This window comes from Catharus ustulatus, chromosome 3 (genome assembly GCF_009819885.2).
Source record: "Catharus ustulatus isolate bCatUst1 chromosome 3, bCatUst1.pri.v2, whole genome shotgun sequence".
Taxonomy (NCBI): Eukaryota; Metazoa; Chordata; class Aves; order Passeriformes; family Turdidae; genus Catharus; species Catharus ustulatus.
Genome location: NC_046223.1, coordinates 83,745,265 through 83,889,443, shown reverse-complemented (window position 1 = coordinate 83,889,443; position 144,179 = coordinate 83,745,265). Strand labels below are relative to the sequence as shown.

Here is a 144,179-nt window from a genome sequence, read left to right as displayed (position 1 = left end):
CAGAGCCACACAATGATTTGTGTATGTAGTGTGTTCATTTTGGAGGTGGGATTTCCTTTCCTTTTTCTTGCATCAATTTAATTATTTTTGAGTGGAGAAAATGCTACAGGCTTACTGAAGAATACTAGAAATCACCAGAGGTCTACGAACTCCTGCTAATCCTTGCTTTAATGCAGTCCCAAATTGCTCAGCAAGGTATTTCCATATGTGGTTCAGTCACTCTCCCATGCTGTGAGTACTTTAAAAGAAAAAAAAAAAAAGAGAGAGAAAGAAAGAGAGATTTTTTTTAAAATTTTTCTTCAAAATTACCAGAAATTAAATTTTTACTTTTAGCTGCATGTATTTCTGAATACACTGAATGACCAGGCTATGTGCCCAAGCATTATACCCTCAAGACCAGCTATGGAACATGGGGCAGAAATATAAAACTAAGTATACCTAATGGAAATTTCATCCTTGAGAAACATATTGACATACTTCAGTGTTAATTAGCATAAAGGAAGTACCACACTCAGCACTGGCAACTTCAAAGAAGGCCATCATCACATTCTAGTGGTAAGTATTTATATTTACCCAAATACATAATCCTAAAAAATTTCTACTGTTGACTACAGCGTCATGATAGGAGGAGTCATAGAACCTGCTGGTAGTTCTTTCAACCTCCTCAAGTACATATCTTTTTATAACTATCATTCATTTTCTACTTTCACAAACAAAACAAATGGAACTTAATAGAGATACATGGAATTTGTAAACTGCAAAGCACACTTACAAAAAGCGAGGACATTCCAACAATTACTAAATGTTCCCCAGCTTATCAAAATGAAGGAAGACAAAAAGGTGAGAGGAAACTCAGTATAATCAAACATACAAATCACAGCTCTGTGTTGCTGCTGCTCCCTGCTGCCATGACTCACTGCAGTGTCCTTGTTCTGCAAGGACCACAGCTGAGAGTGAGATGTGGTATTCCATGTCCTTGTGCTAAAGCCCTGCACAGCAAGACTGACACAGAAAACAACTTAGTTCTCCTTGTATTTATTTCTGATAAATTATTGGTTTGTGCCATTTTCTTTTTCAGTTGCTTTGTCAGTTTAGCAGGAACTGAATAACTTCAAAGTGAAAAGAAAAATATTGTGTGGACATGAAAATAACCCATTGTGTTTTAAATTTTTACTGTTATCCAAGTTGTTTCTCTATTTCTAAGAGCCCAGTGGGCAAAAGCCTTCCAGATCAGACTTTGTCATTTCTAAGTGGAAGAAACTTAAATTCTCGTCAGTCAGACACTAAAGTAAAAGTTGCCTTTTTTTTTTTTTGCAGTATTGGTTACTCAGCTCCAAATTAATTGTGACCATTTTGTTGCTGCCATTCTGCATTTATGAATCACATTTCCTTGTTTGCATAGCACACTACACATCTCGCATTTAAATTTCACCTTGCTGATTTCCCATTGCCACCCCAGTTGGTTGCATCCTTCAGTAGGGCAGTGTTGTGGCATGCAGGTGTTTTGTGCCATCACTAATGACACTGCTGTGGCAATATCAGCATTTTCTTTCTTTCCTTGGCTTTCTAGCAAAGTCAGCATCTTCAGTTTTAGAAACTACTTCCAGCTACCTTCAAAATGGGAATATGCACATACCAAATGAGTGCAGAAAAAGATTGAATATTAAATAACAAAGCAAATTAACAATTCTCACCTGGACCTTGTTGAACCACACAGTTTCCTACCCATCTTTGATTGTCACAGATGTATATAATTTCTGAGAAATAGTTGACAGCAAGGAAAAGCTCTCAACATATCCAATAGGTACAACTACTACAATTAGCATTTGGTTAGCTAACAACATTTTCCAAAGTTATATAATGATAATATTCCTGTGTATGCAAGTAGCCTTACACAGGAAAAATAAAGAGGGAAGTGCAGTCCATCCATGATATGAAGAACTTAGACCACTTCTTGTTAGTAATGTTTGCCTACACTGAGACCCTTTTTAGTATCAAGAGTTGTTGAAAAAAAATATATATAATAATAAGTGTCTTTCTTAAAAGAGAACTACAGAAATAGTTTCCCATGGCTAGAACTTCCTTTCCTTCTTACAGCACCGTAAGGCCTAGTAGGGTGTGGGGAGTGAGGAACAAGCTTGAAAATATGATCAGGTGCAAACAAAGTAACACAGGTTCACCAGGAACATCAAAGCTGTCCCCATTTACTCTAGGTAAAGGATTGTCCAGAAAACAGACAGTTGATAAAATAGTAGTAGTTCATCAAAAACATTTGGTTGGATTGTAATCTCTCAGTAACAAACAACAAGGAAATTACAGTTGAAAGGAAAAGACAACTATTAGTATGAGCAGATGTATAAATGGCAAATGATACAAACGGAAAGTAATTCTGGGGGAGGAGAGTGGTGGAACACAGCAGCTTTAATCTGCACTTTGTAGTCTTGGGCAGAGATGCTTCAAGCTTTCAAAATCCATGTAGTTCATTTTAGTGCCAGCAGAGCTGCTACCTTTGGTTTCTTCTCGCTGCCAAAATCAGGAAAGCTTCAGGAGATTGCATTGAAAAGGTTCTTATTGCCCCTCAGAAACCTTCAAATCACTTTAATCTGATTCATTTTACAACACAGAAATGTGTGTTCAAGGTTCAGAGAAACAAAACAAATGGTTTCAGAGGCAACAGAGAGATGGAGTAGGGGAGAATGGGACCAGCTTTGGATTGACATTCAGGGCAAACTGGGGGAGGTAATTTGAAGTCCTGCTGATAGAGACTTGTGCCAGAGAAAAACAAGTTGATGCTTATATTTTCTCATATTTTTAAGAAGTATTTTCATCTTTTCATATTAAAAGAGCACAAGGCAAAAACTGAATGGAGAAATAAATAAAGAAAACACTTTGAAGGTTTTCATGAACAGTGATAGAAAGAAAAAATAATTTCAAATTATACTAGACCGTACATCAATTACTCCACTATCAGGAAACAAAGTTAGGTTTATCTCTGCATTTCAAGGAAATCAAGCCCACAGAGGTCAAGGAGGTTGCTAAATGAGTGAGGGAGCACGAGAACATTCTACAAAATCATCCTCTAATTTGGAGCCAAGGTCAATGATTTAAACTTTATTGCTCATCTTGAAACCAAATTCACAATGAGCATAGGTGGAACCATCCCAACTAGCAATTACCCAGAGCCAGGCAAACAAGAGCTGCAGAAGTAACTATAGCTGCATGTTTTCAGAACATGACATCAGCCCTGCCAATTTGCTGGCCACTGCTCACTTCTGATGGTGACAACTTGTTAAGCCACAATACTCAGCCACATGCCGAGCCCCAAGCTCTGTCGGGAAACTGCCACAAGTTCTTGTACCACTAAGAAGTTTCAGCTGCTGCCAAGAATTTAACACTCAGCTCTCCTGTAGTTCAGAACCTGATCCTCTATTCCAAACCAAATAAAAGATGACCTGCTGACTGCTGTCTATGTAGAGTTTAGTGCATCTTTACCAAGGAACACACCCAGCTTCAGCCTTGTGAATGTGTCAATGAAGAACAGAGATAAATGGTCTTGTAGGAAAGAGAAAGAATGCATAATGGCTGCATTTCAGGAGCTCTTATGAGACCTTCCTCTCACCATACAGTGAATCCCATTTCTATGTAATTATAGGTTCACTGTTTCCCTCTTTATAGCCCAGTGTCATCTTAGTGCTTATCACTGTGAAAGATTGACCTCAGCATGCTGAATCATGAAACAGAGTTTATAGGCAAGGTTACAATGTGCTGTGTGTTCAGGAATCCCACACCCAGTCAAGTTTCTGCTACAGACATTTAGTTTCGGGTTTGAAGAGATAACTGAGGGCTGTGCTCCAGAATACTCAATTTAAAACTTTCCCATTCAAATGACTAAACTGATGCCAAATACAGTGAGATTTTTATCTATCTAGAGAGAAAAAAAGGCTCATCATTGAAAATACAATTGGAAAATATATGTTTTGCAGGGAAATCCCTAAATTATCAACTTGCAACAAAAGATAGAGGCTGAAGTGAGGATGTGAGGATGGGAATTAGCAGGTTTCTAAATGGGCTTGTTAGGAGTGTATCACAGAGTGGTTGCTGTTGTGAAAAGGACCTCTGAACATCATCTCCCCTTGTGATGATCTTCCAGGGGAGAGAGAAAAAATTGCAGCACTGTTACAATCAAAGCATGCTGAAACTATGGCAACAGCAAGAAGAAAGGAGCCCCACTTCCTTCCTTCACCTCACCTTCCTATATTCTCCCCACATCAAGAAAAAGTTCACAGTTGCATTTGGCACTTCTAAGAGTTAAAGAAGAGATATGAGGTCTGATTTTCCTTTTCTTTCTAGCCCTTCTTATAAGAGTTTCACTTTTGGAAGTATTTAGTGCTTTTCATTAGCAGCAGCAATAATAAAAAGTAACCAGTTGAATTTGTACAGTTGTAAAAAGAACTTAGTCCTATTAAATTCTATTTATATTTTTTCCCTTCAGTTAACTTTTACTGATAATATATTATCTGAAGTTAAAGTTATGGAGTTCTTTGTGCCAAACACTTTGAAAATTATACAGGCTTTTGACAGATATTTGCCCTTTCAAAGCTGAATTGGGATATTAGAAAATTGTGATTTATTTGAAAAGGTCAACAAGATGTTTTGTATAGAATAGGTAAGAATGCCAGCTTACAGACTTTTGGGCAATGCTGATGTGACTATCCCATTCTCAGGTAGTACACGTGTAAATAGCTAATTCTTCTAAAATAATTCTCTGAAAGATGCCAAGTTAGCTTTTAAGCAAAGCTTTTAAGTCCCTCATTATCCATAACCATGCAGCCTCCCCATTATCTGTAACCATGCAGTTCTCCATGTGCCAAAGGAAGTTCTAAGCTTGTGGGCAAAGGACAGTAACAAACACAGTCTGTGTGTGTTACTGACATCGATCCTCAGACACCCTCAAGCCATCTCTTGCCTCAGCCATACTCTCCAATTAAACATATTTAAATATTAACCATGTTACAGATCAGGCTGATTGATGCTTTCAGAAATCAGACAGTCTGTCAGAGTAGTTAATAGAACTGAACATACCAAAAAGGCATTGTCTTGTTCTTCAGTTATAGGGATGCTTTCAGCTCTTTGCCATATAAGCATAAAACCCTGCACTGCCAGCTTCAAGCTTCTCCCTTGGAAACCGAGGCACTCTTTGTGTGAAACTCACAATTCATTATAGAATTAGAGGGAAGCATTTAATAGACCCTAATGAAATGTTGTGGGAACTACACTAATTCTGTCACCATAGCAGAAGAATAATTTCACTAGAGAATTAGTGAAAGTCAAAGCTGCTTGTAAAAAGGAGCAAAATTTCATCAACAGCTGCTACCAAATAGAAATGCTATGAGAACTTCATCACAATATATTTTAAACAGTGTGGTTTAGAATAATGCTAAAATAAATTGCATTTGAACCCAAAGTAGCACTCTCAAGGTCCATGGGAAGTTAGGCAGGAAAGATGAGCTATAACCTCTGTATGTGAGAAACAGCCATTTTTATGGTCCAGCTCAATCCCCCAGGCGGTGACCCTGAGAGCATTAAACAGAGTCTAATTCGAGAATGAACATTCAGGAAGAAGCTGAAAACAAAGAGCTGAGGCACAGCTGAGGACAAGTGTGATCATAATCAAAAATGCATCTGATGATTACCCACTCAAATACTTGTTGGATTTATTGTCAATTTACATATAAAAAATTATTTTCCTGCTTCATGTGAAAACCATAATTTCCTACTAAACAGTATGTATTTTATCATTAAAAGTCTTTTAAAAAATTTGGAACAGATCTTTCTTCCTTGGCATAAAGCAAGGACAAAATAGGGTTTTTTTTCTTGAAAAAAATATCAAAACAAATTAAATTCAGTACATGTGCATTCGTTAAACATCTGGCTTCCTATTTTGAAATAATCCATCTATATGTAAGAGCAGAAAGTTGTTCAGGATTTTACTGTATATCCTATATTGACCAAGGCCATTGTTGATTTCAGAAGGGAATCAATAGGGAATGAAGGAGGCCAAAGTCGAAGGTTTCATGGTTATCAGCAAAGCAAATAAATGGCAGTCAGCCCACGCAAAAGGGCAGGAAATATTTAAATGTGGATGTGAACTGTGGATGTAGCAAGGTATATTGCTTTCTTAGCTATGAAACTTTTATTGCTGGTACTGCCAGAGACAGAGAAAGTTCTGCCACTTCCCTCAAGGTCAGAGAACAACAAAGCACTATCAGCTGTGCCCCAAAGCTGTGCCCCAAATCCCTGCCTGTGCCTGCCCATCCCCAGGGCTGTGGGTCCCTGCCCCACTGGCAGCACAGCAGGGCCAGTCCCTGGCTCCCCACAGGTCCACAGCCCACCTGGCCCCTTCCACTCAGAGATGCCCAAAGCTGGGGTAGCCACCATGCACCTCCTGGTTGCCCTGCTTTTCTGCTGGTCCCTGCTGATGGGGACCAGGCAATCTTTGGAACCTGTTCCAGTTCTGGTTCATTGACCCAACCACACTGGCTCTCTCTGACTGGGAGAAGAAACAGTTAAATGAGGAAAATAGGGCAAACAAATTGACTGCATCCAGGAGGAGCACAGCCATTTGTACAGTTATGGCAGTCTAGTCCTAACAGAAGTCTTGGTACTGCCAGCCAGAAGGGCAGTGATGTGACCAACCTGCTCAGACAGAGAAGCTGCCAGAGAAGAACAAATAAAAAACATGGCAAATTCAATTATACCCGTGTAAACTTGAAGGAATGTCATTGTGAGAAATGATATAGAGATACAAGTTTTAAATATCTTTAAATGACCACTTGTTAAACTTACTACTCAGAAAACCCACAAGTGAAGAAGTTTGGCTCAGTTTTAAGCAGACAAGATGTGGTTTGCGATGTTACATTTGAAAAGTTGCTCTGTAATTATGACTACTATATAGTCAAATTTAGCATTTAGAAGAATGAAGTAGATTTAATTTCAAAAAAAATAACAACAAAAAAAAATAGAAGAAGCTCGTTAAAAACAAATTAAAAGGAAGACATAGAAGTCAGAACCACTGAACAACAATAAAAAAAGGCATTTAAAGTTAGAAAAATTTCCTCCAAAAAGCAGAAGCCATATCTGAAGAAGCAAAGCAAAAAAGAGGACAAGTTCAGATAAAAACAAATAAAACCATAAAGGGCATATGAAAATAGATTTTGAAGATTAATTAAATAAGAACTTCTTTCCTCCCTGGCAGAAAATTTGTACAGTCCACAGATCTAATAGAACTTAAAAAAAATGTAGAGTCATAACGAAAAAGTTACATGAATGCTCTTTATCAACATTTGTTTAAGAAAAGCTTAGAGAGGTTCACAGACACTTTGTTTATTGGGGTCAAGTTTGGTGAACCACCGAAAGGTCAATAGGGAACATTTATGAACAGACTGATAAAATAAATGCTAAATAATCACGTGGGTTCCATTGCATTTAACACCAAGTAGTACCGAACTATGAATTTCTGCTGTAGTGGTAACCTACTGACCAACACTTCCTCAGGAATGGAGAGTATCAGCTGTAAAAAAAAAAACTCTTTTAAAGAGAGATTGAGAGAGGGTGAGAGAGTAATGTACACCAGAAACTCTGACTTCTGTGCATATGGAGCTGTCAGAAGTTATGGATCTGCTCAGCATTTGATATCCTGGTTATACAGGAGCAGCTCTTTCAGTAGAAAGCCAAGTCATAGGTGTTATATATGCATAGGTATTAGGATTCAATGAAGGGTCAGTAGGTGTATTGACAGTGATGGCCTGATTTACAGAACTGCATGAATTTTCAGAAAACTGTTGACAAGGCACCTCTCCATCAGGTTGCAAGAAGCAAACCAGTCATGATATAAGGAAGAAAGAAAGGTTTATTGTATATTTGTGACTAATTAAAAACTGAGAGTGAGCATAAAATAAAGAACTTACCTCAGGAATTGTTCAGAAACAAAAACTCTTCAATAGATTCCTACTGAACTACTGAATAAGTCATGAATTTACAGATGATATAAAGTTAATCAGGATATGAAAATTCAGATTGTTTTTACAAAAGCGTTACATGACATGGCACAGATTTTTGTACCCTTTCTAAGCATCCATGCTTAATGACTGAGACAGAAATCTGGAATAAAAATGCCTTTGGTCTTGTGCTAACAACTGCACTGTTGTCCCAAAAAGATTAAAAAGTACACACAGATGAGCTAAAGTACGTAGCAACATTTCAAGAAGAGAATGATGAAAAGAGCTGAGCATTCTTTCTTCAATATAACCTCTACTCAACCAGCTTTTATGCATAACTTACTGTAATTTGTTTTTGAAACTACTATGTTGAGCATTCAAGGCAATTATAGAATGTTTCCCTTTAACAGTTTGCCCTTGCATGACAAAGAATCAGTATAGAAATAATTTTAAATAACAGAAATTTAATACACTAATTTTGCAGCCTTCAAATTACTAGCAACAGCCAAGCTTTGACACAAGGCCAGGATTTTTGGGTAGTCAACCTTCCCGGCCCCTTTACCCAGAGCAGCTCCAAAAACATCTGAAATAATAATTGGTTAAAACAAAATCAGGTTGTATTGTCACAAAAAAAACCCAAAAAAAACAAAACAAAAAAAAACCCCAAAACCTGACACATCAATCCTACTGAGGATACAGAAAAATCTCACATGATAGTCAGACAGTCAAAATAAGAAGCAAGATTTTTTGTGTGTGTGTGTAAAGACACTTATTTCTTTCCTTTCAGCTTTGTGGTTTCATCCTCAGCAGCAGGTGACAGATGCTCATATTTCTCACCAAAAACGTAAAAGAGATTCAAAATTTAAGTCAGTGTGCCATAAATACTCAAGGCAATGTTGTTTCTGTTCACTTGATAAGCAAAGCAAAAGGTCAAGTCTTAATGTCTACTTTCATGTCTCAGAAATGCCTGTTTTTATAAGTGGTGTTTCCCAGCCCATGTGTTTCTGCCTATAATGTGCATTGCTGCATAACAACGGCTATGTGATGGAAAATAGGTCTAGTTTCTGGTTTGCAGGACAAATGTGTTTCACATCAGCCTCACTGGGTACTGGAATTCACATCATGCAACCAAATATTATGAAAAACACAAAGGAAATACAGTAAAAACTGTATCTCCACAGCTGTAGTTGAAAATTTTTGTGTAAGTGCTATACAGAATAACCAAACAGAAATGTTCTGCTGTCACTGGTAAGTGTCTGCAGTCCATCATATCTTGCAGGATCACAAGGAGTCAGTCCTCTTGCCAATGCTTTCTGTTGCTGCCCTTGCAGAGGTGTCAATAAATAAAGAGTTAGGCAGAGAAAAAGGGATTGAAAATGTATGTGACTGTAATGTTCTTTAATCTTTGCATACTTTGTACAGTCTGCAAAACCACCAGTGAGAGCAATGACACCCAGGTGATAAGCAGAGAGGAGAGAAACATTCAGTGGTGTGGGTGGTTGTGACATTTCCTTACTCTGTGAAGAAACAACCATGATTGGACCTTTCGAATAGACAAAGTGCCCTGAATGTCTTTGCAGGCCCATCTTTCACGTCCAGTGAAATACAGTTGGGCTACATTCACACCAAATAAGGGTTGCTGACTTAAATTCACCTCCACTCACATTTCAGAAGATATCTTCATCCTGTGGCCTGCATGCAAATACCCAATATTAAATCTCCAGGTGTCACTTTTAACTAATAGCCTGCAATTAGTGTTTGATGGCCCATCAATGCATTATGCAGTTCCTTCCTCTGGAAAGAGTTCTCTCTTTCTTTAAATTGCCAGAATTGAAAGAATTATGTTCTAATCCCCTGACTTCATCCAGTTCATTTTAAAACTTAATGGTTTTCATTTAAATCCCCTATTGGGAACTCATTCACTTCCATGGCACCAGCACAGCTCAGTTGCCTTGATTAATTACTAGCACTTACCCTTCTACTTCAGTAAATCTCAGTATGATGTCTAATAACTGGAAAGATTTAAACAAATGCTTTATGTCATTTCAAATCTGAAGCTCCAAAGAATTCTACAAAATTGAAGAAAGACAGGGGGCTACAGAGAGCCTGTGTTTAAGAACTGAGAGTGTTAAGAATCAGAACTCATTCGCTGCCCAAGCTACTAAATCAAATTCATGCTGGAAAGCCAGCTCGCACAGGTTGTACAATTCGTCAAACAGATAGCACATGTTTAGGAATCAAATTACCCTTTCAGTCCTGGACATGCAACAGAGATGCCAGATTTACAATTTCTAGCATACAGGAGATGTATTTTAAATATCCATGGGTCAACATAGGAGAGGGAGCTCACGAACATGGCAAAAATTAAACTTTCATTCATGTGAAGTCTAATGTGGTGGCTAACATGGAGAACAGTTATTCTAAGCTGGTTTTGGATAAGGACTTTCACATATGGATAAAAACTTACCAAAAAAACCCTCAAACAAACAAAAGAAAACAAAGAATGAAATCAACCAAACATGTAACCAACCAAACAATGAAAAACTATTCCCAACTGAAATTCAGCTTGATTATCTTTTACTTACAGAACAACCTGAGTAAAAAAGTATAAGATTAATGAAAGGAAACAATCTAAATGATGGGAGTCTTATAATAAAAATTTAGATATTCTTTTGCCAAAGTATATCCTCATTTTTGTTTGCTAATTAGTTGTGATGAGTAAATAAAGGCCCCTTGCCAAGACTTAGCTGAAAGTCTCTTTCCATTCAGTGGCAGGCATAGAGATGGAAGGAGAGGCTTCTTCACAGTCCTCAGACTAAAGCTGCATTTGTGCTCATGCCAGTTAAAGCAGCGACCATATATTAAGGGATGAAGGTACCTCACACTGTACAATTAAATGGTCAACCAACCACGTTTTGGTAAGTTTGATCTTCAGCAATTTCTTCTGCAGATTAATTAGTTTAGTGAATTAAGTGTATCTCCCCATACACTCATCTCTGTTTCAAACATTTTTTCCATGATATGTCACTGCCATTCAGATGCTCTAAGCAGGGGATCCCACACCCAACTTTGTGTCCAGTCAGTCCAAAGGCAGGTTTGCCCTAACCTCCTCTGAAAGTATAAAATGTGTATGTACAGTAATTTCACGAATACAAGCCGCACCAATTTGACTAAGATTTTGCTCCTAAACCGGAAATGCGGCTAATAATCAGGAGTGGCTAATACAACCTCAGAAGTGCCTGCCAGAGTGCTGAGCCGAGCAGCTGCAAAGTCGGCATTTTGCGATTGTTACAAATCGCTACTCTATTGCACCGCGAGTGGAGCCTGGCTCCCTGCAGGCAGCACGGGGGGCGGGGAGAGAGGCGGGAGAGCTCTCTTTCCTCCTCTGCCACAGCCCAGGGGAGAGACGGGGGGGGCCCGGCGCCGCCATTGCCGCGGCCCGGGGAGGAGAGGGGGGACCCGGGCCGCCCCTACCGCGGCTCGGGGAGGGGGGGGGAAGCCCGCGCCGCCATTGCCGCGGCCCGGGGAGGAGAGGGGGGACCCGGGCCGCCCCTACCGCGGCCCGGGGAGGGGGGGGGAAGCCCGCGCCGCCATTGCTGCGGCTCGGGGAGCCGACGGGAGCCCCGCGCCGCCATTGCTGCGGCCCGGGGAGGGGGGGGAAACGCGCGCCACCATTGCTGCGGCCCGGGGAGCCGACGGGAGCCCCGCGCAGCCATTGCCGCGGCTCGGGGAGCCGACGGGGTGCTTTGTCCCTGCCCGCCGCCGCCGCGGCAGGAGCGGGGAAACTCCGTCCCTGCCCGCCGCCGGCGCCACGGGCGCGGGAAAGCTCCGTCCCCGCCCGCCGCCGCTGCCGTAGGAGCAGGGGAAGCTCCGTCCCTGCCTGCCACCGCGGGGCAGCGCCGACCCGGGGTGACCGAGCCCAGGGGCAGCGGCGGCCGGCCCCGAGCGGCAGCGCCGGGCTGGGCCACCTAGCCCCGTCAGCGGCCCCTAGCGGGCCGAGCCTGCACAGCCTTAGCTCAGCCAGTAAACCCCGCCCTCCCGCGGTTCTGTTACTAATTGCACGCGGGTCCTCGCTGCGAACGACAAAGCGGCTTATATTCGGGTGCGGCTTATCTATGGACAAAAACCGAAATATTTGCCAGCACCCAGAGATGCGGCTTATAGTCAGTGCGGCTTGTATTCGTGAATTTACTGTAATTACAATCAGACCTTGATAAAGACGTTTTCTGTTTGCCATTATGACTCTAATGAGTTACCCAAAAGTCCAAGCTCAGATACTTCCTGAGTTGGAGCCTCCTTCAAAAGCAGCGATAATATTTTCAGTCTAATTTTGTAAACATGTGTTTAAAATTTTTATAGTTACAGTGACATACACAGGCCAATAAAATTAAATTCCCTATTTTAAAAATGAAGATTATCTATTTTTGTATTCCTAAGTGTCCTTGTTAGTTGAATGTTACATTGTATTTTCCTAAAACTAACCTTTTCAAAAATCTGTATTTATCTTGAAATACATTTCCTGAATTATGATATGGAATGTATTATAGTAAAAATGAGATTATGATATATTTATATCCCAGGTCTGGTTCACCTTTACAACTGTCTTTGGTTTTGTTTTCTGCAAAGCTTAGCAAGATAGAATATTTTTATCTTTCAACAGACATGATTTAATGATTTATTGAGAGTCCTTAACTCCCACTGAGGTCAAAACTATCACACAAGGCCAGATCCCAGCAATATCTTAAAGGGAACTGGAAAATTTCTGCCAAGGAATCACTACATCAGAGACAGGGTTAGGAAAAAAGTGACTTCCAAATGTGACTTTTGCTTCCCAAGCAAAACTACACCTTTCTTGGATTGTATTTCTCTTTGGTCAATTTTTCAGCCAAATGCTGCAATTTTATCTTTTTGGAATTCAGGTGTATGTCTATTAAGGTCAAAGTTTTCAGAGCATTTCTTTCAAGAAATACGAGAGAGAAAGAGAGAGTTGGGAATGGGTTTGTCCTGGTGTGCTTCGCTGAAGATCAAAGGAAGGTTTTCAGCTTTCCTGGATGCTTCAACGTTGCTGATGATGTCACACAGCAGACTCATACACTGATATGCTACCAGAGAAGTCAAGTACATCACTGGCCCTGGGTTGTGTTTGCATCGGGAGCACAGAGCTTGTTTCTGCCTTGTGGTAGCAGAGGGGTGACACTGCTGACAAACCAGCAGCTCCCTTTATTGCAGCATTCACAAATAGCCCTGCTTTCAAAAACTGTAATTATCTGCTTCCTCTCTGATGGGCTGATAAACGAGCCTGCTTTTGGACAATATGAGAACAAGGTGGTAGTGCTGGACTGCCAAATGTAGCTCCCACAGGGAGCATGAGGGTACTGAGCCAGGATTCTTCATATGGGAACTGTGCAAACAAAACCCCTTGGCATTTGTTCTAGTGACTGTTTATTCTGTACCCCTGCTTTCTGCTGTAGAAAATCCATGGTTTTTTGCTGGACTTTCCTCATCCCAGTGACAACTCCCACATACTGCTAGGCAACTATTCAGAAGATCTTTGTTTTCTTGCTCCAAGGGCAAGTTTCCCACCAATGTCTTCATGCACAGTTGAACTACAGAAGATGGCTTCCAACCAACTAGCTCAGCTTCATTAACAAAAATTTATTTTCATTAGGTCTTTTTTAATTCTAACCACTAGACTAGCAGCCAAATAAGTGACAATTACTTATGGACTGTGGGATTGGTTATAGACATTGTGTCACCCATGAAGCCAAATACATAAAGAGAGCACAAATTACTTAAGCCTAAATATCTGCCAGCAAATAAGAATCTCACTTTGAAAGGGCACAATATACTTAATAGGCTCAATCCCAGAAAGATACAGAGTGTGAAATGAATAGATCTGAGCTCAGCAGGGGTGCCTTGTTTTATACCCACTGCTAAGGTGGAAAACTGTTCCTGAAGCATTGCTCCTGTTCTCCTTCCACTCCTGATGTTCTGTGCACACGTGCTACTCAGGGAAACATATAACTCCTGTATAATGTGGATGTTCTGCCTTATACCTTAGTATTTGGGAAGGTTAAAAAAAACCAACAAAAACAAAAACCCAAAGAACAACAAAGGAATAAACACATCAACCAAAACCACCCCTCAATTTACTTCTATTAAAATCTCAGGATATACATAACTCAGCATAAATAACATAGGAAATTTACAAACTAATCTGTCTAATTATGAAAAATTCTGAGAGAAATAATTCTTATATCAGTGAAGCCAGCTGCATATCTCTTCAGGCGAACAACACCACCATCACTATTCAGGTAAACAAGTACCTCTTTTGTACTCAGCACTTTTAAATTATGTTGAGCTATAGATGCGAACTTGTTAACCATGACTGTGGTTATTGAGAAATAATTATTGAAATTAGACAGATCTATGTCAGAAGGGTTTCTAGTAATTAAACTGAAGAAAAGGTCAGGGTCCAAAAAGAAAGCCTGAGTATTCCCAGAAATTCATCTGCAGCAAATCAGCCCAAATTGCAAAATGGGCTGCAATGGCTCTGGCAGGCAAAGGGACTCATCTTGCCTCACAACAATGTGTGATGAAAACCCATAACTCTTGAAGCTCAGGGGTTAGCCACAGGTTGTGCAGAGCTGTAGCAAGTGGCATTACAGGGAACGGTCGCACTTGGGCTTGCTTCACAGGAGGTGCCTGTCTGAGGAGAGGCTGTCTGCACACAGCTCTTTGCCCAGCTGTAACCTAAGCCAGATCACATGGGTCTAACTCACCACTTCTCACCTTTCTGCACTGCACCAGAGGTGCTGGCAAGCAGTCAGGGGTGACAGATCTTGCTGCCCTTTTTTGAGTCTTTTTGGAAACAGGTGAGCAGCTTCAGATTGGGGAATCCACCTCCATGCTCAGAGGGGAGGTAATGCCAAACTGGCAGTACTCCTCCTTTCCTCTAGCTCCTTGTTGAGAGCTATCTACTTATTTATTTGATAGATTTACTTCAGGTAACTATCAATGCAGTGTAATGACTGGAGAAGCAGTAGCTTTAGGAAGAACAAGCTTTATCAACTTAGTGCAAGCACCCTTTGAGTGCCAATCAAACACTGAAAACAGAGGCATGAAGAAGAGACAGATCTGGCACAAAGGGTACACAGTACAACAAACCAGCCTGGGGAAGTGCTAGGCCAAATTCACAACCACTGACCACTGACAGTTTATGAAAATATACCTGTCTGAAATGGCACTTTTTCCCTTTAATTTCCCCGTTTCTACATTTGTCATTTTCATCATCTCTTTAAGGACCATTCCCACCTTGTACCAAGATAACAAAAACTTAATGATTATCTCCCTTTTGATCACCTCATGGCCCCCAACATCCATGCACTTCTGTTATGCTCATCCTTCCAGCAACAGATTTTCCCTCAGTGCTTCTGGCCAAGAAAACCTCTGGTTTTCTTATTCAAGAGTAATTCTTATCATTATCTCATTTGGAGAAAAGAGGAAGCAGAGTCAGAGTATATATAACAGGGTCTGTTTAGTGACTGAAATTTAGTCTTATGCTTACAATTATTGACACTTGATTGCATATTTTCAAACACCTCCCACTGATGTCATATGGGACTGCTTCCTACTGCCATATCCATAGCCAGCATTTTATAGTGGACCTGTCAATTATCAGGAGTTTCCTACCAGTACCTTATTTTAATTTTTTTAATACCTTGCCTTACTTTTCTTCTCAGTGAAGTAAACAGGCTGTGAGTCCTCCCACCACTTAGGGGTTTCACACTGGTTATCAGAACTGGCAGTACTCAAAGCACAGGAAGTGGGGGGCAGTGGCTGTAGATGTCACTTCGTGCATGTGGAACATGACAGCTAAAACTAACGGTGTGTATGAACCTTAACTAAAGTTATGAAACATGCTTTTTTGCCCTTCTCTATTTGTGTACTCTTCCTCTTAGATATATTAGTGTCAAGCATAACAAGTTTTTGGGAAGCTGCAGTCAGAAAGGCCTTCTTCTGCACTTTCTAAAGATATCTGGAGAATCCTTAGGGAAAAAAGAACTACTGTTTACAATTTTTTCTTGATCTTTGTAACTCTAATGATTGAAGTGGGGTTACATGTAAATGAATGTATTTAATTTTTTCTGCCATCTGTCACTATATAATGTTACTGTCCAAATTTATTCTCTTTATTCAGAAAAAGAGAAGGGAAGGGAAGGGAAGGGAAGGGAAGGGAAGGGAAGGGAAGGGAAGGGAAGGGAAGGGAAGGGAAGGGAAGGGAAGGGAAGGGAAGGGAAGGGAAGGGAAGGGAAGGGAAGGGAAGGGAAGGGAAGGGAAGGGAAGGGAAGGGAAGGGAAGGGAAGGGAAGGGAAGGGAAGGGAAGGGAAGGGAAGGGAAGGGAAGGGAAGGGAAGGGAAGGGAAGGGAAGGGAAGGGAAGGGAAGGGAAGGGAAGGGAAGGGAAGGGAAGGGAAGGGAAGGGAAGGGAAGGGAAGGGAAGGGAAGGGTTCTTGAATTTTTTTTAAAGGAGGATCATTTTAGAAAAAAAAAGTTCTGAATTTTGTAAATATAATGAAGTCTCAGAAGTTGAAACAAAAGCCAGAAATATAAACACAATTACATTGTTTAAAATGTGTTATTTTTTGTTCAAAACATCACAAATAAAAGATGTGTCAAGTGACAGTTAGCTAATCTTTCACAAGCAAACTGCAGCATGCACCAACATAAAAGTGAGACTATCCACAAAGCTTAACCACTTGATTTCATAAGTAACTGCCTTCTGTTTTAAAGACTCCAATTTGTTGGACGAGAAGGAAGTGGTAAGCCAAAGAGTGACTGAAATCTATGATCCATCACCACAGACGGAGCTGATGCACAGTCAGTGTAAAAATAGAGAGTAGTAAAACAGAAAATGAGATAAATCAGATAGTGTGAGTACAAGCTAGTTGTTTATTTGTCTGTGAATCATGAGAAAGTGGTGACTTCATTGCACATGAAACACTGTAAAATGGTAATACTTATGTCTGCAGCTTTCATATGCCCAGATGTACAGGCTGTGAAATTGAAATTGTTCTTGGGAAATAAGGTGATTGCATCTCAACTGCCCAGTGGGGCAGTTATTTCGGGTGACTATGGATTGCAGGCATTTAGAGGGTAAAATATGCATCTGAAATTATACCTGCACCATTCTCAGTGGAATGCCTGGTGCCTTTTTTATATATAACAGTGCTTACTACAAATGCTCAACCAAGAGTTTGTTTCAGATCACACCAGCAAATAATTCTGTATCCTTGCAGTATGACTCCTCTATATATCCTCAAATGCCCATTATACCAGTCTCACAATATTTTTCCATGGTAACAGAAATAAACACTGTTTAAGGAGATGACAAAGGCTATTATCCTGACAGCTTTTTATAGCAAAAAGGTGCATAAGAAGGAATCTTGACAGGTCAGATATATTTAGGTCATGAAGCCATTTCTTTCATCAGCATCTCTAGAAATGTCTGCATTTTGGCATCTACAGGTGACTGTGACTATGAAAAACTGCCAAAGTTAATGTATGCTGTGGTATTCCTGAGCAGTGTCAGAAATTTATAAAAAGCATTTTCAGGGCACTGCTAGCACTCCTGCAGTAGAAGTGATGGAAATTTGGCAATTGCTGTATATGACATGGAAGAAGTATGCATGTCTCCCTCTTTTATATAGCTGTCTTGAAACCATGCAAACCTTCTTCAGCCAAATAAATACAGTTGAAAACAGCAATATTTCATTCTGGTGTCTCCAGAACTGCGCAACTGTTTCTGAACTGAAAATCCAGTTTCTTCTCAAGCTAGCCAGAGCTACCCTGCTTCAGTGAAAAAGATCTTATTTGAAATTCAGACTTTACTCTTCACAGTCCCTCTCCATGAAGCAAGAATTAGTTGAATACTGATGAGCCACACTGAAAAGTTGGGGGGAAAATCCAAGAGACCACTTCTGTTACCAGGAAAGGTATTGGTATTTTTTTCTTGCTGACAGAACACACACACACCACCTGTCACTTTTCCCCCAAAACAAGTACTTAAAATGTATCATATTATCAATACATCTCCTACTGACATGATGATTAACTATGTTTTCCTCTTTGTCCAAATCTGTCTGCAGACATTGGTTGGCCTTGCCATCTCTCACTTTGCAGCATTGGATTTGCAGCTGAAGATACTGTCTCCAGGCACCTGCCTTTCCCCCACTAAGCTGAGATGTCTACCTCATAAATCAGCTCTCAGATAACATATTGAGATCAATCTAAAAAAAAGACAAAAAATTGTAACAGCAAAAGATTTTTCCATCTTCAATGTCTGAAGCAGAAACAAGCTGCTCAATGCAAAATACTGCAAAGTACTTTAGCAGCTTCTAATCACAAAAAGCTTCTCTCAAATACTTACTCTATATGCTCAGTCACTGTTTACATGCCTATCTCTGAATATTCCATATTCTCCAAAACTATTGATTTTTAAAAAGGCTAATAAGATTAATCATTGCTAATTATAATAATCATTAACATATTTTTTTTACATCCAGGACAGGTTTAATCCTCTTAATTTTCTTTAATTAGAAGATTTCCGGAAGTGTTCTTTTTTTAATGTGAACATGCTGTAGCAAGGTTTGCTCTCCCACACAGGTTGGAATTTTGAAAGGGAAAAAAAAAAAAAGGAGAAGTAACTTTATATTTAATCCCAAAGTTTCAAAATGATAGAATAGTTTGAACATAAAAGTCTATATATATGATCTACTGTATAACTTAACGACTATGGGGGTAAAGCAAATCCCACCAGAGTTTATTGGTACTCCCCAGTGGAACTGGAACAATTATAATTCAGCAGACACACTTACAGGCCCAGACATCTACGTGTATTTCAGCAGATTTAAACTCTTCAGCATTTAATAATTTTATTACTTGAGCCCTGGTAAGCATACAAAACAACAAAGGAATCCAGTGCAGAGATCTTTTCTTATTCTACTATCAGAGTTTGCTCTGCATGAAATAAAGTCATATAGCTCAGAGATTTCACAGACAACCTAAAACCTGCATGGATTTTTCAAGAGATTAGGGTCTTCTGTCCACAAACCCAGCACCAAGGGGTATGGCTGTACTCCTCGGTAAGAGACGGAACCACACCCTGGACCCTGATCAGTCTCCCCATGAAGTCATTTCTCACCTCTGGTTTGGACCACTTCAGCAAGCAGAATGCTTGGGCAGTGCCTGAACATCATGGAAGTTGCTCTCAGTTCATAATGGTCAAGGGTACATTTGTTTTGGCTCTCTCCCAACAGCACAGCCTTGTAACAGCATCCTTGTAGATGCTGCATCTTTGAACACACCACATCCTAAAACATAAAACATACACCTTCTAATTTGTATGCTAAAAACACTCGTCTGGTGGGTTGTAACACAGACCCCGTATTATTTCAGGCAGTCTGAACAGCAAAGAGACATAAACATGTCTTAAGGCCAGAGGGTGCCCAGGAGACCTTAAAGGCAATTTATATTTGGCATCCATTTGAGATGGTGAACTGGACAAGTGGTCCCAGGGTTTGATCTGTGCCTGTGATGTTTTCAGCAAACAGGCATTGCATAATGCCCACTCTGTCTTCCTGGATGCCACAGAGTCCCAGTCTGAGGCTGTCCCTTGTAAAATCCAGTCTTTCAGGTTGCAGTTTCTTAACATGGAGATGCGCACGTACACACAATTCAGGCTATCATTTTACAGCACAAGAGATCCTCTGCACGAGCACATGGCATATGCAATCAGACTGTGTTTATTCCCCCGGGCTCTGAGGCCATCTGGCACTAGTGAAGTCTATTATCATCCAAAAAAGGGTGCCCGCATCCAAACTACATGTTGGGCATGGTGCCTGGCCCGTGCTAATTCTCAAAACATGCCCAGGAACTGTTTGGGAGAGGCCTGGGCTGACTGCCCAGGGACAAACCATTCCAGGGACTGCTCAAACAATTTAACAGTGTAGACAATGGAGTTAGTGCCTGGGTCTGTCTTCTGGCACTGTGTAATTTCCAGTATAAGCAGAGCCTGCAAGTGCACTGATTCCTTCATGGAGCACATTCCTTTCTGAGTGGCATAAAGCACTTCACATCTACTACATGTTAAGAGTGTCTTCAGAGATCAAAAGACTTCTGGAAGTCAAACTGATTGTATTTTACTGTATCCTGGAAAAACTGCAGATTGAGAACTTGAAATTATGATAATGAGCTGATATAAGAAAGATCCACTTGTAATATTTGTATGTTCAATACAAGTGCAATGTTCAATGCAAGTTCAATACTCTAGAGGAGTGCAGGCAAAGCAAGGTACCAAAGGGATGTGCAGAGGAACAGGTTTGCATGAGCCAAGACATAAAAAGCATTCAGCTGAGGAATCTAAAGCCAATCAGCTTTCAGGATGTTGGAGGATCACATCCATAGTGGTGAGCATGGTTTTCACTCCTTTGGTTTTCTCAGATTTGTGAGGAGACCACTTACAAAAAAGGAAAAGAAAAAAAAATAGAGGTGCTTTAAAAGTTCCTCATTCCCACTATGTACCCTGTAGCCATTAAATAAAAAAAAAGGGGGGGGAGGTGGAAATCATATTTTTGTATTTATCCTGGCTTGAATGTAAGAAACTGAAACAAAGGTTTATGTAAACTTTTATAAGCATTAATTGTTTTTAGATTCCAACATTCACAGAGACACCAGAACACAAGATGATTTTAAAAATGCATTTTAAAAATTACTTTAAAGCCATTTCTTCTTTTTTGCAGTTAGTCCTAGGAAATGGATAGTATATGGCTTCTGTAATAACCAAAGGCATTTTCTGAAATAATCAGAAGTATATTTGGTTTCTTCTCTTATCAGCACACATGGGCACATCCAGAGGACAGCAACATTTCACACAGCAATAGCCAGTGTACAGAAACTTGAGTGGGAAGGATTCCCCTGGGCTCAGCTGTCTGCAACTGCAGCTGACCATGCCATATGCTTCCAGGTATTTATCAAGCTCCATCTTCATAACTAGGTTATTTGCCTCCAAGACAGAGATGTTCCTGAATTATAACTCTCTGATGGTCAGAAGCCCGCAGTTACTCACAGCAGGTGTACACCATTGCTCCTCATGACATCATTGTCATTGCTGAAATCTTCCTGCTTCCCCCTCTGCTGTTCACAGGGACAAGGCCTTCCCACTCTCAGACTTGGGACCAACCAAATCCCTTTACAGTATATTGTCACTGTTGATGATGAGGTTCTCTGCACTGTTAATAATGGCAAACCTTCAATAACTAACACATATTTTTGACAGGAAGTTATCTCATTCAGATGACAGATCACCTTGGCACAGCCTTCCTTTAAAAGATAGGTTGCATTTTTTATCTTCCCCAGCAATAGATTTCACTATTTTTTTTTCCTAATACTCTCAAACTACTCAAGTCAGACTAATGGATATGAAGCTTTTGCTTTGCCTTTCACAGACACAGGTATTATAGCAAGAGTGAATAAAAGCATAATCTCATGAGCTCACAAAAACAGTGTTAATGAAAATCATAGTTGTTCTTTATCCTTTATATTTCCTTGTTTCTTATTTTCAGGTTCATGTGTGGGGATTTTTTTGATGTTTTTTGGCTGGTTGGGGGTTTGTAATTATAATTTGCATAAAGAAAGAGTCAGAAAAATAAGTTAGTAAAATAGTACAGGAAAACATTGAAAATTTAATTTTTTAACCTCTGATTTATAGAATAAAGATCTCTGAGTTAAAAGATCAGACTTTGTCACTGACATTTTTATGAAGGAAACCATACAAAATCCAGGGGTTTCTTTGAGAATCAGAAAATCCCACTGAATGAAAAGCCACAGGAGTCTCATTGTATTACTGCAGTGCAGGTATTAGTCAACTCATTCAATTCAACTTGCAAGGCTCAGTATGTGTCCTTCTGCCTCTAAAGCTGAAATGGTCTTAGCAGATCGTAAAAGAAAAGGCACCTTTTCCCCCCATTGCTGAAAAATCCTTAAGTAGACTCATGGATTTAATTTAAAGGATCTGGCAAAATGAATATTCAGTGGAGGAAGTTTCATCTGAAAACAATTTATTTGCGAATGCTATAAGCAATTAAAAAAAACAAAAAAAAAATTGGACTGGAAGCCAGACTCTAACCGTAACTAGCAGACATTTGTCCACCCAGATTTGCTGAGAAATTCTGAAGGTAGAGCTGCAGGTCCCCTTGATGTGTGTATGCTGACCACTCCATCATGCACCACGTGTATGAGGATCACATGAGAGGTATCGCGGGTCGGTCACCCGAGCTTCTGACTGCGGCGCTGCTTTCGAGCAAACCGCAGGCTGAATTGCTGTCACAATCATGCCAGCGCCTAACCTCATCTCGGTTCGTTTATATTTAAGTTTTCCTGTCTCTTTCCAGAGCTGTGCATCGCTTACGACAGCTACTGTGTTTGGGTTAAGTTTCGGAATTCCTTCCAAGCTGGTATAAATCGCAAGCTGTGGCTGTCTGGTATCCAAATGGACTTTTTCTGTTGGAAGCGGCTTCTACCACTTCCATCAAACATAGGCTTTCTCTTCCTTTTGACACCTCTATAACTGCAATGGTTTTTTTCTCTCAGTTCATGTATTCTGTTGACTTTCCCTAAAATTTCCTTAATATAGTTCTGTGTGCCTTTTACCTTTCTGCCACCAACCACTTTCAGAGACTACCAGACAATTCTCACACTTTCCTTTCTTCTGGTGTCCTTTCATAATATCATTTTCTCGTATAATTTATAAAAGCAGACAAACATAAACATCAAGCTGCACATACACATAGGTATTTGCATTGATTTCCAGTGTACCTACATTATCTACCTTCGCCTTTATCTACCTTTTCTTTCATGCTTTTCTGGTTGTGTTAGTTCCATTTTATTCTTTGTGGCCTACCTCTTCAGTGAGCACTAAGATTTATGCAGAAATTTATTCAACAGTTCTGTGAAACTGAAAAGGTAAACTCTCCAGGGTATGAACTATTTGCTTCTCTCACATTTGTCTTTGTTTTTGTAGAGTTCTATGCATGCCTGTATTTGAAATACTAAGTATAAGGGCCAATGTTGTTAACTCCTCAAACCCCAAAGTCTCATGCCAGGTTGATTCTCAGGCTGAATATTCTGTGTAAGCTCTGTCTCCCTCAGTCTGGGGACAGGATAGCTCCAGGGATGGATTCATGCCTCTCTCTTCATTTAAACTCAGTGAGGTATCCAAAGTCTGGGTGAACATGGCATACTGTATGTGTAAGTTATGTCAACCTACTTGAGGGATGCCAAACAAAAGAAATATTTTGAACCCTTTTTGTCTTCAAGTGACAGCACTTGTGAACATGGTGTCCAAGTTCACATTGCACACACACACACACAAAACTGCCACTGACTCCTGGTGCTGCTGCATAGACTTGACAAGAGTCTGCAGAGGAAAACTGGTTTTGGAAAACTATCTTGGGAGCTGATTTTGCCATTGGCAAAATCACACAGTTTCTGATGAATATCCATAGTAATTCAGTATACATAAGTGATTTATGTCAATGAAACCATACTGTCTCATATCTAGTAACCTTTCTCAGAGCAGCTATTCATACATTAAAAAAAAAAAAATTTATGAAGCATTACTGCAAGATTAATCCGCCAAAAAGACAGAGACCAGAGATTACTTATGAGCTGTGCACAAGGAACATTCTTCTTCCCATTTTGGAGGTGTACTCTGTAACAATGTTGAGTCCCCATCTTACTCACGATTGCTCAGGCTTCCCTTCCCTCACAGCTCTTTATGTGCCTGCGGTTTGGAAGCTACAGCCCTCACCCTGTAATGCAATGTCAGACTCAGTGCTCACTTAGGAAGAGCTCTCAGAAGGAGCACTTGAAGGCTCTGGCATGATGGGACTTCCCTGACAAGCCCAGCTCTATGGAAACCCTGGCATCCCTCAATCCCTTTAGTTACAGACTGAGGGACCCTTCCCTGGATTGCATCGCCCAACCCTTCCACCAAAGCAGTTTTCTTCTGTTCTTGACCTGCTTTGCAGAAATATTCATTCACTCATCACTGACAGAGCTACAAGTCACAGTTTCCTTTCTCTCCTTGCCTCTCTCTCCTGAATCCCTTCTCCACTTGTGCATCATCCTTTTCTATATTTTATTGCTATGTTTTGTCACTTATAAATAGACATCTCTTTGTATCTGGCCTTTAGTTTGCAAAGCCTTCTCCGCCCTATGGCTCAGTAGAGGCCATTTTGGTCTTTCTGGTTTTGCAGTTCTCCCAAGAATGTAATTTCCTTGGGAAAAGGAAAAAGCAAAATGAAAAAAAAAAAAGAAAGCAAATCTTCCCCTTCATATCAAAATCCATTCATCCACTTCTAATTTTAGTTTCCCTTAGTGAATGCGACCCTGTAATTAAAACATTGGCAGATGAGAATATTATAGAGCCTTGCAGTCCAAGGGAACAATATTGTTAAACGTAATAATTTTGTGTCTGACAGTCTAGTAAACTGACTGAAAACATGTAGGATCATCCAGATTAAGGCTTGCAAGGACCATTTTACACTGCATCATTCAGACTTTGTTTCCACAGGTAATATTTGCAACAGGACTAAAGCCAACATCCAGCTGATAGAGCCCAACATACCAGGGCCAATGCTGACCTCTACCAGCAGATGCTTTAACTTCCTTTTCACAGGGGTGCCATATAACTGTCTCAGAAACCTTTCATTCACAGATGTGTTGAATGTCAAATATCAGGACCATTGCAGAACCAAGGTGCCAAAATAATTTCCTTCCCACCACTGAAGTATCCATATTCCACAGATCTGTAATTTTCCTAACCTGGCTAGACGGATTCAAATTAATAAATTCCATGCTCAACAAAACAAATGCTGGTGTTCACAAGCATTTTTATTGGTAGTTCCACTTCCAGGAGATTCCCTACAGCCACTCATTCCTATCCTCATTGCCTTCCATTTCATTAGCAATTCCTTCTATTCCCAACCCCATTTCTGTCCCAACCCTAAATACAGCTACACCAACAAAAATGAGTCAGATGTGAGCAGCATTGCAGAGGAGGGAACAAGTCCCTGGGGAAGGAGATTTTAATGTGCAGTCTCTCTTTACGAAGATCGGATTGTTTCACAGAGGAACCATCCCATGACAGAAACAATCTGAACATTTTGCAGATGCCATACACCTGTGACAGGAATAAACAGGGATTTTGCCTTTATTACATCAGCAAGATGCAAGGGTGCAAATCCTAGTCAGTCTTCTGCCCACCTTTTCTAGAGATTTTAGCCTAACAACTGAAATGCTACAGCAGATACTTTTGTCAGGTAGGATAAAATGAGCAAGCGCAGGAATATGGGTAAACTTCAAAAAGCAGAGCCCAGGAGGAGGTCATTAACAGTTTTACCATTCCCTAGAATATAAGCAAGGATGTGAACACCCAGAGCACAGCATGTTAGCTCTCTACTCTTTCCCCTCATCTGCCTTACAGTGCAGAAGATATAGCTGCATGTATCAACTTTCATCTTTAAGTTTTCTCTCAGGCTGAATAAGAGTCAGAATTTCCCACAAAGCAAATCAGGCCTTAGGGAAGGTGGAAGGAGAAATTCATTATGTATCTTCATGAGGAAGAGTACCCTTTTCTTATGAAGATAGACAACAGGAGCTGGGCCTGTTTAGTCTAGAGAAGACTGAGAGGGGATCTCATCAAAACATGCAAACATCTCCAAGGTGGGTGCCAAGAGGATGGTGGGACTATATGATCTCCAGAGGTTGCTTCCAACTGTAAAAATTCTGTGATTTATGTCACACTGCCTGGAGATAGGAATGCAGGGCTGTTCTTTCTTCTAAAATAAGGAGGGAAATTGAAGGCACTGGTTGCTTTTTGTTAGGATTTATGCAGTTGAGTAATTCTTTGCTTTGCCATAAATGCATGGGAAAAACTTTTATATAAAGAAATAAAATAGGCTTATTTAAATAGAAAACAGAGCTGTTTTTTTAAACTTTCCAAACCAGTTTGAAAAAAAAAACCCAAACCTCTACCTCTGCACTCCTAAATCCCTAGCTTGCATTCACCTTTTACTGATGCAACACACTGGAGTAAAACATGAATAGAAGTATTTAAATTGTTGTCAACCCAGGACAATTGTGTTATTTTGGTTTTAATATGATATCTCTGTTTGTACCTTAGCAAATCATTTTTGGGGAGAATTGTGTTGTCACAAAGCTCCTTCAGGGGGTTCCTGGTAAATTTGCTGGGCCTCCCAGCCCGTGTACAGATGATGTGTTGTCCTGCCCACTATGGTATTAGCTATCCAAAGTGGATGGTGTGTTAATTGATGACGGGCTTAGCTTTCAGCCTTCAGTTAGAGTTTTCACTTAGTGTGTTGCAGGACCAGCCTGTTTAAAATCCCCTGAATGTTAAGATTGGAGGTGTTTTGCCTGTAGTGAGTGAATTAGGGCTACAACTGAGAGACATCCAGTATTTCTTGTATCTGTAGTGATCCACAGAGCAGAAGTACAGTAGAAGTACCTAGTAGGAAAGCAGGCTCTTTGCTAAGTTTGTCTTTCCCTTGTTCTCATCTGCATGCACTGCATCATGCCAGGAGGCAGACAGCTCTCTCACCCATTCCTCCAACCTGCCCTGGGAGCCTTCAGTACCTTTTATGAACTCATTTCTTCTGCCTGGAAATAAAAGGTTAGTCTTCCAGATTCCAGCTGCAACAATGCATTGAGCAGGCTATGAAATCCAGCATTTCTCTTTCATGTCCCCTCCCCCTGAGAAAGAGTTCACTATCTTAATCCCAAGATATTTTAATGTGCAAACTACATGCTAGAGGAGAACACTGCACACCCATCCAATGTGCATGGAAAGCAGGATAAATCCACTAACTACTATGCTGCTACATGACATGAACTTGCTGCTTCTTCCCAGGAATATTGCCAGTGAAGGTATTCAAGGTCATCTTGCATGGAAAAGAGACATATCACACACACATGCACGATTGTTCCTTGAACTATAGCTAACTTCACAGAAAGTTTGAGTTAATCTTGGCCAAGCTAACATAAAATATTCCAGAGACTAAAAGTATTGTGCAAGGAAGCTACAGAAGCTGTCCAAATGGATAATTAACAGTACAAGAAATAGTGGACAATATGTTAGTAAGTGGAAAAGAGCTTAGGCATTCAGTCAGAGACAAGAATTTCATTGTATTCCATCATTTCAAAAGCAGGCATCTATAGCACCAGCCTGAAACATGTGGGTGTCCTTTTTTTGGTCCCACTTTGCAGGAGTGATTCCTTCTGACATCCTTGCCTTCTCCTCAAAGTATCCTCACCTCTTAGCAACTCTCCTCCCTTAGAAGAGGAAGGTCCTTTTTCTGAGGAAATAGCTCATGGTATGTGTTTCAAGTAATGAATTCCAGAAGGAACGCAAACTTTTAGCCCACAAGCTCTTGGGTGTCTGACCTGAATAGATGGGACTGCAAGCCCCTCAAACTGTTTAATCATCTCCCTTGGGCACAAACCAATTCAACAGAAAAATTAATTCCTGCATGATTCACAACTATTTCATTCGTTGTGAGCAAAAACTTCTCAGAATTTCATTTTCCGTAGAGGGAGGGAGAAGGGATATTTATTAACTGCAGTTCAGGGCAAGATAAGCACTGACACACTTCCCCAGAAGTGTTAGGTTGGGTGTTTTTGTTTGCCTGGTTTTTTTCCCAGCTTAATTTTTCCATCTGTAGGTGAGAAAGAATGTGAGAAGGCAGCAGAAGACAGATACGGTGGTGGAAGCTGGAAGAGAAGTACAAAGGATTGTGTTAGCACTTGCATCCAGTCTGAACTACAGAAAATATCGCGAGGTCCTGTGGACTGAAATGCTGTAGATGTGTACAATGCACTTGCACAAGCAGAAGAAAACCCTTGCTTGGTTTTTCTTTGTTTTTTCCTATCAGCACCAAAAACATGAGTTTTGCCCCTTGCTAGAGGCCTGAACTGTTCTTGTGCACATTTTAGAGTATGATTCAGACAAAGTTCTTTTTTTGTCACTGGCCCCATTACCTAATGTTTTGCAGTCCTGCCCAGTAAAGATTTATTCATCTCATATGTTCCTGGTTGTGACCTTATGTTCGGCTGCAGTTGGACTGCTTTGCACTCCAAGGCTCTTTCCTCAGCATTCCAAATTTGGGAGCTGCTGTGCCTGGGAAGACCAGCCTGCAGAGCCTCACTGGACAGTAAATCAGTCCTTGAAGGCCCAAACTTTTTAAATCAAGCATTCAGACTCATCTGTTTTGTTATTGCACTAATACTGCCCTGAGGAAAATCACAGATAAGAGTCCAATATATTTCAAATACATTATTTAACTGAAGCATGTTTTCTTAGATTCAGTTTGAATATTGCAATGTTTAACTTTTCTTTGAACACCCCTACATACTGTTTATGATGAAAGTATCTAACTTAACGTTGCACTGAAAATAGGAACCCACCATGAGGTTCCACATGACTGAAGTGGGCACTGTACTTATCATGCCAGCATCCTGATCCAGACTTCTTTCACACTGGAGTTTTCTGCAGCAAAATCTCATCCTTCTACAAACTGTGTGCAGCTGTGCAGTTCAGGAAATGTGACTCAAAAGTTTTCTTTTAAAGCATTTGCCTCCTTCACTCTCCCCTGCTAGCCAGAAGTTCATGAGGATCATCCCCACATTTGTTTTAATCCCTTCAATATTTAGTTCCTCAGTCCAGCTCTTTTTCCCTCCTGGTGAAACCCCATGGCAAATCTTGTACTGGGCACTAATAGTGACACTTCTTCCTCTGCTCAGGGAAAATCAATGATTAACACAGGAGAGGCTCAGTGCTGACATATCTTGGGAAAGATGGTGTTTCAGTATCATGAGATATTCACCTTCTAATTGTTATTTGACATTGATCAAAAGATCCATGATATTAATTGCAGCTAATTTCTCCTACTCACCATGCTGAAAGTGAAGTTCAAATTATGTAGGATTAATGGCCCTTTGCTACTTATGAGGTCCTTTATGGTTAATTTTCCACCATCCATCAGGCTTGGTTCATGCATTTATTCAACAAAACGAGCAAGGCTTTTACTATCAGGGAAGATGAGTTAATAAAAAAATAATGAAGGATATTTCTTAGACATTCTGAGGAGCTCAGCACTTGAATCTCCACTTGCATTTATTTACCCAGCTGACCATTTAATGCTGTCTTCTATTTTTCTTTATTACAGTAATTTCACGACTATAAGGCGCACCCCCCCGGATTCGGCAAAATTCGCACCGGTCTATAAGGCGCACTTTTTTTTTGCAGTGAGGCCCCGCCCCCAGCTCACCCCGTGGGGTTGCTGGCCGAGGCCCTGCCTCAACCCGGCAGCCATTGGCCCCCGGGCCTGCCTGTACCCGGTAGGGGCGGTGCCGCGAGCCACCGAGCCACCCTGGACCCGGCAGCCATGGGCCCCCGGGACTGCCTGGACGCAGGAGCGGGGGTGCCGCGGACCTCCTAGCCCGCATTCACACGGCAGCCATGGCTCCCCGGGACTGCCTGGACCCAGGAGCGGGGGTGCCGCCGCCCCCTAGCCCGCATTCACACGGCAGCCGTGGGTCACCGGGACTGCCTGGACCGAGGAGCAGGGGTGCCGCGGGGTCCCTAGCCCGCATTCACGCAGCAGCCATGGCTCTCCGGGACTACTTCCACCCGGGAAGGGGGGTGCCGCGGCCCCCCTAGCCCACATTCACGCGGCAGCCATGGCTGTCCGGGACTGCCTGGACCCAGGAGCGGGGGTACCGCGGCCCCCCTAGCCCACATTCACGCGGCAGCCATGGCTCCCCGGGACTGCCTGGACCCAGGAGCGGGGTTGCCGCTGGCCCCCTAGCCCGCATTCATCCGGCATCCATGGGCTCCCGGAACTGCTTCCACCCGGGAAGGGGGGTGCCGCAGCCCCCCTTGCCCACATTCACCCGGCAGCCATGGGCTCCCGGGACTGCCTGGACCAGAGAGGGGCGGTGCCTCGGGCCCCCTGGCCCGCCTCCACCCGGCAGGGGCAGTGCCGCGGGCCTCCGGGCCCGCCCCCAGCCGGCTGCTGTGGCACTTCCGGCTCCCCCCACGGCTCTCAGCTCACACTTCCGGTTTGGCAAATTTCACCGCTTTGTACATCAGATAAGGCGCACCGGACTATAAGGCGCACTTCCGGGTTCGAGGGAAAATTTTAGTCAAAAGGGTGCGCCTTATAGTCGTGAAATTACTGTAATTTTGCTCACATATTTCACTATCTGTAAAAAACCTAAGACACCAAGAACAAAAGAAAAATAATCTGTCATTATTACATCAGTGGTTTTCATATGAGGAGGTGGGGCTATTAAAAAAGTTGTTTTATCTGCACTGAATTTACAAGGGACCTATCTTTTGCTCTTGGCTAAAGTAATAGAAACTTGTGGTTGAGGTGCTGCCACTATCTGAAAAGTACTTTTCATTGATCTGAGAAAGAACATACATGAAATCAAACAATCATTGTGTGTTTCCTCAAGAAATCATAATATCAAGCTTTTCCTTCATATTTTCACTGTGAGAAAAAATTCAACAGTGTTTGACCTAGAAACTTCAGACATAAATAATAATAGCTGTAGAAAAACAGTTTTTAAACAGGATTGCATTTCACAACTTCAGAAAAATGTGAATTCACCTCACTTTGTGTGGGTTCTCTAAACAGGGAAATCCAATTCCCTTTGGATTCTTCCCCTCTGAGAATGGGTGAGACTGAGTCATCCTCCATTTGTTTGTCTTTGATGACAAATATTGCTCTCAACTTACAAACAATGTCAGCAAGAAAGCAGAGCATCTGGAGCTTGTTCAGTTATACTTCTACCTTTCCAAAATGCTGCATAATAAATATGGTGAATTTTAAACACCTGAATACCTCCTCTGGCTTCAGCTGGGATGTTTCTAACATTAAAATTTGCTGAATGAGGACCATCATACTTATTGAAGCTGTGCCTCATTTGTGATAGTATTGTGGCATTCCTGGCAGCAAGACAGACTTTAAATTTCTTAGTTTAGACATGCTCTTCTGGGAGCACCATGACATTTATGATTTAACATCACCACTAATGCTAAAGGTGCCACTTACCCAGGTGGGTAAGTTTTTGGACAAACCACACTGTACCCCTGCAGAGAGCCCTGCTAAGACTGCCAGTCTTGCCTTTGAAAGCTGATAATTTCCTTTGTGCACCTGTGAGTCCCAAATGCAAGGTGTATAATGAAAATTTGAAAACATAGCCCACTCTGCAGCAAGCAACGGATCTAGTCTGGAATTTCATGTTTTCTTTCTTCATTGATTCAATTACAGCTCTATCTGAAGCAGTGACAAAAACAGAATGCTATCCAATTTAAAGGCAAATAATTCCTTACCAGACTACAAAATGCTGCACAGAGAAACTATGAATATTAATGTATTGCAGTTTCAGCATTCAGAGTCTTTTCTCCTTGCTGTATTTTGCCCTGCTGAGCAATGAAATAGGTGTTCTGTAGCGCCAGGCTCTTTTCACAACAGACAGGATGAAATTGTTTCCTTGGTTAGACAGCTCACCCTTGAGGTATGCTCAAAGCATATCCTTTTTTGCACATCTATACTGCAACTTCCAATTAGGGAGGCAATATAAGCAGCAAGAGTCAGCAGGGGAGAGAATAAGATGTTCTTTTTCTCCAGGCAGAAAATTCCTTGCTGAAAAGAAGTTAGGATTTGGCATGTCAAAGTTCCTTTGCTTTTACTCATGTGAGAGAATTCACACACACGTGCATGACTGACTTTTTTCCTAGAGCCTGTTGGAGCTAAAGCTCTCAGAACTTGGACTATTCAGAGAGATGGGAATCTATGATCCTCTGCAGTAACATTCTTATGGAGAAAAGCTTTCTTCTCCCAAGAATATTTTCATCTGCAAATGCAACACAGCCTCTTCTCCATCTGATAGAGGTTTTCCACTGAATTCAGTCTGGGCAAAATAACTAAGCAAATCCTGCTTTTATTCCTACTTGTTCCTGTGTGTTGATTTTTTTTTTAGTTATTCCTAATGCAGTATGAGATGAGAAAACGAATATAATTTTAAAATAGAGGACAAAAATGCACTGCATGGGATTATTTCCAAGTTGCTGCTCATCATCAAAGATTGAGATGGCTCGACAGTGCTAGGGCAACACCAAGCAATTAACAACTCAGATTAAATATCCAACAAAGCTCCATCTCAGCTGGGATTCTAAACCATGCCCTTGAGCAAATCTTTGGGGAAATCAGCAGTAACACTCCCATCCTCATAGTTCATGACTTTTTTTCTGAGAATACAAAATTATTTGAATATTTTCAGGCTTCACAATATTGTAGTCCGTGTTCATGTTTGCAACAGATTGCAATGCCTTAATAATATGCCTATTGTTTACTTGGAAGCAGAAAGGTTAAGCAGCACCTAGCTCAATCCAGCACAAAATCTGAAGCAGATTTGGGGTTAAATTTGAGCCCTTCATGCCGCCTTCGCAGTTTCTGAGTTTTTCTTTAACTTTTGGCTTTGTAGCCTCAAAGTGACTTCAGTCAAAATATCTGAATATTGTCAGGTTTCAGGTCAAAAGTATGTCAAAAGTAGAGTTTTACATGAATCTGACCCAACAGTTAATCCCTCCCTGCATTTGATATTCCACATAAGCTCCTTTGAAAAGTTTTAGGTTTTGTGGTGAATATTTCTCACAGCTCTAGGTTGAATAAAACTGGAATGTTATACTCCTCTCAGCAGGTTTCATCCAAATCCCAGCTAACTTGACCGTCAGCCTCATGACTGTGAGGAGAATGGGTCAAGGCAAAGACTTTTGTACAGTCAGATTCTCGAGCATTATGCACAGGGCAGTGCCAGCCAGAACAATAAAACAAGACAGGAAAGGTCAGGTTGTTTTTTTTTCACTTACTAGTTTCAAGTAGTAAAAGTTATTTTCTGCAGTTTGTTAAAAATGGTCAATTTTTCACCCCCTCAGAGGGAATCTCAACTCTGTTTCAGCTACCACCTACCTTCAAGAATGTCCCAAGCCCTTTCTTTCCTCTGTTTATCCCAAGAAAGCCCCCTGGAAGGTTATGTTTCTGTAAATAGGTACCACACATCCTTCTTTATCCCAACTACACAGAGCACCAGAATAGGAAAATTCTGCACCAGAGGGACCTGAGAGGATAGGTTACAGAACCACTGAACAGGACAGATTGGAAGGGACCACAGTGGGTCATCTCCAGAGAGGGAGGCTCCACAGCCTCTTTGGGCAATCTGTTCTAGTGCTTGGTGATGCCTTAAGTTTTAGCTTTCATATTTTTCAGATTCTGTACTGGCTTAGTGTGTAACTGAACTTCATATAAAGTGTTGGTAAGTTCTCTTCACAGCTTGGTTAGACAAAACAATCCTTTTCCAGCCTGAGAACCAAGGACACCATTGCAGCTTTGGGCCCAAAAAGTATAAACAACAGTGAATTGAAGAGAGCAATGTGGGAGGACGGGACTTCATAATCTGAAGCTGTAATTGGACAATTACAATTGGACAATTAACCCCAATATTTAAATAGACCAAAACTTATAAAAGTGAGAAAACTCATGACTCGGAGTCCATCTGGGGTAGAGCCATGGCCAGGCTCTTACACTGACCAAGGTGTATCCTTTGAAGGCCTTTTGATAAGTACCTACTTTATTCCTTTAACACTGTCTAGTCTCTGTTCCAGGGCAGCCTCTCAAGGCATCAATTACTGGTGCCCAATGCACAGCAGAAAGGCATCACTGGTCACCCACACAGTAAAGAAATTTTTCCTCATATTCAGGTGAAACTTCCTGTGCTTCAGTGTCTGCCTTTTGCCTCTTGTCCTACTGCTTGGCACCACTAAGAAGGGCCTGGAAACATCCTCTGACACCCTCTTTTCAGATGCTCAGATCCCTCAGCACTTCCTTGTAAGAGAGATGTTCCAGTCCCTTAATTATCTTTGTCACCCTTTGTCACCTGCTCCAGAAGCAACTGGATGCATAGTCTCCCAGGTTCAAACATGCATAGCCCAGCCAACAAAAGACCTGACCTGACAAGATTTTTGTCAGAGGTGTGGTATGACCATGCCCAGCCTATGGCTGTGAAAGGAGACTCTGGTGGGTCCATCACATGAGTGGAACTGCAAAGACAGTAGCTTTGGGTGGCAGATAGGCCCCAAACCACAGGGACTTGCTGAAGTCCAAATAGGCAACATCCACAGCCTTTCCTGCATCCACCAGGTGGGTCATCTGGTCATAAAAGGGGATCAGGAGAGTCCCTGGACACAAACTTCCTAACATATAGGAATAAGCCTCCTCAGTTTTGTCTCTCATTGCCATGAAGAAGACCAAAAACCGTATTTTTCAACAGTTTTCCTTGTCTTTTTCTTCATAGCCATTGCCTAAAGGCCATGCACACAAACAAATGTCAATATTAGAAGTCATATTCGTTCATTTGAAAATTTAAATTGTTGACACTTATCTGTAATGAAGAACATTGTGCAACCCTGCTTTTACTATGTCGTGCAGAGTACATTAAAATATCTAAAGAAGTTATATTGAAAACACTGCAAACCAGAAAAACTTTGCAAATAGTCCTTGTTTAAATTATCTCAAACATAACACTTCATACTGCAAGTTCCTTGACATTCTGCCTGTATGTTTGATCACTGGAGGCAAAGACTCTCCTTTACAAAAGAGAACATTCAAAGTTTGCCATCACTCAGTGTCCTATAGGCGTGAGAATAATAGAGCTGCTGGTAAACTGATGGCAAATTCTAGTCAGGCATGCTTGCAGAGGACAAATTCCTGATCCCTATAGGCTTAAGAAAAAAATACAGCTGGTTTCACCAGTCAAAAAATGAGGCCCTGTGGGTCAGTTCTGCAAAACCACAGACAGAGCACCAAGTAGGAAGGATTACTAACCTCTGTTCAAACAGGGCTCTCTTGGTAGGTTGCGTTACGCAACTTTTCCAAAAGCATGTTAGATATTGGCAGACATTGAAAAATATCATCCAAGTCCTGTTTTCACTCTCTCTCTCTCCCTCTTTTTCTTCTTTCTTTAATATACTCCATCAACTTGGTGTCCTGGAGAGAGAAAAAATGTTCCATGAAGAAATCACTTTGAAGCTTCATTTTTCACTGCCAAAGTACTTGGGACACTTGTTTTTTCCAGTATTTCTCTAAGTCTTGTTATCACTACTGCTGACTCATCTCCTGATGCTGAGGGAAAAACAGTTTTATGGGAACACAAAGAGGTCATGACTGAATTATTTTGGCTGTTATAAATGGCTCTGCAACTCACTCTCTGCAGTGCTATTAAATAGATTTTCATAAATCCTGGATCAAAGCTAATGTTCCAGAGCAGAAAGATTCCCAGAGAGCTGGAGGAGCATGCAGCCTTACCTCTCAAGCAGAAGCAGCATCTCTCAACCAGTTGTAGTGAACATCACTCTCCTGAGTACTGATGAAGCAGCACTCCACAGTAATTCCATTCAGCACTCCCCAGTGGGAAAAGATGTCTCCAACCTTCCCTCTAAATTCCTGTAAGGTGCAGTAAATCAGGACTGATACATCAAGGTGCTTCTGGAAAACATGAAAGTTCTGCTTTTTTTTCCTCTTTTTTCCCTGCCTCCAAAGCTTGCATACAGATTTTGTTCATATAGAAACAAAAAAACCACTGAATTATTTCTTGCTCTTTCATAAAATCTCACATTCTCTCTGCATATGCATATTAATATATTCAAAAGCAAATCAAGTAATTTCAATAAATCATTATTTCAATGAATTTTACCTGCATTTGCTGTCCATTAGCAGGAGTTATTTGTAAATTCCTTTAACTAAAATTTGTTTGTATATTATGCTGTTTGTGACTGGTTCATTGTAGATATTTATAGCAACATTATGTGCAACTACATCCCATTAATCAGTCAGATGGATTGTGTCTATTTCTTTATCAGAGGCAGAACATTATGTGACGAGAATATGGACAGACTATGCAGCTAAACACAGCATTGGCCAGAAGCAAAACATTCAATCTTTCTACTTTTCTCAAAATTTTGATCAAAGTAATAATCAAGAGTGTTGGTCAGACGGGTGTGTGTGTTCATGTGAAGACAGCAGGGATAGGTCATGAAGGGACATAAAAACCATTTTATTTAGAATCACTCCTGGATACTTTCCTCACCATGAGCAGCAATGCACCATGAGCTAGTAGTTTGTTCAGCTAATCCTCATCTGGGGAAATTAAAGGGCATTTTACAGTTCACATGCTAAAATGAATGTCACGTTATTTATAGACAAAACAACGTAGTAACAGAGGGGAAGCTTTCTTCTGACCTGAAACAGGTTTGCCTTGCAATTCTCACCCTAATCAGACAAAGTATCTCACAAGCAGAGAAGTGCATGGGCTGGACTGCTGCATTAAAGGGGCAGAGTGGCAGCTTGAGGACAAAGCCCACTGCTGCTGCATGCTGTGCATGAGACCATCCTGGGGCAGATGTGCCCTTTTCCCATCCTCTGCTGCAGTCACACCTACAGGCAAGGCAGACAGAAGAAAGCTGCTCAAGCTTGGCATCCTCTTGGGTTTTAGGCGTGGAATGCCTGCCTCCATAATTTCTACTAGCACAAAGAAAGCTGTTCTGGACAGGGAAGAAGTCAAACTTTGGCTGCTTAGAAAGTCAAAGACTAGATTGCCAGCACAGAGTAAACATGTCCAGCTCCAACTGCAAGCTGACAGAAGGTCTTAAGGACCACAGTATCAGACAGAATCACCTGCATCTCTTCTAAATCCTGTCTCAGGTGTCCTCTTCCTTAATAAAGTTCTTGGTGAATTTTGTTCAATCTGTCAGTTACTTGGAACTGTCACTGAACTTTGGAATATTTTTCATTAAGACCTGCTGTGGGAAGTCTGGAATAAGCACAATGAAAAAAAAAAGCAAGAATAAATCTTCCCAGTACATGCTCAGCTGAGGGCTGATGGCTCAAATTACTGTTGGCATCAGCTTCTCCTGACCATTTCTAGTCCTGGCATTCATGGGAGTAGTGATAAAATATGGCTAACGTCTGTCAATCCCTATTTCAGCAGTGAACTTCACAGTTGAATAAACATACTTCTAAACACTACAGTTAGATTTGCTTCTTAAGCGCGTAGTTTCCTTATTCCTTCACATAGAAATTACTTTCATAGGAAATTTAAAATAAATAGAAGAGAAAGTTCAGTAGAGACATGTGGTGTTCATCAACGAGAACTTCCAAATCAGCAGGAGTTTTCCTTCACAGAGCTGAAACCATTGCCATGCCATCATCATCTGCTCATTTGGATCCCCCCAGCTACCATGGCTGAAGGCCATTAGCCCCCTTGTCTGCCAGCTTGACCAACAGCACTTTCAGCAGTTTAGTCTCCAGAGGCTGATAAAATGGGGGAAAATTACCTATGATGATGGGTATTTGCCTATTTTCATTCCTAGGAATGAGTCCTGAGCCAATTGGTCCCTGAGCCATGGGTCCTACATGAGGTTACTCCTTTGGTTGCTATTAAAATGCCAGAGCACCACTGCAATCATAGTAGAGGTTTGCTTACTATGACACTTAGGATTACTCTGGGCCATGGAGCACACTTCTCTCCTGCCATCAGATGAGTGCACATGTGGCCATTCACAACTGCCAGTGATGAACGCTCTTCTCCTTTAAGCTTGGATGGCATGTTTTGAATCAGTGCAGGATAAGCATTAGGTAGCATTTCCACAGTTCACCATGTCTCTCCAACCCACAGAATTTTCAATGCCTTAGAAAGAACTAAAAGCATCACTAGCTCATAGTTGTACTCCAGAACACATTTCCAATGAGAAGCAGTGTCTTTTTTATATATTTATCCATACCTGTAGGTTTCTTCTGAAATATTTTATCTTTTTACCTTGATGTTTCCATTTAATTCACTTATTCTTTCTTTCCTCATGGATGTATTAGCTCCTGTCAGCTTTCAATTAACTTCTTTCAGTGTTCCTATCCCTTTACATTTGTAACTATTTTGTTTCTCCCATCATACTTCTTTCCTGGTTTGCATGTTGCATATATTTACACTAATTCAAAACAGGTTCTGAAAGTTGTAGTTCCTCCACCTGATGTAGGCTGAGGCATAGGATATCCCATATGCCACTGCACCTACCATGAAGGCAATTTCTTTTGCTAGCATGAGAGATGCTTTCCAAGGCCCCCATCTGTGGGATGAAACAGGTTTAGTTGTGCCAAGTAAAATCCTGGCTCTGTCAGAACATTTGTCATAGCTACGATTTCTCCATTTTTCTCTCTCTCACCACATCTCTGCCTTGAATGTTATAGAATGAACTTGTCTAATCCAGAAGATGTTGAGAAAATTTTCTAGTCTGATCCCTTTCCAGTTGTTTTCCCAAATTCTATTTCTCTCCCTCTGACATGCTTTGTTCAGTAGGAATTAGCATTGTGATAATGTTTTAAAATTAATTTTTCAGGCTAATGTGATCAAGCATGGATGTAAGAAAAAGGTTTGTTTCAAAAAAAACTTCTTCCTACTTTTGGCAAACATATAATGTTCTTCTAGTGTTTCTGTAACATATAACCAATAATACCTGATTCTTTTGGAAACTAGGCATGAAAGAAGTTTTGATATCCTTATACTATCTATCCTTTGAGCATTTCAAAGCCTGTGGACATTATGGTAATAACTTACAGTATGTCTTGATGAAGACCTCAAGCCAGTATGTCAATACCAGAGAAGCTCTCTAGGATAAATAGCACTCCACAAAATGCTGAACAAAAGCAATTTTCTTTTTCTCTTTCAAGTTTTGATAGCTAGAGGATACAAGCAAAGTGACTGTGGCACAGCCCCAGGCATATGGGATCCCCTGCCTAGCTACCTTGCTAAGGAAGTGGATCCAAAATGGCAAAAAAACCATCAGTCTGAACTTTTGTTCAAGCAATGTTCAGTCGAGCAGACACAGAGGTTATTCCCCATGTCAACAGTCACTAGCATCATCCTCTGCAACAAAATTCAAACCATTTGTTCAGCATCTGCACTGAATTAATCCTGTGCTTGAGCTGTGGAAGGGCACGATGAATAATCTCTCTACAGTTGTTCATTTGTACTTGCAATAAACTTCACTACTTGTGCACGTTTTCACTTGTCAGTAGGGCACTGAAACACAGATCCCAGAAAAGTTATTGCCAATTACAGTCCAGAAGAGCAACATAGAGACCCTACAACAAAATCATTTCTATTCATACAGATCCCAGTTCATTCTTTTTTAACACTGCAAGGCAGAAGGCTCAAACCTGAAAATTTTTTGAGATGTCAAACTCGGCAACTTGGGTTCAAAATTAATTTTGAATATCCACGAAATGTGCAAATCTTTTCTCTCCTCTTTAGGAAAGGATTAGTGGGGTCTCAACACAGTCAGTTAAACCAGATTAGGTTCTTGATCTCAGATTTTGCCACTCTGTGATTTTGAGCATATCACTCAAGTCTTCAATATTTTTGCTCTCTTGTTTAAAGCTAAACATTCCGATTAATCACTTCATAGAAATTTTCTGAAGATTGATTATTTTTCCGTTATGTTCAGCCACTGCAGGTAAAAAGCATCAAAGGTTTTTAAAAAAACCAATATTTTCTGTCTTAGAGCTGCAACTTATATAAAATCAAGCTATTTATTCCCCTTAATAAAGAGTTGACTACAGCATCCACATGTACAAAGGAACATCTTCATCAAGAAGTTTTGCTGTATTAGAACTTCCCCCATAATCAGTTTGTTCACATCCATTAGGAATATTAATGGTCTGCTCCAGAAGTGACAATTTTCAACAGTTCAGGTTTTGATTATATGTACCTCTATGGAAATCCTTTAAACCAACCTACACAGAGGGCCTAGGAAAGTACTAAGCCGCACTGAGTATAAGCCGCACCTCCGGGTGTCGGCAACTTTTCTTTGTCCATATATAAGCCGCACCTGATTATAAGCCGCACATTACAATACAGAGTGTGATAAAAGGTATCTGTTCTATCACCATCTGTTGAGGGTGGGGGCAGTGATCCTTATCTCTGTGGCAGATAATCTGCTAATGGGCCATCCATTGAAACCAGGCAGGGCATTGTTCTTTATCTTTTCACAACCCATCCTTCCTCCAGCGAGTCATTGTCTGCTAATGGCCCATTGAGTCCCACTGTGGGACTGATAAAATTACTGCATCCCATTGGAAGTTGCTCCAACCAGGGGAAAGAGCCCAACATTTCTTACCAAAATAAAAACAGAGATTTTGGGACACTAAGGTAGCCCCTTTCTCCACTGGACTCCAGAGGAAAACTGGATTTCTCCACATCACCACTGGACCTCCAGAGGGAAACTGCACCTTGTACAGGAGCACTGCTCCAACTGAATCACATCTGTCACTGCAGGAGGATGCAGCCACCATTTAATGGGACTACTACCAACACCCTGCCTGACGGGGTGTCAGGTTGTACTCTGTCAGGGTTTGGAGTTTGTTTCTTTGTAGTACTGTATTTCTATTTTAATTTCCCTAGAAAAGAACTGTTATTCCTAGTTCCCATATTTTTGCCTGAAAGCCCTTTGATTTCAAAATTATAATAATTTGGAGGGAGGGGGTTTACATTCTCCATTTCAAAGAGAAGTTCCTGGCTTTCTCAGCAGACACCTGTCCTCCAAACTAAAACAGCAAGTTTTTGTTCTTTGTCCGTATATAAGCCGCACCTGATTATAAGCCGCACTTTGGGTTCGGACCAAAATCTTAGTCAAAATGTGCGGTTTATAATCCTGAAATTACTGTACATGTTGAAAGAAAAAGCACTGGATTATTTCTTCTAGATGATGAACAGTTATGTTGTACTTCACTAAAAATTATCTGCATTGGGTAGTCTCTTATTTCCTTTTTCAGGGAGAGGAATGTTATTTCCTCAGGAGAGGTTTTGTTTTAATTTTCAGGAGCCATAATGTTTAAATATAAGTCTTCCCCCCAAGTAATGTATGCTACACTGAAAGCTTACCTGAATTACATAGCAATAGGGAGACTAAAGGCTTCCTGTGTGTTTTGTTCTCAGATATCAAACTGAAGCCAGGAGAAAGCAGTAGGGAGAACTCCAGATAGAGAGTATTCATCATTAATGAGTCTGGATTATGTTCCAGTAGTGTGTGTCCAGCATGCCTCCAGAACAAGATTTCATCAGCTTACTGAAGAAACAGCTTTTGAAAGATTTAGAGCAGAAATGAACTGAGCCATCTGGAAAACTTAGGTCAGTATGGATGCAATTTCCCAGGGACCTTCTCACCACAACAGCTTCTTAACAGGAATCAAAGTTCAGTTTAAGTTCAGGTCCTGTTATGCAAAGCAGTTCAAGAGATTGGCTTAAATTACGTGATAAAGGAATTACCTATGGATCCCAAAGCACCTTTGCCATGATGTTGCATTCCCAGCTCAGTAAAAAGCTGTTGCCAGGGACACAGACTCAACTTCCACCTTGGGCAGCCTCTGAACTGATGTCTCACATCTAAATGTAACACCTATTGGACTTGAATTTACTGCACATTCCCACTAAAATAGAAGAATATATAAAAAGGCTTGAAAACACACAAAGGTATTTATGTCATAGAGTGTGGGAAATCAATTAAAATATAAAGCAACTATCTGGAAGATGTTCAAATGCTTCAGATCATGTAAAACTATACAGATTTTGTGAATGACCCTCAAATTCCTCTGTAAGAGATCCATCCTCCCTCTCCCTTTTTTCTTATTTCATGAAAAGGCTCAATGACAAAGTAAAAACAAATCTTTTAAGCAGCTATGTTTCAGTGTTCTGCTCAACATTCATATTTTCCGTGTACCAGATCAAACTTATCTGGGAAAGGAACTTACACTGCAGTAACTTGAGGATGTTTTCACAGATATTTTCATTTGATAAGTTAATTTTTTAAAATAACATCTACTATTGCATTAATTAATTTGAATTTCAGGTTTTCATATGATCCTTGAGTTGCCCTAAATTCCTATTGTATTCTTAGCAACAACTTGAGCCCATCAGAGCAATTCTCCAGAAAAGCCAGCAGTTCAAATACACTTCTCCTTCACATCTCACCTTTATACACATTCCAGTCTTCTTATCCTGTTCAGTCCTAGGTAAAATTTGGGTTTGAAAAAAATCAAAGGCTACTACAAGTTTTTAGATTTTTGCAGCTATAAATCCTGTAGTTATCTGTATTCCAAAGCCCTTACTGTAAAGACATGAATCAAGGAGGTTGGTATCCTTCTTTGGTTCTAACTCCTATGTCAACAAGCCTTACTGAATTTAGTGCAGCTAAAAAACCTAAACCTATTCTCCAGCCTTTACAAATACAGGCACAAAAGCTACACCTTCTGCTACAGAACAAAACTGCTAAAAAGAGTGGTTTCACTTCTCCCTTTGGAGATTATGAAATGTGGAATGCTTCCAAAAACCTGCTGTAAGTCCATGGGCATGCAGTGGCTGGGTTTAAAAATGTTGGTCTTAACTTTTGTTTGCATCCATAGCCCTTTCAGATCTATTCTTTCATCTGCTGGAAGCACAGTGTGTAAACTAAATTCTGGCACTTCCTAACTGTGCTGAAGGACAGCAGATCTGCTCTGCCTCAGCCCTGGTCCTCACTGCATGCTCCAGTACTGCCTGGCAAACTGCAGATGAATCTCAAGTGGTGATGGAGAAAGCCTGGGAGCAGGTGTCCCTCCAGTCAGAAAGACAAAGTGACAGATGAGCTCCAGACCTGCTCACCTCCACTTATTGCCACTTTTGGCACAATTAATACTCCAGGAGTGTCAAGAAAGATCACAATTGCTTTTGATTTCTCAATGGGAGGGCAGGTCTCAAAGTCCTAGACAGAATCCAAATGGAGATGATACGAGCTATTACTAAATTAATGTCCCCTGCCGGAGTGGCAAGTTTATTTAGGACAATTTCCTGTATGGGAAAAATATTTCTGCAAAACAGATCTTGGAAGACAGTATTATTGTCTAAAAACCAGAAAGAGAGGACAAAGGGAAGATAGGAAGGCATTAGGTATAAGCAGGGAGGAGCTGGCAGTGAGGGCTCCAGCAGAACCCCTGCAGGACACAGCTGAGCCCAGCAGCTGGTACCTTTTAATTTTATCCAGGCAGAAGAATCCTGACTCATCACTACCATTCAGCATGATGTGGTGCATCGAAGATGTAAGGAGCTGTCACAGCAGCTGAAAGCTGTTCTCAATATCACTGAGCCAAAGCCAATATAAAACCCTCAGCCTATTGGTGTGGAACTTCTGTCTGCTGGGCACCTGATCCTCCTTGTGCTGTGTCTCACAGGATCACATCAAACTAAAACAGAAGTGGAAACATTGGCTCTGTGTCCAAATGCTGAGGATTTTTGTGCACTGGGCAGTCAGTAATTTACTCTACGCATTTTGCTTAACCAAAGCCTTTGCCAGACAACCAAGAATATTATTTCTGTCCAATTGAGCAAGTATCACTTGCAATTCATTCTTGATTAAAAATCTGAGCTGAGGATCCCAAACCTGTTTTCATACAAATTCATTTGAAAAGCATAATCTCCAGTGAGAATTAAATTGTTCAGCCTTGATTTGCCCCTGTCAGTTTATATTTCTTTTAATTTAGAAATAATGTTGCCTGCAAGTTTGTACCCACATACAAAGTAGAAGAGAGACGGGCATAAGTGATAATTCATCTTAGGTTCTTAACACATTTTTTTAAAGCAAACATCACTTTGCTTGATGTAGGATATAATAGCAAGTAAATTCTTTTAAAAAGAAGCAATACATTTAATTGGACTCACTGTAGCCACTGGATAATAGATAAGTTTTCAAGCTCAAAATCTTCTCTGAAAGTGCCCTAAATGTTAATCTGTTTTCCACAAGTCTTTCATTAGTAACAAACAGAGGTAAGATGATAGTTTTCCCTAAAAACTCACCCTCACATTTACTCTGAGATTTTATTTAATGTTCAATATTCTGGAGGACAGTGGCAACCCCACAGCTGCTGCAGAGCACAACACCAGTCATTTCACCTAAGCCCTGCCCATTTTCACCTGCTGAGAATGCATCCCCATGCTCCCTCCCTAAATTTTCATCGTGCAGCAAAGTGCAAACACAGTGCAAATATATTCTGTATGCTTTGTGGGATTTTCTGTTCCACTGAACAAACAAGTCAGTGAAGCCTGTGGCCATACAAACATGAGGAGGAGCCCCTGCAATTGGAAAGCTGCCCCACAGGTTGCAGGGTGGTGAGTTCCCTGGCTCAGGAAGGAATGGGGCAGCTCTCATCCACATTTATCCACACTTTTGAAAGCTTTAAGTACATTTGGAGGTGTTTTCTACATGCAATTTGCAATTAAAATTAAAATAGCAAAACAGACACTTTATGGAAATGTGCTGTTTAGTCACCAACTACCTCATGCTGAAAAGGCACATACACATAGGAGTAATTTCCACTCAGATAAAACAGGAGAGTGTTTCTATCCCAAACACACAATATTCATTTACTGCAGTCACACATACACCACAAGCAAGGAAAATAATACAATATTGGAAAAATTGCAAAGTATTTAAAAACAAAAATTTAGTATTGAAAAGGAATTTAGTTATTTACACCAGATGTTACAAATGAAACACAGCCTTACAAAAGAAGATTAATGCTGTCCAAGTGTTCAATGCTTTTTGAGGTGTGACAAGAGTATGGGGGTCACAAAAACCCCCCAACCATTTACTGCACTTTCCTGAACTTCCACAACAAGAACTTGAAAAAATTGGGATCATAAAGTGGTTTGGGCTGGAAGAGACCTTCAGAGATCATCTAGTGTAACCTCTCTGCTATAGCAGAGACATCATTCGCCAAGTCAGGTTTCTCAAAGTCATATCCAACATGACCTTGAATACTTCTAGTGAGGGGCATCCACAACTTCTCTGGGCAAACCTTTGCCAGTGCCTCACCACCCTCATCATAAAAAAAAATCTTCCCCATGTCCAATCTAAGTCTACTCTCTTCCAGTTTAATACCATTACCCCATGTGCTATCACTACAGACCCTTACAAAAAGTCCCTGTCTTGCTCATAATCTCACTTCAAGAAGTGGAAGGATTGTGTAAATTCTCCCTGGAGCTTTCTAGTGCTCCAGCCCTCAGATCATCTTTGTGGCTCTCCCTGGGATTTGCTCTATCTTGTAGCACCTCGCAAGGGTAGAGTAGGGAAAATCCTCTCAGCCAGCTGGTCACACTTGTCTTTATGGATGAATGGATTTGCTTTCTGGGCTGCAAGTGCTTATTGATGATTCATGTTCAGTTTTTCTTCCACCACGCTCCGTAAGTGGTTCTGGTCAGGGCTGCTCTCACTTTGATCACCCCCAGCCTGTATTGATACTGGGGATCACCCAGCCCAGCTGTAGGATCTTGCACTCTGCCCTGCTTACCTTAATGAGGTTCACACAGGCCCATGTCCCAAGGCTATCAGGTCCCTCTGGATGTCATCCCTGCCTTGGCACCAGCCAGCTTGGTGTCAGCCACAAAATTAGCAGAGTGTTTCACATCTTGTAAGTGAAAACAGCAAGTTGAAACTCCAAACATATTCAATTTAACTCATTTTACCATGCTAATAAATATTTCTATTAACATTAAATTATAACATGGGCAGGGCTCACAATATATATAAATATGATCCACTTCAGAGCCCTGTGATCTGAGACAACCTCTACTTACTCTTTGTAGGCTGGATTCTGCAGGTTGCTTTAGTTTGCCACAAATGCCATTAGTCCAGAGCATTTTAAAATAGAAGATAACCCAGAGCACAGTAAATGTTCTGCTCAATAAGAGCATGTCTCAGCTGACAGCAGTGGTACATAGACCCTTCATCAGAAAGAGTTGTTGTCTTAAAATTAGAGCTACAAAGGATGAAAGGTAGTGGGATAATAATGAAAAAATGTCTCTCTTCCCAATTTTGTTTTGTCTCTTTTAGATGTTTGGAGAGAAGTGTAATTGTCTGAAAGAGTAAAATCTTTTCTATCTTGATTATGGCAGACAATGACTAGATCCATGTGTGGACGGTGTGCTGTGCTCTCCCTTGACAGTTCAAACCAGAAACAATTCAGGCATAAGCTCCATTTAGTAGCTGCAGAGAGTATGCTTTCCTTTCCCTGGTTGCAAGCAAATACAAATTATAATTTTATTCACTGCTCTTCAAGCCATGTGAGTTTTTTCAAAGGTGTAGGGCCTGATCTAATTCTGCTAGGCCCAATGGAAGTTTTTTTTCCTACTAACTTGCTTTGACATGAATTGGACAACAGGAATTTATTGGACCTCAGGCACAGCCACCACTTTTTGAATTATTAGTTAAGACTGTTACACATATCTGCAGAGCCCCAAAATTACATTGGGTAGTACGAAAATAATTCTAAAAAGGTATTTATTGTAAAATTTAAAGTAGCCATATGTTACATTGACTAAGCTGTTGCCCTTGGAAGAGTCTAAACACAAAAGCCTGCTAAGAGATTTAAAGAACTTACCTGTATAGAGAGAGGGCAAAGTCACACTAATATATGAGAAAAACACAATAAAGTCTTGGCAAAGCTCTACGTTGCTGACTTCAGTTGCAATCTGGTGAATGCCAGAAGGGAATATGAATTTTCACTGAAAAAAGCCAACCTCAAAACAAGTAAAAACAACCTCAAACACCCCCCCGAAAACTAGATCATTATTTGCCATTAAAACAAGCACAAGATGGTGAAAGTGAGCCGAGTCTTATGACTGTAATTTGTTACACAGTCACTAAGCTAATATCTGAGCCTCAGCATCTGCTGACTGCTCATAAAAACATTCTATTTAGCAACAGTTTTGCTGATACTGTATAACAGATTTGCTGCATTTTCTCCCCCTTTTCCCTTTTTTGCAAGGGATATTTATACAGAAATAGAATGCTTACTTCTGAGGAGTTCATCTGTGCCTTCTGGCATTTCCACCGCTGTTATCACAAACAGATGATCAAGACTTGACACAGAGCACCAGCTGAGAGCTGACAAACCCTGCTGAAGCAAAAGGCCTGGCTGGTGACTCAGAACAGAATATTCTCTCAGGAGGACTCACAGACCAGGACTTCTGGACACTGACCTACATTTGCCATAGAATTGCTAACTAATCTGTCGCCTTAACTTGTTCCTGTGTGTGCACACACACATGTTCTCTAGTTCATATGTGTCCTGCATATACTTGTTTTGTTATTTTTGCTTCTTCTTATCACTAATGAAAAAAGAACAAGGAGCTCTTTGACTTATTGATGTTGTCATCAGTTCTACCATGATATGGGGGAAAAGGTTACTCAGAATTTGGTCAAATTAATTGCCGTGGATTTTCCCATGTCCATTGCATCAAGCACCCATCCAACCACTTATCTTCCACTGGCACATCTTCAACAGCCACATCTGTATTCTTTTGATTTTACCTGTTACTGCTAAACACAAGCCTGGCAATAAAATTCCATCTCATTCCAAATCCATAGCAGCAGCAGTCTTCTAGGATTTTCCACCACCTTTAATTATTATTATTACACTGCCATAATTTGTCATTGTGCAGAAATGCTTACCTAGTTTTAAAAGCTGGCAAAGGTACTATCAAAGTAGATGAACACTCCCTAAACAAATTCAGATACATATTTTAAAATAAAGAGACACGCCTGACTTTGATTAGCACTGAGCAGCTGAACCAAGGTGATACAGTGAGGATACCCTCAACCCAATGTAAAAACATGCTCAGTAGAAATTCTGCTGTTACACTCAATTCATTTGCAATTGCAAAACTGTCCCATGACATAGGCCCTTTGAGGAGATTTTGCTATAAAAGATCCTCAGTCCTGGTTCTCAGACAGCAGGGGCTGGTGGACAGAACATCCCAGAGCAGTTAGAGTAAGAGTAGCAGCTGGGTTACTGGTGAAAAAGGTGTCTAATTTTTAAAACTTGCCAAAATCAAAAGCTCCCACTGATGTCTCATTTTCTAAAGACTGTAGTGATTCATCACAGATCTTTGCCTTTTCAAGTTCAAAACCCCTTGCAGTCACATCGATAGGAAGAGAACCTGGTTACTTAAAACTTAAAGGAAAGAAGGGAAAAATATACAGGCAACCACTGGAAACTCAAATGCACTGAATGCCCAAAGGGTAAAAACCAATTCAATTGAAGTTAAGAAAAAGAAACTTTTTCTTTCTTTCTTTTTTCTTTCTTTTCCTTTTTTTTTCCCTAAGATAAGAGAAAAAAAAGCTGTTTAGGCAGCAACCTTTCTGTGACAGATCGCAAGTCCCATTTGTTATTCCACTTCATCCAAAGAGCTGAAACCCACTAAACACACTGCAAGCTGAGGAAGAGCACAGCCCAGTGAAAAGAGCTGTGCAAGCAAATCTCTTCCTATGCAACAATAACTCAGAATGTCCTTTTCCCCCCAGTGGAGAACAGTGACTCTTTTCCAAAGGGAGCTGTAGAGGTTCTCATCCCTTCTTACATACCAAAATTCTCTGGAGCTTGCAGACCCCAAGTGGAGCTCATTTGGGCATGGACAGGAACAGCTGACTCCTCCAGCACAGCCCTTAGAGAAGGCCAGCAAATTCTGAGTAGAAAAGGAGAGGGCACAGGTTAGTCAGGCTTTTCAAATTGCAGTAGCATTTCTGCCTCTTTCTTTCAGCAAAAATCTGTTACAGGCTTTTTCCTAACTAGAGCACTAGTAAAGAGGAAAATTCTGCTTCTAGGAAGCCTAGGCTGTCTGATTTTATAGCAAAGGCTGTGGGATGAAGTAAGTGAACCAACATAGTTTATGGTTTTTAATTAAACTGGCTGGAAAAACAGAGCTCTGTTGCTGACCCTTCTGCTCAGTGACTCAGAGGGGGTTACAGCTCATCTTATCTTTGCATTTTAACAGCTTTCACCAACCACCTCTGCTACATCTCAGTAAAGCTGATGGAAATTCACACAGCTAAGACACAAAACATTTCAACAATATAATTCTCAGTATCACATTTCCTCCTGCTGTACTTGTGGGAAAATAATGGAAATCTAGCATGAGATCTAAAGTCACATAAATGTGGAGTGGAGGCCTGACTACTGGGATTCAAACAGGGACATGACCCTGATAGAGACCATCATAAGCTTATTCTGAGAAGTGGGGGATATTGTGGTATAGTTCTGACACATTTGATGACAATTTGGAGCCACCAGAGATTCTGACTCAGTTCTCACCACAACTGTCACACTTGGATGGCATCCAGCAAAACAGATTAGCACTTGAAAACTAGCTGCTAGAGATGTAGGTGGGTAGCAGATCACAGTTGCCACCTCAGAAGAAACTTCATCTCTGGAAAATAATTAGTAATTTTGTAACTGTCTCCAAATTACATCTGCATGTGTTCCAAGTGCAAACAATACTGAATACTGGACCTGCCATAAAAAAACTGTGCAACTTCATTGCTAGCACTCTGTCATGAATGCATCAACACAGTCCAGAATTAAGCAATGAGGGCAGCAGACCAGGGGTGTACCAAACAACCAGACACTGTCCATCAGCCTAAGACATGATGGTTCTCAGAAGGTTTGACAGTTCAGATTTCCAAGGAAAACATAAGAAAAGGCGTGGATGACTTAATAACTGTGACTTTTCCTTCTGAGTAATGGTCCAATTCAGTGGTTCTTTCAAAAAGAAGAATCTTTCCATTGATGTCAACAGAAGTTGACCACCATGCCCTAGGAGAGAGATGGTGAAACTTCTTGGTCTCTGTGACTACATTGGTTTTAAATAACAGCCCAGTTTCCTTTTCAGTAAGTCTTGGCTAATAAACTGTGGCTGATGTTAATAAATAGTTTACCATGGCTGCTGAGAAGGGGAGCAGCCCTCACTGCAGGTGCCTACAAATTTTGTAAACCAGCTGATTGCTGTTTAGTGATGCAGTTACAGCCAAGGACATGGAGGCAAATGCTGCACAGCAATTCAAAGAAAGGAGATCATGGAAAGAAACTAGAGATCTAAAAAAAGGTAAAAAAACTAAAAGGAAGTGGTTGCAAATAATAGAGTTGATTGATGAAGTCACATTAAGTGAAGATGCAACTAAGAGTCAGACCCATCCCTCACTAAAAGCAAAGAGATGTTTTTACTTAAACCTGGTAATCAAAGGCTGCAAGGAAGTTGGATTTTCTGACTCAGATTTTACACCACACTTTGCATCCCTTTCCCATACCTCATCTGCCTCTCTTTTCTCCCACAGTATAGTATCCTTGTCCAAATTGTTTATCAGGAATAATCCTGGGTCATAACAAGCCTGGATCATGTCAGAGCATTACTGAGATGTTGGTTACTAGTGTCCAAAATCACGCCTGAGGGCATGCTGGCAATCAAATGATCAAAGAACAATGCCCCAACCTCTACCTCAGGACTCCCCTTGCCTGCTCCTATAGACATAAGTAGGAAAAAAATAGAGAAAAAAAGCCTTGTGAAACCAAGTGCTCCTTACTTGTCGTCATTAGGTGTTAAACTGTACTGCTGTCTGCTCTTCAGGAGGCTTCCAGTTTCACCTGAGCTATGGCTTGAGGCACCAGTCCACTCATTCTGAAGCTGTTTTGACATGGAATGAGATTGTTAAAACCAAGCAGTATGTTCACACCTTTAAAATTTCACTAAAAAAATAATAATCAATTCTCGCATACCCAGTAAAGAAGAATCACATCAAAAACTTGCACTTGGCCAAAAAGCCCCCCTGGGGACACAGATTAAGGCTGGGCTCCTGTCTCTAGGAAGCTGTGCAGCCAGGAACAGTGTGGTAACATCCACAACTTTAAGCTTGCTAGCCAGAGTCTTTAACCAGTTGTTTGAGATATTTGAGGAAAAACACAGATAGTAGACTACTAGAAATTATATACATTATCTTATAACAATAAGTTCTGTTTTGAATTTTTAGCTTTGAGTATTTCTGTGGGAATAACAAGGAAAAACAAGCATTGTGAAGAAAAAACAGCACTGGAGTTTCCATTTCCATAGCACTTTATAAAAGCTGTGATTCCATACGGTTACTTTTTGCAAACAGTTTTAAAGGAAAGTTTTCAAAGCAAAAGTAGTGGTCATGTTCCAAGCAGAGGAAGCAAGGAGGTTTCAAGGTACATTTGAAATTTGCAACTCTACGCTAAACTTTGTCACAACTTAGAGCTGCTTTTCCACTGGAATCATCAGCTTGGAGGTTCCTTGGTTGTTGGTTTGATTTTTCTTTCATGTGATTCTCAAGTTCCCTCCTGACACAGTAATTTTACCTTTCTGTTCCTTGGAAGCATCTCTGAAGAGCATATGTTTGTTATAGAAAATGACAGACCTGAAACTTGACAATTTTGGGAAAATAATTAAAGACTAGTGTCAAGATCAAGTGAAGTTTCAGGGCAGAAGGAGCTCCCTGCTGTTTTACATGACTTACCATGAGCTGCTGCTTCCACATTGTTTGGATGTTTGCATTTGTTCAGCTGAGTTTGATCTCTTACCACAGCTGGCTATCAGCCTGCTGCAGCTGCTCCTTCTTGACCCTTTGCTTGAACTATATTTTCTCCCCAAAGTCTGTTAGGATGCACAGGGCTGGGCATCGCTTCCCTGGGGATGACAAATGTCATTTGCAGGGCCTTCAATACCTGCAAGAAGGCTCCTTCCTTGTGAGATGTACATTAGGAGGAACAGAGTTCAGCACAGCAGAGCAAGAGGAGTGAAGAAGAAAATATCTACTGTTTCAGGTGCAGCTCTCCTATCTATAAAATTGAGTGGCAAGCAACAGCTGGAAAAACCTACAAAGCAGCTACTAGAAAACAACAAGGGACAAAGATGACACTGACACAGGGCCATGGGAATGTAGTATTTCCCAACAAATAATTAATTAACAACAGCCTGGTGTGGTGGAGGGGCGAGAAATTTGGATTGCAATACTGCTGGGAAGGTCTCAAATTTTTCCTTCTCCTCCTTCCGTCTTTCTCTTCCCTTTCTGCATCCTAAAAAGGCTCTTCTCTCCCTGGTGACTGCAGGGTAGCTCACAGCTGAAGCCTTCAGAAAAGAGGGATTTTTTACAATTGAAACTCAGATCATCTCTGGTTCTGATTTTGCCTGGAATCTAAATCACATATTACAACCAGTGGGAACGTCATGATATCTCTGTTGGGGAGAGAGAGCAGTAATATACTCTGTAAAACCCAGCCTTGCTAATAACTAAAGTCAAAAATCTAATCAGTCTTCTGAGGGTACCACAATATTTCCCATTTTGGTCTCTGTAGGGAAAGCAAAACAAAACAGTATAGTCTTCTCAGTCCCTGGACCCTTTGTTTTGGAGGGCTGCTGAGGTGACTCAGTGGTGTAGCCACAAGTCAGTAACCCACACACCTTGCCACCAAGGATTTGGGCATGAACACACATGCACACATTGGCATTTTGTAATAGAATCTCAGTTAAAGGGTGAATAAATATCAATATTAAATAATCCTCCAGTTTCAAAAGGAAAAATTGCTATGAGCAGTCGCAACCTCTCACAGCAGAATTAACCATGTGTTGAAGAGCTCCTTATCCAGGTGGCACAAGGCAGATCAAGAAAAGAGCCGTAGGTCCCAGTCACATCTCCACTGGGAAGGCCAGGAGCAGATCCCCTACAAACTGTGGGGGCAGGATGGGGCTGCAGGGCTCAGCCAAGCTGGGGAGACAGATGCTGTCAAACATGTGTGCTCAAGATGCTTCTTTGGAAACCTTAAATGCAAGCATCACAGTTTCTACCTTTTCCTGTCTCCTTTTTTCCAAGCATGGTCAGATACCACATTAAGAGAATAAAATTATTTAATTCTATAAAATTTTTATTGGGTTGCAGGGAAGCAAATCAATCCAGGCAGCAGTGTAGATATATTTAACTTCTATTCATTCAATCATTAACATTCTGTTCTTACTGTTGAAGCACTCCTCTAAATATTAGGTAGCTCATGAACTTGTGCCTCTTTAGGGAGGACACATTGAAGACCTGTAGATTTGAATTCACTGCCATTTTACTTGTCTCATATGGTTTTTGCAATTTGCTTAATATTACTCAAAATATTCAGTGAGAGAAGTGGGCCAGTTTTGGGGGGGCAAAAAGGTGTAGGGGTGAGTTACATATATTTAAGGGTTTATTTCTGAGACTTCTGTCTGTAATTCAGCAAGACAGCTAAGAGCATTGCAACACAGCAATATGAAGGCACATATATGCTTAGAATTAGATGCAGACATAAAAAGCTTCCAAAACTGGAACACATAGCAAGTGTTCCACTATAAAACCCACTAAACAATGAAATTCAGGAAGTGAAAATGCATTTTGAAGTTCAGGGTTCTTTTTCTGTCAGCATTCCAGGAGCAAAAGCAAAGAATAACTGTGGGAAAGATTAAGTGGTTAAAAGCCTCTTCAGAAAGGATGTCTAGTACTTGAAGAAAAATGTACATTAAAAAAAATCCCATCATTCCAGCATTTTACAATACACATTTCTTGATCATTTGCATTAAATATGCTGTTCTTAAAAGCTCAAAGAATCACATGACTGTGAGACTGGGAGGAAAAAAAAGCATTTATACGGTTATACAAAAAAAAAAGGCAGTTTATTGTATATTTTGGGACCACATCCGTGGCTTTATTCAATTCCAAATTTTTTAAAGTACAGTGTATGGAAAAACTGCAGATATGGTTTATCAAAATTCATGTATTTTCACAATCTGGACACAGGTCTTAGAGATGCAGGAGAACCATAATTCAGAGTAAAGAAAAGAGCTGAAAAATGCTGTTTGAAAATTATGCACTTTTTATATCATTCATAGTTATAGTGGAACCCTAGTTTAATAGAAATACTACTTCAAAAAAAAAAGCCCAAAACAAATAACTTCACCTTAGAAACAGCAAAAGACCTTCTTTAATCATTTATTTTAAGATATCCAGCCTGCCACACAAAGTTAAATTTTCAGAGCAGTAAATTATGGAGAGGGTGTTACTTTAAAGAATTTCCACAGAAAATTCAAAGCAAAAGCTGTGTGCCTCTAAGAATACTACGAATTTCCTGGCATTTGCCAACAAGCAAGCTTAGGAATGCCACTTTTCCAAGAGAACTGGATAGAAAGCATCTTATTTTTCCAAGGCAATAAATCCTCTCCAGCACAGCCGATAAGAGACAGGTCTTCCTCTTGCAGACCTTTATGTTCTCATCCAAGTGGTGAGCTGGAAATCTCAAGACATCCGTTTACCCTAGGCCAGGAGTCCATAAAATTCCAAGAAATCTCTCTGGAGCTTACCTCAGAAACAGAATACCAAAGCAGAACAAAGAAAATAATTAGGAACTTGCTTTGCCAACAAATACATCTCTTTATTCTGCAGCTAACACAGCCTCCCTTCCTCTTGGCAGCATGCACAGTGAGACAATATGAACAATATGAAGGATTAAAGATAAATTTGGATTTTTGTCCTTTGATTAAACAATGCTTGACTTCTTTTCGGAAACCAAACAAATAAGAGCTAGTGGCAATGACCATGGGGAAATTGTGTTGAACTCTTAGCCCCCTTTTCTTTAGAAGCACTGAATGCACATGATAATAAAATCACAAAAAGTCTCACAGCAAGCTAGAAAAAAATGAAACTTTCGTGAAGATGAACACCATCTTGGCTCCTTTAATTTGCCCACACTCAATCATTTCCCTCCTTATTTCTTCCTCTTCTTCATATTTCTTAGTGTAATTTGGATTTTAGGTAGTCCATTAACAAAAACGAGAAACATGCCCAAAAGGTCTGCAAACAAAATCTCCCCTGGACTTTGGTCTGAGTCTTGACTTTTCTCAACTCCACCATCATGCTCAAACAATTCATCCATCATGGCCTGAATCATGCATGGGGAGACAAATGGGATTGCAATAGCTCACAAAAGTAGGAGGAGAAAAGCAAAACAGCTGACAGACTAACACTGGATAGTTTTTCCCCTGAAAGAGTTAGCTGGAAAGAAAAGGCAAAGGTAAACACCATCCATCAGACCTTCTCAATAACTCAGAGCTCTTCTTGTCACGCAGCAGTTTTACCCATCTGAGCTAAATGCACAAAATGCACAAATTTAACTGTCTTCAAAGATGTATGGCAATTGGTTTTGTTGTATCTGTGTTACTTACTACTGGTAATCTATGTTCCATTCCAAGATCCCTGAGAGGAGAAAGTGCTGTTATCCCCACTCTGAAATAGCAGCCATAAGCACCAACAATGCTGAGGGTAAATGGAATTTAGCTCCAGAGGAGCCACAGCACTGCAGTCCCCATCTTGGATAAAACTAAAATAGTCAGGTTTGAAGCATACCTCAATATCCCATAGGAAACTAGAGAGCAGAGTAAGGAATTAAATCCAGTATCAATTCAATAAGCTTCATTCAGGTTTCAGGGCAGCTCCATCTGACCAGTCTGTCTTGTTTCCTTGAGTTGAAAAACTGGTTTGATTATACTACAAAATCTGCCAGAGAAGCCCTTCATTCTATTTGCAGAATCCACACAGTGGATAGGATACATTTGACTGAATAAACTTTCTCAATCAACTTAAACTCAAACAACTCTTTCATGAAGATAAGACAGTCTTCAAAATCCACCCCAATAAAATTCAGCCCCAAGGAGTGGATTCTGGGATCATTCATTTTATCTTCAGTAATATCTGTTTTTGGCTTTAGATGAAATTATCTCATCTGAACACTCATCTAAACAACCCCACTGACATTCCAGAAGCCTGTGAACAAGATTATTTTATGCAGTTCAGTAGCAAGCAGTGCAGCACAGTGGGTCCCATGGGAGACGCAATCCCATCTCAGCACACACCTAAGGTTACACACATGGATAGAACTGATGAAATTAGTGGCTTTGTCTGGGTGTTTATATATTTAACTTTCAAGTGAGTGTGGGCCAGAGCAAGAACAAACAGTGAAATCTTGGTGTGTTGTAATCACCAAAGGTCCCACTGAAGTCAGTGCTGTAAAGATGCCATCTGTGGCAGCAAGAATTACACCCAGCAATTCCTGCAGACTTGGGAAGCTCTCCTTAGTGCTGCTACTCTGGTCTGCCAGTAGCACTGAGCACATGCTTTTGTTTCATTGCTTACCTTCTTTTCCTGTTCTTTCCCCCCAGTAAAAGAACAGATCCGAGATAGACATAATTTGCATTATTGCACACTCGGGGATTTTCTGCCATTCTGAAGAAAGTCATGCAATCTATATTAAAAAACTCTTTCATTAGATACATGGTGCTATCTTGTTTGCCATGAGATTCTAGAATGCATTTGAATAGTTACAGTGACTCAAATGCTCACTGTTTCCTAGGCCAGTATCCTGGAAGAGGGGAGATCTCCCAGAATGTGGGCAATGATGCCATCTCTCTGCTCTCTCTCTTTGCTGATAACTGACAAACACCCTAAGTACTACACCCGTTTTAACAGACAGAGGAGAGGAGAATTTTTTAGAAAATTGTCACGTAGCATGGCAGGAATTGCTAGAGAGCACACCAGGTCCATCAAGTCCAAGAAACCCTTCAGCATGTAGGGTTCTTTTCTTATTTATTCCCTGTATAACCTTTTTTTGGCATTGCAGATTCAATTTCATAATCTAGTGAGGCTCCAACATTAGCTGGGCAAGGCACCCTTGCATATTAAAACTCAACAGCGTCAAAAACCATGTAGTGGTGCACATGTTAAACACAATTCTGCAAGCCCACTAGAAAACAGTGTGCCAAAAGCATTCTGATGGTTTGTCCACAGCCTTGTGAACAGACACAGCATCAAGGGTGTCTGGGTAGCCCATATTTTGCATTCAGGGACATCCCTACAGACATTTGGCTTTAACTGCATTCCAGGCGCTGACTGCATAGCCAAGGAAAACACAGCTTCAGAGAGCTATTGTTCCTTGTTCACTTGATTTATTTCAAAGTATGCATACATGCATACAAAACTCAGCAGATAGCTCCAACCATATATCTGTTCATCTGTGGTCAAGCAAAAAAAGACAAGATCCCTACTGTGCAGAAGGCATAGACAAGCATCACATGACATTTTTCCACTGGAGCAACCGTCATCATCCACCACAAGCAAGAAATGATGATGCCAAAAGCCTCACACAGATGCAACTTTCCAAGTAGCCAAACACCACATAATCTTCTAAACTTAAACATTTTCTAATAAGGAAGAAAAATGTATTCCATTGTCAGTCTCAATCATTGATTTCAAAAGAACATTGACTTCAAAAGAACATTGACTTCAAAGTCCAGGAACAAAAAAATCAGCAGCAACTATTAATGATTCACAGCAGCTAACCTGTCTAATACTTAAAGCCCTGGGTTTGAGTGCTTGTAATTTTCTGCCAATTCCTGCTTTTGAATATGCAATGCATCTGTAACTCATGTGGAAGCACCATCCCAGTACAGGCTGAATTGTCCTCCCCGCTCCCATTGCTCTTCTGTGGGAGCCAGGGAGAACACAACAGAGCCTCTCACAGTCTGCATTGTTCAACCCATTTCTCCTCTCTGGATTTACTTCCTCTTCAATCTGGTGATAGCTGTTTTGACACAGGGTAGCATTTCCCTTCACACCACTTCTCAGTGTTTCAGTGGCCAAAGCATGGTGGTGCATCAATATAAACAACAGAGATAAGCTGAGAGTTGTTAAGAGCTACAGCTGACATCTGTACCCTCAACAGCTCAACAATTCGCACATAAACAATAGCCACATTTCCTAGTTTTCTGTTTCCATAAGTTAATGAAAAGAGATAGGTTTCCCATGAGAGGTGCTGGGGCTCCACACAGCATTATTTACCCTTCTTTCAAAAGCATAACTGTCGCCAACGGAAATTACTCAGAATGCAGTAAAACATGTTTTTCTAACAAAATGAAGTCCAAATCCTGCTTCCTGGACCAACATGAACTTTCCAATAGAGGACAATAAAGCTACCTCTCAGACCAGGAAAAACATCATTTGGGCCTTTTTCTGAACCATCCAAGAGCGGTAAATAAATATGTGGAGACAAACATTTCACCTCATTATGCTTTGGTTTATGGGGAACTGGGGTGGTCCACGTACAGGAAGATTCCTTAATGATCTTAGGTTGATACTGAACAGACCATGCTGAAAAGCTTTTCCTGATTCATTAATCCAAATCAAGCAGTGATGTTACAAAATCTTTCAACAAAAACACCCACATCTTTGTCAGTGCTTTCAAAGAATTAGCTATAGATCAAACTAACTTAGATACACTTTAAAAAAAAAAAAACCAGAATTAAGAAGCCACTTTTCTTTCCTGTATGTTTTTAAAGCTGTAAAAAGAGAGGTGTCTGTAGCTTACTGTCTTCCTCTATACTGTGGAGATGTTTTCCTTTAGCTTTATCATTTCAGGTCTGCACTAGAAATTTTTACCAGTTTTTGTACTACAGGGTCTGAAGGGGTTGATCTATTTCTCTCTAAAGTGACTAAATTATAATGTTGTTTTAATTCCTCTATTAGAAGGAAAGTGCTCTAGTAAAGTATTCCTTTCAAGGCCGTGAATTTTGCCAGCAAAATTTTTCTGTTGTCATCATAAACTATGTTTACCTTAGATGATTTAAGCATTCTGGTTAGAGACAAATCTTTTCTAATGAGACTATGAAACCACTAAAACTTTTCTTATGAATGAATGGTAGCACTGTTTTTAAACAGAGATTTATTTCTGTTCAAATGGCCTCTTTATAGAGCATTTTCCCATATTATGATTGTAGATATTTGATCCCAGCAAGCAATAAAACACTGTCTTTAGTCCTTTTCATGTATCTTCAAAAAAAGACAAAGTTTTACATTCCTTTTCTTTTAAAATTTAAAATTTTAAACAACCAAAATTATAGGCAGTCCCTGACAGTAATGAGGGCCAACATGGAGGACCAGACATGTCTGGCTTTTAACGCTGCACAAATATTACTTTTTTTGTTTAAAAGTCGAAAAACAATAGCCAGATATGGTTGCTGGCATTTAATAGACAATTATTACTCTTCTTCAGAAAAGAACCCCAACATAATAAACACACCTCAATAAGAAGTGTTTCACAGCAAGATCATTGCCTTATGTCCCAGACTCTCCTGCACCAAAGCCCACTGCCACCAGCAGACCTGGGAAGGCAGAGCAAACAGAGCTTTTGCACCACAATAAAAGCTGATGACTAAAGAAAAACGGTGTGTCATTTTTTACAGGCCAAATGAATTGGTTCATGTAGATGATAACTCTGACCTGGATTCCTACCCTCTAAATTGCTTGGCTTGTGTTTTAAAAGTATCCACCTAGATGCAGATGGATGCAACAGGTGAGACTGCTTAAAGACCCACAAGCATTTCTGAAATTATTAACTTGTGAAAATTCCAAAGAAAATCAAATTCTCCAAAAGTTACGGTCTCTACTCGACTCATAGTTTCACAAACTCTGGTCAGCCAGCAGTCAGGGTGGCAAACAAATTCCTGCTCTCTGCAGGCAACTTGCATTGAGTCCTGATGAGGATTTTTTGGCACAATGGGTAAAGCTCTTCAAGCGTGAACGTGGAGCACTGCGTGTTCAAGTTTTCAGAGGGTTTTGTGCTGAGTAGGGGCTGAAAAAGTGATGTAGTCAGTCTTCTATCCATGCACATGTAGTGTACAGCAGCACCCTGGCCCAGACAGCATCCCACCTGCACTTGATAAGCTCAAAGTCTGTCCTGGCTCTGACTGCTTTCCTAAGCTGCTCAGCTGCTCTTCCTTTGCCATGGAACCTTTTACAGTTTAGAAACTAAAACAAAATAATAAATAAATAAATAAGACAAACAGTAATTGTTTACCTTAGAGTAACTTTGGAACTCCAAGATGTGTTGTTAACTTAGACTACCTTTGAGGGCTTATTCAGTTAGGTAAGAAAGATTAGGCTGCTTTTGCACTGCCCAAAGGAGTCTCCTCCCCTGTAAGAACACCTGACCTACTCCCATTCCTTTCTTGCAGGGTTCCTCAAACATGATCTGAAATGGGCACCCAATCCACCAGGAACACAGGCATGTGAATGCATGTGAAGCATTCAAAATATGGATCAAGACCCACACAGGTGCTTCAGAAATTTCAGAAATTCAGTTGTTTTTCAAACCAATCAACTGATGCTCTACAAAGGATACATTTTTAATGTCTTAGTTTTGCCTGATGAGTTCAATTGGCTATGATGTTCTGAAAAATCTAGAAAACATTGGTTTCAGAGCCATCCAACCTCCAAAATGGAGCTCCTCCTCATCTTTAATTTTATGTCTTCCTGTGCAATGGCCTCACTTGTGTGTCTTCAGATGGAAAGATTTAGGTCTTGGCTGCTGACAGGAAGACCAGGTGGTTGAAGAAAGTCTATCCCCTTATTTGAAAAACATGTTAAACAACTTCCCTTTTACAGAAGAGATTATTTAAAATATAGACCTGGGTCTAAATTTAAAAGATATGATGTATAGAATATTGAAACACTCTTGGCAACATCATGGTCAGAAGAAAGTTCACATAAATGAGAAGAAATGTACTAATTAGTGAACACAAGTGAGGTGTAAACATCAAGATATGCTGCATATCACAGTTGCATTGAATGGCAACGTGATCTAATTTAAGAATAAAACCAGCATGAGTCTTCCAGGTCTGAGGTCCCAGGTGAGAGCTTGAATATCTTCTATGACAAATAGCTTGTAACAACTCCAGTGATTGAGTTTAAATACTTTTGAAAAAAAATGAGCTTGGGCGTTTAAAATGTTCTCTATTTTACTGCAGACTTGCTAAACATGTTAGAAGAATACAGAGGTAGATAAAAATGAGGACAAATTTAAAGCAATAAGAGTGAATAAATAGGATCTAGCTACTAAAAGAAAAGATATCCAAATTACAGAAAGCGTCCAATGAATCAAACCATTTACTCCTTGAAAGAGAATTTTACTGTCTCAATAGTGTTAACCTTTCAATGCCCAGTTAGCCATTACTTCATCAAAATTTCAAGAAGGAGAATTACTGGTGTGCTCACGCTGTCTTCAAATTTCCTAGTATTTTCTCATTAATGTTAATATGCCATTAGAACATTCTGCACTTGAATTAGTGACTCATGATATTAGACATAGCCCTAAGGCAATCAATGGAGTCACAAATATCTCACAGCACACTGCAGTAGCAATGCCCTGTAAAATATCCCTTGCATCTGATATTCATCACTTCCTCAGCAATCTCATAAAAATGGTAACTTTAGAGATGCCTGCAGCAATGCAGGCAGAGCACAAGCCCTTCTTCCACAAGTTACTTCCCAGTGCTGTTATTGGCATAAATGAGTGGTGGAGCTGGCTGGTAGGGAGCGAAGCTCTGTCATCTTGTCGTGTTACATCAGTCACCACCAATATAAACTGGTGAATAACGTGAGACAAATGAGAACTTCTGCACAGGACGGCAAAACATCAAAACAACAGCAAGGTCATTGCTGAGTGGTACTCATTTCATAGTGTGTTTTACTTAATAACACTGACAGTGAGTAGTTACTCTAAATGCAATAAAAGTAACTGTTTCTCGATGGCAACTGGATGTGAGACATTGGAGGAATTCAGGCTTATTACAAAGGAACCAAACAACAAAGTTTAAGACACCTTTGATGGAATATGCCAAATGAAAAAATACCTTTGATGGAGGAAGAAGAATGTAAAGATATCTTCATGTCCACATGACACTAACTATTGTTGAGCACTATAATCAGTGTGAAAAGGAGATTAGAAAATGTTATCTATACATCTGCCAGTTGCACACCTTTCCCCAGGCTCTACTACGTTTTGTTTATATGGAAATACTACTTTTCCTTCAGTGCTCATTCCATTAATGTCATTAACAGGAGTGTTGATCTGTAATCATTGCACACATTCACCCAACAGCAAAATACAAATTCCATGAACACAGAGACTTCCCCACACAGCACCAAATCTGATAAGGAAATAAAAGAGATCCTTAAATTGCCAGAGCCTTAGGAAGAAAGTTCAAAGTAATCTAGGAACCATGAGTTGTGCAGGAGAAATAGAAAGGATAATAACTCTAATTACAAAATGGAGATTATCCTTAAAGGTTTCAATTTGAATGTGTAATTAACTGAGATAATGGTTGCAAATACATAGTCTGAAGTGTTCTTACCTTTCATGTTTTAAGTAGGGCTAATATCCATAAGGAAGAAATGTCCTCAAAGCATGCTTACCATATTAACCCCACACAATGTGAAGTTCTTCTGGTTTAACTCTTCAGGCAGTAGATTTCCTACAGTGATTTTGCTTGGTAGTTTTCTGCTGCATGAGTTTCAGCAAGATTAACCTGACTCCAAAGCAGGCAGTGCTCTCTCAGTACTCATTTGTAGTGAAGAAATAAAGTTATGCTGCATAGCTTACTTGAACATTAGTCTTCCATCAGCCATTTGACAAAACACTGGAAACAAACTCTGGTTGAGAAGTTTAAACAGAAACAGTTTGTGAACATGACTGCCTTAGGTGGGCATGACCCAGTATTTGGATTTTTTTCCCAAATGCACATTTTAATAAAGACTTACAAAATTGGCTTGTAGGACATTGCCTTTTTTATGTTAGTAGGATAGCTAGACTGGAAACTGCACATCTCATCTCAGCAGCCCAGGGAACCAACCATGCCTTCATGACTGCCCCTTATCCATGGGATATTTTCTTATTCTGTACTTTTCAGAATTACAGTTTTGTTTAAGTCAACGTGACATGAAATTTGACTGTATTTTCAGACCCATACTTGGTTACTCCTGCTCACAGCTAGTGATGAGGGCACTAGTTACATCACACCTGAGATGTACCAAAGACAAATCCATTCTTTCCTGGAAACTTTCCCACCCATTCCACACTTCCGAGAAATACAGTCATCAGCAGGCACGGAGAGGTCGCTGCCCACCTTGAGTTCACAGCTGGGGACTAAGTGGCATAAACACAATCAGAAGTTATTGTCACTCCATTTGGCAGTAAAAGCCAAGAAAGAGCATTCCTCCCCCAGACACTCAAGCAGCTCCATATGCTCTTTATGATAAGCTGAGTGGCTGCAAACCCCAGCTATACCCAGCCAGGGAGGAGCTGAGCAGGGAAACAGCCATAACATGATTTGGCTTCCAGCTGCTCCCCTACAGACTGACATTTCTTAAGTAGGTGTACATTTTGGGAAATAATACCCTTAGGCACTCAGCAGAGAAAGAGGTTGTTTTCCAGAGCAGGCAACATCGGTCCCTGTGCACAGCACAAAATTGCTGTAATCCTCACTGCTTTACATGGCTGCCTCAGACTCGGTAAAAACACTTTGGTTATATTAAACGTGAAAGTATTAAACATCCCTGCTGGGAGACTGGAGGTGTGAGATATGAGACTCAGCAAGCAGGAAAGCAGAAAGGAGGGACCTTTCAAAATTACATTGTATTTTGTCTCTAAAACACATTTCTGGAAACAAAACAAGGAAGAAATATTCACTGTGATGGTGAGATGAGAAGAAATTGTAAGAGAAAAGGAATCACATAGGAAGGTGACAGGGGAAAAAATATAGCAGGAAGGAAAATGAGGAAATACAGCAAGAACTCAGACTGGAAGTAACAGTCAGAAATTTTGATTCCAGAGGAAATGTTCATGGTCAGGCTAGAACAGAAATAGGTTCAAAATGCATTCAGGACATGTTTGCCCACAAAGATCAAAACTACACTTGCTTTCCTTCCAACAGTTTCTAATGCCAGAACACAGAGCCTTATCCCTGGACAAGGCTTCTACAGCTGCCCACATCTTAACCACTAGATGGTCCGAGACCTTTCCCTTGATGATTTAGAGGGAATGGCCATGAATTAAGGCTGCATTTTCTACCAGTGGTCAGGTGCTAACTCAGGCAGTGACTTTGGAGGTGCTTTTGTGTGTGTGTGAAATGAGGAGGGATAATGAGGGAAAGCACAGCCACAGGAGCTTGCTCTGGGCTGGCTTGTCTGAGCCAGTTTCTATTACAGTTTCCAGACCAAGAACTCACTGTTTGTTTGTGGTCTGGGGAAACCTAACTTGTGAAAGGCTTTTTGACTCTCCCCCTCATTTCCACTAGTTAAATTGCCATAAAAAGCAGTCATGTTATGCCGGGATTTTCACCTTTGGCATTTCTGAGATGTCTAGCCTTCTTGTTTTTCACATTCCTGCCCTGTGTCAGCAAGTGGTGTGGCTTCAGGAAACAATCTGTGTAGTCATGATTAGCAAAGAAAAAGTCCTATGGAGCTGTGAACTGTGAGGCCAAGAAGCAAGTGTGATCCCCTTGCTGGTTTAGAAAAGTCCAAGGGAAAGGGAAATTAAAAGAAAATCCTGATTTCTCAACTCTACTGGTATGTGTCAGTGGTGCTGGCACAGAGATATTCAAAACCTTCACAGATCCTTGCTCTGGCCCCAGCCTCAGAATCTTCTTTAGCTCCAAATTCACAAGTAAGCCTCATTGGCAGAAGCTCCTGATTCAGAGGTCCATTAAATCTCCTCTCAAGAACAGGAGGCACAAAAGCTATGACTGGACACCATCTTGTAACCATTCTTCACAAAGATCTTCATTGCTTACCTTAGAATCTAAATAAACCTTTCCAGAGCTGCCAGTGGGTATAACTCTCACAATAAGGGGAAAACAATAGATATAAAAAGTGAAGACATGGGAGATGTTCTCAGAGGGAGGTTGCAAGTTCAGCTGTAGTGGAGGTAAATGGGATGACAGGACAAGAGATCTGAAGGCAGAAAGGAAGTTTCTTCAAGGTAATGAGGATGTTTTTACAGTAGATTTTGCTTTTAGTTCAAAACTGGTTGGTTTTTTGCAGTCCTTATCCATGGACCAACACAACATTCCACTGCCCTGTCAGACTTCTAAGTATTCTCTTTTATTGCAAAGTAAGTGTCCCTTCATCCACCTTGAGATCAAGCACTAGTGGGTTGCATTATTCTGGGCTGGTACAAATGGTACATATTGCAAAAGCTGAGCCTATGCACTAAATTCTTGTGCTACACACTTTGTCTCACAATGGCAAACTGAAACATTGCATTTCTCCAGTGGTCTGCACAACATTGTTCTTGCTTTTTTCAAGAAACATCAATTTATTTGTTCCACTTCGACTTCATTTTTAAGCCTTCTTAGTGACACTCAAAAGAGAGGGGGGAAGTAAAATAAAATTAGCCAGGCCACAGTTACTTTGAGCTAACTCTAACTAGTAGTGAGTACAAAAAACTTTGGGAAACCATCACCACAAGAAATGCACTTAAACTAAAAATATTGTAGTACAGTTTGATTGGGTCTTGATCACTGTGTTTCACAAAAATTTCTCTTTTACTTTTTATTTTTTTAATGAGGAAAGGTCACTAGAAAGTCAGTTGCTATGTATAAACTCCAAGTGATCTTGTGATGATTTCTTACCAAAACAGTCTCATGCCCTCTGTTTTACTCAGGTGAGAAGAATTTAAACTGAAACCCACAGCTACTGTACCTAATTATGAGGTTCAGCACTGCAGAACACTTCTCACAGAATGGCTTCATTTCTGCTTCTGTAGATGGCTTGACACAAAAGAAAGTGCTAAGAAGCTGTCCAAAAATTAATTTTGAGAAACTAAGGGGACTGGGGACACTACATGAAGAGGATCAGGGCTAAAGAGACTATGTAGTTACTACAAATTGTGAAAATGGAGCAGAGTAAATCAGGCACTGGTGTCAACCTAATTTACTTTTTCATGCACACCTGCACACTGCTATTGTATTTCTCCACTAGAAACCACACACCTATGTGCTATACTTCTTCTGATTGCCAAGAAAAAAAGCACTGGCTCTTGCTTCAGTTACTGAACTTTCCAAATCACAGTCATTCGTTTTAAGAATGTAATAGGGTTTTTAAAAGGGATATTTTCTTCAAATTCAAACAGGCATAGTAAATTTAGTACATTATTTTCCTTGATAAAACACCAAGCTCTAACTATTTTGAATGGCCCTTTAAGTACCTAGGTGTATATTAAAGGCCACTTCCAGAAATAAACTGAAATAATTAAAAGAATTTCTGACTATGCTTAAAGAAAACTCATTTCCAAGCAGTAAAAATTGATAGCCAGCTCTTGTTATTCAGCCATGGCACATGAGATTTATGTTTTGATGTCTATTAGTTCTCTAATTGTTTTCCCTCCAAGCATTCATTTGTGGAGATTTGGTAGCTCTCTGGGGTAGTTATTAATTACTCTAAAATAATTTGTCCTGAAAAAATTGCTAGTGTTCTTAATAAGTGGCAAGTCTGAATGCTTACTTGCATGATTCATGAATATCAAACGCTAATCACAGCTCCTCACTAAAAACACTAAAAGTTCATTGCAGTAATTACAGCCTTTAATGCAGACCTTTTCAGATAACTGTCTCTTTATAAAGGTCTCAGTTTCATGCAGATGTCAGCAGTGGCAGAAGATGCTCCCTTTTTAGGAGGGTACTGATCATGATTTCAAGTGAACTACTCTGCAGGAAGCTATCTGCACCAGAAATGGAAGAAAAGGCTTGGGTGGGAAACCAGTTCAGCTTGTCCTGAATTGGGATTAGTTACATCTGCCTTCATACAGCCTGTTCTTAAAGACATCAGTGATTAAGACATGCCTAGGGAGGTCATGGCAAGGCTTCATCATACTTTTTATCACAAGGATTTTTCAAGTGTTTAAGCCAAGTCCTCAATGGTTCAGCTGTGTAGTGTATTTCTGTCTCTTTGTAAGATCCATTACTATTCTTTTCTTGAGGCTAAACAACTTTGTTTTTTCCAGACCTTCTTCAGTGGTGGTATTTTCTACATGTGAAATGACTTTTTGGAGGAAATGTGTCCACCTCATCCTGTGCCCAGAAACCAGCACAGGAAAGCAAGTCCAGCCCACTTTTACAGGCTTCTCTTTGTTGCTGAGACAGAGCAGGGGGTGCTCCAAAGCCCACTGTGACCTCTGACTGCAACAGGCAGCTTCTGTGTGTGCAGCTAATACATAGCTCTGCACATTGATGTAAAACCATACACAGAGCCAAAAATGAAAGCCACGTGTGAGCAGGAGAGATTAACTAAGGAAACAGTGATGATGAGAAAGTCAGGATGATGACATGAACATAAACACTGAATGTGAGGTTGAAGGGTTACTGGGATTTTTGAACACATCAACAAGTCAGATGAGATAAGCAGAGAAAATATATATCTCAGGATTTGGTTATACTATGACTTTTGTGGAGTGCTGTAGCAAATCACAGCACACAAATATTCACATTTCAAAGAAGGCTTCAAGAAGAAAAGAATAAAAAAATCCATAAATGTTCAATCAAGAGCTGTGCAATGTTCAATCAAAATGATGTGTCAGTTTGCACAAGACAGGGTAAAGGAGATGTGCTTGTTACTGGAGATTTTCTGCTGGAAGTAGCTGAAAGACTTTTATTTTCCTGGGCTGGCAGAGTCCCTCTATTGATTTACCTTATCTTACTCAAGTCTTGCTGACTTCTCTGATTTCACAGATATTTAATTAAAGCTTCTTAAACCACTAGCACTAACTGTTGAAAACTTACATATGAGATAATACATTAAAGGGTATCACATTAGGGGAAATCCCAGGTGTGTATGAAATGGCTTTTCCTGTCCAAATGTGCTGGCTAACAATTAGCAAAGCACTGTGGGAACAGAAAACTGTTACCAGAGATGTGTCTCACCACAGTTTTACAGGCCCCTATAGAACCACAGAAAACGTTGTAAACTACAATCTCATTTCTACATTGGATTAAAAAAAACAACCTTAATGTGGGCTAAAAAAGACAACTGTTTGCATCTGGAAATAATAAGAAGGCTAGAAAAAAAAATGGAGTGTGATTGTGACTCCCTGGTGAAGCAAGGCTGGGTCTAGATCTAGACTGCAGAAAGAGACATTAAATGAGATGTTATCAATATTGCAAAGAAATGCATAAATAAAACATAACCAATGAGAATATGTTAGTAGATCTGATTCTTTATTTGCAAGCAGATTAACTTTAAAGGGAAGATGTATAATAAGAAGTGTTTCACTAAAGAGAGGTACCATGCAATTGCAGTAAGAAGAGAGAAAAAGATTGGAAGAGGGAAGGTAAACACAGTGGACCAAGAAGCAACAATTAAGAACTGGTGCAACACAATGCCAGAGCATTTAAATGAAACAGAATATTATGAGGGGTGAGGGATAGGAATCCTGGGAACCTTCCAAAAGCAGTTTAAAGCTGTAGAAAAATGGCATGTGTGAAGAATGACATTTTGAACAGGGTTATCAAGAACTCCACAATAATATTTTGTCAAGCTACAAAAAAAAGACAGGCTTGTGTAACTACCCAGTTTCCAGAGATGAACAAACAGCATCAATAACAGAAAAGGAAAAGGCAATAGCTGAAATGAAAGCACAGAAAGATGGAAACTCTAGCAAACAATAGAGACTTGCACAGACCTGAGAAACAAGCTTGTACACAAACAAGAACACTGAGGAGAAAGGGGCATGCAAGTGACACAGAAAAGAAACCAGCACACAGTCAATAGCAAATGTACAATACACATAAAAAATAAAATCAGAAACGCAGTGACGTCATGTAGAAAACTTAATGGAAAAACCTTATATGCATAGAATCATCATGTCAGGGGTTTCAGGAACAAATTCAACTGCTGATAACTTTGAGATTTCTCACAGATGACATCAAAGAAACCACAACAAGTAAAATGTAAAGGTTAGTCATACTCTTCAAAAAAAAAAAAACCCCAACAAACAAAAAAAAGACAGCTGCGAATGGACAGGAAAACAGAAAACAAAGAGAAAATCAGCACTTTTTTTTCCCATGCCAAAATCTGTGCTAAATAGTGCAAATTAAACCTACAATAAGATGAGTCCGGGGGCTTTATTATAAACAACACTTAGACTCATGAAAAAGGGAGAAGATTGAAATTTCACATAGAGAGGAAAAGCCACAGCTTCTGAATTAAAAAAATGTATATGGTAACTAGACCTGAGACATACGCTAAAACTAAGACATAGAAAAAAACACATAAAATTGGATAGAACCAGGTTATTTACAAGTCAGTTACAGTATATAAGCGACACATTGTCTATCACTGACTCCAAAGAGGTCAAAATGCTACTGCATCATCAGAGCAATAATCTAGGGTGTAAAACTACCTGATATTTTCTCAAAAAAACCCCCTCCAAGTACATTTGCCACCTGAGAAAACAATTGGAGTAAGCTTCTACAGGATACTGTCTCAGCACACTGCAGCTTGAGTGTTGAAGGGAGCTGGAAGCCAGCTACCACATCCTGAAAAATAAAGCAGTGAACGAAGCAGCAATCAGCATACAGCATGAGATCTGCCAGGCAGGGCAGAAGTACCACTCCAGGAAAAGGCAGCAAGCTGCTGGATTGCACATCAGCTTCATTATCAAGACATGGTCACGAAATACTTGAAAAGAACATCTTGAAATAAATGTCTGCTAGACAAAAGCCAGCCAGAACTTTTAAGAGTAGGTAAAATCTAGTAGCAAAGGATATTAGAGGATAATAGGCAATGAGTAGAGGGGGGTTTTTTGGGTTCAGGTTTTCTTTTCCTTTTTCCACTTAGCCGATTTCTGGGTTGTGGGAGTTATGGGGTGTATTTTTTTGTTCTGTTTCATTTTTAATGAAAAACATCACAATCCAAACAGGTACTTCACTAAAGTGACTGAGAGACAGATAGCTAATTGCTGAGACAGTGACCTTGCTATGTGAAAACACATCAACTGAACAAGAACTTTGACCTCACAATCAAACAGAAAACATCACCATATCAACTAATGGAGAATTTAAAGGCAGGCACTAGAAGGAAACAGGAAAATAAAGCAGAGGTTTCCAAGTGGGCATATTTATTATTCTTCCAGACTGGCCCTGCCAGAGAGGAATTCTTCTCTCTGCCCATAAAGACAACACAGAGAAAAGTTGAGCCAGGTTGAAAGCATCACTTAAAAGATGAGTGGATCATAAAAAACAAAAGGGTTGTCAAAAGCCTGAGCCACTGTCAGCAGGAAAGCTATTTCTGAAAAGTCAGAATTGCCAAATTCAACCCATGACACTGGGTTAAGTGGTCATGGTACTTGCAGAAGTGAAGTGCCAAAGAGATAATGACAGCCCATAGCACTAGCAGTAGGGTTCAGCAGATTTTAGAGTTACTAATTCCAGACAAATCTTTATAGGTTTAAAAAAAGAAAAAAAATTAAAAAAAAAAAAAAGAAAAAAGAAAAAATTTAAAACAAAGGGGGGGAAAAAGGAAAAAAATCAAAAAGGAAAAAAAGAAAGTGGAGAAAAGAAAACAGAACAAGAAAAAGGAAAACCAAAAGTATTCTATGAGCAAGCAGCTGCGTGGGGCTGAGTTGGTAGCCAGGATTAAACCATGACACAGATGTATAAACAAGTCAGCTATTCTACCCTAACAGGTGTTTTGGTTTTTAAATTTACATCTCAACCAAATATGACAGAGGGAAAAGTGATGCAGTCTCCCTGACCAGGGCACTATGGTCTTAAATAAAGAAAGAAACTGAAAACAACTTTCTGGACTTTTTGCTTGGTGAGAACAACATGTGTGAAAGAAGAAGCAGGACCAGGACACTGCACTCTGTGTCTCACACAGGACAGGAGGGAACCAAAAGAATCTCTGTGAAATATCTGCTTGAAACTCTTTTAGCCACAGGGAAAGAAGACAATTTTGCCTGAAATTTACTCTGGTCATTAGGAAGCATTTCCTACCATGGAAGTGAGTATGTGAAGGTGCATGAGAAGGAAATTGGCTCTTCATGCCCCTCTTCACTGCTTCCATGCCTGCACCTCCATAGCACTGCCTAGAAGTTACTGTAACCTCCAATGCAAGTGTCAAGAACATAAGAGGAATTAGTGAGAAAATAATCTTTGCCTCTCTTTTATTCCTTTTAAAGCAAGCTTTCTGGTACTACATAGTTAGTATTTGCCATTAAATACTATCATGAAACCTTAAAACAGCCATTGGCAATGTTACTACTGCAAGACTATGTCTCAGGTAATGCAACACATAAAACATTAAAAGAAATGCAATCTGTTGTAGTGTTTTTCTTCTCCCTTTCAGCCTGATCCAAAATATGTTAAGCAGATAGAAGAAGGCCAGGAGTGATGCAAAGGTTCAGGCTCAATACATCACCTCAACAGCCACAGGTGCACCACCACACGAGAGCACACGAAGAAGCAGCCATACTTTCTGGAAATATTCAAGGCACAGATACTTTTACAAAAACAGGTCTGACAAACTGGTATCTGATAAAGAAAGTCTGGGGACCCACAAGGGAAATACTCTATGTGTACAGCTCAAGAGGAGTTGAGTAGGAGTCTGACATTTTCCAGTTCTTCCTCACATTTGGACTTCACAAAACTTAAGGCTTAGTTTCTCTCCCCATGAACTGCTCAGCAAGGTTAAAAGCGATTCAACATCCAGTAAGTGAAATTAATCATCATTATGCTGTCAGCAGTAGAATCCAAAAGAGATGTTATGAAAAAAGACAGCAAGAGTAAAAAAGCCAGTTCTTGAGTCTGTTGGATGTCAGCATATTGCTTCAGAATCCAAGGCAGCATTACAAACATCCAACTCTGAAAACTTCTAATAAGTTAATTAAAGAAATATTACATTCCTATTCATAAAATCTTCCTTCTTCCAGAACGGACATTGATTGATGTTCTTAATAAATTAAAGATCATCTCTTTTATTTTATGATAAATCTTTCAAATTGTCATGTGTTTGTACTTTCCTGCTCTACCCACTGCATCTCCTCCAGCTGCTATGAGCTATTAGTAATATTTCCAGAATGAAAACATGGAACTGTTCTTGTTTCTTCCCAAATGCCAGAACTGACAAAAATGAAACAGCAAGTGACATTTTCAGTTTTTACCTGATCCCATCATCCTTGCTGAAAATAAGTGTCCAAATAATAATGCACAGCACGCTACTCCTACTTGAGTTACCCTATTTTCTCTCTGACTAAAGTGGGAGAAGACCTTTCATATGCCAGTCCACAATCCCTAACTATAATAAATGTCTCTATACTTCTCATTTCTCCTCTGCAACTTCCCTTGGGGTAAGGGTGGGTGGTGGATGGAGCAATGGATATGATGAAAAAAACCAAAACCAGCTCCAACAAACAGGTCATGAACAGACAAAAAAAACCCCAATTCCATAACCCAAAGAAGTCCTGAACCATACATCATAGTTTAGTTAATATCTGGCCATGATAAGTTGTCCACAATTGTTTACAGGACCATATTAAAGAGCAGAATGTGCAAGTTTGTTCTTTCCACACAGCCACATGCCTACGGTTGGGGCAGGTCATGATTCTTTCATGCAAAAACCTTGTGAAGAAGTAGTCGAAAGCAGATAGGTTTACAGAGAACTATTTTTCAAAAGCATTGCATTTTTCGAAATATTCTTCAGCTTTGTATCCAGAGACACAAAGCTAAAGCAAAGAGCTTTACAGTCCTTCAGGAGGACCTAGTTAGACAAAAATGAAAAAGCAGCAATGAGTTCAAATGTGATAAGGCAAAGCATTGATTTTCAGTCCACTACATTGCTCCTTTCAAAGGCATCCACAACAATCCTTGCATTGGCTACACGGGGAGATAAGGCTCCTGTGCTTTCCTTGCCTAAAAAGAGTTGATGCAAAAATTCTCTTTTCAGACTTCCTTATCTCCAGTATTCCCATTTTACCATAGTGCCAGTAAGAAGTTCTATCCAAAGTAGATTGCCTGCAATAGTTCATAGATTGATTTCCTTTCCTATTTAACAACCAAGCTTTAAAAGCTTGCTGGACTTTCATATTTCTGTCCCTGCAGTAAATTTTCTGAGAATCTGAGCAAGACCTTGCTGCAACAACAGAATCACAGTAATAGCAATAAATATATATTATAGTGTTAGACAATTAATGATATGGTAATCTGCTTTAAACTATTGTTTAAGGTTAATTCTGACCATGCTGACACTCCCTAAAAACAACTCCTTTAAGTAAAGCTGAGAAAGACACATAATGCAGATGTGGGGGGAGGTGGTGAACAGAGAGGTCTCCTTTCCCACTAAGAAAACAACAGAAACAAGTAAACAAAGACACTGTCAGTAAGTGAACTCTGACAGCTTTTTTCATGTGACATCTCAGTACCACACAGACATGGAGGCAGGTAGGTGGTGAGGGCTAAGATGGATACAGCCAATAAAGATCGTTTTCACCCATCAGTGGTGTCTCATCCAAACCAAAGGGAAGGAAAAGGCAAGAGGGTTCAGACCCTAAATGGAGAGAAATGGAAACACTCCTGAACAAATGAAAAGCAGACAGTGGTACTGAGACTAATGGTATTGGTTATATTCTACTTACCTATTCTCTTGAATCACAGAATATCCTGAGTTAGAAGGGACCCACAATAATTCTCAAATCCAACTCTTCAATGGCTGATACAAACCCACAACCTTGGTGTTAATAGCACCACACTCTAACCCACTGAGCTAATCTCAGCAGTCAAATGGTGTTTGTCCCCACATTTAGGGCCATCCCACTTCAAAGATCCCACTGTTTGAATGGGGCCCTTGAACAGTCAAAAAGGAAAGCTTGTCCCCTAAATATTCCTAGATAGTACAAAGGCATGGACATTCAATTTTCCCTTGGTGAGGTAAATAGTTTGCCAAAAGGGAACCCCAGCCTACAGATATGGCTGCTGTGATTTCCAACACTGCAAGACAGAAAGGTAGTAGAAGACAGCCTTATGCTGACCTCTGCAAAACAGGACAAGAGAAAGAGGTTGGAGGCCCCAATTTTTGCTTTGATGCAAACAAAAGCATTTTTTATTATCCTGCCTACAATAAAAATGAAATTTTAAAAAATCAAATAATGATTCACACAAAGGTCACAGCAGCACCCAACATATCTGGAAGCAAAAGCCAAATGAGCAGTTCCTCTTGAGATTCCCAGATAATGGGACAGAGTGCACTGTCAGCACAGATGAAATCAAACTGGGGAGACTGACTGATACACCAGAGGCTGTGCTGCCATCCAGAGGGACCTCCACAGCCTGAAGAAATGGGTTGACAGGGACCTCATGCACAACACAGTACTACACAGCTTCAGAAAAAAAAAATCATTATCAAGATTATGCTGTAGAGGGGAAAATGTTTTGTGGTCATGTGGTCATATATTCAAAAGCAAAGAAACAATAAAAGTCCTTGTAACTTGCTCTTCTTTTTGTGCTCAGCCCAAGTTGCTACAAGTGCATCTCAGCAGCTTGGGGGTACATACTGAAATCTGCAGAGGCCCACTGTAGAGGCACAGAAACACCCAAGCATTCTGCAAGGTGTTAAAGTGCTGGTAAAGATTTTCTGTGTGATCTTGGAAAAAAAGATTTCATGCTCTAACAAAGGTTTGTACCTTTATTTTTCAAAGGCTTTAAAATCTCCATTGCCATATGCCACTATGACTGCCTATCACCTGAGACAAAAGAAAAGAGGAAAAAATACTGAGCTTATAAATCTCTGGTGAAGATGGATTCCACCATACCCAAGGTAGGAGCTGCCCTTTGATACACTGTGTGTGCTTCTTGATTTCTTTGCCTCAGGCCGTTGAGAATCAGCTGTATTCAAAACTGAAAGCATCACAGCTTCCAGAAGAAAACTATGGAAGTAATTCACAAGCTGACAGAGTCAGTTTGGAACCAGCACTGCAGACACTGTACCAAGGCTGTGGGCACTACAGCCACAAGGAGAAAAGTACATTTGAGAGCACATACTTGTGATGCCTCTGATATTGCCAGTTTTCTTCTGCTGTATTTTCATAAAGCCTTGTCAGTACAGAGTGTAAATCTTACTCTATATAGCTCCTTTCAGGGGGAATTTTTAAAATCTCAGCCCCTTAATGAGCTAAATTTTTTATCATCAGAGACTTGTTTATGTTCTAAGTTATAGGAGGTTTGGAAACACAACCCCAGAGAAATTAAATTCAGCTTCAAAACTACATGAACCTGAATATTTCTGAAATCAAGGTGGTCATTTCAGGCTCTGAATGATGCAACTTAATGACTGCTATGCAGGCAAGACTTTTATATGGGAACATTAGACATATTAAGAATATTTATACTAAGCCCACTCCATTAAAAGACCAAAACATCACACACATGTGGTCATTGCCACTTCTGGTGAAAGCTTTATAGTTCTTGCTGCAATTGGTGCATTTCTGATACATCCAATAGCATTTCACAGAGTAAGTCTGCAGTGCACAGCAGCACATAAACCTTTCTATCTCCTTGTCCACCAAATATTTATCAATATTAGAGCTTCAGTTATTGCTGCTCAATCTGAAGCTGCAAAGGAGTAGGAGAAAAGGACTAAATAAAACCTGGGTTTATTGTTTCTAGGAAAGAAGTTGTTTGAAACAAAAAGATGAAAATGAATAAAAGGTAATTGCAGCTTGCAACTTACAATGGGTTTTCAGCCAAATTCCAGCCAAAACCTCATTTTTGATGCCATCAGCAAGAAGAGAGAGTGCCCTGGGAGTGGAATTTCCACCTCTTCCTGTGGAGCAAGCCTGCTCTGGCAGCAGATGCACTTGTTTCACAGAGAAAGCCAGAGAAAGAGAGGAACACATCTTGGTTGAAAGGCATTCAGTCTTTCAGCATTTAGCCTATATAGCTGATCCCAGAAAAGTTACAGGCTCCACATGGGACAGGAAAAGGAGGAGAAGCTTCCAGCATCTCCTTCAGGACATGACCATAAACATAGTGCTTAGCCTTAGACTAACCAACTTCTTACTTGCATGTGTACAGCCATCACCTGGAAGTTACTGTACCTCACAAATACAGTGAGACGTAATTGTTAACATTTGCAAAGCGCATAGATAAAGTTCAGATGAAAAGGTTCACTACCACTGAGTACACAGAGATGGAGGGAAGAGATAACACATTACCTGTATTTGTTGAAGTGGTGCAATATAATTCAATTCTACAACCATAAGCAAATACAGCTATGCACACGTGCATGCACACACATTCTTTTTCAGCCCACGTGCTGTCAGCTATTTGTGTAACACAAAGATGTGATCCTGGAAACCCCGCTGCACTCACAGCTCAATTACATCTTTGCAGTAGGCACAAATACAGGCAGTGTGTCTTGTAAACATTTTAAAATACACAGTGGGGAAAACAGATAGATTCTGTACATTTTTCCCTTCTTCTGCAATAGAAACAGTATAGAGAAGGCCAGGTGAACAAAAATATCTGTATGTGTGTATAAGGAAAATGGAAAAAACTTTAATACATCCTTTATGCCTTTTTCTCTTTTGCTGACATATCAGCTCTTCCCAGTGTTGTCACTAAATGGCACAAGCACTATTCTCATCACCATGTGCTGTGTTGCTATCTATGACATTTGCAAAAAAGGGGGGGCCTTTCAGAACAAACCTGTAACAGTAGACAAACAATTGCCCCAGAAGCCCAGTCACACTGAAGACAGTCATGTCTGATGAATCATGAAGACTGGAGAGAGATGAGCAGGAGGCAGGACCCAGCAGTTTGTATTCCGTGCACAGCTCTCACGACCTCTTCACCTCCTGTACAGGGGCTGTAGCCGTGCTCACACTCGGGTGCAATGGCTGTGCTTAAAGCAAAGGGCACCTGGCACCCTCCCAGCCACGTAACCTACAGCAGAGGCAGCTATTTCCTTGTAGTCAGGGTCCACTGCCCGACAAACATACGTGACATATCCCTGCAGAATTACAGGATGGTGAAGTGGCTACAGGAAGAACAAAGACTCCTACTTTAATAGTGTTCAGTGTGAGAAATTTTGAAACAGTTTACTACTGTGAAAATTAGCTGAGAATTTGGCCTCAGGTGTTGCACTGTCCCTATCTTCCTGAAAAAAACTTTAAAAGAATATAAAAGGGAGAAAACAATAAAAAAGAAATCTTACAGTACTGAGAATGATGTAAAAACTTCTGGATCCATTTTTCCTGCTTACATTTTTATTTGAGAATTATTCCTGAAAATTATGACTTTTTATCATTATTATTAAGGGAGAAAACTACTCCCATCTTTCCTCCAGCTGTACATTATTGCTTGAGAGCAATGCAGTGGATCTGTTTAAGTCTGCTGCAACGTCAACTTGCCTTCTTTTATTTGCTTGCTTATCTGTTTTTCATACATCCTTTACGCAAACGAAACAAGAAAAAATCCCCCAAACATACCCAGGCTTTTAAGAATTATATCCCCTTCATTGTCCCTGAAAGGCTCATGCATAATTTGGAAGAATTGACCCCAATTATTAAAATTATGTGTTTTAAGACAACTCTGTAGATCTACAAAGAATTAATTTAAATCAAGATTGAGGAGTGTGATGATCTGTTCTAAACCATCACTTGACTCAGACTTTCTTATCTTCCTGGATCAGTTGCCTCCAAAAAACTGCAGTTAAACGAGAACATTGATCTCCCACTCCACAAGATTATTAATCCTATTGAAGGGTGTGACTTTGCCTGGGTATTTCCAGTAAAATGCACCCTCCGAGACGAGTCACACAAAGAAAATGCACTCGGCACAAAGCCAGTGCTTTTGACAAACTCATGGCGTTCTCATGAAAACATGAACCAAGGAATTCTCCTCCCTCTTTGCAAAGGTTGAGACATGCAAATTCAGGCACCCTCAAGTACTACTCTGAATGGAGCTGCAGAATGTCAGCCCAGGCAGACACCAGAATCTGGAGAGAACTCCCTTGCACAGTCCTCAGAAGCCACCCCAGGCTCCCCTCACTTGACTGCCCAACTCTACTGTCTGTGACCATAGCTCAGTCACACAATACCCACCAAGGCTCAATTTCATGTTTCAGGCCCGAGTTGAAATCTATATATAGTAATGAAACAGAACACTTTGAGCATTTCAGTCACTTGAATCACAGGAAGTAAAATATGCTTTAAGCAACACCTTGATAAATTATAGTGCATTGTTCAAGGCTGATCAACAGAGCAGACTTTCAGCTTCTATTAGTATTAGTTTCTGCCAGTCCTTACCTGAAGCCATTGCAAAAGTTTTCTCTTTTCTCATGTTATTCAGGTGCACCAAAAAAAGGGGATAAAAGGTCAAGCTAAAGAAATAGTATTCTATGTGAGAAATAAAAACAAGAGGAAAAAAAGAGGACACAAGATAGAGAATAAAAGAGAAACCGAGAAATAGAGAAAGAAAAACAAAAACAGAAAAAAAGAACAGAAAGAGAAAAACCAAACAACAGAAAAAGAAGAAAAATAGAAAAACAGAAAGCAGAATTGTTTCTAGAACAGTCACCTCACCCAAGGAGAATCTTCGTCTCCAGCAAATTCTTGACATCCAACTCCCTTCCTCCAGGAATAGCCTTCAAGAGCTCCCAGTGATAAGGACTAGTGTAATATGAGTCCATGCAGGTTATCTGAAAGCTGCTATAAAAATGGCCTTTTTTTGGTGCCATGATATACACTGCAGTTTAGGAAAAATTTTATTGGAAAGCAAAAACTTTCTAGATAGCGTTTGTGTCAGATACCACTCTTTTGTACAAGAAAGATTTAACACAAGCCATTATAGGGATTCCCTAAACTCACAGCTTGTCTGTTGCATCATTGCTAAAAACCCTTTCATTTCAAACATACATTGTGTGTGTGTGAATTTGTTGGCCTACAAATAATAAAGTTCTTTCTCAAGGCTACATGAAACACTACAAAAATAGTCCCTTCCCTCTTGGCATTTCTGAGGTCTGTCACAGCTAGAGCCTTGACAGGAGGGGGTTCATCTTCTGTATGCCTCAACATCTCACTTGACCAGTGTCCAGCACATCAGGCAACACAGAGGAAACCTCTCCCTTCAGTTTATGTATCAGGCTCTTCAGTGGAGTTTTACAAACTTTTCTTGGAGTAAAAATGGATGGAATACATATCAAGATCATTTGATACCTTAACTGACAGTTCCTGTTACAAAGTAACGTCACTGGCCTGCAAATCAAGGATTAATAGTTTAAATTACTTTAAGCCAGTGTACATCTATTACCTTTATATTTAGAATATGATCTAACAAACCAGTGTTCTGTTCTGACTTGTCTTTACATCAGAGCTAGCAATTCTTTGGGTAAGGAGGAGAGTTCAGACTGCCAAGGAGCTGCAGAAGAGAATTTCAACTACAGAACAGTCAGTGAACACAATCAAGTTGAACACTGTCAAAAGAGTTCAGACTCTCATTTTGTATTATAAAAAAAAAAAGGCGGGGGGGCAGGCATGGGGAAAAAAATGGACACATATGAAGTTCAAAAGTATTCATATCAAAATATGCACCTAAAATATCCTATTGCCACTTACAAATGATGCTAACCACAGGGTGGGAGATGTGGAATTCAGTTAAAAAACATATGGTTGGAAGGTATCATCAAGATTTATAACAAAAGCTAAATTAGGAAATTTAGTAACATTTTTGTCTATGCCGTTCTGTGAAAGGTTGCACAATCAGTCAGTCCTTACCTGGAAATTCCATTCAACAATACTGTCATATTAGTCACTAAAAACAACCTTTATCCTTGAGGAACAAAAGTAGTAAAGGTTCTCTAACTGAAGTCTCCCACTTTAACTTACATTTTCATTTCAATATACAGTGCAGAAAAGTTATACGTTCCTTAAAAGCCATGACACAATAACAGCAAGTCCTGAAGGTAGTACAGTATTATTAAAATTTAAAATTTTTTTTTCTCCATTTGAATGTGGAAAAATTTGCATATTTTACTTCTCCCTCCATTATTAAAGAAGTTACTGAAGTTGGGGATAACAAATGACGAAGGAGAAAAGATAAAATGCTTAGGGTTGTTCAAGGAAACTGTTTCAGAGGATGGTTCATTTGTCTTTGAGATATAACTAATACTTCACTTTTGTTAAAAGTTGTACTTCTTACACTAAGTAGCTGCAATACATCTTGAACTTATATATCTATATGCTAAATACCATTTTTATTGCAAACTCTGATGTGCTGCTTTATGTGCACTAGAACCTGGGAATTCAGCCCTGTTTTGGTGCAAGTTAAAGGAGTTAACAAGCTCAGAAATGACAAAATGTGATTAGAGCTGAATTCCTGTTTGGCATAACAAAAAAAGGCCACAAAGTTGGGCATCTGAGCTAGAAAATGCCAGGTTTCTGTGACACATTTTAGCCTTAGCAAAGCTGTTCTACCACATCAGTTCAGTGTTCTCAACTCCAGAAGAGTGGTACACTGATCATTTCTCACTTTTGTTTATGAATATTATGTATAATCAGTGATGATGCCTGAACAAACTGTGACGATAAAACCACAACTTGAAAGCAGTCAAGCTCCTTGGCATGGTGGAAACATCAATCCTCTTAAAATTTCAGAAGAATGAGATTTTCAACGGCATTTTGAAAAATAAAGCAAATTAGCAAATTTACAATAATTTTACATTTGATAACAAATTAGGCTCTCACCTGGAAAGACCTGATGCTTCTATAGCTATTTCTCACATTACATAAGCATTCTTATAAACTAGAAGATAGTTTCAGCAGACCCTAAGGCTTTTAGTGCATCAAGTAAAGCCCTTAATGCAAGTATTATCATCAGTTTAGTGAATGAATTACCAGTAGAATTTAAAACAGAATTAAAACCTCCCTCTTTCCTTGCCTGTGTAGCTTAAAAATGTCTACAGTTATTCTTTCAGAGACAAAAGAAATACTTATCCATTACTCTAGTTAACTAAATCATTGATTATATACAGACAGCACATAAAAGTATACTAACTTCGTATAAATCAAGATTTTGCAGTTTATTGCAGTTTTTTACAATATTTGTGGGGGATTTTTTTGGTGTAGCTTGACCTGAAATCATTAAGACATATCTACATCACTTTTTTCAAGATTCTTTTATCACACAGTGATCGATTCTTTACATTCATTTTCTGTAGATCTCTCCATTCCAGTTTTCCAGAGTTCATGAGTACTGACATTACTGAGGAAGTACAAGTTCAAACACACCTATACACAAACAAGACAAACTAGACAAAATATTGCAGATAAGGCTACTTTTTTTTTTCTTTTATATCTATAAATTTGTTTCAACCAGGCACAGAGAACTTTGGAACACAATATTGAAAGCCATCTACAACAACCTTTGCAGCTTAGGTGTTTGCAAATTTCCCAGTCAAGCACTCACCTCTACAGCTTTAACAATGTATACACTGATCTTTTATTTCCTCAGCACTTCAAGTGAATCATCCCCAAACACAGCAGCTCTAAAACTGTACCATATTTACCAGAGTAAGAATACAGATGGGCTAATTAAGTGGCACCACGTTCTCTTGAGCTGTGTGCTTTACTTCAAGACAGAGCTGGCTGCTCCAAGGCCTGGCTCACTCACAGCAGTGACAAACATGCACAGCTGAGCACTGAGGCCCAGCCTGGGGCACAAGAGGAAAACATGCTGGCTACAGCAATCAGAGAACCAGGACTTGCACATGTAACTTAAGAAAAACTGCATTGTCAAATGGTACTTCTACATGAAGTTCAAGCACAAACCTTTTCCCTAATTTGCAAGGAAGGTCTGAAGGACACACCACCCCCCAAAATTTAAAGGTGTTTAATTCTGCACATTCAATTCCACATTAAATCACAAAATAAACACTTGCTTTTCACCCGTTAATTTAACGAAAAACCCTTACAATTTAAGATTAGCAAATACATTCCCAATCTAAAGCCTCATGTAACATTATTAATTATAGGTGTCATTAAAGAAATGCTCTCAAAACATACATACAATAGATGCTGTGGGTAAAGGACACAGTGAACACATTATTTCATTCTCTCTAACAAATACCTAGTGATTATGGGCAGTGTTTTAATGCTGATGTTAAAATTACATGATTCTTATTCTTCCAGTCCTGTCTTATTTGTAAGAAGAATTACAATTTCAAAAGTGCACATACAACTGTGAGAACTGTGGAAGGGAGGACTGTGAAGAGTACAAATTAGTGCTTGTTCCACATAGGTGCTGCTATAGGTCCCTGTGGAGCCCTTTCAACGGTCACAAATTCTTCAGGGTTGTCAAATGCTTCATAGTGGACTAATAAGTCTTGAATAGCACATTCCTCAATCTGGAAGGAAGAGAGAGCATGTATGTCAGTGTCAGGTCTACATTTATACCACAGGCACAGTTATGAACTGGCTTTACTGTCCCTGAATGCATGAGATCTCCTAATCAGGAGTGGTAGATGATGCGTTCTTCACACAACTTGAAGAAACCTCATTTTTCAGGCCCTGCTCCTCATGGGAAACTTGAGGCACTTTGATATCTCTGGAAAGGCAAGAGAGCTGGACACAAGCATTCTAAGACGTCTCCCCATTGGTAAAAAATTCTTAACACACATGATGAAGGAGGGATCAAGGGAGAAATTCTGATGGATCTCATACTCACTAAAGAAAAGGACTGGTCAGGGATGTGAAGGTTGAGGGCAGCTTTGGCTGCAATGACAAAAAGATGCTGGAGTTCAGGATCCTGAAAGCTGGGAACAAGAGAAATAGCAAACAACTTGGGACTTCAGAAGAGAAGATTATGAAGGCATCTGCTTAGAAAAATTCATGTGATTTGGTCCCAGAAAGAAGAAAGGCTCAGGACTGCTGGTTGATTTTAAAGACACCTCAGCCAAGCTCAAGAGCAGACCATGCCAATGAGCTTCCTAGACAAGTAAGAATGGCAGGAGTGGCACCAGCTGAAAAAGGGAGCTTCTGACAAAACTCAAACAAAAATGAAGCCTACAAGACATGGAAGCAGAAAGAAGTGATACAGCAGGAAAACAGAGACATTGTATGACCACACAGGAAAAGAATTAAGAAAGTCAAAGTCCATCTGTGGTGAAATCTGTCAAGGAACATGAAGGGCAACAAAACAGGCTTCTACAAAAGATAACATGGATCCACTACTGAATGAAAAAGACATGGAAAAGGCTGGGGACCTTTATCTTGGCCTTAAGTGTAAAGATTGGTCTCCAGCAATACCAGGCCCTGGAGATCAGAGCTGGCCAATATGATAGCAACACCACTCTCAAAAAAACCTTTGAAAATTGTTACAATACAGGTTGATTCCTCAGGACTAGAAGGAATCAAATGTCATTCCTACCTTCAAGAAGGGCAAGAGAATCTGAGTGACCACTAGGTGATCCCCAGGAAAATGGCACAGTTTCATTACTAAATAAGAATTAAAGTGGACAAGCTTAAGAACAGATCTCATAAATGCCATGTGAGACAGACTGAAAACTGGCTGAACTGGTGATCTCAAACGGTTGTGACCAGTGGCACAAAGTACAGCTAGAGGCCAGTCACCAGCACCAACACTGAGACTAGGGCCAGTACTGTTTAACATCTTCACCAATTACACACAGGAAGAGACACTGCACCCTCAGCAAAGTTAGGAGCAGTAGAGAACTGGAAGGAGTGGTTGATACACCAGATCATTGTGTTGCCACTCAGAGAAACCCAGACCACGCTGGAAAAAGTGGGCTACAAGAAATCTCATGAAGTTCAAGAAAGGGAAACACACCAGTACACACTGTAGCTGACAAGCAGGAACACAGCCTAGCATAAAAGGAGCTGGGGTCAGGGTAGACAATTTAGCCTTTTAGCCAGCAGGGCATCCATATGGCAAAGAAAGGTGACAGCCTCCTGTGCTCTTTTAGGGATAGCACTGCCAGAAAGATGATGACGCTTCCTCTGAACTCTGCACTGGTGAGACACACTTCAAGTGCTGGGTTTACTTCTTGACCTCCAACTACAAGAGAAACATGGATATAACAAACAGTCCAGTGACATGGCATAAAAATGATTAAGAGCCCAGCACATCTGACATTGAGGAGATGCTGAGCACACTATACTTGTTTATAGTGTGGATAAACAAAGGCTTAGGGTGATCTTATCAAAACGTATAAATACCTGCTAGGAGAGAGAGAATAAAGACAACTTTCCTGTGCAGTGATAGCCAAAGACAGGAGAACAGGCAATGGGCACAGACTGAAAAACAGAAAACTGCATTTAAAAATATTTTTTGGTGTCAGAGCGCTCCCTGGAACAGGTTTTCTAGACAGGCTATTTGTCTTCACCCTTGCAGATAATCAAACGCTGCCTGCATGGCTTTGAGAAACCTGGTCTAAACTGACCCTGATCTGAGCAGGGGTTTAGATTAGACAATTTCCAGAGGTTCCTTACAAACTCAACCATTCTCTGATGCTGCAAATGCATTTATCATGGACACAGCCTTTTTGACTTTAATAGAGGCCTACCTTATCAAACAGCAGTGTAAAGTTTTTATTAAATTATATTTAGTATCATTATGTAAATGACATGTACTAATAGATAATACTAATAATTGATCTCTGAAAGAGTCATTGGAAACTCCTTGTGTTACTTTAGAGCAGCAGTAACTTAGCACTTTACCTGGATCAATGCCAAAGGTTTTTCTCTGCTCCTAATAAGAGCAGCTTCTTGCTGGCGCTCTTCCTCTACAATAGCTGAGAACATGACAGGTGCTATCACAGGAGAGCTGGCTGGTGATGCTGCTGACCAAGGACTGCAAAAAAAACAAAACACCAAAAAAAATCCAAACATTGAAGCAACATCAAGGTCAGCACAACACACAGTAAAAAAGCCCCAGAACCTAAGCCACTACCAAACTTACTTATGACTCTCCTGTGGAGAGACCTGCTGTGGAGAATCCAGAACATCGTCTTCCAGACCTGGGTTACTTCTAGTATTGCACCTGCAGACAGGTAGGAAAGGAAAGGAGAAGTTACTGGCAGAGCATTCTCCTACATCACACTGTGAAATACAAAACTGGAGTAGGAAATTACAACAAATGTGTAGGGTTTTGATAGAGGAAAGGCATTAGGATATAATGCAGAATTTGTTTCTAAGTGTGATACTGTGACTGAAAAAGACACTGATTCTCATTTCTAACTACCAGATCCTAATGGAATTTCATCTTGGGCATTAATTCTGGCATTTCCAAACGTGTATATTTGAAAAAAAAAAAAAAAATTAATTTCTGGTTGTTTATTCAGTTTTGCTTTTTTACATGTAAATTAGCCAACTGAGTTATGTACTAACAGCACTGCCTATAAAAGTTGGCAATTAATAAGAAAGAACAAAAAACTCACGATAAAAAGATTCAAGATTAAAAAATTAAACTGTCCTGCATTCAAATTAAGTGTTTCACACAAAAGAGCCAGTGCAACAATCTCACTAGAGTAAATTCTTTGAGTGTAAATCCATAAATTATGGACTTTCAATCTATTTCCTGTAACCACCACTCACATTCACAAGAACAGCATAAAACTAACATTAACAGAATAGAAAAAAAAATTGAAATATTCATATAGCTCCTGACAGGAAGATATTTTATTCAGTCACAAAATGTTAATCTCTCAACAAAAAGACGTTCACATTTGTTACACTGTATTCATTAAGAGACAAGTATATTTGTCAGAAAAATCCTACACCAGGAAGAGAGGGCCCTATTCTCATGATTTAATACTTATCTTTGACAGGATAGTTTTGTAATTTCCAGAACCTTAAAAAAGCATTACAGCATACCGTGAAATGCTAGCAAATATTTTTTGAACTATTCTATGCCACTGCAAACAGCTCTAAGGGTGTTGCTGTTTCAATAAATCACTCTCAGTTTTCTTTAACACTCTGGTAATCCTTTGTAAGTGACCACAAACTCTTGGATAAAACAGAAAAAAAATCTATAGAAAGTTAAGAGAATTCCAGTAACTACCCAGTTCTCTGTCTGAAATATTTTCCCCAGAACACAATTCCAAGGATAACAAAAAACATGATTCCTACCACTAAGCAGTAAGGGCAAGATCTCAAAAAATCTGAAATCTAACTAACATCCATCATCTAAAATAGATTTAAAATAATCATGTTGAGCTTTTTGTCACAAAACATAATTTTCCTCACAAAACAAACACTGCACATTGCCAGGTCATGCATCCTTGTACTCAGTCTGAAAAATATGGACTGAGTAAATGGACTACGAGATGGGTGGAAAACGGTCTGGAAATGGATTAGCTGTACAAAGCCCAACTGGAAACCAAGTACTAGTGGGGGTCCTCAGGGACTGATACTGGAACCAATCCTGTTAAGCATGTTTGGTAGAACAGAATAGAACAGAACAGACCCTCAGCAGGCCACAGCTGGCTGTGGAGAGGTTGGGGACAGTGCACATTCTGGATCCCAGGCTGCCTTTCAGAAGCTCTCAAGAGGCTGAAGAAATGGGCAGCTGAGCACCAATGAATTTCAAAGGCAAGTGCCAAGTCCTGTATTTGGAAGAGAACAGCCCCACGAGGCAGTACAGGCCAGGACTGACTGGCTAGAAAGCAGCAGAGAGAATGCAGAACCTGCAGAATCCTGGCTGGCAATTCCTGGAAGATGTTACCAGCATGCTGGGCTGTGCAATACTGCAGCAAGGCAGGCAGAAGTGATTCCTCCCCTTTATCTGTCTGCATACAGAGTATCATTCTCAGGTTTGGGCTCCTCAATACAAGAAGGATGCTTTCAAATTAGAACAAATCCAGGATTAGGAAGAATGTGTTTTGTTAATCCTAAAGGGAGGCAGAAAGGGGGAAATCTCATTGCTTTCTTCAACTATTTAACTGCAGGATAGGGAAAAGATGAAGCAAGAATCTTCTTAGAGGTGCAGGATGACAGAATAAGGCAACATACATGAGGCAAAATAGTAAATCTCAGACAGTTAAAAGGGAAAATAAAAATACCATATAGAGATGAATATCCACTGAACCATGTTGCCAAAAAAGTCTGGGGTATCTTCACACTTTGCAGCAGTCACAACTCAACCAGACCAGGTCCTGAGTAACATGATCTAGTTGGACTTACTTTGAGCAGAAGGCTAAACTACAGAATCAAAATTATTCTGTGATATTAAAGCAGGGCACTGTTTTTAGCTGCATCCAACTCTGAGGTCCTCAGCAGAAAAAAACATGGACCTTGCTGCAAGTCCAGATGAGGCCACCAAGATGATTAGAGGTATGGAGCACTTCTCTATCCAGGGAAAAACTGAGAGAATTGGGTTCACTCAGCCTGGAAAAAGGAAGGTTTCAGAGTGACTTAATTGTTGCCTTCTAACAGGAAGGGACTCTGCAAGAAAGATGGAGGAACTTTCTACAAGCACATGTAATGTCAGGACAAGACTTCAAACTGAAAGAGCGCAGGTTTAGTTTAGATGTTAGGAGGAACTTCTTCACTGTGAAGGTGGTGAGGCACTGAAGAGGTCCCCCAGAGAAGCTGGGGATGCCCCACACCTGCAAGTGTTCAATGCCAAACTGGATGGAGCCCTGAGCAACCTGGTCTAGTGGGAGATGTCCCTTCCCCTGGCAGGAGGGTTGGAACGAGATGATCTTTAAGGTCCCTTCCAATCCAAATCATTCTATGATAAATTAGCTTCCAGCTTTTATTGCACTTAAAGATAACAGCACTGAAAAGCAGAAAAGAACCAAAGAAAAGGAAGATGAAGAGGAGACAAAGGCAGTCTTCTGCCCTTTTATACTGATGTTATCTCTCAATTTTATCTCTTTTTCCACCTGATTTAATAATACTCACCTTCTAGCACATTTGACAGTAACTGATATGACAGCTAAACTCTTCTTGCCATTCTCAATCCAAAGAACTCATAGCACTGCTATAAATGAGCCCAACTGGATTGTTACACTTAATAAACCTGATGACTTCTATACAAACAAGCCAAAAAACCCAAATAACAACCAGAAACACCTCAACAGGAATTTCCCAAAACTGGAATTAATAGTTCAGCATCATAGCATACCCTAGTGATCAGTTAAAAGGTAAGTAAATACCTTTATCATTGCCCTCATTTAAAGTTAATGGGGCTTTAAAAAGTAGGAAGAAGTCCAGGTATTTTGAAGCAGTTTGTACATATCCACGTCTGTGTTTCTTGCTAACAAGATACTCAATCCAGATATTAAATGAACTACAGATATTTCAACATGCTAAATTAATTCCTCAGCTGGCATCAAAATGACTAGGAGAAATGTGAGGCTAGCATATACAGGAAAATGGAAAAAAAGCTACAAAAATATAGAACTTGGAAACCTGGAAGTCTTAGAAATTAAGACTGATGCAGACACATAAATGGTTCTGCATGAAAATAAACCAGCCAAGTATCATCAGTACTGAACCAACCTGATTAACTCAATTGGCTGAACTTGCCATGACTCTTGTGTAGCCACCAAAATGTCCCAGCTCTCAGCTCCCTAGTGCTTCTTGAGTATTTGTTCATGAGATGCCAGGTCAGGTTTAGTGCCTCCCTGATCTAATAACTGCTCTCAGAAAAAGAAGACAAAGCCTGGTCTCGTACAGAACCCCCCTGGGTTTTTCTATACCATTTGAGTCATGTGCTACATATTAGCTCATTATTAGCCATGACAGAACTAGGCCATTCCCACACAAAGCTGCAAATACTTGTTTCCACTAAGACTCCTCACTGCTCCCGGGAGTAACACAGTGAAGACAACTCAGGCTGCAACAACGAAGTTATGTCACGTCTATGTTTTTAGCTTGGACTATGAGCTACACATGCACAGCCTAACTCCCAAGGCTGAGGTGTCCCTGGAAACTACACAGCCACATCCATGTACCCCAGCTCTTGGAATGATCTGCCTCTTGAATAAACGTAGTTCAAATCACTGCAAGCCATGACATGGTTTACCCCCAAAAAATTCTGTGTTGCAAAAATTGGAAGGTGACAGTACACAGAAGAATGCTTACATCACCCTCCAAAATACTCTCTTCCAGAGATCTAAGAAAATTGTCAGCTTCGTTAGTGCACAGTTTTATCCAAAGGAGAAAGACAAAGCAGGAACATCAAGTAATGCAAGTACCTTCAGTATCCCATCACCAAGTCCAACATTAACAGGTGAGAATTGCTTATGCTCTACATTTTGTAATTTTCTTCCCTTAAAAAGGAAGGGGTAAGGGTATGGATAATTAATCTTCACAGACAGAAACAGCACTCAAATGCTACAGGTAAAAATCACAGCCTACTGTGACAAAACTGTACAGTCCAAAAATAAGATAGAAACTCCACTCCTAAATTTCAGATAGAGGAATTAGTCACCTAAGCTCTTTACACCTAATAAAAAGAAATAAGCATCTTCAGATACAATTCAAAAACAACCTGAAATAGCTTTGGAGGGGCTTCTTTTCAAAATTATGATAGTCAATTTAGCCATCTACTAGGCTTCCACTAGCTTAATGTGTCATCTTCAGACATTTAATGCATTAGACCTGGACTCAGCTCGAATAGTCCACTTTTGAGAACATGCAGACTGGCCAGGCTGCGAAGACAAGACAGGGCAATGCAAAAGGAAAAGAAATGACTTTATGAAGATTACAGAGCTGTTGTGACAAGGCTAATAATAGGATCCAGTGCAAATTCTCTTATCACCAGCCCTTGGAATCTCCCATATGACGAAAAGTTTTATTATTGTGCTAGCAACAAAATGAACAATACCTGTTCTGCAGATTTGTGTTTCATGTCCCTACAGCTCCACTCACCACAGTAAAGCTCACTTCAGCTTTATCACTCTGTTCCTGAGAAATGCCTCCCCACCACACACACTCCACATGCCTCCTACCTCTCTTCTCTGACACTATCCCACACACAGTGTTCCTACATTTCTACCCTCATTTTATTCTTTATATAGCAGTAAAACGTATAGTACTTCTGTCCTAGGGAAACAACCATTTTTATACAAGCTGAACAACCAAAAGCAAGGCCCAGCAGAACTTTCTTTTCCCTACAGAGGAGTCAGTTATTGGAAGAGAATGGAACAGGAGTTCATAAGAAAAAACAGCCAGATAATGACACAGCTCCTTGTGCACCAACAGCTCTGCAAACTTCTCCCTCAGTGCAGCTGCATAAATTTGAGTCAGACTGCTCTAAAGCTGTGTTGTAAGAAGAGTTGTGTGAAGGATTACAGAAGCTCTCCCTCTTCAGTCAAGAGCTGCATTTAAGCTCAGTCCCTCAGGCCTTTCTTGAGCTATGTTGCAGCTATGGCCAAGCCCAGCTTTGCTGTTCCTGAGCTTGACGGGATTTGCAGGTTTGACGTCAACCTTGCCTGATCCCAATGCACCTGTCTGTGCTCACTGACTGTGGCTCATCCTGGTTTTTGTCACCGAGCCTGTCTTGCTCACCTCCCTCTGGCACACTGGGGCTGTGCCTTTGCCAGGGAAGGCACCAGTCAGCCAGCTGTGCTGTCAACTTGGCTTCTCTACCACTGTGGGTCAGCTGGCCTGCAGTGCTTCCAGATAGTAGGTGGTAAAGTCTGTAAGATTTTCAGGCTCTGTTTTGTAAACGGGTTTGAAATGGAGCATTCAAAGTTACTGATGACAGGGGGAAGGGAAGCAGGTGGGTGGGCAGCTCAGTCATACAGACCCTCAAGAATAAGGTTGAGATTCTGTCCTCAGCTTAGGCCATTATTTTAACCCAGAACAATCATTCTACTGGAGGCAGCAAGAGGATGCACAGCTGAAACATTTTGACCAAAGAGCAATATTGTCTAATAATTCACATGTGCCTTATTTTAGTCTTTAGAACTGTAGCCCCACAATAATTATAAAACACAGTCATAACCAGTGCATCAATATTTTTGTAAGCTTGCTTAATCCATGAAAAACTGCATTTAATTAAGTAATCTTTTCAGAAAACTCAGATTGGGAAATGCCAGAACTGTGTTTGAATAAACTAGTTTTATGCACTCAGTGGTTACTCAGAAATACTCCTTAGCAAACTGATTCATGAATGCCATATCTAAATGCCCATGAATACCTAATTTCTACAAAGGTTAGAAAATACAGGTTTATCATTTTATACATACATCCATATGCAAACAAACACAGATATATTTTGTTTGGAGCCTGAAACTTTATATCTATCTATACATATAGATACACATACAGATCCATCTATATGGATACAAAAACTTTGACCCTGAAACAAAGTATTAGCAGTGGCATTAAATGGCTTAAATCTTTAAGCCTCCTATTCTTAAGAGTATTTCATTCATAAAATCTTATTAACAGAATCATCAGAATAATGGTCTTTTTAAATGACAATTTTATTCTTTCTTATTTCAGCAGAATTTAACAGGTCATTGTGCTTCTTGTATAATGGTTGACCAATTAGGAAAAAAACCATTCTTACCTTATGGTGTTTTGGACTGATGAATCCTCAGATCCTTTATACCTACATCTTTTAATACTAGTACCAGGTGAATTATTCACACTCATACACTTTTCTTCTTCCAGCACAAGATCACGGAATGACTTTGGCAAGGCAGAATGTAATGAAGATGACCTTTTTAAAAACAAAAATGAAACAAAACCACTGCACTTTATATTTGCACTTTCCAAGATTCTGTATTAGTCCATGATTCAGATAGCAAAGAGGCCTTTTTACTTACTAAAAATACATTATTACTTAGATTTTGTATACTGCCATTATCCTGCTACATCTTATTTGCTAAAATAAGCCATTTTGGGTCATATAGTTGAAGAACAGGAAATAAATATCTATGAGAACAGAAGAAGCCAGTAGTTCTGAAATTTCATTAGAATTACAAAAAAAAAAAAAATCAAACCCCAACTACTCCCCCATTCCCCTCACCTCATCCTCTTACAAAACAAACTTTTTTCATAGATGGTTTGTCTTAGATAAGCTGTGGCCTTTCTAACAGCGCTAGTCCCTGGAAAGTATTTTTATAAATCACAGTGCTCCACGTACTGTCAATGTAACACAGGCAGTTTACCACCATGAAAGTCAAGTACAGCTGATCTTTTCTTCCCAAGATACTGAATGAGTTACTTGTACCTGCTGGAGGCTCTAGAAATCCTTTAACCCACAGTAAAGCTAAATAAAACTGATATCCTTCATTTTCTCTTACTTGTCCAAGCACAAGTTACTGAATTAGAGACTGCATATTATCTTTCAAAAATAAACTATTAAGAAAATATAGCAATTTAGCATCTTAGGTATTATGACACTTTCCAAACCCAAAGCCTTTTTGTTTACAGAATTCAATGCAGTTACCACTAGTCCTTGTCTTAGCGATCAAGGATCTGGAATTAATTCTTCAAATATTTACTTACATTTGAGTTTACTAAGCATGGCAGTCCCATGTATTGCAAAATACACAAAATATATTCTGAAAGAATAGCTCTGCTTATTATCTCCTCAAAGAAACAAGAGACCATTTATAAACACTACTGAAGTAAAACAATCTCTTTATACAATGCCAATTGTTTGTGCAATTGCCGTAAGAAGAGCAGCATCTCAAGTCAAAGACTTTCAAACTACATCTAGGTGGGACACAATTTAAGGTAATAAATATGAAGGAATTTTAAAAGTGCAACATTATATCTGAAACATTACAACAAAAGCATCTAAAATCTATGTGTGATGTCTGATGTTATTCCACCCTGGCTTAAGTTTTGATTTTTTTTTTTTTTTTAAATCTAAATACTGGGTTAAAGCAGCACAGAAGATGTAGAAAGCAGAATGGGAACCTCCAGACAGAGGGGCTCAGAGTCATTTTGCACATCCTCTATTCCTACCACCAGCTGGCACACAGAAGTTCAGGCAAGAGTTTGACCAGACCTCCCCCAAACCTATTATACTGAGTGGGCATATGGTCCATGGGATCTGCTCTCAAAACCTGCTTCTACTAATAACATTTTAAGTAGCCTACTTTGATTTGATCTACCCATTTCCATGAAAATTCTGCAATCAGATCCACTTGCAGCAGAGAGCCAAAAAAAAAAACAAAATCAACCCACAAACATCTCCCAAAAAAATCAACTGTGTCATTCTGTTTGTGAACCTATCAAAAACATTTATTTGTGGCTTAAAATTATTTGTCTGAAAAGTGGTACAAAGATTTCCTAACATGTAACAACTCTTAAATTTCAGCTTGTCCTGTCTGATAAATTGTCATTTTTATCTAATTTGCTAAATTACAAAAACTAATTTATACATTTTTTTTTAAAGTGGAATATGACTATGTTCCTCCAAGCTGTAACTGCAAACCATAAAAGCATGAAGTTCCAAAACAGCTGCTGATGTTAAAAATAAGCTGGAATACTGTGAAACCAACAACCTAGACATTAGGATACACAATTGTTAATTCTCAAGAGAGACTTCAAATTTCTTCGTGCCTCTGGTCTTGAAAAGCCGTAGACACTCCTGAGCTTAAAAAAGGACCAAAACAAGTAAGCAGCACTCAGACTCCCTTGATCAAAGCAGGTTTAGAGAACTAATAAAGTCAATATGCAGTTAACTTTAGACATTTTTTGCGAGGTATTACTAGAGCGATATTTTATCTTTCCCTTCTAATTCTCACTTTTCTTCAAGAGAGGAAACACAGATTCAATTTCCCCAAAAATTATGAAACTGGGGAGTTTCTCTTGGTGGAAAAAGGTAGGGCATAGTGTATGACAGACTTTCAGTCAACCAAAAAAAGCCAGAAGGTCCCACACCCTTCTGGCAAGTGTGCTTCACTGCATTCAACGTCCAAGTTGAATATCTGATTTCATTGGAACACAAGTTCTATGGCTTTGACAATATTGCATGTGTGGAAAGCTCAATTGACTGCCAAATGCACTTAATAGTCCACTGTGAATTTAAAGACTAGCTCTGCAAATGTAATATTAGAGTAGATGAGTAACACAACCATTCCACCTTACACACAAAAATACTTTGAACAACTAGCAGGGGCAATCAAATAATTGATCGCTTGCCTAAAGCAGCTTGAAGTTTATTCAATAAATGTTTTCTTCCAACAGCGAGGCCTAATTTTAAAAATTCATATAGCTCCCACTGGTTCTGTGCTTGAACTCTCAAGCTACCGGCATTTTCCAGATTGGCAGCCAGAGGAACGCAGGAGGAACGTGTGGAATCACGCACGGTGACCACATGAGCTTTAGATTGGATTCCATCCTCCTGAAATATACCCTAGCCTTTCCACCTAAGATGGTTTGTGTAACAAAGTAGGCCCAGCTCTTTCCAGAAACTATTTAATCAGAACCTTAAGAGCACAACATACTTTTTGGAGACATTTATCTAGGGATATTCAAAAATCAGTCTTTATTTGCTTTTTAAAAGCAAGGAACAATTCACAGGCAGTTTGCAGTTCCAAGTAACACCCAATAGGTAAAGAATTATCTATCAGAGAGTAGATGAATATAATAGAGTATGAATAATTCAAACTATTCAGGCATAACTTGCCTTTCTTAAACCTCTTCTAGACTGGACCAGACACCTGGTTGTCCTGCATGTGCCATGTTAAAGCACTAAGGATGATACATGAACCTCCCTGGAGCTGAGGTCAGGTTCACAGCCCGTTCTTACCCATGTTCTCCTTCCAATCCTTCTTTAGATGGGTGTCATATTGGCTCACCTCCAGTCACCTGGGCCCTCTCTACTCGACCAGGGCTGCTGGTAAATGATTTAGAGCAGCTCAGTGGTCACTTTCACCAGCTCCCTCAGTACCTTTGGGTTGATCCCATCAGCCCCATGGACCTGTGTGTGTCTAACAGATGTAGCACACCACTGAAAACGTTTTCCCCTTGGATTATGAGGGTTTTATTCTAGCCCATGGGGCTGGGTAGAATGACTGATTTTACTATTAAAGATTGAGGCAAAGAAGATACCAGGTGCCTCAAGATTTCTTCCGTACTTTGTCACTGCACCTGATAAAAGGATGGAGATTCTCCTTCACCTTTGTTTTATATCTATAAAGAATTTTGTCTTTGTTTTTTAGAATTGTTATACTGCATTGTCTTTATGGATAATTACAACATTAGTAGTAAGATTACAAATAGTGGATGGAGTATTATTTTTACTATAATAAAGGACAGAGTAACTCAGTGTTTGCTGTACTCATCAAGATGTGATTCAACTATCAGTTTCTCCTAGCAAATTTTAAGCCTCAGAGCTGTAACAGCCCTGTGACACCTCCATTAGCTAAGGCAAATAATTAACCTGCTGCCTGACCTGCAAAATCACCTGTGTAAAGCAGGCAGCATGTTCTTCAAAGCATTTGAGAGCACCAGTTTTAAGGGCACAAATTCATCCACTCACTAGACTTCAGAAGATGAATCTTGCAAGCTTTGCTTCTCCTTTTGTGAAGGTCTCAATTACTGTTCAGAGATTAGGAAGAGTCTGAATCCTTAAGTGCAAACCAACTCATTGTTTTTCCTCTTTAAAATAAAATTGTGGGCTTTGCCCAATATTATATCAGAACAAATTTAAGGGATTGGGGGAGTAAATGAGACCCTAAATTTTAGTATTAGGAGTACATGGATGAAAATCAATTGAGAAGACAGAAAGCTTAAGAGTGACTGTGATGGATATGCTGAAACCTTTGCTCCTACTGAGGTACAACCATGTAAGCTACAGAGAGAAGAGACTGACAGTTCTTCTAGGGTAACAGTACAAAAGTAATTAGCAATAAAAATCCTTCTTGAACAGAGAAAACTGGAGAAATGGCCACATTTACTTAAATGAACTTTAAGTGAACATTTACTTCCTGCTTCGAGCATGCAAATAGGTATTTATCCAATAATTAAACTCATTAAATTTACATCGTTTGAAACTTCTACATTTTTTGTTTAAGCTTTTATCCAATACCAACAGTAAAAGTGATGAACACAGCATGACTTGAGCTAGCACCTTATTATATTTGTTATAAACCTAGTTCACTGAATAGGTGATAGTATTTTTGTATTTGATACTATGATATTAACCTAAACCCTTAAATTGTATGTGATCAGCATTGTATGTGATATGTGATATGCATCCTTCCATCATAAAAACTTTTAGAAGTATCCAATGCTCCCTCCAGCTCCAAGACACCTAGATAACTTTGTTATCCCTAATTTAGGCCAATTTTGCACTAGTCTAAAGTCATTCCAGACTTTTCCCCAGGAAGGGCTAACATTTTTCTTTTTGTTTTTGACAGAGGAAAAAAAACACCATTCATAACGGTTTTCAATAAACTCTCCCTAACTAAGTTTCAGAGGTTGTTCTCAGTCTTCTTCTTCTATCATTTACTTGGACACCATCTGCAAATGCAACATCATACACAGGAAAGCACCAGATGAGATGCAGTCTTTGACTCAGAACAAAATTTCAAAGAACTCTTAAACTGCAACCACAGCATTTCCCTCCCCTCTCTGAATTTCTACATTATTTCCACATGTAGATACAAATAGTTCAGTCTGCCTATTCAATGTAAAAACTCTCCAAAGAAAAAGAATTGATATTTGATTTATAACATACCATGCATTCCCTAGTTTTGCAACTTTTGTGGGTGGAGGTGGTGCAGTTACCAGAGTGGTAGGCTCCGAGCCACTAGCTACTGATCCATTATCTTTTGCTGCTAGGGCAATCATTTTCCTTTGCTTCTGAGAAAGCTTGATTCCATGAGACACCATTCTGCTGTGAATGGACATTGCAAAAAAGATGTAAGATCAGTGTCAAGTGAGATGACTCTCCTTTAATCCTGCAAATTAAACTGAGAAATAACTTATTTGCTAAACAAAAATTCTTTGCTTAGAACGCCAAAAAGCAAACAGGGGGCAAGGACTCAGACGGCTGGGAAGCAAATAAAAAAAATAATAATCAATTAATATCAAGACTGACAGAAAGAGAAGCATCATAGGAGTATTCTTCACATAGATGTTCATAAATGAAAACATGCAGAGTAGGAGTCAAGTTACCAAAAGAGGACTACCACCAGATTAAGACTATTTTCTAATCTTGTGATTTTTTAGAGACTGTCTTTAGCACCCTTAAACCAAAAATATTCATACATTAAACCAAATTTATACAACAGCACAGAGGCATTTCTTCTATCTGTAATAATTTTCTTTTCTAAGCTACTTGGATTCTTCAGTCTTGGCTGCTTTGCTTGCAGTTTCTGAATCTTATCTAGCAACCAACCCTTTACCAGGTTCCATGAGTACTGTCCTAACTCTCCTTTATAAGAAAGTCACAGTTCAAAAGCCATGAGAGTCACATCCTGTTCTCTTCCATATGTACCACTTAAACAATACTAGGTTTAATACCCGCCTTGTTAAAAAGCACATTTATCTCTGTGTCTTTTGGGATGCTTCTACAAGAAGGAACCACACTTGTTTCTATCTGAAGAATTGTCAGCATCAAGACACAGGTTCCGGGAGAGGTCAGAGAATGCAAGACAAGAAATGAACTTCTCAAATCCAGTACTCACAAGTAATTTCCAAAGTCCTACAAGAATTAATTCATTTTGGTCAGAAACAAAAAGGTTCAGCAGGATAGGCCACTTATTTAAATACTAGCTCACTCACTCTTTTGCAGTAGTTGACAAAACAAGACTAGAGTAAAATAAAGGGATACATTTTGTATGCTCAAAGAAAAACAACATAATGAAGTAAACAAAGCTGTTCAAAACCAAATAGGACAACTTTTCTCCTGCTTTTTTTAAACTGAATGGTCTAAACCACTAAGTAAATTCATAACAACTTAGCCTATCACACTTTTTTATAGATTTTGGTTTTTTACCAACCTTGAATTTGCCTTTGGCATGGTTCCACACTTCTGCATACTTTCTTCAATTTCCATGATGGTTCTCAGATCCATAGCAGGAGGGCTGGCAGGGCTAAATAAAAAATAAAAAGTTACCTTACAAGGCACTAATTTTTACTTACATTCCACAGTTCCAGCCCTCACTGAAATGCTCTAAATCATACATAGGATTGGTAACTGGTTGTATAATTTATGTCTATTTCCTCAATTATGGCAAACCTCAAATAAAATGTTTCTGACAAAACTTTTATAAATATATACATTTTTAAGAGCACACTATAAAAATACTTTCAAGACTCATTATACTATGAAACAAAAAGATGTGAACTATGATTACTCTAGAAAAATTAGACCCCTAAAAAAATTAGATATGTCAAACTATGATTACTTAAAAAAAATTAGATAGCTAAATAGGGATACTTATTTAGTAGTAAAATGCTCATGTTAAGTTATAGAGAGACACTGCTTGCAGCTCTGTCCTGAAGGTTGAATTAGATCTCTCTTTGAAGTATAGGATTAAAATTATTTCACATGATAAATAAAATAGTTTTTGCAGTCAGAGTGCTACACAACATCAGTAATATTCTCAGACTTCACATATCAGTTTATTTTTCATACATGACTGAATTTTAAACTTTCACAGAAATGAGTATGAATTAAATCTAGACATTCCCAAGCTTTACAAAAACTATAAATTAAAATACGTGAATTTAAAGGCAACTGCAAATTAAACTGCATTACAACTCGATTCAAAGACAGGCTTTGAAATAAAACATAACCAGCACTCCAAGTCTTCTTACAGATAAAAAGTAAACTCAATTTTTTTTGTACCAGTTAAACCTGTGGTGTTGACTTTTACAGCCCGTTTAAGTCTAAAGGCCTAAAAAGTCTCAAAGTACAGTGGAGCTTCTAAAGGCTTCAAGCATGGTATGATTCTACAAAAAACTCTCAAGAATTTTACACAGTATTAACCAAGTAGGTGTTATAAAAACAGATATTAGAGATACAGACTGGAAGCAATTAAAAAAATAAGAATAATATATATAGCATTGCTTTTCTCAATTCATAATTACAAAATGGAGTCCTTTTATTAAATTACCAAAATCTAGAGTGCATGTGTCAAGTAATGTACAACCATTTTGAAGAGCAGATAGCTTTTTAGTCTGAATAGAACATTATGAGCTTTCACTACCAAGTGTAAAACAGTGACTGTAAGTATTACTGCACCTGAAGCTGGTTGCTACCCAATTGGGAGAGCTCGCAGAGTTGTGTCTGGCACTGGGAATGGACTGAGGAACAGACTGCATCAATGCTGATGCTCCCTTGTATGACTTCATCTCCTTATTAGGGTGAGAGGCTTTCATATCCTGACTGCATACTTTGTCCTTCATCTAAAAATCAGGCAGAAAATTGTTGAATAAATACTACAAACACTGAATTTTATTTTCTTACTAAAATAAACAATAACTCCTCAAAGTTGTCTACTCCATCGTAAGTACAACAGCTTCACAGAAAGACTCTAAAATACAAACTCTGCTTTTGAAGGACTAGTTAAACACAAACAAAAAAATTGCTAAGAGGAAATCCAACCTGAGTCCTCTCTGGATGAAATCCTTTTGTGTAGTCAGGGGACTGCAAGTCTCTGGGACTACTCACTCCTGCATAACTACCTTCAGAGTCAGATGTTAAAAGTTCTGGTAGTGATTCTACTGAGTTAGCTTTATCCAGTTTTACTGAGCCTAGAAATAAGAAAAGATAGTATAATTATTAAACCATGAGAGCCAGAGTAAACAATGCTTAACAAACACAAAAATTATTCACTCCATATGATGAATATAAAATAAGCAAAGTTTACCTTGTCCAGAATAATAGTCAGTGGTAAGTATAAGCAAATTTTAGGCTATCCTAAATATTTTTTCAGAATAACATTACTCCCAGTTTTCTTCCTCTGTCTCACTATATACAAATAACACCACCACTTTTCCTTTGAATTCTTCTATCATCTTTTAAAAAAAAAGTTGGCTAATTTATTCTTTATGTTCCAGAAAAAAAGAACACACAATGCATTAACAGAAATGTTCCACATGAGGAAATGTGCAATATGTTTATTTGATAACATACATGTTTTTATCTGAACTTTGGGCACAAATTTCATATGACAAACACCCTTTAAAAAAAAAAAGCCTTAATCTTAAGGATTCGCTATTTATATTCAGCTATAGTGTTCAGTAGAAAAGAAGTAATCTTTCTAAGATTTCCTTCTTGAAATACAGAAATTGCATTACATATTACACTTTATGTTCTGTTTTTATACTTGAAAGGAATCTCTTTCCCACTGACCTGTAGAGGCTGGACTCTGAATAATATCTGATAGATTATATCCTCCAGAGCTGTCAGACCGTTTTCGTGGCTTCTTTTTTGCCTTAGTTTTTGCTTTTTTGAAAAGGGCTTCCCTAAGAAGGAAAAAACAAACAAACAAACAAACAAACAAAAAAACCCCAAAGAATGCATTAAAGCCAAAGAAACTGAGCTTCAGAACTACCCATGTTATGTTTTTCAGTCAGCCATAGCAGTTATACTTCAAGCAGTAGTACCTGATCTCAGAAGCTGGCAATAGCTGCTTGCTCCTGCTTTGCTTATGCACTGGCACAACCACCTCATAAATTATTCTGGTGGGGGGAAAAGAATTCAGGAGGAAAAGAAAAAATCTCTTTCCAACCTAGATTAGCCTCTGGACTATTATAGTGCACACACACTACTGCTGAGACAGTGGAAGACACAGCTGCTGCATAGGCTGGCACTGCCACCTAGGTCAGATTAAACCTGCTACACATCACAGCAACTGACATAAAGCAAATAACAGACAACTCTCCACTTTTTTTTTCTCTTGCTTTTTTCCTGAATGATTGAAGTTCAATAAATGCCACAGTTGGTCTCACTTTTTCCCAGTATAAACACTACCATCATGATAATACCAGTTTTACAATAAAACAGACACAGGGTGATGTTACCTAAATGTCATGTGTTCATATATATGCTATTAGGAAAAGTGCTATCAAACAAAAGGCCTCTTTCATTTTAACAAAACTACTAGATATTCAAAATTACATGAATTGCAGCTACAGTGCACTATATCAAAGCTTCTTTAAGCAGCTTTTTGTGAAGTAACTATATAATGACTTAATAATTCCTGCATCACTATCTTACAATACTTGGGGGTGCCTATTTTTCAATCCTTGGACTACCCAATTCCCTAGAAGCTACCACTCAGCCTTGAAAAACATTAAAAGGCTTGAAGTCGAATACAAAATAGCCTCTCAGTTTCCTTGATCTACTAGTTCTTACCTACACTAGTTCATTTAATGCAACATTTCTGACACAAGTGTTCAGAACAGTTCACAATACTGCAGGTGAGGCTTCTTCTGCATGCTGACATTGTATCCCACTATTCAGAAACCTGTTACCAAGCTAGACTATCACAAAGCTCTGAATTTCACTTGACAATTCTGTAAGAAATTTAGATTATCACAATTTTTCAAACAGATCTATTCAAGTCTGTTTTTTCCCTTTTGATTTCTTCTAATGCAGTGAAGTACAATGAGCTGCACAGTTGGTCTCACTTATATACAGATACTCTCATCGCACGCACAACTCCCAAACATCGCTGTGAATGCTCATTTTGCAACCTTTACTCACATGCTACTTATAAGTTGAAAGTGCTCTGCTGCAGTTTTGCAACATTTTCAAAGACTTCAGGAAACCGAAAACAGTCTTTGAAATCTCCATTTCTTAATACTTCAATTCTGAACTTAAAAGAAGTCAGGCACCAATGCAAATGGGGATTAACACCACACACAGTTCATCTAGTTAAAAATATTGATGAAAAACAGATACTTACTGAGAATTTTGTTCTGTATTCATTTCTTCTCTTAAAAAGACAAAGTTCTCTCCATCTTCAGGCTCAAAAGAACTTATGTCAGGTCCATCTGGATAGGGAGTAATTACTCTCCTGACCATAGCTGGAATCTGCAGTTGTAAAAGCATTAAGTTTCTCTTAAATTGTATGCTAGCAAATTAGTGTAAGAGGACCAAAACCAATCGCCATTTAAAACACTTTCACAGATCAGGTAATTAATTACTTAAGTTTATAATCTTAAGTTAAATCTGTAAGCAAAATTGGAGAAATATCTTAAGTGACAGACTTGAAATGCCTGTTTCATCTATTGTTAACTTATGGCAAAAAATGCTTCAAGGTTTTGTAAACATTTATCTTTTACAGTTAGAGAATATTGGATCATAATATGTCTTGGCTTTCACCATTGCATTACAGTTCAATTTTTGCATTATTCTTCTTATTGATTTTAACATCTATACGATCACCCTGAACTCTTCAGCTTTCTTCTTCTTTCTTCTAAGTAAGGGATGCTCTTTTCCATTGCTTATGCTGTTCCATGCAACAATTGTTAATTACAAAACATTATTATGTTTAATGTGTATAACTAAATAATTTAAAAGACACAACATTGTTGCAGCAGTAGCTAGTGAATAATGAAATATGAACTTCTTGAGAGTGATAATGGTAGCAAGCAACTTTATGTTTTGAGTCAGATGTTCCACTTCAGACTGTCGCCTACAGACTATGCAGGTATCTTTTTATCACTCATCTATTCTCATTTTACACCTAATCACCTTATACTCAAGTTGAACAACTTACCATTTTCCTGTAATAAACTGAAAGATCCTTCACAACTTCATCACTTAAGACATCCAGAGTCCTAAAAAAAAAAAAAATCTTTATGCTTAAAAACCAAATTCATCTTAGCAGCTTATAAAAATATCACATTAATGAAAAATTCAAATTAATATTTTGGATCAATCTCACCTACAGGTATTATCACCTATTCACTGTGGTCAGTCTAAAGGAAGATACTGAACATAAAATAAAAACTAATCAATACCTTTGTTGTAGGGCAGGATTAAATACACAATCTTTCCACCTACCTTTACTTAAGGTCACAGTCAAAATAGACCTACAGTAATTTCACGAATACAAGCCGCACCAATTTGACCAAAATTTTGGTGGAAACCCGGAAGTGCGGCCAATATTCCGGGGCGGCTAATACATTAACAAAATTCTAAAAGCTACCAACACGGAAGTGAGAGCCCGCGGCAGCCCCAAGCCAAGCTGGAGCCCGGCCGGCCCCGGCAGAGGTGGGAAAGCCTGGCAGAGGCGGGGCCAGCAGTGTGGGGGCGGGCGGCAGAGCCTGAGCCAGCAGGGCGGGGCAGGGGGGGCGGCAGAGCCCGGGCCAGCAGGGCGGGGGAGCCCGGGAGAACTGGGGCTAGCAGTGCAGGGGAGCATGGCAGAAGCAGGAAGGCCGGCGGGTGGGGCTGCCTGGTAGCGGGGGAAGCCCAGCAGAATCGGGGCCAGCAGCGTGGGGGAGCCCGGCGGTGCGGGGGCCTGCAGTGCCGGCCAGGGCGAGGAAACGCGGCGGCGGTGCAGATGGGAGGGGGCGGCCGGCGAGCCTGGCAGCGGCGGCAGCGGCTGGCCCGCCGGCAGGGCGAGTACGTAAACGCAGCGGCGAGGCGGCCGGTATGCCTGCCAGCGGCGGCAGTGCCTGGCCCGCCGGCAGGGCGACTCAACGCAGCGGCGGGGCGGTGCTGACGGGAGAGGGGGGCCAGTGAGCCCGGCGGCGGCTGCAGCACCACCCGGCCGGCCCCGCCGAGCCGTGGCGCTGAGCTGGGCCACCCGGCCCCGTCGGCAACCATGAGCGGGCCGAGCCTGCCTGGCCCCGCCCCGAGCCAGTAAAGCCCGCTATGCCGCGATCCTGTTACTAATTGGCCAATTTGTGAAAGCTGTGCACGGATTCTCGCGACGAACGAAAGTGCGGCTAATATTCGGGGTGCGGCTTATCTATTGACAAAGACAGCAACATTGTCGAGGCACCGGAAGTGCGGCTTATAATCCGTGCGGCTTGTATTCGTGAAACTACTGTATATAGTTAAGTTACCAAGAACTGGTCATTGCTTCACCTATTTCTGCATACTGTCTTCCTGACATGTATCTAAATACCCCAAATCTATAGAAATTCTCCATAAAACACACAACACAAGATATTTATGCCAAAAAACAGTATTACAACAATAAACTTGACTCAACCTAACACTCTTGTCCATGCGAGCAGTTCTTGCAAAAAGTTGTCAGGACTTAGTTCTGTCTCAGGTTTCTCAAATTAAAAGTCTTTCTGCCCAACAGTAACATTTTCATATTTTCACTAAAATGTAGATACAGTCTTAATCATAGTAAGTAATGCATATTCTTTCTACCCTTAAAATGAAACAAATCTGAACTCCAAGTAATATTTAAGGCAATATTACCAGGGTCTTCTCTCCAAAATCAAAGGTTAGAATGTTTATATTTTACAAAGAAGTGAAGAAGGAAATTGCTAATATGAATGAACTCTGGGATGCAAGTGAAGTCACTGTGTGATACGGCAATGAAACGCTGGCATTCTGAACTGTTTCAGATCTCTAAGAACTTCTGTAAGTGAAAAGAAGTCTGACAAAAAGAATGGAGACAACAGAGATCTTTTTTTTTTTTTTTTGCTGGCTTTTTTGGTGTTTTTTTTAAGGTTTTGCTAGAAAAGAACTTCAATCAGTGCTGATAAGGCTGGCTCTGAGAAGATATATACTTAGGAAGCAACTTGAAGGCCTATCCAAAAGGATCAAGAAGAGGAAGGCCAGAGCACACTTTCAGCTTCTCAGAACATTACAGCTTTCCACTGTGGAAAGCAAGGATAATAAATTAATTTTTTCAGCTCTTACTGCAGACATCACAGCAATAAGACTACCAGATGGCAGGTCCATCCTCTTTGGAAGTAGAAGCAGCTATATAACACACCTACTTAAAATAGATCAAATATGTATAGTAAGAATCATGTTTAAAAAACCCCCCCCCCAAACAATCCTAAAACAAAAAATCCTCACAATAATCTCCATCCCTCAAGAAAACAACCTCCCAATAGAGGAAAAGTCTCACAGAAGTTTTATGCGTCTTCAAAAACACTTTAAAACCCCGAAAAAGACTAGACTTAATGTTAAAGCTCACCGAATTCAAGAGAGGCTCTTCATGCCAAATTGTAACATATGTTTTTGCACGATAGAACTGGTACAATATGAACAGATATTTAACTAGCTTCTTTCTCCCTAACTGGTAAAAATGAGTCTACCTTTAAACCAGCAGCATCAGGTTGCATTTTAACATTAAACTGTCCATGTTAGTTATTCCAATCCTTTTGGGACATTTAAATTTTAAAACTAATACATACACACAGTTGCATCCCTGCTTACCTTGCTTCAAGCAAAGCTGCCATATTGAGTCCTATGAACTGCAAGCAGGACAATTTTAGCTGTTCAGCATTATACATTGCTGAGAACTCCAACAGCTCAGCAGCATTCTTTAAGGTAACTGCAGAAACAAAACAACAAACTAAATTAGATAACTGGCTGTAGTATCAAGTAGTCGTTTTAAGACTTAATGTGTAGCATGATCTGGTTATTGAAATGTATCACATGCTATCCCATTCCTAGAAAAAATGCTAATGCTCAAACAGCCATAAACTGTAGGAAGCTCCAAGTAACTTTGCAGCAGCTTGTATGCAATGGCTGTTTCACACACCTACCTACAAACAGATCCGTTTCAAAATACTACAACCCATCAATCCAAAACAAAAAGGTAAAAGACAAAAATAGTAAGTTTCATGTACAGCATAAACAGTTTTTAAACTTCCAAATGTTCCAATTTAGTAGAGAAAAAAATAAGAGGAATGAAAGAGGAGAGAGGGAACACTAAATACAAAGACAAAAATAGAAACAGGATTCATTGTATCATATTTTAAAGAAAAGAAATTTAAATTCAATGAAATAAAGGTTTCATTTGGGTTTGGGGGCAGTTAACCTTTTTCTTATTTTTGTACTTTTTTTTACTAAAGAGCATGAGATGAAGATGATGTGTAAGGAATGGATTATGCTAATCTAGAATATCGCTCAGGCTTAAGAAACAATTATTAGCAGCCATGCAATGAACATCAAAATACAATCATATGAAAGGAAGATGCACAAATTCTGTGCTGCAAAAGGCAAGAACATTTAAAAATACCATTTTTTATTCTCTAACCCTTTAAGCATGTGTGGAAGGACTCACGTTTTTCTGCAATGGCTACTTCACAGATTTCTTTGAGTCTGGATATAAGAAGCTGGTCTGCTACCACAAGAACATTACATATGAATTCCACATTTTGAGAATCTGGAAAACAAAGCATCATGTAAACACTGTGGGCAAATCAAAAGCAACTATAAAACATACAGCTTCAATTAGATTTTACCAAAGCACAAATATAATGGCCTCACAAATTTTGATGGGATTTTCACAGCACAAGGAATAGCTTAGAAGAGCACCAACAGTGCACTTTTTTTAAGCAAGGAAAACTGCAGTTTGACAAACAAAACAAAAGGTAGAACAAGGCTGGGGGTACTGCTATCCCCTCAAACCCTAAAGAAAGAATCAAGATTTCTGATTTTTTAAAATATAACTTCAACATAAGCATACTAGGTTTTGAATTTCTATTTTAAAAATCCAAAAATTGCAAGAGCTACAGTTGAAAATATATTGATGGTACCTTTTATGGCAAGTGCTTCATCTGTATACAAGTAATCCACAATTATCTGTAGTATGTCAGAATGGATGGGCATTTCCAGAGCTGAACAGGTAGCCTAAAATGCAGAAGTATTTAAAGGAAAAAAAAAAAAGAAGAAATAGAGTAAGATAAGCCGACTATTTGGAATAAAATACAAAATTAAGACAGTAACTATATTAAGAAAATAACTCAGATTGAGGGTCATATTTTCAAAGTTAAACAATTACTTAAGCATTTGTACCAAATCTGCCCAAGTTTCTCAATCAAGAATTGATTGCAGCAAAGCAATTAAGATCTGTTCAAACTTCTGAATAAATATCCATTGAAAAGTTTAATATTTGATCACTTTGATCCTCTACTCTAATAGTCCTCCTTGATTATATTACTTTATTCACAATTGCCTAAAAGTAGAACTACAGGAACCTTCTATGCAAGTACTGAACTGCTTTCCTTTCAAGGTCAAAAGATCTCATGAAATCACAACTTCCCAAAAAACAATAATATTGAAATAGTCACTACCGTTAATGCTTCTGAAAATAAGGCCCTCATCAAGTCCTCCATGAGAAAATCTTCCTAACCATTAAGGTAGGACATTTGTGAGAGCAAACATTTGCCACTAAACCACATAACTGTCACCATTTGTGCTTATGCAACATCACTGCTTAATAACTTTGGTTTACTTCAGGTGGTACCCAAGTAAAGCTTTATACGAAATAGCTCATACTTTGCTTTAGAACACGTGACTGGTACTGACATAATTCCCTTCTAGGGTTTAAAAATCTCTTACAGACATTAAGATTTTTATATAACATCTACAGCCCTTCCTTCACAAAAGATTTACTTATTAATTTAGGTTGATTTAGATTTACTAACAAAATAATAGGCAGTTTATAAACTACATACTACTGATATACAACACCATGATACAAGTGGACAAACAACACTTAAAAGGACCCCTTAAATCTATTATTTGCGTCACAGTATTTCAAATATGTTTTCTTAGGGATGACTCGGGAAAAGACAGTACAGTAACCTGGATGACAGGTAAAGCTCTGTTTCACAGCAGACCACAATTGCCACTACTTCACCAAGCTCTTAATGTATTGCCAGAAATCTAAGAAATTTGAGGAACTCCTGCACACAGCTTTAGTTTTTAGTCTCAGAAAAATGTTTCTCCACTTACACCATTCCTCTCTTTCCATAAACATTATCAATAGTGATCAGGTAGTTCAACAGAGGTATTTAGTGAAATTACAATGTCCAGGAACAACCAGGGTATTGACACACAGCTGGCAAATAGGAACCAGGAGAAATTAAAAGATCTACACCTTTTGAAACAGCACTTGGTGACTTATTAAAATAGTCCCTGATATCCCCTCTTTCATTTAACAGCAAAAGTCAGCTGAAGTTCTACATACTGACCCTTGATCCTGTTCTCTCTTGCATCAGTATATATGACAAGCTATTCCAAAATGCATATGATTTAAATTGTACAATCTTTTAAAGAAAAAAAATGAAAATTCATCCAAAGCAGTATCCCACAAGAACAGTCCAGTCAGTGTTTTTTATAAATCCATGAACTAGTTCAAACTAAATCCCTAAAACAAAGGCAGTAATTTCCTTTCATACACAGTATTATGTTTGTTACTGTCATTTAATATACAATCTCAATAATACAAATACAGAGTAACCACAAATGTGGTTTGTGGGGTTTTTTTCTTGCAAACAGAATCAAAGAATCCAACCCTTCCTCTTCCCAGGAATTTAGGATATGTTACTATAGAAAAAACAGAAAAGCTGTCACTTATTTGATGCAAAAAATACATACTACCACACATGGCTTTGGGAAACTTACCTCAATCCATGAGCTGTTTAACATGCTGTGAAAATAATCTGTAAAGAAAGGCATTTCAGTTCAAGATGCAATAAAATGACAGTTAAAAAAGACAATATAACTTATTTTATATAAATATATATAAAAATACACACACATACCAAGTCTTGCACAAAGTACACACTTATGACATGGGAATTCCTTTCCATCTAAAGATTTCAGGGTCACATCGCAGAGGTATGAACTAGAAGATATTTAATAGCATCAGAACTGTATTCAGAAGAGCTAAAAGTTTAAAATCTACAAATAAATGCTTACTTTAACAAGTTGGGATTTATCCTTTGAAATAAAATATACCTGAAGTTTAATAATACCACAGAACATGAACCCAAAAGTACAAGCACAATACTTTCCAAGGGAGAATTTTTTTGTCCAAAGATGAGCTTTAAAAATTCCATCTATTTCCTTCAAAATACAGTCAATTACTGTTTCAAAATTAATTCAAAATAAATTAATTATGGCTAATTTTAGTCAATCTTAAATGGTCTATGTTAAGTCGCCTATTTCTTCAATATCAGGAGGTACCACAGGCCTTGATGATGCATTTTAAGAATGAACCTGAATTCTGTGAAAAAGTTACTTTCATGCAATGTTGCTTTTCCTATAGAAATATGCCATTCAGGACTTCATGCATAAGTAACTTGATCACATCAATGGAATTTAAAAACAAACATTACTTTGCTAAAAGCAAATTAGAAAACATACTATGCATTTGCTTATTTCCAACCCATGTAATCTTACAGTCACTGAAAGCAGATTGACAGAAGTCAAATTGCTTTTGACTGGATTACCTGTAACATTTCTCCTGGCATTAGCATCCTATGACACAGCTAATTCACAGAATACATTAAGGTACAGTAAAAAGAAACAAAGATATACCACACATAATCAATCCCCAATTACTAATTTACAGATCAAGTCTATAAATATCTACAGAGAACTTCCAAACCTGAGTTACTATGACAGAGACAATTGCACACAAGAAGTTAAAATGCAGCTGGATCAACCTAAGCCCAGACTTAACAGGTAAAGAGATGATGTAAGACAAAGATGGTAGGGTAAGGGAAACATGATTTTAAAAAATTACCATTTCTTCTGATTTAACTTTGGTTTGTTTCCATTCTTCTTGTTGACAACATTAATTTTTCCATTTTCTAACCTTACTCCATCCAGCCTGCAAATTAGTAACATTAATAATAAGAAATACAATTAGTATACAGTTCAAACCATTAAGAACAGCTTCACAAAGTAACAGTACTTTAGTGGGCTCATATTGTGAATATGAAAATGAATCATCACACAAAAATAGAAAAGGCCAGCTGTTACTTGAAAGGTCTTCAAGGCATATCTAAAATGTAACTGTTATTGTTTCCACATTTAGATATGTATTTATCATCTTAGATGAAACCTATACTGTGTAGTTAAGGCCAAAGTTCAATATCACAGCATAAAAAATCTAGAAGTTAATCTCCATTACCACTACCAGTCAATAAACAGAGAAAGACAGTGGTTGGAAAGAGATGCAAGTTTCAGCACAGGCTTTTTTAGCATTCTAATTCATCCAGAAGGCTTGTGAATGAAATGGTAAAGACACAGAAGCACTGCTGGTAAATTACAGAGTAATACACCTTTAAAAGCAAAACACTTTACTAAGGAAATGTTACTTAGGAACACAGTTTTAGCAGCAGCTTCGCATCTTGGCTGCGCATGTAAGAAATACAGTGAAGAAAACTACCTTGACAAAGCTCATTTCCCACCTTTGAAAGGACAAATGCAGAAAAAAACCCCAAACTGATTAATGCAGTTCTAAAGAGACATTTGATCTCAATTTCATTTGTTTCACTATGTAACATAAAAATTACACCAGTTGAACAAGAATTTAGCTTTGCTTTGTGCTGTTTTATACTAAACACATTTGCTGTCTGTGAAAAAACTGCTAGACTACAGACCACTGTATAGAAATTATACAGTCCAAAACTCAGATCAGCTGTCTCTAACACAAGTATTGATGTTTTATGACAGTCTTTCTGGAAAGTCAGATGATTTACATCAGATATCAAATCCCACAGAGCTCATGCCTTAGAGGATCCTGTCATGGCTCAACTTGTCTGGCTAAAGACCACAAACTCACTCACTCACTCTGCCCTCACCACCCAACCAGTGGGATGGGGAAGAAAACTGGGGGAAAAAAAAAAAAAAGAGTAAAATTCATAGGTTGAGATAGACAGTTCTAATAGGGCAGAAAAAGAATGGAAAATAGTAATAATGCTAACAGAATGAGTAGATGCAAAACAAGTGATACCCAAACAGTGAAGGAATAGCTCACCACCAACCAACCTGAAACTCTTACGCACTGGAAATAAGCCCAGTCAGCTCCTAAGTAGCATCCCCTCATCATCTCCCCCTAGTTTCTATTCTAACATCAGTGTCTTAATTTCCACCATTGTTATAACAACTACAGTTAGATCAGCTTACATAAAAATACCCCATGGAGAGCTCATCAACATGTAAATGTATTTCCTTTTACCTACCTTCCACTTAAATTGCTGAGCCCAAATTTCTTTGCTGCACTTTGCAACATTTTAATGAGGTTAGCTTCATCACCAGCTTTGCCTTTTTTAGATTTGTTCTTCTGTTTTTCATTTATAACTTGCACTTGATTATTTCTATAAATCTCAAATGCAGACTTTCCATTGACATTTTCATCAAAGCTCATTTTGCTGAGGTTAGAAATTAAAGTATCTTGATATTCATCTGATTTTTCTTTGCATGGGATTTTTGGCTTATAACCATGAGTCAAAAGATCACAAGTATCAGTGTATATGAACTGCAGAAGGTATGCAAACAGGTCTGGATGGACCTTCTCAATTACATAGAGATCACATCCAACAGCATCTTCATCTTTACGGTAGATGTCTGGAGTGTCTAGCTGGTTGTCATTGGAAACAAAGAGTTTCTTGAAGAAGTCGGAGCGTACGGCCAAGATGTATTTGTGCACAGGGTACATTCTTGTGCCAATCTGAAAAGTCACATCATGGATGCTGTCCATTTCATCTGTTTCATCTAACAGTTTGCCAAAATCCGTTCCAAAACTCGACAGTGACACACTTGGAATTTCATAGAGACTAGAACAAAATTAAATCCATAATCAAACACTATTTATAACCCTCATCACATTTTACATAGTATGTTTAATGAAGAAGATAATGATGCTACCATTTGGTTTCTTTGGTTATTTTCTTACATTGCTGCACTGCTCAACATTTTTTGTCCCATTGTTTACAAAAATAACTAATAATATGGTATTTAGGCAATTAAACTACATAAATAAGACCTATCTACCTTCAGTATATCGAACACAATAATTACCTTCGTACTGTACCAGTATTATCAGAACTATCTCATTTTTCCAACATGAAAACACAGAAATGCTTGCTGTATTTCATATTACAAACTAAGCAATAAGGAAAAAAGCCTAATGTTTAGTTATTTATCACAAATGTTGGAAACTGAGAGCATAAGAAACACAGTCCCATATTCTATTCATTTATTTTACTTTATACATTTCTTTCCAAACAAACAAAAATTCACTTGTCACTTTTATTTAAAAGCTGATTATTGGTGATTACTGAAGGAGTGAATTTCTACAGTATTTAGAACTCAGAGCATGTTAGGAAATACATGGCAAATGCTTGCCTTAAAACACTTCAGATAAAACATCAATACTGTCTATTATTATGCAAATACATAAACTGAGGCCTTTGGATAACTTCAACATAATTACTAACAAAGGGCTGTTGTCTAGCAATATGGATAACTGCATTTACTGTGACTTCTGTATGAGCCAAAAAACTGTGTGGAAAAGAATTATTCAATTGCAACCACACACAAAAAAAGGAAAAATTGCAGTTGTTGTTATCTTAAATATACCTGGTCTTAGGATCTGACTGTAATACAGCAAAATTGCAGCCACTAGGATCAGTGGCAATACTGACAGCTCGGTGGACAAAAGTCAGCTTCTGAAGTCGAATTCTCTCATACACACTGTTCGTATCATGTTCACAGGACACATCACAGGAAGGATGCTGAAGGCTTGAAGCAAGTTCTGTTAAAAAAAATAAACACACATCACAGAAAGATCCTGCTAATTAAAATATAACTAATACGACAAAATGGCAAGACTATGACTTCTCTATGTCCAATGGTGGAGTAATTGAATAAGGTTAAACCATGTTGAAGATTTCAGGTTGCTTATTTACAGAATATATAGAAGGAGAGCTGGCAGTTTCACTTAAAATCTTATCCTGAACGACACAGGTATGCTCCTTCCAGAAAAAAAAAAAAAAAACACAACAAAAAAAATCAGGACCTATGAGCCAAGTTAATAAGGTGGAAGTTGCTTTGGACCCTGAATTGTGCCCACATAAGTGGGCAGGTTTCACAGACTTAGTAGTGTAAGCACATGCTCCTTCTTTTGCTCAATACCAATTTTCTTGGGATTCATCATGTAATACATGACAAAACCATTACACTAGATCATTGTGTTACTATTATTCTTCAGAAGTACTTTTCTTCACAGAAATTGCCACTTAAAGGGTAACTGAAGGCTGCAAAGTAAATCTTAGTATTACTGAGGAAAGAGTACAGTAGCAGTCAATGCTAAAAGCCATCAGTTACAGAGGAAAGAACCAACTTACCACATAATATTATTAGAGGCTGTAAAGATTCAATTTAACTTTACTGATTTAAAAGTACTTAAAAACCACCAAGAAATCACAGCTAACCTTTCTTTTCTGAGCTTTTTTTCCCTTCTTCCAGCCACTTCCCTGTAAAGGCTTCACCATCATGTGTGACAAACATTATTTCATTCCCATTCAATGCAACATCAGACATGAAGACTTGCCGGCCATACACCCAACGACACTGCTTCATGGAATTGTTAGATGACTTCCAACAAAACACCTACAAAATCAAATTTTTAAAGAAAGATAAAATCTTCGTATCATTTAAAAGCAGTTAGATATTACACACTACCTTTTTAAACACAAGAACATGCCAACTCAAAATTGCATATAAAAGGAGAAAGAATTCTTCAAAATTTTAAGATAAAGTGTTACGAGCATCTATTAGAGAGACTCCACAAATAAAACAGAGAAAATCTATCATGACATCAAGATCCATTTGCTCATGAAGGGCATTTGAAAAGCTTCTCTCAATACTCAAATATCATCACAGCAGTCATCTATAAGACAGGTTTTACCAACATCTTGACGAGGAGGGTAAGAGGTGTCAAGCCAAAAAACAAGTTTTATCTAGTTCTTAATTTACAGATTTGTCCAACTGGTTTGCTTATAAGTCAAACAAAATTCAAAGCTAGCACACTGGAAATTTAAACCATTTCCTGTTAATTGTTTGACAAGAATTTCAAATTTCCAGTCAAGGTTTAGAACAGAGATAATGAGCAAACATAAACTTCAAAACCCTTCGGAGAATGAAGCACTGCATGCACAGCAAGACCTCAACAAGGTACACTGTAAATGCCTGAAAGACAGCCCCAAGCAAAGCCAAACCCAAATGTGGCATTAGCAGTGCTAAAATCAGGCCTTCACTCTTCCCACTGAAGGACTTGCACAGGTCTGTTAGCATCTAAAGAGGGAGGGGACAGAAGAACTTGAGTAACCTATTTCCCTTCTCCTCGAGCCCTACGAATCACAGAATGAAAGGTCGAAATGGAAAGGGATCTCTGGAGGTTGTCTAGTCCAACCCTCTGCTCAAGCAGGACCACCCAGAGCCAGCTGCCCAGAAATATGTCCAGACAGCTTTTGATTTTTTCCAACTTCAACTGGCAATCTGTGACAGTGCTGGACCATCCTCAGTGCTTCCCCATATTCAGACAGAGCCTCCTCTCTTTCAGTTCATACCCATCGCCTGTGGTACTGGCTCTGGGCACCACTGAAAATAGCCTGGCTCTATCTCCTTTACACCTTCTCTTCAAGTATGTATAAAAAAGATCCTCCCTGTGACTTTTATTTTCTAGGCTAAACAATACTCCCTTAAAGAAAGGGTAATCAAGCCAGACAAGGAAGCACTGATTCAGGAAATACAAGTGTTAAAGATCCCATCCCTTGCCTTACTCAATAATTTATAATGCCTGAAAGCACTAAAGATACTAGCACTTGTCAGTATTCAACATGGAAAGAGATGAAATGCACATGGACATTGCTCCTCTGATGCAGGAAGATCAAGTAGTTTCTTATTGTTAAAGCAGAGTCCCAAAGATGTTGAAGAGGCATTACCAATACTACAGATGCTAGAGGCTACACCTCACATGATCAAATACTGAATTGGAAGTTTATAATCTCTGAGAGAACTAATGATCTAATGAAAAGATAGTATCTCAAAACATAATTCAGCCAAAGGACACATGCACATTGCTCCTCATTTTGATATACAAGCTCTGTTTTTAACATTCTTAAAGAAGGCATTTCAGTAAGACAAGTTTCTTCGTAAACACCACTAGATGGCAGTGAAGGTTGTGATGTCTCAGTGAGCAGGCCGAAAAAAGGGATTTTGTAGGGTCCTGTAAACCTTAAAACTCTTAAAAAAGAGAAAGGGGAAAAAAAAAACAAATTTCACCATGGCATTCCAATTCTAAGACAATAGAGAATCTACACTTAAATACTAAATGATTCACCAGGTTTAGGTGCAACATTTTGACAATAAAAGGGACATTTCATCTACAAAACAGCTGTGTTTCAGCAAAGACTCTAAAACTTCTGAAAGGTATAAAGGTGACTCGGGTATGTGGGATGAACAGACAGGGAAAAAAACCACCAACAAAAATAACTTAAATCACATACACTATATAACCACTAATGTGTATGTAAAAACAAAGTTCATACCTTCATTGAAAAGTCATTAGAAGCCCATAGATTTAAAAAAAAAACCTACTATACATTACTTGTATAACCTTCCTATGGCCCTAATATAAAAAAAATCACCAACAACTCTGTAGAAACAAACTGGTTGAGGAAAAATAAAAAGAGCTTTTACAAATACATTAATGGCAACAGGCAGTATAAGAGTAACATCAGCCCATTACAGGGTGAGGATGGTCACCTCTCAAACAGGGACACAGAAAAGGCACAGATGTTCAACACATTCTTTGCCTCTGTCTTCAACAAGAGGGTCTCAGTGCCCTGAGCTAGAGGACCATGACCGTGAGAATGCAACTCCCAGTCAACCCTGAAACTGTGTGGGATCTTCCGCTCCAGCTGGATCCCTACAAAGTTATGGGGCCTGCTGGGATCCATCCAAGAATCCTTAAAGTGCTAGGTGATGTCATCCCAAAGCCTTTCTTGATGATTTTTGAGCAGTCTTGGAAATCCAGAGAGGTTCCAGCTACTGATGAATATTGTCCCAATTTTCAAGAAGGGCAAGAAGAGAGAACCTCATGCTCTACAGTCTGTCAGTCTCACTTCAGTGCCTGGTAAAGTTGTGGAGAAGGTTATTCCAGGAGATGACAAACACCTGGAAGAAAACCTTGGTCACAAGGTCACAGCCAGCACGGCTTCATGAGGGCAAAGTCCTGCTTATAAAACCTGACTTCCTTTGATGACAAGGTATCCCATGTAGCTGACCAAGGGAAGCCAGTTAACGGTAATCTTTCTGGATTTCAACACAGCTTTTGATACTGTTTCTCACAAGATCTTTCTAGACAAAATATTCAGCACAAATCATGGGATGGGTGAGCAACTGGCCCATGAGTTGGATGCAAAGGGTTACAGTGAGGGGTTACATCAGACTAGTGACCTGTCACTACTGGGGTTGTTCCACAGGGCTTCTCAGCCCTATGCTCTTCAACATCTTCATAAGTGACTTGCAGTCAGGACAGGAAGAGATACTGAGCAAGTTTACAGATTATACAAAACCGGGAGGAGCTGCTGACTCCAGGGCAGAGAGGCCCTGCAGAGAGACCTTGGGCAGTCACCAACCGCATGAAGTTCAACAAGGGAAAGTGCTGGATTCTGCACCTGGAAAAGGCCAACCCTGAATGTATGAACAGACTGGGGAATGAAATGCTGGAAAGCAGCACCTGGGGGTCCTGGTTGATGGCAAGTTGAACATGAGCCAGCAGTGCCCTGGAGCCAGGAGAGCCAACCCTGTCCTGGGGGCATCAGGCACAGCATGGCCAGCCAGGCAAGGGAGGGATTGTCCTGCTCTGCTCTGAGCTGGGGCAGCCTCACCTCCAGTGCTGGGGGCAGCTCTGGGCACCACAATGTGAGACAGACATTGAACTATTAGAAAGTGTCCAAAGGAGGGCACAAAGACGGGGAAGAGCCTTGAGGGGAAGCCGTGTGAGGAGCAGCTGAGGGCACTGGGTCTGTTCAGCCTGGAGGAGACTGAGGGGAGAGCTCAGTGCAGTTACAAATTCCTTGTGAGTGGAACAGGAGGGGCAGGCTCTGATCTCTGCTCTGTGCTGAGTGACAGCACCAACAGAATGCCCTGAAGCTGTGTCAGAGGAGGCTTACTGCAAAAAACTTTACTTTCTTCACTCAGAAGGTGGTTGGGCACTGGAACAGGTTCCTCAGGGAAGGGGTCACAGCATCAACTGTGACAGACTTCAAGAAGCACTTGGACAATGCCCTTAGGCACCTGGTGTGCTGTGGGATGTAGACTTGGGATAATCCTTCTTAGGGCAAGAAACTGGACTTGGTGATCCTTGTGGGTCATTTCCAACCCAGCATATTCTATGATTTTGTGAAATTGGTTATTTTCTAGGCATTATTTTGTCCTGTCTTATGTTTAAAGTTTGATTAATCACTATGCAGCCTGCTATATAATTATAATTATGACAACTTACTCTTCCAGCTTCATCCAGTGCCAGAATGCAAGTCTTTTGACCCCCATTTTCTTTAAGATGCTGGGTATCTACTTTATATTCCAAATATCCCCCACTGACAAGAACTTTTTTAAGGTTCAGCTGTCTGAAAGAACACAAAAGGTTAAATTAGTATTTCCCTATTGTGTACTTAATGTTGGTTCTATGACAGTTAGCTTTTTCATTTAGACAAGCAGTAAAAAAATATAGTCAAGGCAGTGACACTGAAAAATTATTTATGTTTAGTTCCATCCCACTGGTACTATTAACATAACAGCTAATATTACAGCAGACTACAACTTTTGCTTGTTTTTAACTATATCACATTGTATATTTAGAAGTTCTTCTCAAAATTCCATGAGTGAAAATCAGTAGATGATGTAACTTTGATATCATCATTACAAAAATTTATTCAGCTGTTTGTATTAAAACATCTATCCTATCCCAGCAGGTCAATTATCAGGGGTTTGCTAGATCTTGGTTTTTAGCTGATCAAAATCATACTTATTATCTTTTCTCAGTTGCTTAGTGCAAGAGCACAGGACATGGCATTAAGCTTCTACAAGTGCCAACACCTTCACTTATAACCATGTAGAAATGAAGTATAAGGTAATCATTAACCTATAATATGTCAAAAAATACTCTTAGAATTTGAAGCAAAGCTGAAAAATTAGGGGGGAATTATCTACGCAAAATCAAATCTAAAAAAAACATATTCTAATCTGTCATTGCAAACTACGTAAAAGAGAACAGGATTAAATATTTTCCTAAATTCACGAGTCAAAAATCCAGCTTCTTCAACAGGTTTTACATCCTGGTTTTAGCATACAGACCAGAAGATTTTACAATAGCCTTTCTTACAATCAAAATTTTTCTTCATCATATAATATACCTATACATTAATTAGAAAATTCAGACCCCAGATGACTGATTCAAAATCATAACAATATAAACAAATGGAATAGCAGATCTTCAACGTCTCTACCAAGATGCAGTTAGACAAATTCAGGTTACCAGAGGAAGAAAAAATACCAGTTTCAATGTTTTTAAACTTGTGGCACAAAATATTTCCTCCTAATGTGTTTTTTAAAGTATCTTCGGTAAATAGCAAGTGGTACCTTAGCCTCTTGTAAAAAACAACAAAAAAAACCCCAAAAAACAAATGAAGAAACACACAAAAACAATAGCCCTAGTTCATATGAAAGAACTACAAATGAAGAAAACAGGGCATCACTGTATTTTCTGTACTTTATGCAGAAAAATCTTTCACATGGCTTGGAAGTATACAGTGAAATCTTCCCCTATTGTTCTTCATAACAAATCAGAAAAGTAACACATACTTTGAAGCTATCTTTTTGCACTGGTAGTCTGCAAGCAAATAGATATCTCCTCTTTCAGAAACACATACTGTAGCACCATCACTTGCAGAGACCAGGGACACAGAGATGTCTTTATGATGTAGAGCAGAGACTTGGCGAGGTGCAGTTACACATTTTTCTCCATTAGGATCCAGCAGATAACCTAGAAAATACAACACACCCCAAAAATTATTTGCCATTCCACACATTGTGCACTGAAATAATATTTTATGACACTACTTTGAAGAACCTTTAAATTCCAAAAGATTTTTTTAGGTAGTTGGATAATTTGTCTTCAGAATATTTAGACAGATGAGGCCCACCACATCTATTTGTTAATTCACTACAAATGCCCAAACACCAAGACCTGATACATAAAAATGAAGTAAGACATATTCAACAGGGAAGCTATTTAATGTGGTGGTACTGTGCTTTGATCCCAAAGAAAGAATATTTATTTCATCATATGAAAATTCAAGGCAGCAGAAATACCATAACACTGGCATAAACTACAGATTATTTCGGACATATGAAGACAAAAAAATAAGCTTGTCAAAAAAATTCTGTAACTGCAGGTAAGCACAAAGGCAGCAGTTACATGAAACAGAAAAGGTTGGAGCTGCAAGGCAAGATCTCTGAAAACATTTTAAAAATAAAATAAAAATAGGCCATTGCTCTGTTGCAACAAGAAACCTAATATCAGGAATCTCATACACAACATAATCCTGTTTTGTGTGCAGAGCACTTATGCCTGCACCACAGAGCAGAGTACAGATGCCAAGAAACAAGCAGCAGAGCTGCCTCTACAGCTGGAAGCAACCCTGCCAAAACACAACATAGGGCTATGCTTAAACATCTTATGGGGTCAAGGTTTACCATCACAAGTGGTGCCCAGCTGACACAGCTAACATCACTTAAGATTCAATTACTGTCTCTCTATGGTACTGCATTGGGCCACATGCTAGCCAGAATAGTCCCAACCACACAAGCAACCACAAAAAAAGCTTATATGATGGGTGCATATACAAAAAGGCAAAAACAAGCAAGAAGATATTAATTAGTAAGATATTTCTCTGAAAAAGATAAGTTTTTTCACATACCTTTGACACCTTAACATAGAAACACAAAAAGAGCTGGAACCTGAGGCCAGAGCTGATGCAGATTAACTCTAAGTACCAGAGATAGCTAACAGTTTTGCTTGCACATAGACCCAAAACTGCAAAAATGCAAATCCAAATTACTATAGTAATGCCTGTTTATTAAAAAAGATAAAAGCAATTAAAATGCCCCATTCATACCACAAATCAAGTTCACTAGCTGGTAATATATTTTTAAAAGGTTCTTTCTTGACTTCAGAATAAGACAGTTAACTGAAGATTCTGATAATGGTATTGCTAAAAACAACTAGATACAGGCAGGTATTTCACTTGAAAAAGTTAGTCTGGAAAAAGTTATCAGTAGCATGTTTACAGTGCTTGATGAAAGAAGGCCATAGGCAGGAGAGCTGAAGGCTAGTTTATAATTTATTAAAGGTAGTGCCTGCCAGATTGCAAGGAGGAGACAAGCATGCCTTGGAGTAATTTCCAGCACAAACAGCAAAATTTTGTTTCCTCAAAGTCCCCAGTAGGAGGACCACAAAAGATGCATGGAAGGTAAATGTTACAAAGAGTTCAAATAAGAGCTAAATCTGACTAGCTCCTATCATCTCAATATGTGAAAGTAACTGGTAGGAACGAAAAATATTCTTCAAAAGAAGTGTGAAGGGATGATGTCATCAGATTGGTTAAAAAAAAAAAAAAAAAAAGACAGAAAAAAGCTTCACCCAGGCTTCTGTTCTAAGAAGCAGATGACAGGTTAAGCACAAACAACATCTTTCAATGGCTGGGTTTTACTTTCAGAACACTTCTACCTTACCTAGTTGGCCGCCATTCAGCCCCATGGTATACACTGCTTCCTTAGTCCATAGCACAGTATGGAATCTGCCTGCAGCCACTCCAATCACCATTCTACCTTTCAGGTTTTTTGCCTGAACCTAAGCACAAATCCAAAGTACATCTTAATATTAAGTAGCAACAGGTGAATTTCTGACAACATTTAACTCCTAAAGCCATTAAGAATGAAGCAATAATATCAATCCACATACAGTCTAATAAATCAGGCTATTTCAGAAGTTTGTCAAGTGGGACACTATTGCACTAATGAAAGAAGAACTAAACTTTTTGTATTATCTAATCAGAACCGGAATCAAGTCCCCTTAGGCTGCCTTCATATGTAAGATGTTGAACAAGACTGAAGAGGACATGTATAGCACAGCCACAGAAGACTCAGGTGCTGTAAAATGTCAACTAGAAGTTTAAACTTCCAAGTCCTAATGGCCCATACATGCTGAGGAAAACTAAACTGCTAATTCCATACTTCACATTTAAATTGACTTTTCCAGATTAAGATGATAAAATCACAGCAAATACTGTGGATATAGAGCTGTCATTACACTACTGAAGAACACATGGTACCCCAAAACACTATCCATTTTTTTTTACTTTCACAACACTGATAGTGCCATGTTGTTCTACTTCAGATGAAGTAAAAGCTTCTTTACTTACACAAAAAAAATTCAGAGATTAGGCATAGAAATACTGTTAAGTTGCTGATGCCCATACTCCTCTTCCCTGGCACTACTCTTCTCAAAACACTGACTCCAGTGCTTCCAGCAAAGGACAATCAAACCCTGAGAGCCATCATCCAATGATTCAAAAAGAGATAAGAGTGTGATTCTCAAGTGATACATACCTATTAATACTTCAGCTACAGAACAATTTGGGGAAGAGGGAAGAAAAGGCAGCTGTACCTTTTATCATACTTCACACTAAAAATTTTGGTATTGTTCAGGTTACAAACTAAGATATTTACCAGAACACAGTTAAGATCTGAGATGTCTGATAACACAGAATCAAGATTTATCTGAACTCACATTAAACTGCAGTTCTGAAAAAGTTTAGGAGTTATTTTTATAATCTTCATATTTTACTTTCTGTTAAGAAAAACGAACATAACAACACCAAACAATTAAGCTTTGACTGATGTTATTTTTACCTGTCTAGGAACATTGCAATTAGAAGGAGGAGGAAGAATACCCAATTGATGGAAAGTATTCAAACCAAATGTGTAAACATATCCATCTTCTGTTAGAACAACAGTATGATCCTTAGCTGCAGCTATCTGAGAGCACTGATGACCAGTTAAGCCTTCCACAAGTCTTGGAACCTGAATCAGGAAAAAACAAGTTGATACCAAAGCATATTGGTTTGTTACTAACCAGTGGTCATCTATGAAACTAAAGTTACACCAACAGAAAGTCATGACTAAATATCGAAATAAAGATAAAATGCATTTGAATGCACAACACATTCATTAACATAACAACCACATCCAGTGCAGTTAAGATTAATTACTTTCATTTGAAATGCTATCAGGTAAATGTCCTTTGCTATCAGGAGAGATGAATTTTAAATCAATTGTTCTGACATTAGATTGGAAACTACATCTTCAGGACTATTGAACAAATATTAACTATCACATGGTATTTTAAATACCACAGACACTAAAGCTATATCCCTCCAATGCAGGATAATACAAATGAAATTTCACTGAATAAGGAAGCAGTTCTGTACCTTTCAGTCTTCATGCACTCTAATATGACTTCTCCTTTATTCAACTACGTAACATCACAATTTCGGGAAGCAATTTGAAAAAAATACTAATTTACCAGAATTACTCTCTTTAAAAAAAAAGTAAATTTGAGCTCCACTCTCCACTATACCATTCAGCAATAAAATATCAAGTTCTACCAGATACTTGATATTAGAAAGTTTTAAAAATTACTGTGCTGCAAGATAAATGTACATTATGAGGTAGGATAAGATGCTTAAGTCTAAGAACTGTGCTGTCATCATATCTTAGTCTTCTCAAATTTTAGTTTTGTGCATTGCAACAATGTACTATTCAAATGAAAACAACCAGTGACTTTCACTTAAGTTGTATAAGTCTAGTAAAAAGCAACCCTACCATCTCTCTTCCTGCCACTACAGCTTCACAGTACTGCACTGCTGTTTCTCTGTCAAAAAGTCCAGCCAAAAAACGTTTGCTTCTACTTATCTAGTATCAGCTGGCCTTTAAATCAACTCAGTCACAACACAAGTTTGACCACAGCACCTAGCTATTTGAAGTTAAAGTATAATTAAATGCACATTCCTCTACTCTCTGCCACCTATTAGCAATGGAGAAGTTTTTCTGTTACTTGGTAGCAAGCAGGAGTTTGGTTTAAAATGAATGGCAAACTCATTTTAAAAGTATACTGATAGAACTCTAATCCCTCTTTAGACTTGCTGTTAGAAATAAAAAACATCATACTGGACTACAAGAAATAACACAAAACAGCATACCAAGCATGTTTGTTCATCACCATGACCCAAGCGCCCTCCTTGTCCATGTCCACATGTATACACTTGGCCTTTGTGGGAAAGGAACACAGAGTGGAATTTGCAGAGCACCACCTGAAAAAAGATCAAAAAGTGGATGGGGAAGGGGGAACATAGAATAAATTAATTTTCTTGGATAATCTGAAAACACTTGCCGTAAGTACTTTGTGAAGAAGTTCTGCTTTAATAAAGATAAGTTCATGAAAATACAAGATACTGGTACTAAATCACAGGACACATAAAATACTTGCTTTAAACATATTACGTACTGCCTTAACCTGCTTGAAGAGATGAACAGTTTCAGTTTATTAAAAGAAGATCAATCATAGCCCCACAGGGTAAAAGAAACTCAAAAGACTGAGTTTTAAGGTCCCCAATGCTGCCTCAGAAATGCCAAAGAAAATATGTTAAGGCTGCAGCACAGATTGTCTGCCCTGAATGTTTGCTCAAGTTTCCAAATATTCTCAAACTGAAGTCACAATAAGTTATTAGAGACAAAGGTACTGCTACGTGAAATGCATTTAGCAGCATATGCTGCTTTGAACACAAGAGATAATTTTAATTCAACATGTACCAAGCATATTTATTATATTTATTATTCCATATATAGATCATATATATATGTATTTAATCAGTAGTGGAATCACACAGGAAGTCAGCAGCTCAGAACAGTTACAGAAGTATCAAGCTTTTAAATGCATTTAATGATATACAAGCCATATATCCAAAGTAAATTGTATAAAACCCCCTGTTCCCCCACCAAAACAGAGAACCACAATTTCAGAAATGGTGATTGGAGTGGCAGGGAGGTAAGGAGGTGGGCAAGAGGGGAAGGCACCAAGATTTCCATGGAAATCTTTAACACTTGATAACTCCTTGGTTACTTTTTTCCCCTTACATACCCCTCACCAAGAACGTGCCTATGTAATACGTTAAGAATACCTGCTTAATATACACGCCATTCCGAGGAAAAAGGTCCACCAGCTCAGGATGATGTCTACCCTGCTGGCCACCATGACCCAAAGTAAAATTTATATTGTTTCCCCAGGTGTAGACTTCTGTGGGATCTGTAATGGAAAAGATCCTCTCTGAAGCTTGAAATTTACCAGTGTTGCACACATTGACTTCAAAAAACAACTGCTATTTCTATCTAAAAACTGAAGAGGAAATTCTTTGAACCTAAAACTGAACTTTAAAAACATTTAATATTAAAAGAAGTAAGGTACCATGACAAAATATTCCAACAATATTGTACAGATGACCAACATTAGCATCAGGGCATCTCACAGTTTATGAAATCCCAATTAAAAACAGAAAATATTGTATACACTGGTGCATGTATAAATACATTGTTGAAACAAATGCAAAATACAAATTGGACTATTTTATTTCTTACCTGTTTTCTTGAACACCACATGGATAGGTCTGTCTTTCATCACAAGATCGAGGGCTGATAAGCCTTCTTTATCCTGAATATACAGACTAACACCATGCTGAAAGAGGAGAGAAGAACAGAAGTTAATTTGAACTGCACAGCTTGAAGTAAACCAGGTAAACCTTTAAGGACCAAAACACAACTTTAATTGAAGTTTAATACTGATAAAATATTCAGATTCAAGTAAATTGTAAGCAAATTAAAAAAAAAACCCAAAACCACTGTAAATCTGTTCTGCCAGGTATACATCTTGTTGATACATTAACATGGATTTTATTGTCTCAACACTGACTGTGTAATAAAAAACTGTAACCAGAAAAACACAAAGGAAACAGTTGTGAAGATAAAGCACTGACATCTAGGAATGGTAAGTATTCACCAAAAATGAATTTACCAGCTTCAAAGGATGCATTTTCTTAAACTGGCATTCTACAGAATCAGTTTTGACAAGTTAGGCAAGTGACAAAAAAAAAAAAATTAATTTACTATTACTTTGAAAACAAGCAAGGAACAGTTTCACAGATGCTGAGAAAATGCAAGAGGACACAAACAGCCAGGAAAGAGCACTAGAGAAGGTTCAGAGGGACAAAGCATAAACAGGTCACTCTTTCAGAGCTTAGAGAAACATAGACAATCTCTGTAAACACCATTTTCTCAACATAAAAGAGTGCTGCTACAGCAGGAAGTCAAGTGCCATCAATCACTTCCCAAAAGTGAAGAACTCCAGATGTCCTCAAAAAGAACCTAATGGCCAACAAGGCTGTACCTGAGGTCATGGCTAATACAAAGCAAACCTTATAAAACCTCACACTTAACAGGTAAACACAAGAAATACAACTTTCTTTGGAAAACCATTCCCCAGAAGAACAACAGCATACATTCTCCAAATTATAAAGACAACCCTAGAGCAACAGGGCTGGGATTAAGTCACCATATGACAGCAATGACTGACTTATTTTTATGACTTAACAGATAGCTGGATAGTCTTCATTCTGGAAGTTGTTTAAAATATTCACAAGCAGACAGAGGCTGCTGGGATAGTCACATGGTCTGAATTTGTGAAAACAAACTCCAGTTGCTGAGTGGTAAATCTTATAGTTAGATACAGCCTGAGAATAAGCCAAGACTGCCTCCAGCCCACAGCAGAAGTCTGTCATCCAAACGAGTTTAGGAACTCAGGGCCTGATTCTGGAGCTAGTACTGTTTAACATCTTGACTAACAACCTGGATGATAGGCTAGAGTGCTGCTCCCTAAGCAAAGGTGATGATACTAGACAAGGAGGAGTGGCTGATAAGTCAGAAAGTTGTGATGACATTCAAAGGGACTTTGACAGACTGGAGCAACAGGGTGAGAGGAACCACAAAGTTCAACAGAGGGAAATGCAAATCCTGGCCCTGGGGAGGAACAACCCAGTGAACTGGTACAGCTCAAGGCTGAATGACTAAAAAGCACCTTAGTAGAAAAGGACTTAGGGCTTCTTGCACACCACCAGATGACCACAAGCCAGCAAGCTCAGAGTTAGGAATGGTGAAAGCATCCAGGGCTGCAGGTGGGAGTGCTGCCAGCAAACGTTACTCAGCACTAGCAAGCCACAGCTGGAGTGCTGGGTTCAGGTCTGGACTCCCAGACAGACAAGGACATACAAAAGCAAGCTCAGCAAAAGACTATGAAAATAATGACTGGGTCATCTGACATTCAAAGAGAAGCTGAGGGAGCTGGGATGCTTATCCTAGAGAAGGTTTGGAATGGCGGGGGGAACAGCATGTGTTGTCATACATAATAAATACCTGACTGGAGGTGAAGGGTACAGATCACAGTGATACCCAGTGACAGAAAAAGTGGCAATGAGTACAAATTAACATATAAGAAATCCTGTTTAAATCTAAAACACCTTTTTACTGCACTGATAGTAAAACATTGGAACAGAGATGTCTGATGGTCTGCTCAAAACCCAACTGGACACAGTCCTGGGCAACCTGCTCTGACTTAGCCTGGGGGCTAGACTAGACAACCATCAGAGACCTCTGTCTCAGCTATTTCATAATTCTATTCTGCAATCAGTTCCTGTTGTTGCTGTAATACCTTAAGAACATATCCTTTTGATAACACAGTACAACAGACAGACTTCAGCTAAGGAACTGGAAGAGAGAGCACTCTCCATGAGCTGTTTCTGTTCTGCTTCTTAAAAGAATATCAGCAGAGCTGGCCAGCAAAAAAATCTCATTCACTTATGTAACTGACAGAGAAGTAAAAGACATTGAGGAAAAACTCTACAGGCCCCCTGTAAGCAAATAGCAAAGATACAGATATACACACATTCACTGGAGGACTGAATACTTTTTCATGTACACAGTTCCAGTTCTAGAGAACAGTATCATAGGTGCAATGCTTATAAAAAATCTGTTTTAGTCAAGTTTAATTTAAACTTCCCCACTCTGTAAGGAGACAGCACATTAAATAAATATTTAACAGTTATCAGACCTTCAAGAACTAAAAACTACCAGAGCCACCATCTTTCTGTTTAAAATCTTGTAGACAGCAGAGTTATGTCTACAAATGGCTAGTTACTATAACTTTAAAAGACTGCAAACAAAATGAAAAATTCACTGCCTTCAAAGGTTTGTTTTAAAACAACCCTGAACCACAAATATTTCAATTTTTCACATGGTTAAAGAGACCCTGAACATCTCAAACAGACATCTCTTCCCTTTGCTGTATTGCGAAACAAGGAACAGAAGGAAGAACAATCAAAAATGGATACAACTTGTTAAGTGGATGGCAAGAAACAGTAATTGTAAAAAAGGAATAAGGAGGACTAAGCAAAAGCCCTGGCTTAAAATACTAATGAAAAGGAGATTCACTTAATAGAATACTCCATATCTTGAATTATCTGTTAAATGTAAGATTAATTTTTAATTATAACTCTATTTAATTTTCCCTTATGTTCTCTAATATCAATTGATACAATTACTGAAGGGTCTGTTTTCAGAGTATCTTTCATCTGATCACTCTCTATTTTTAAGAACCTGAGCCTGATATCATTCACACAAACAAGTCCTCAACAAAGTCCACAATTTATCAGGGAACCCTACTCAGTGCTGATTTCTGCACAGGCAAAGGCAGGTATCTGTATGAACAGAGATAACTTTCAAGTAAATCAATGCACTGCAATCTAAACACAGTATTAATGACAAGCCTCAAGAGGCATTCAGTCAAGTTTAAAAACAGACTTTTACATAAGCAATACAACTCTAAAAATTGTAGATGCAAAGGAAAACTATAGCTACAAGTCACTCACCTTCAGTAATGACAAAACACAATCAATGTATCCATAAAATATACTTCTGTGCAAAGCTGTCCATCCAGACTCTTTGTCTTTCGCCAAGAGATCCACTCCTTTGGTCTCAGCCAACCAATCCAGCACGCCTTTTTTGCCACAGGACGAAGCAAGATGTATAACATTTCTACCAAAGGCATCTTTGATAGTTGCAGCATTGTAGCAGTAAGAAGAGAGAAAGGCCTTAATCTGACCTTCACTTCCTCTGGTAACTACAGAAATAACATCCAAAGCATGCTGTAGAGATCGACACTTTGAAGTGCACTCTGGCATGTAAGAATTCATCTTCACTTCTAAAGCTGCTCTTCTCCTTAAGGGGAACAACCCTTAAGTGTATCAAGGCACTCCAATTCAGTACACAACACAGTGCCTTAGAAAAATTGCAATTCCAAGGATGTAAATCCAAGTTTATTGAGCTGCCATTAGAAATCTTTGTACTGTTATGTTTGGCACTTGATCCAAATAAATATTTATAAATATATATTTTTAGAAGTCTTATTTCACCATCTTATATAACAAATATTCTTGTCCATAGAAAATTCCAAAAGTGAACTACCTCTAGCGTGCAGAGGGGGATTCCCCCTCCACACTACCTTATTCTTCTAAAACTCCATAATTGCAAGGGAGACCTGCAAGAGAGCAAACCAGAGCCGATTAGTAAACAAGAGCACTTTTCCCCTGCAACTGTATTGATTTAACTGCATATCAAACTAGCAAGTACAGGACTAGACAATATGACAAGGGCTGACTGACCTGTCCCATGCCATCTGAGCTTATACTCAGACATTCAGACAAATTAAACAAGCACTACTCCCTTCCCCACCCCAGCCTCCAAAGGCACCTCCTACCTTTCTTTGACACAAATTGTTTAGGCCACAAGGTAAACTAGATTCAAAAAAGTTTGCTTTCCCAACCTCAGGGTCCTCAGGACCCTGACTGTTTAGTGTCTAATTGTATCATTACTTTGTGATCAGAAAGCAAGAGCTGAACTAAAAGACTGTGTGGAGGGAAAAGCCATCCAACAAAAAATCCCCTCACCTGCATGGCTAACAGAGGCATTGTTAGTAAAATGGTAGAAGGAAGGACCACCAGTCTTCACAGCCTACTAAAAGGATCATGTCCTACATTCTCTTCCCAGGCCCGAATGCCTACCCATGTCTCTACTAATTCTAATCTGCAGAATCAATAGAAAGGCTCCTCTCCACCACTCCCAGAGTTCCTCACAAAGGTGGGATGGAGGACGGCATCAAAGCAAATAAAAGCAGCTTGTACAATAGACATGAATTCAGGCTGCTAGCACTCATGCAGGTCTAAGGTCTAAAGCTCCTGAAACAGGCAAGAAGAAATTAAGATCTAAGTTGGAAGGGGTAAGGGAGAAAGAAGAAGGAAAAGGAAGCAAAAATAAGAATTCTTCTTCATTAAAATATATTTACAGTCTTGGGTATACAGCACTTCTGCTTAGCGGTGCATACTTAACTTTAGCCTATACATCTTTCTCTGGCATCTCTTTTCTCAAAAGTGAAGGAGGCCTGACAGAAGCACTCATCTAGCCTATGAAATGTGTGGGTCAGAAGCGTCACAAGAAGTGAAGACTGCAGTACAAAAATCACACACAAACCCAGAAAACAGAAAAAATGAACTACATACATCCTTACACATATCTCTAATTTAGTGTGAACTACTAAGACCCCCTAAAAATCACACTTCAGTCTTCTACATATAAGATTCAAACTGAGTGAAACACTACTCAGTACATGGTTTCGTTCGTTGTGCAAAATGTATAATTTAAAGTTGTTCTAGCCACAAGTAAAATATTCCAAGAGAAGCTGAACAATGCCATCCTGAAAGCTAAAAAATAAAACTAAAAATGTTAACAAACTCTCAAAGTGGGGAATGGGGGAGAAGGGGGGGATAAGGCAGGAACATACACCAAGAAAAAACCAAACAAAACAAACAGAACTCCCCCATCCTACTCAGCTTAGCAGTCATTATAAATGTTCACATCCCACTCCTTGACCCCAACCTCATCAAAAAGGTTGATCTTAGCTCCCATTGCTTTTCAGCCATGGAATGTATAACCATATTTTCTTAATATCTTTATTTGCAAAGACACATCATTTTGTTGGAAAAGAGAAAACCCATCCCTTCTTCTGTTTTAAGAATCAAAATTTTCATAAAGCTGCAAGCAATCAGTTTAGAGCAAACATTAGTAATGGAATCTAAACTTTCATGGAAAAAAAAAAAAAATCCAGTCCAGAGTATTCATGTAAATATCTCATAACAAAGCCTTCAACGGTTACTTTTCCACCTCATTTAGAAGGGTTACAATATTCAGAATGCAAATCTATAGACCAGAAGTTGTTCAGTGTATCTCTTCAAGTTCAAAGAGCACGCAAATGAAGAAGAAAAAATAAGAATTTTGATTCACTGCAATTTAGTCCCTCATCCCTGACGAGGGGCAGCACTCAGAAATCTTTCCAAGACTAGAAATGACAACAACTGCTGAGCTTAGATGGGTCACAGTAAGCTTCAGTTCACTCTACAGGGCATTTTCCAAACAACTTACAAACTTCTGCAGCAACACAATAAATTTATCATATATATGTGTGTGGACTTATGTCCTCTGACTCAAGCTTCAGACTATAAAGAGAAGTTAAATCACTGTAAACAGGTTTGGAAAAAAGTTCTGATTTCAAGAACACAGTCTGACTTGTTGCTCCAATAAATCAAAGGGTAATAGGTAACTATTAGCACACTCAGACTGCCAGCACATCAAACACCCTTCTGAAAATAATAATTAAAAACAACATGAAACAAAACACTCAAAAAAACCAAACCAAAACAAAAAAATCTACAAAAACCTCCAAACATTTCAAGATCTACAGGAAAAATTTATCACATTTTACCAATATGACACTAGACAATAAAATCATGTCATGAAAGAAATAAAATTTTTATGCATGTCTTGCAAAAGTACATTTTAAATATAGCTCATTGTTTAAATATTACTATTAGTGCTACAAAGGCAAATAAAGGTAAAGATAAAAAGAACATTAAGAAAAATCACTCAAGGGAGACAGAAGGTTGACTAATCTGTTAAACTGATATGAAATGGCACCACCACCCAAGAGAGCATTCCTGCTGTCTTCTGTGCCATACCTTCCTTTGTGCAGATCCACACCTATCTAAGGCACTGAATTGCATGAGAAAATGATACAGAAGAAAGCAAATCCTGAGATTTGTGCCATTACAAGCAAGGAACAGAGAGGCCACACAAAAACTTATTGAAGGCACCTGAGCTCCAGTCTATCAAACACCAAAATAATGTGAATATCAAATCAGACATTAAAAGAATAAAAAGTCTGCTAGTAAACAGAAATACAAGCCTGCCTATCACACACTAGCTCCATCACAGTGACATTTACTGCAGCTATGTGAAACCTGACTCTGCTGAATTATTTCTTTGTAAGTCATTCCAACCCAGCCTTTCTTTACTGTAAACATTACAAAACTAGATACTATATTAGTAATTGATGTATACACCTTGAACTCAAGACAGAAGGCTGTAGATCAAGTTTTCACCTCTCCACAATTAAGGCTGTCACACTGGTAACAAGCACTGTCACATTTTAACAAAATCAGAAAAAGGGTGATAATCAGATCTGACTGTTACACAAAGGAAGTCCTTAAGAGAAACCTCAAAACTTTCAAATTGTGAATCGATGAGCAGGTCTGTGTGAAAACCCTTCTGCTATCAAATGTTTATTTTTAGTATACAGAGTCCCAGCTGAACAGTGAGCACCTAAAACAAGCACAAAACAGGAAGCACAAGCATTTTATAAATTTTAAATTAAGATGATCTAGAATGCAGTGCCCTTTTGATTATGTGTCTCCACTTTTATTTGCATTTATTTCTGTAGGCTTCTCAGCACAAATCACATCCATGTTATACCAGTGTCTTCTTAATGTTTAATTATTAAAAGACATAAAAAGCTAAATAAGACTATGTTTTTAACACTTTTATGATACAGTAGGTATTATTTGGAATTCAAATAATTTTTAAAAATTGATTCCTAATTAAAATTATAGAAAAAAGTCACAAAATATGAAGGAATTAGAGCAGTGCTCAGAATATCCCAAAACCATTTTATTCCAGCAGCAAGTGGGTTTCTAACCCTCAGAGACATGAGCTATTTATTACACATTTACACAGTCCAGGAAAATTTAAAATATTGAAATTAAATGGGAAGCAATTCTTTAGCAGCAAGAAAGTGTTTTTGGCACCTTGCCTTGTGCAAGTGGGTAGGCAGAGCTGTCTCACTCAGCTCTCCCCCTCAGTGAAGGCAAAGCACCACTGCACCAGAGCTGTCAGACACCCTCCAAGGAGGAGTGTGTCAGATGTGTCATCTGACCCTATGGAGGCAGAACTCCTACAGCTGAAAAAGCAACTCTCTACCTACTGCGGTTGTCTCAAAAATCTCTCTCTCTCAAGAAGTCACTACAAAAATCAAAGCTGTCACACTTCTAAGTATGAAAAGATTCTACAAATACCTTTGTGACTATGGATGATGCTGATAGGTTTAATTTCCTGCAAACAGCAGACATGAAATGTCAACGTTTGGGAAAAGCAAACAGAGTTGCCAGAAGCCTCCCACTGTATCATATTCGCTATCAACGCATTCCCAATTTTCTCTTTTGCCAGAAATCATTTCCACAGAGGTTGTGTGCACTCAGCTCACAGGCACAAGGAAACAAGAACCAACCCTCACCTCAGGCTTGGCAGTGTCAATGTATGTTCTGGAATCCAGTCTGATTTGATACTAGAACTTCCAATTCTTCCTGATGAGCACCTACACTCAGGTATTAGGGCTACCAAAACCTGGCTAACATGGATGTGGATACTGGTACCAAGACAGTGGCTGGTAGCTGCTGTTGTGCTGTTTTTCATTTAATACACACAACGATCTTACATGGAAGTGAAAGAGATCAGAAGATTCAGCTACTCAGAATTCAGCACCACTCAAAGACAGATTGCTGGGTTTGCATCTTCAGTGTGCACTGCATTAAAGGAACTCAATTGTCAAATTAGTCACATGGCCCTGAAACACATCCTTGGGGTGCTTTTCTAACAACATATTTTTCAAGACCTGAAAATTGGCATAACTTCATTCCATTCACTGCTTTTCTGTTGGGATTTATTAATTTACTTTTATTTTACTAAATAGCCGTCACATCTAAAATGCATGTAGTGAAAGATTACTTAGCTCCCCTAATTTGGGCCTCTTAAAACAGAACTAAGTAATAGTTTGCTATTTTTCAAGTCTAGAGCTCTCCTTGCCAATCCTAACAACCTTCCTTAAAAAAAAAAAAGAAAAAGGCACTGAATTAATTTTCTTTTCCTTCTGATAATAAGTTGCTAAGTGAAGTGAGAGATGACTGGCAACACCATACATTTCAGGAAGGTTAAGTCGATCCTTATAAGGGTGTTGCAATATCTTAAATATTTCCAGTGTGGAATGGAAGGGGGTTGTTTTTTAAACAAGCATGCTGACATTTCTCCACATTGGTCCATTCACATTTGTTTCATAATATCACAAAAGACCTGTAACCATAACAGCACAGAAATCCTGAAAATATTTGTACCCAAAACAAACTCCACTACACAGACTACTTGATTAGTAAGCTAATAAAAAAAGGCTTACAGAAATTAAGCCATGGGAATTTGCTGTCATGTTACCACTTTTCCAGGACTTTATGTTGACTATATTCTTACCTTAAGGCAACTTTCACTAATACATATTAAAGTAAACAGTTTAGAATCTGATAAAAGCGACCAGAAAATTGAATCTAGGTAGTAATATAATAGGCTTCGAATTGGCATTAAGCACTATATCCTCAAGGAAACACAGATGAATTCCTATATAAACAAAGCAAGTACACCTTTCAGGTACAGGCAGCACATTGTCCTAGCCTTTGAAGAACAGTTAGACTATTCATTCCTGCTCAGATTACATATCCACAGATAGTTTAACCTGTTCAGAAATTCCTTGTGTATTTGTTGAAGAATGGGCAAAAATCTATGCTTTTCAACCCCTTGAACACAAAATGTATTTTATGGGGAGAAAAGTGATTGAACGTACAAGGAAAAACAGGTAAATCTAAGCTAGGCAGGAGTTTAGTGGTTTAGCAGCCTCAAATTCCCAGAAAGAGACCTTTAAAAAAGCAGCTGCTTCTTGGCTATACAGCAGGAGCAGTGAGACACAAAAAACAAGGGTTCTGCTCTTCTCAGTGCACAAAATATCTGATAGAGTCCTGCTTCCAGTTCAGACAGCAAGTTTTAAGAGAAGCCAGTAAGTACAGAAAAATTTTGAAGGAGTCACTAAGATTCAGAATGTTTACGGAACAACCCATGAGTACAAGCAAATTGGATCTCTTTTCTCCTTCAGCTGCAGCTTCAGCAGACCACCCAGAGCCTTTCAATAAGGCATTTGTTATACAAAGAAGAAACACCAAAACTCCAGTCCACTTTACTTCTGACAGTGGACAACGCAGTCATTTGTTCAAATGTCATAAAAGACTCAGATTATATATCAGGAAGGATTTCCAAATGACAAATTGAATCCACACAAGGCTCTCAGAGCAGGCTAAACAAGCAAATTGCTCAAGTTATAAATAAATGGAACCTGTCCAGAAGTAAAACTACGAAGGAAAACCAACTTGCTTTGAAAGACACCACATTCCACCATGCCCATTACGTCCCTTGGGCCACAGCAGAGCCAAGCTGCTTCATTTACTGGGATGGGGCTTCCGTGCCACCACTAGGCACAGGTACATCCCAGCACAAGTGACCTTTAGCGGCTCTTACAGATTTTCTGTAACTTCCTCCTTCACAGTGACAACAGCATAATCCTTATCAGTGTGAGACATTCAGCAATCCAACAACCTTAATTCAGTTGCTCCTAGCTAAGCTAAGCAGCACTGCCAATTAAAGGCTGACACATCTGTCAAAAAAAGACCAAAGTACCATTGGCAGCTAAATTCAGCTACAAACGTCAGAGCACATCTATTAGTTGGGAATCATTGTACACAAACAGTAAGCTGTGAAACACTGTGCTGGGCTTACCTAGAAGTACTCAGGACTGATTATGTTTAGTAACTTCATATTCTTTAAAAAAATCAAAACAAAGTGGTATAGACAAAAGTTCAGTGAGTGCAGCTACACTCGCTTCTATAATCCATCAAGATCTTGGTATAGGCTTTATTGAAACAGATAACGCTAAAGAGAAGTTAAACACAAGTGTGCACTAGAATATAACCACACTTCAAAATATATCTGATAAATCCATCAAGGACTTTTCCATCTTGAGAAAAAGTGACGTTTTTGAATTAACTGTGAACTTCTTGTACAGTTTTATTTTAGACTACCCACACCAGATGTTGGTGGGCGATTACTGCTTTTTGTAAACCACAAGCTGTGACCAGTTTCCACGAAGACAGGCAACCACACTGACCACGTAACCAAAACAAGAGCTGTATTCCGCCTAGGAAGACTGCATGGAAACATCCTTTTAAGATAACTACGAGACCTCGGCTCTTCAGTGCTTACGGTGCCGGTCTAAACCAGCAGCACTGTGAGCTACTACCAAAACCAGACACGTATCACCAACAAGGCGAGAAACACGACAGGCTCCCCCTGAATCCACAGCTAAGGAAACCTGGCAAGAGGCTCCTGCCAGCGTCAGGGCAGGGGAAGGTCTGAAGTGCTTCAGGGAGCCAGAGGGATGCCAGGGGCAGGCAGAGGGGCCATACTGACTCCCACTACACGCGTCCACGTAGCCGAGGAGCGACGAGCGACACAAGACTTATTGACACAGGCGGCCGAGCCACGAAGCCGGTCCCCTCCCATCCTACGTGGTCAGCTGCCCTTTCACCCTCCCTGGCTGCCTTGCCCGGACCTCTCCCCATTCCTTCAGCCGCCCACCGCCGCCGTCCCGACCCCTGCGACAGGACCCGGCTTCCGAGCGGCTCCCCCGCCGGCCGCAGCGGCCCGCCCCTCACCAGTCGCTAGATGAATGGACTCGGGCGGACAGGGCGGGACGCGCGCTGGGCAGCGCGGGGGCTCATCCTCAGTGACTCCGGGGCAGGGCCAGGCTAAGGGTGCAGCTGCTACCGCGACAGTTCCGTCGGCGACAGCGGCGGCGACAGGCGGGGCCCGGGCTCTCAGCGGGGCGCACAGACAGCGGCCGCCGCACCCACGAAGAAGAGAAGCGCCGATTGGCCGCGGCGCCGCCGCGCCGCTCGCGCCGATTGGCGGCGGCGGCCGCCTCGGCCCCGCCCCTCGCGGCCGAGCCCGGATTGACTGACAGGCGGGGTCAGGGGGACGAGGGGGCGGGGCCCGGGGCGGGGCGGCCGTGGTGCTGCCGGGGTTAAAGCAAGATGGGTGCTCGGGGTGTGGGTTCGGGGTATCGCTCCTTGGGTCCGCCAAGGGAAGGGGCTGGAGCTGTCGGGAGAGTGGGGAAACGGGGAGAGCTGAGGGGGCTCCTCTGGCAGTCGTGGCGGGAGAAGCGCCGTGTCTTGCTGCGAAGGACGGGGTGGGTTTGTGGTGAGGTAGCGCCTCCCTCCTGGAGGGCTCAGAAGCAAATAGCGAAATACCCAGCGTGTAAGTCCCCTCAAAGTGATGGGGGAAAGCATGGGTGACGCTGTGCCTATTCAGACTGTGTTAAACCACAGCAGTTTCTGACAGAGCGAGTGGCCTAATGTGTCAGATACAGGTTGATTTTTTGCGAGGCTCTTGGCGCCGTCCCGGGATGTGCACAAGGGTCTGCACACCTGCCCTTGTCACACCTGCGGGTGACCCGTGAGGGCTCGGCTCTTTCTGGTGGATGTCTTGGGTGATGCAATAGGTGGCACAGATTACAAATTAATCTGGAACAGGATTAGGGTGTATTGTTTGAGGGCAGGAAGCTGAACCCAAGACAAGCAGCACCCAGTGTAAAATACAGGATAAAACAAATACGAATCACCTTAAAAATATATATACATATATATATATATGTATATATTTTCCAAGAAATACATAATGATGTATTGATATTAATGCAATCGCCAGAGTTCCTATGTGTTTTTTAAAACCATGGTGTTATCCTATGCGGTGTGAGCATTGTGACCTTGAAACAACCTAGCTATCTTAAAACCACAAAACTCGAAAGAAAAGTTATGCATGTTCTTGAGCAGCAGATCGATTTGGGAAAGATTCAGGACAAATTGTATATAGGTGAATCTCAAGAATTTTTACCCGTGCATCTGACTCAGTTAATGTGAACTATACAATCTCTTCTCTGATTTTCTCTGTATAAACGTTTAGTTCGCCAGCAGTCAATCACCATTGTAACTAAACCTGCAAGCTACATGGAATTTATTTATGCATTATTTTCCCAGTGATAGTTTCTTAGTGCTTCAGTCACAAATAAAGGGGGTGGCCTTGCTCCAAGTCTGCTGCCAGCTGGCCTAAGAACAGAAATGACCATCTGGGGAGATAAAGAGGTCCAAATACAGCTGAAGTCAGTTGTAAGCAATGCTTTTGTTGCATAATAGCAAATTCAAGTGAATAGCCTGGACAGACTTTGGAGCAGCAAAGAGCATGGTGGAAAGAAAAAGAGGCTTAAAGTAGAATAATGTCTAAGATTCTATATGAAAGAGATCATTTCTGGAAGCTGGACTGCCCTTCAGGTCTTTCATAATAAATACTACTGTAAAGAATAGGAAACTGCAGCAAGGGACACAGAAAAGTGGGAAAATAACAGTCATGAATAGGACCTGATAGAGTACAAGTCAGACAAAACCTTGACAGAATAACCAAAGGCTTTTAGCAATGGTTTTCTATGTAAGAGTTTTATCCTCTTTGCAGGACTTTTAATATATTCATGGGAAAATAAGATATTAACTGCTTTGCCTGTTATTTATTGTTTAGGTTTTTCTAATTGACCCCACTTACAGGTCAGTAATAAAAATTCTTGCTATCTTGTACTCCCTCTGCAAAAGCAGCAGCTTCCAAACCAGGATGCTACAGCTTGATTTGCATGGCTATGTTGAAGTGCTAAAGTAATATTGTAAAACAAGAGTAGCTCAAACAGGGTAACTTGAGCCTCTGTTTAAATTACTTGGTTTGGTTTGGGTTTTTCTGCTGTGGAAAATTACAACACTCTTGCATAAAAATATACTATTTTAAGTCTTTTGGAAAAAATTACAGGATGTGGAGATGAAAAGCCAGCAACAAGTCACTGAAGAGTATTTTTCATTGGGTAGTCCAACAACCAGATTTGTAAATTCCTGATACACGTAGCATTTGTCTGTCAATAAAGAACTGTTAATCTGTTCATTTTTTCAGTCTGTGATGAAAAGATCTGAATTATCAGAAATAAACATAGGAAAAAAATATGTCTCTAACTGCTGTTGTAACTTTTTATAGAAGCTTAGACTTCAACCTATAGAAAAGAAAGGAAGAGCTACACTTAAAAAGGAAAACCAGTATACTTAGACATCTTCAGAATTTGAGGAGAAACATCGATTTTGAGCAACTTAACTAGCCTACAGAGTGTATTTTTGTCTTAATATGCTTCTCAGTTCATTGATGTTGAAGAATTACAGACTGATTGTGCTCTAAATATATATACTTACTTCAGGTTAGGGGAGATAAGTCTAGACTATAGGGAAGACATTATCCCATTAGGCAGCTTTTTGGTGACCTATTAATCTTATCCATCCATCCATCCCTCCATCCATCTAGTGTAGTCTGCACCAGACTTAGGCTACTGGAGGAATTAGAGGAGAAGATGCAAATGACAGGAAGGGGAAAAAAAACTTTGTGTTTTATTCTATCTGAAATTGATCCTGAATGTTGAAAAAAAAAAAAAGATATATTTTTTTAAGTCATTAATCAAAAAGTTCAGTCTATATATCAAAAATGAAAATAATTAATTTTTTCCTTTTCAGCTATACTAAATGTCAAGTGACAGATTTCCACCTTCACATATCTATTTATGTGGTCTAATTTATGGTCTAATTATTACCAGTGTCCTCTGGAGCCTTGAGTAATAACTGTTATTGGCAGCAGTAATACTCAGTTGAAGAAAAAATAATCAGCTCCAGGCTTAACTCTTGGTACTAAATAAGTTTCTTATGATCCTTCTCTTTAATGAACTTGAAAAAAAATATTATAAAATGCTAGACAATTTGTATTGCAGAAGTAATACAGCAAAATTCAATGTAACACCTCTTAAAAGGGAAAGCTTGCAAAAAAAGTGTTCCAAACTTACTAAAACTACATGCATCTTGCTTTAACAAAGCTTATCCTCTTACTCAAACAGAGGGAGTCATTAAATTCCTAATGTATAGCACTCTAAGAAAAGTGTGGAGAGGTCCAAGGATCAGCATGGAAATAATGGTGATGGATAAGGGCTTCCCAAACAGATCTCTACTGGAGAGTTCCGCTGTGAAGCAGGAAATAGAGATGTGGTGAGCATCCAGGAGCTTTCTTTCAGCAAACTGTGGCTCCAGCAAAGCAGTTTTCTTCATATTGCATGACTGGGAACACTTCCATGTAGCTGTGCCATGTCTGAAACTCCAATGTCCCCTCTTTAGCTTGCAAGATTTCCAGCTTGTCAAATTAGACCTTGGGAGCCTCTCTGATGCCCAAGATTTACTGTTATTGAAGTAGTTCTGATACATAGAAAGGATAGTTTGTTATCAGTGATATGTGTATGGTGGCAATGCATTGTCCCACATTTGTTCAGAATTCCCATATTTTTAAAAAACCTTTTGTAAAATCCTGTGATAAAGGGCTTAACATATACGAAACAAAAATTATATTGGCATCCCACGGGTACTAAAAGAACTTTTGTGGGACCTGTAAAGGGACAGTTACTAGAATGTAATCTTCAATAAAATCAGAGACTGCAATACATGTAAACTTATTGTAGTATTGTGATGTGAAATATTTTGCAGAAGAGCATGATTTTAAACAAAGTGGGCTTTAGGCTTTTCTTTTTATTCTGGGGTAATTTTATTGTACAAGTGCAGCAAAAAAAATCAGTTTGTGGCCTGTCTTTTCCTGCATCATCCTTATCTTCCTGAATAGGAGCAAGGCTGCAGATCATTTCAGAGCATCAACCTTCTGTGGAGAGATGGATGAAAAGACAAGAGAATCAAGGACGTTCTCTTGGGCTTCATATGGACTTTCCAATGCAAATCTCAGTCTACAGCTATGGCAAAGACCGCTGGTCTTTTGCAGTCTCACAGAGAGGGGAGAGGAAAGATAATGGCAGCTAAGAGAAAAAGAGGATCTGTTTCTGTCTCCTGAACCTGTGGGAACAGAGGGAAACTGCCTTTCTTGCCTTATTCTGATGATGGGGAGAATAAAGAGATCTTTTTTTAAAAAACCTTTTTGTAAAGACTAGCTAAACATCCTGTTTATGGTACAGCTGATTTTCTATCCATTTCAATCCCAGATGCAGCTATGCTGGTGCTATCCCTGACACCCACTCTGGCACTGAGCCCCAGGTGTAGTGGCCATGCTGGCAGTAGGCTCCTGCTGTGCTCAGTTTGGGTGGCAGAGGGAGACTGGAATTGTCTTGCTCCATCTGCATGCCCAGAAATGCCAGGAGCAGCAGGCAGCACCACTCATGTCCATCCCTGTAGCAACTCACCGCTTTTGGGGAAGGTGATGGCTCCCAGTAGCAGTGCATTAAATAGCATGTTGGCAAAGATAGCATGGCATTCCCTTCCATCACCTCCAGACAGGTCTCCTCTGGCCTTACCTTACTTCTTTTTAGGTCTTTAGTCATAAAATGCTCTCTTGATATCAGAGTGTTTGATACATAAAAAAACTCAAGAGAATAAAATCACCACAGCTGCTAGAGACATGCCTTTGCACTTTTCTTGCAGTGCCATCTACAGTTGGAAAAGTCTTGTGACACTCAGATGACACCGCAGTGTTGTTCAGTTAGCAGGCAAGTCTGCAACAAAAACTGTGACACCTCAGTTTTCTTTGCAAGTTGAGCTTGTGGAGTGCAGGCTTGGAGCTCGAGGCATTTCTCTTGACCTAGTTTCTGCTGTGCCAGTGGCTTGCTAAGTATTGCATCAGGCAGTGGGAAGAACATTCCTCCTTCCTCTCTCCCACCATGGTCTGTCTCCAATCTAAATAAGCACCTCTACTGGGGCTGCTGAAAACAGGAACTTAATTTTTCTGTTTTAAATTGTCCCTTGTATTAAGGTGTTTGTGATCACTGACTCCTCAGCAAAACAGAATCCTTCTCTGGGTTGGAAGGAACTGTAAAGACCATCTCATTCCAATCTCATCATGAGAAGGAACACCTTCCTCTGGACCAGGTTGCTCAGAGCCCCATCCAGCCTGGCCTTGAACACTTCCAGGGGTGGGACATCCACAGCTTCTCTGGGCAGCCTGTTCCAAGGCCTCTTCCCATAAATTATTTCTTCCTATTGTCTAATCTACTCTCAGATTGAAGGCATTCCCCCTGTCCTACATGCCCTTATAAATAGTGTAATAGTCTCTTCTTCTTTCTTGCAGGCTCCCTTTAAGTACTGGAGGGAAATAGAAGGTGGGATGCAAATAGGACTCCCTAAAGTGAGTTGAAGTCTATGAATGAAAGGCTGTATAAGAAACAGTAAATATTTCAATACCTAAAATCTGAGATTCAGTTTTGTTTTAGTGTGTGATGAAAATGCAAATGAAGATACAAATAAAATTATACAATGGGTGATTAGAGCCTCCTTTTTTCCACAATTTTTATAACATAGAGAATTACAGAAGAATTTGGGTTGGAAGAGGCCATAAATATAATCTCATTGCAGCCCCTTGCCGCATGCAGGGACACCTTCCACTAGACCAGGTCAACCCTTATCCAGCCTGGCCTTGACCAAACACTTCCAGGGATGGAGCATTCACAGCTTTTCAGAGTGACTTGTTCCTGTGCCTCACCGTCCTCACAGTGAAATATTTCTTCCTAATATCTAATCTAAACCTACTCTCTTTTAGTTTGAAACCATTAGACTGACCTATCACTCCCTGATAATCACTTTCTATCTTTCTCTTAGGCTTCTTTAGGTGCTGCAAGGCTACTATAAGTCTTCTTGAAATTTTCTCTTCTCCAGGGTGAACAGCCCGAAATCTCTCAGCTTGTGTTCACAAAAGAGGTGCCCCAGACCTCTGATTGTCTTCACTACTCTGGACTCCCTCCAAGAGGTCCAACATATGCCGAATTGCAGGGGAAAAAGAGCACAAAAACTGAAAACATTAATTTTTTTCCTCGCAGATGACTCTTACTTACCAAGCTATCATTTAGGCCCACTATAAATACATCATACATACATACATTGTATTTCAGATAGAATATATCAGAAAATATATAGAAATTTTTTTTCCAATTAACACCTTCAGGGAATTTTTTGATTAATAGTTTTCAACATTAAGTCTAGCAACTTTGATGTAAGTGTTTTGAGTTTCTGCTAAGGATTCTAATAGCAGAAGTTAAGCAGCAGCATTTCTATGAACTGCCATTGTAATGATCATAAATTGAAATGACAATTTCTATTTGTTCTAGTTTCACAGAGGATGCACAAGATTTGATGGATTTCATACAACATGCTAATTTCTAAGTTTTAATTAAGTAATCCCAAGTTTAATATAATTGTTTCTGATTAGTTTTTAATTTTGTTTATTTCCATATGAAATAGGTTTCTGTCTCCTTTTCTAGCATTGATTATGCAGTGTGAACATCCAGTACAACACTGCAGGTACAAAGGGGTGTTTTACTGGTACTGTAGCCCAAAAGGTCATTAATGTTCTGTGAGACAGCATGGATTGAACAGCAATACTACAAAAAAACCCCTCAACTCTCTCCTGCTTTCCTTCCCAAATGAACAGCAAATTCAACTACCTGGCTCCATGTCCTGGCACTAAGATCTCTAAAAATGGGAGTCCAATTAATACAATTGTGGTGTACCTCACTGCACTCATAGTTGCATCTCATTTTTGTAAAAGTTTGCTCTCAAGAATCACGCTAGCTCCTATCCTGACATTTGTTCTAAACACTTCAGTGCTGGGCAGACATGGATTACATATAGATAACATCCCTATAGATAATCATGGCCCTCTATAGGGTATGCCTCTCTCTCCTTCTGACTGGGAAGGTACATCTCATGTCCCAGGTCTTGAATCAAGGTGATGATCCACATCTGGAGTAGGCTGGAGTTTTGCAATGTAGTGGACACACCCAAGTACAGTAGTACAAACATAAGTAAAGAAGCTATTTAGAAATGGGGGGATAAAGTTATTTTTTTACTCCTTTTCTATTTAAGTACCCAGGTGGTTAAATAGTTCCTGTTAGCTCTGCTGGGACATTCTTCTGCAGCTTTCCAGCACAAATTCATAGACCTTAAGCTCATGTAGTTTGACTTTCTGTGTCAGACTAGCTTAAATACTTTCTCAGAAGATATCAATCTCCCTTTTTTGTTTCATTACACAGGAAATCTTTCCAGATGTGTGAAAGGCAACTCTTTCTTAGCAACTGAACTAAAAGCATGGACCTCTTCCCCCAGAACAACATCATCTCCCGTGCAAAGTGCTAGATGTATTCCTCATCTATTCTGGATGGAAGAAGCCCTCAAGTGGCCGCAGGGAGACCTCCCAAGGTACAAATCTGCGGACCAAACATTAATCAGTGTGAAGAAGAGGTCGCGGCTCTCTCAAGGGCATCGCACGTATCAAGCCACTAGATGCCACTGTCGAGCCACGTTTGGTCTTGGATCCCGCTTAGCCAAAAGCAAACGAACGGCAAGATGTATTTCTAGGTAGTGTTTTGGATAACCTTATTCTTAAAACGTAAAGGGAAAATACAGTCTAAGAAACTAAAATTTCCAGTGAATGTGGTATACTTTCCTAAAGTGGAACCAGGGAAGCATCTTTCCAGACTACTGCAAGTAAATGAGTTCATGTTGTATTTAGCTGTTTAAATAGTTATGATACTATTTAGAGACAGGATGAAATTCTGTCAGCGACTTGCAAGCCTACTCAAACATTACAGAAGCAAAACCAGGGAGAGAAGTTGGCATGTGAGATTTCTATTTCATTTGGCCAAGAAAAATTGTTAGTTCTTTTCTAGTTTTGCCAGTCCTCTTACC

At 39.5% G+C, this 144,179-nt stretch overlaps 1 protein-coding gene across 2 annotated transcripts; it reads right to left on the bottom strand.

The window, feature by feature from the left end:
* Positions 1 to 81,001: 81,001 nt before the first annotated feature.
* IBTK (inhibitor of Bruton tyrosine kinase) lies at positions 81,002 to 136,225 on the bottom strand. 2 transcript variants are annotated; one of them, XM_033055428.2, is made up of 29 exons: positions 136,041 to 136,225; positions 127,944 to 128,611; positions 124,606 to 124,702; positions 124,152 to 124,276; positions 123,174 to 123,284; positions 121,825 to 121,995; positions 120,646 to 120,763; positions 118,714 to 118,894; positions 117,356 to 117,479; positions 113,277 to 113,454; positions 112,423 to 112,597; positions 111,024 to 111,617; positions 109,580 to 109,666; positions 108,594 to 108,676; positions 108,454 to 108,491; positions 106,581 to 106,674; positions 106,106 to 106,207; positions 105,253 to 105,370; positions 102,620 to 102,680; positions 101,804 to 101,931; positions 100,246 to 100,358; positions 99,496 to 99,644; positions 99,133 to 99,296; positions 97,886 to 97,978; positions 96,619 to 96,777; positions 91,486 to 91,638; positions 84,919 to 84,999; positions 84,678 to 84,810; positions 81,002 to 82,345 (listed from the first exon to the last, which is right to left on the bottom strand). In XM_033055428.2, the coding sequence occupies exons 2-29, from the start codon at positions 128,265 to 128,267 to the stop codon at positions 82,220 to 82,222; spliced, it is 4,080 nt and encodes a 1,359-aa protein (XP_032911319.1). In that variant the 5' UTR covers positions 128,268 to 128,611; positions 136,041 to 136,225; the 3' UTR covers positions 81,002 to 82,219. The 2 variants fall into 2 exon arrangements, with proteins under 2 accessions (XP_032911319.1, XP_032911320.1); XM_033055429.2 differs by having other exon boundaries at positions 96,619 to 96,774.
* Between the last annotated feature and the right edge of the window lie 7,954 nt (positions 136,226 to 144,179).

What these genes read in the sequence shown, in the direction of transcription:
- IBTK (XM_033055428.2), bottom strand. Translation starts at nt 128,267, where the DNA reads ATGAATTCTTACATGCCAGAGTGCACTTCAAAGTGTCGATCTCTACAG. An exon ending in ATGGCGTGTATATTAAGCAG is followed by an intron (nt 123,285 to 124,151) that starts GTATTCTTAACG and finishes ATCTTTTTTCAG; the next exon opens with GTGGTGCTCTGCAAATTCCA. An exon ending in AAAAAGCTCAGAAAAGAAAG is followed by an intron (nt 112,598 to 113,276) that starts GTTAGCTGTGAT and finishes TTTTTTTAACAG; the next exon opens with AACTTGCTTCAAGCCTTCAG.